Source organism: Pristiophorus japonicus, chromosome 5 (genome assembly GCF_044704955.1).
Source record: "Pristiophorus japonicus isolate sPriJap1 chromosome 5, sPriJap1.hap1, whole genome shotgun sequence".
Taxonomy (NCBI): domain Eukaryota; kingdom Metazoa; phylum Chordata; class Chondrichthyes; family Pristiophoridae; genus Pristiophorus; species Pristiophorus japonicus.
Window position 1 is genome coordinate 215041231 of NC_091981.1, and position 140509 is coordinate 215181739.

The 140509-nt window shown below is 45.9% G+C and overlaps 2 protein-coding genes across 2 annotated transcripts in view; one reads left to right on the plus strand and one right to left on the minus strand.

The window, feature by feature from the left end:
• Positions 1-35886: 35886 nt before the first annotated feature.
• Positions 35887-89211, plus strand: LOC139264138 (protein lifeguard 1). Its single transcript, XM_070880223.1, has 10 exons — positions 35887-36089; positions 37376-37737; positions 48383-48461; positions 81032-81085; positions 81167-81257; positions 85725-85762; positions 85878-85965; positions 86044-86133; positions 87637-87684; positions 89062-89211. The coding sequence occupies exons 1-10, from the start codon at positions 35887-35889 to the stop codon at positions 89209-89211; spliced, it is 1203 nt and encodes a 400-aa protein (XP_070736324.1).
• Positions 89212-135032: 45821 nt separating this feature from the next.
• Positions 135033-140509, minus strand: part of gatad1 (GATA zinc finger domain containing 1) — a 16454-nt gene continuing 10977 nt past the window's right edge. Inside the window, exons 4-5 of the mRNA XM_070881300.1 lie at positions 138011-138194; positions 135033-135504 (exon numbers count right to left, since the gene is read on the minus strand). Coding sequence (XP_070737401.1) covers positions 135314-135504; positions 138011-138194 — 375 coding nt within the window. The 3' untranslated portion in view covers positions 135033-135313. The remainder of the gene's footprint in view (positions 135505-138010; positions 138195-140509) is intronic.

Sequence of the window (140509 nt, forward strand, 5' to 3'; positions counted from 1 at the left end):
AACATCATAGTTTCTTCTTAGCCACAATGCTGAAATGAAAGCCTTCACAAAACAAACATTCCAAACTTCACTTATAAATGATTAATTCCAATATTACATTACAAAGTCAACTAATCACCCATGTGCATTCCGTTAATGTCTGTCTTCCATGTGCCTTTGCCTGTCCTAGTGCTCCTACGAAGTACTACCCAGTGGCTGCAGCATGGTTGGTGGAAGGCTGCTGACTTTCAGTGGGGGAGACTGCAGATGGCCTTGGAGGACGATCTCGAGCAACTCTGAGCCTAGGAGGCCCGGCTGTCGACTGCACCAGCTCGGCATGGGCGGCAGCAATCTGGGCTGGCTGGTTGACAGGCTACAGCAATGGCATGAGCGGAGTGGCAATGGTGGAAGTATGAATGCTGTCATTCTGAGGGAGGACAGCAGTTTCGAGCTCCACAGAACCACTGCCGTTCCCCCAGGGCGGTACCTGGGCGTGCCTAGCAATCTGTTGGAAGACAGATTGCAGGACTGCTGTGACTCCCTGCAAGCCCCTTTCCACATGTGTAAATCCAGCCATGATGGCAGCAGTCTGATCTCGCGTGGCAGCAAGCAGAGCCTGCATTAGAGCAGTCTGAGCTTGCACTGCAGCGCCCAGACATTGGGTCATTTCCTCTTGCTGCAATGGAAGCTGCAACATCGCCCCATCATACCCAGTATCATGGCTGGGTCCACAAGTGTCCTGGAAATCATAGGCTCCAAGATTTGTGCAAAGCCCCGTGCAAGGTTGAAGCTGGACCCCTCCATGCTCCTTGACAGTTACAAGAGGCTCTTCTGCAGGCCTGCCATTGCACCAAGCATTTGTGTGTGCATGCCCATCACCCTTTTTCTGAAGGGTGTCCCATTGAAGTCTTCATCTGAGTTCTCTGAAGCAGAACTCATGTGTGACCTCACCCTCTGGGGAGTTGGCAACGGCGCTACCCTTTCCCCTTGCCCTGGCTGCAGCCCAGTCATGCCCAGTGACTTACCAAATCCTGCCTCTATACTACCCACTAAAGTTCTCACAGTGCCATTTTCTGAGCTGGTGCCTGGGAGTGTCAGATCGAGTGATGGTGTCTCCTCTTCTCCATCACTCTCTTCCTCTACCTCTTTCTGCACAGGCTGGGCAGCTGGCAATTCTTGGGTATCTAAAAGGAGAAAGGCACAAGGGTCTAACTGTGGTGAGGGTGAGGGGGGTAGCTTAATGTGCATGCTTACACCATCAGCAGCTTGTAAGTCAGAAGGGATAGTGGCATAAGGGGGATGTGGGATGTGAGAAGAAGAATTAGTTATGAGCGTACCATCATCATCAATACTTTCAGCCTCACCAATCACCACGAGCTCAGTGATGGCCCCTCTAATTATATCCTGAACCGTCTCCTCCAGCTGGGTCAGGTTCTGCAGCCATGCCTGGCCCCAGCCTGGTAACTCCTGCATATGTCGGTGAACGGACACCTTGGCCTGCAAGAGAAAGGGATGTGTGTCAGTGAGTGTGATGCAATGTGTTTGGGTGATGTGCCTGTCATGGTTGAATAGTTGGCATTGTGTGCAAGGTGTGAAATGTGGGTGTGAGGCTTGCAACAGTGGTAAGTGTATGAGGATGAGGTGAAGCTATGATTGTGAGGTATGAGTTGTGATTGATAGAGATTTTTGGTAGGTGAGTGATGGGGGTGTGGTGCATTGAGCAGTGTCTGAGGCCCATGGTGCAACTGGTGGAATATGACATTTGAAGATGTATTCAGTGACCTTGACCACTCATGTGAGGTCATCTTCTGGCACTGGATCCAGGTCCTGGGGAGAGACTGGTGACACTGACTGCTTCAGCAATCTGCTCCCAATTCACTCGCACAGTCTGTCTGGAAGGCCTCCTGGCCCCCTGTGGATAGAGGACCTGTCTTCTCCTATCGATCCCCTGAACTGAGGTACGCTTTCCCTGCTTTGTTGCGACATTGCTAATGTCCCCTTTGCTTAGCTCCATTCACAAAGCACCTCCCCTTCAAGAAATTCAGACAGTGTTTCACTCTGTAGTCTTCCTTTAAATACTGATCAGACTTGCCACAATATTGGAACCCCCCCTGCTGAGCGCTGAGCCAACCAGCAGCATGTTCAGGACTGGGCTCAGCATCTCAATCATGTTAATTACCAGGCAGCACAAAGTCAGTGATTCTATTCTTCTTTGTCTTGAGCCACGGTGCTGCAATGTGCCTTCATGTGAAATCGCACCACCAGCTTTATAAGCTGTATATTTGCCCGGAATTTGCAAAGTGTTCGCCATCATTTTGCCTTTGAAACTGACCGTAACTTCAGGTCATGCACAGCCTAATGCGGAAATCCTGAAGTTGCGGTCTGTCATTCATTGCCCCTCCACAGGCTGCGATGTGACACTCCCCCCGCGCCCCCCCGCCCCCCACTCCCCCACAGAGCCGGCAATCAGTGTAATATCTCAAATCTTGAAATCTGATGAAAACTTCCGTTTTTCCGCAGTAATTACGCTGTTAAATACTCCACTAAAAGTAAGGCCCTTTTGGATTAGGTGTTACTGGGAATTTAATAGCGTATTGACCCCCAAAAAACTAATACAAAAACAAAACTAATAAAAATTAACATTTATAAGAAACTTTAAAGATCATTTAAAAAAATAAGTTTGTTCATCTTTATTTCAGGTTTGACTTTTCTCCATGTGAGAGCCCCAGGGGCCGAAATTCAGGTCTGCCCGAAACAGGGTGCGCCGACCACTTTTGTGGGCGCCATTACCGCGCAGCGGCCATTCGACCGAAATTCAGCGATTTAAAAAAAAAAATGGCGCCCAGCGGTATTGGCCGGTGGGAATCAGCACTTTGCAGTGGTGTGGGTGGGGAGTTTGGAGCAGAGTTTACATGGGGAAATTCACCTTTTGTTGATTTGCTTTTAACGAGCCAGCTGCTCCCTGGCCTTGCAGGGTTTGCAGCCAGGCCCTGGGCGGGAGTAACTATGACTCTCTTAAGGTAGCCAAATGCCTCGTCATCTAATTAGTGACGCGCATGAATGGATGAACGAGATTCCCACTGTCCTTACCTACTATCTAGCGAAACCACAGCCAAGTGAACTCCCACTATTTATCGGGGATTTGGCCTGGAGGGTGGTGCACGGAGCAGTCCCGTGCAACAAATTTTTAAGCCGGTTCACGGGCTCCCAGGCCGCCTGCAATTTCTGCGGTCTGGAAGAGTCCGTGTTCCACGTTTTTATTGAATGTACGAGGTTTCAGCCCCTGTTCCAATATTTAAAGGGGCTGCTCCTGAAATTCTGGCTGCACTTCAGTCCCACACTCCTGACCTTTGGGCACCCTGTGCAGAGGGGAGCGGGTAGGTCCGAGGGCCTCCTCGTAGGACTGCTCCTGGGCACGGCCAAGGGTGCCATCAGCCGGTCCAGGCAGCGGGCGGTCGAGGGGGTCGTTCAGCCTGACTGCCTGCCTCTCTTCCATGCCTACATCCGGGCCAGGGTGTCCTTGGCGATGGAGCACGCGGTGTCCACCGGTACGCCTTCCGCGAGAGGTGGGCGCCGGAGGGACTGGAGTGCATCATCACCCCCGGCAACCAAATTTTAATTTGATTTTATGTTTGAAAGTTTAATTTGTTTTAATTGCCGGTGTTTTTAGTGTCCCCCTCCCCTTTTATAGGGGGCACTTGGAAAAAAAAAAAATTTTGATTTTAGTGCCCAAAAAAAACAACAAAAAAAAAACACAAAAAAAAAGGAAACAAGAGGGCAGTTATAAGTGTCTGGAGTGTCCCCCAGATCGGGGGGCACTTGATTTAACTGTTTAATTTTGTTCTCCAATCAAAAGAGTTGCAGCTAGGCCCTGGGCGGGAGTAACTATGACTCTCTTAAGGTAGCCAAATGCCTCATCATCTAATTAGTGACGCGCATGAATGGATGAACGAGATTCCCACTGTCCCTACCTACTATCTAGCGAAACCACAGCCAAGGGAACTCCCAATATTTATTGGGGACTTGGCCTGGAGGGTGGTGCACGGAGCAGTCCCGTGCAACAAATTTTTAAACTGGTTCACAGGCTCCCAGGCCGCCTGCAATTTCTGCGGTCTGGAAAAGTCCGTGTTCCACGTTTTTATTGAATGTACGAGGTTTCAGCCCCTGTTCCAATATTTAAAGGGGCTGCTCCTGAAATTCTGGCTGCACTTCAGTCCCACACTCCTGATCTTTGGGCACCCTGTGCAGAGGGGAGCGGGTAGGTCTGAGGGCCTCCTCGTAGGACTGCTCCTAGGCACGGCCAAGGGTGCCATCAGCCGGTCCAGGCAGCGGGCGGTCGAGGGGGTCGTTCAGCCTGACTGCCTGCCTCTCCTCCGTGCCTACATCCGGGCCAGGGTGTCCTTGGCGATGGAGCACGCGGTGTCCACCGGTACGCTCGCGGCCTTCTGCGAGAGGTGGGCGCCGGAGGGACTGGAGTGCATCATCACCCTCGGCAACCAAATTTTAATTTGATTTTATGTTTTAAAGTTTAATTTGTTTTAATTGCCGGTGTTTTTAGTGTCCCCCTCACCTTTTATAGGGGGCACTTGGAAAAAAAATATTTTTGATTTTAGTGCCCCAAAAAAATACAAAAAAAAAATACAAAAAAAATACAAAAAAAAAGGAAAAAAGAAGGCAGTTATAAGTGTCTGGAGTGTCCCCCAGATCGGGGGGCACTTGATTTAACTGTTTACTTTTGTTCTCCAATCAAAAGAGTTGCTGCTAGGCCCTGGGCGGGAGTAACTATGACTCTCTTAAGATAGCCAAATGCCTCATCATCTAATTAGTGACGCGCATGAATGGATGAACGAGATTCCCACTGTCCCTACCTACTATCTAGCGAAACCACAGCCAAGGGAACTCCCACTATTTATTGGGGACTTGGCCTGGAGGGTGGTGCACGGAGCAGTCCCATGCAACAAATTTTTAAGCCGGTTCACGGGCTCCCAGGCCGCCTGCAATTTCTGCGGTCTGGAAGAGTCCGTGTTCCACGTTTTTATTGAATGTACGAGGTTGCAGCCCCTGTTCCAATATTTAAAGGGGCTGCTCCTGAAATTTTGGCTGCACTTCAGTCCCACACTCCTGATCTTTGGGCACCCTGTGCGGAGGGGAGCGGGTAGGTCTGAGGGCCTCCTCGTAGGACTGCTCCTGGGCACGGCCAAGGGTGCCATCAGCCGGTCCAGGCAGCGGGCAGTCGAGGGGGTCGTTCAGCCTGACTGCCTGCCTCTCTTCCGCTCTTACATCCAGGCCAGGGTGTCCTTGGCGATGGAGCATGCGGTATCCACCGGTACGCTCGCGGCCTTCCGCGAGAGGTGGGCGCCGGAGGGACTGGAGTGCATCATCACCCCCGGCAACCAAATTTTAATTTGATTTTATATGTTTTAAAGTTTAATTTGTTTTAATTGCCGGTGTTTTTAGTGTCCCCCCTCCCCTTTTATAGGGGGCACTTGTAAAATATACGATTTTAATGCCCCAAAAAAACCTACAAAAATACAAAAAAAAAGAAAAAAAAAGGGCATTGGAAAATGTTTGGAGTGGCCCCCCAGATTGGGGGGTACTTGATTTAAATGTTTTATTTTGTCTCCTATCAAAAGAGTTGCAGCTAGGCCCTGAGGATGGAAGGCGTTTGAATGAAGGCCATGGCTGCTGGACCTGAGGCGAGGAGGGCAGCCCGTTTTTATGATGCAGAACTTGAGACACTGATGCAGGCTGTAGAGGGAAGGAGGCTAGTGCTGTACCCCAAGGTCTTCACCAATGCCTGCAGAGAGATAGCTGTGGAGGTGTCAGGGACCTCCATTCATGACTGGACTGCCACTCAGTGCAGAAAAAGGATGAACGACATCATCCGTCTATTGAAAGTGAGTACCTGTTGCACCAACTGCTGATCTTCCATCTTCTCTTATTTCCCACCTTCACTATATAGTATAGTATAGTATTAAGCAGTCCCTCATATCGAGGATGACTTGCTTCCACACCAAAACGGGATGAGTTCACAGGTGTTTCAATGAGGGACCTGACATTCTAGGTCCCGAACTACATACTGAAGGGTGGAAGATGCCTGTGCGTGGATTCTTTTTAATGTGGGGTGGCCGTTGCACACCAGCCACCACATGGGCTTAACAGAGCTAGGTCTTGATCCAGTGGTATATAGTCACTGAAGCAGCATTTCACTGTTGAGGCCTGTATATATATGTGTGTGTTCTTGCAATGGAGGCTCTCTTTTATGTCACAGTTACAGCTGCATGTCAGGGACACACACTTGTGCACTCATTTCTGAGGCCTCCTGACACTGCTTCTCAGCAACCATTCTTTGTTTTGCAGGCCAAGGTTGCGCTCAACTGGATGGAGCAAAGGAGGACTGGTAGTGGTGAGCCTGAGATTCAGATCTTGACACCTCTGGAAGAGAGGGTCCAGGCATTAGTGGGCAGACATGCTGCCTTCCCTGTGGCCTCCGGTACTGCCGATGCCGATTCCCTGTGGGCAGCATGGGGCAGTGAGACCCCCCTTTAATGCTATCTCTCCCTGAAAGCGCCAGCGCCTACTGTGCCTTTCCTTCTGAAAGTGTGTACGTTGTAGCCTCCATGCGTCAATCCCCTACCTTCCCCTCATGGCATGCCTTGTGCCATTTATGCTTGTAGATGAGAGGTCGAGTGACAGTCTACGAGAGGGTCCTAGCGCTGGTGCAAGTGGGAGGGCAGTGCAGGAGGACAGCCTTGAGGGCAGTGGCAGCCGAGGCCAGGGAGAGGATGAAATGGAGAGTGGGAATGGAGGCCTAGACAACAGTCTTGAGGGCACTGAAAGCCATGGGGATCCTGACACCGTAGAGGCCATTGGGGCCTCGAGCCTAGATGAGACCCTGGAGCCCTGTCCATTCATTGGCGCCAACTCAGATGAGGCAGAGGACGAGGGGGACACTGTTGGCAACACTGCATCACTGCTTCCTCTCACACGTGCCAGCTCAGATACTGGGAGTACACGGTCGGATCTAGTAGAGATAGCAGAGGGGTCTGCACTGGGTGTTGCACCGAGACTTTTTTGTGCTTGGCATTGGCCATTAGTTTATCCTTCGCAAACTATTGACTGTTGAAACACCGAATCTGAGCAAAACCATAACGATAGCCCAGGCATTTATGTCCAGCAGCGATAAATTTCGCAGCATAAAGAGGTTTCGGCAAGTACTGTACACAAAGTAACGTCGTTTTCAGGCAGGAATGCATATGGCAGAACGTATACGCCGGCATCTGCACGACCTTGGATGACTCAGAGTCCACCATCAATTGTTAATGCGAAGCAGTTAACACACTGTTGGCGCTGCGGAGGTGATCATTGAGCCCATCAATGCCGCTTCAAACACTGTATGCAAAGGCTGTGGAACAATGGGACGCCTCCAGCGAATGTGCGGGGAGCTGCAAACCCTGCAAACCACCACGTTGCAGAGGAGGATCGATCCATGGCGGATCAGGCTGAGCTAGAGACTCGAACTGAGGAGGCAGAAATGTGCGGGGTACTCATCTTCACCACAGAATGTCCACCGATCATGCTAAAAGTCGAACTGGATGGGATTCCAGTATCCATGGAACTGGACATGGCTGCGAATCAGTCTAGCATGAGCAAAAAGGCCTTCGACAGGCCGTGGTGTAACAAGGCACACAGGCCCAAGCTTAGCCCCATTCATACCAAGCTAAGAACTTATACTAAAGAGCTGATCCCTGTTATTGGCAGCGCAGCAGTAAAAGTCTCCTATGATGGAGCAGTGCACGAACTCCCACTATGGATAGTACCAGGAGATGGTCCCACACTGTTCGACAGGAGCTGGCTGGGAAAAATCCGCTGGAACTGGGACGACATCCGAGTGCTCTAGTCCATTGACGATGCCTCATGTGCCCAGGTTCTGAGCAAGTTCCCGTCATTGTTTGAGCCAGGCATCGGAAGTTTCTCGGGGGCGAAGGTGCAGATCCACTTGGTTCCTGGTACACGACCCGTCCACCACAAGGCATGGGCAGTGCCATATATGATGCGAGAGAAAGTGGAAATTGAACTGGACAGGCTGCAGCGAGAAGGCATCATCGCAGCGGTGGAGTTCAACGAGTGGGCCTTCCGATTGTTCCGGTTCTATAAAATAACGATTAACCATTTTTCGCTACAGGACCAGTACCCGCAACCCAAGGCAGACGACCTATTTGCGACCCTGGCTGGAGGAAAGACGTTCACCAAGTTGGACCTGACCTCGGCCTACATGACGCAGGAGCTGGCGGAATCTTCAAAAGGCCTCACCTGCATCAACATGCACAAAGGTCTGTTCATCTATAACAAATGCCCGTTTGGGATTCGATCGGCCGCAGCAATTTTCCAAAGGAACATGGAGAGCCTGCTAAAGTCGGTTCCGCACACCATGGTTTTCCAGGACAACATACTGGTCACAGGTCAGGACACCATCGAACACTTGAAGAACCTGAAAGAGGTTCTAAGTCGGCTAAATTGCGTGGGACTCAGGTTGAAACTCTCGAAGTGTGTTTTTTTGGCACCAGAAGTCGAGTTCTTAGGGAGAAGAATTGTGGTAGACGGTATCAGACCCACCTATGCCAAGCCGGAGGTCATCAAGAATTCGCCGAGACCACAGAACATGACGGAGCTGCTGTCGTTCCTGGGACTTCTCAACTATTTTGGTAATTTCCTACCCGGGTTAAGCACCTTGCTAGAACCCCTACATGTGCTGCTGCGCAAGGGAGATGACTGGGTATGGGGGAAATCACAAGAGGCTGCTTTTGAGACAGCCAGAAATCTGTTATGTTCCAATAAACTGCTTGTTTTGTATAACCCATGTAAACGTTTAGTGCTAGCTTCATAAGGGGTCGGGTATGTGTTACAACAAGCTAACGAATCAGGAACATTGCAATCGGTCGCCTATGCATCCAGGAGTTTGTCCAAGGCCGAAAGGGCCTACAGCATGATTGAAAAAGAAGCCCTGGCATGCGTTTAAGGGGTGAAAAAATGCACGAGTATCTGTTTGGTCTCAAGCTTGAGTTAGAAACTGACCATAAGCCACTCATATCGCTATTCACAGAGAGCAAAGGGATTAATACCAATACCTCAGCCCGCATCCAAAGATGGGCGCTCACGCTGTCTGCATACATAGAAACATAGAAAATAGGTGCAGGAGTAGGCCATTCGGCCCTTCTAGCCTGCACCGCCATTCAATGAGTTCATGGCTGAACATGCAACTTCAGTACCCCATTCCTGCTTTCTCGCCATACCCCTTGATCCCCCGAGTAGTAAGGACTTCATCTAACTCCTTTTTGAATATATTTAGTGAATTGGCCTCAACAACTTTCTGTGGTAGAGAATTCCACAGGTTCACCACTCTCTGGGTGAAGAAGTTTCTCCTCATCTCGGTCCTAAATGGCTTACCCCTTATCCTTAGACTGTGACCCCTGGTTCTGGACTTCCCCAACATTGGGAACATTCTTCCTGCATCTAACCTGTCTAAACCCATCAGAATTTTAAACGTTTCTATGAGGTCCCCTCTCATTCTTCTGAACTCCAGTGAATACAAGCCCAGTTGATCCAGTCTTTCTTGATATGTCAGTCCCGCCATCCCGGGAATCAGTCTGGTGAACCTTCGCTGCACTCCCTCAATAGCAAGAATGTCCTTCCTCAGGTTAGGAGACCAAAACTGTACACAATACTCCAGGTGTGGCCTCACCAAGGCCCTGTACAACTGTAGCAAAACCTCCCTGCCCCTGTACTCAAATCCCCTCACTATGAAGGCCAACATGCTTTCTTAACCCCTGCTGTACCTGCATGCCAACCTTCAATGACTGATGTACCATGACACCCAGGTCTCGTTGCACCTCCCCTTTTCCTAATCTGTCACCATTCAGATAATAGTCTGTCTCTCTGTTTTTACCACCAAAGTGGATAACCTCACATTTATCCACATTATACTTCATCTGCCATGCATTTGCCCACTCACCTAACCTATCCAAGTCGCTCTGCAGCCTCATAGCATCCTCCTCGCAGCTCACACTGCCACCCAACTTAGTGTCATCCGCAAATTTGGAGATACTACATTTAATCCCCTCGTCTAAATCATTAATGTACAGTGTAAACAGCTGGGGCCCCAGCACAGAACCTTGCGGTACCCCACTAGTCACTGCCTGCCATTCTGAAAAGTACCCATTTACTCCTACTCTTTGCTTCCTGTCTGACAACCAGTTCTCAATCCATGTCAGCACACTACCCCCAATCCCATGTGCTTTAACTTTGCACATTAATCTCTTGTGTGGGACCTTGTCGAAAGCCTTCTGAAAGTCCAAATATACCACATCAACTGGTTCTCCCTTGTCCACTCTACTGGAAACATCTTCAAAAAATTCCAGAAGATTTGTCAAGCATGATTTCCCTTTCACAAATCCATGCTGACTCGGACCTATCATGTCACCTCTTTCCAAATGCGCTGCTATGACATCCTTAATAATTGATTCCATCATTTTACCCACTGCCGATGTCAGGCTGACCGGTCTATAATTCCCTGTTTTCTCTCTCCCTCCTTTTTTAAAAAGTGGGGTTACATTGGCTACCCTCCACTCGATAGGAACTGATCCAGAGTCAATGGAATGTTGGAAAATGACTGTCAATGCATCCGCTATTTTCAAGGCCACCTCCTTAAGTACTCTGGGATGCAATCCATCAGGCCCTGGGGATTTATCGGCCTTCAATCCCATCAATTTCCCCAACACAATTTCCCGACTAATAAGGATTTCCCTCAGTTCCTCCTCCTTACTAGACCCTCTGACCTCTTTTATATCCGGAAGGTTGTTTGTGTCCTCCTGAGTGAATACTGAACCAAAGTTCTTGTTCAATTGGTCCGCCATTTCTTTGTTCCCCGTTATGACTTCCCCTGATTCTGACTGCAGGGGACCTATGTTTGTCTTTACTAACCTTTTTCTCTTTACATATCTATAGAAACTTTTGCAATCCGTCTTAATGTTCCCTGCAAGCTTCTTCTCGTACTCCATTTTCCCTGCCCTAATCAAACCCTTTGTCCTCCTCTGCTGAGTTCTAAATTTCTCCCAGTCCCCAGGTTCGCTGCTATTTCTGGCCAATTTTTTATATCTGCCACTTCCTTGGCTTTAATACTATCCCTGATTTCCCTTGATAGCCACGGTTGAGCCACCTTCCCTTTTTTATTTTTACGCCAGACAGGAATGTACAATTGTTGTAGTTCATCCATGCGGTCTCTAAATGTCTGCCATTGCCCATCCACAGTCAACCCCTTAAGTACAGCTATGTAATCACAGAGAACTGCGCTGATGCTCTCAGTCAGCTACCATTGCCCACCACCGGGGTGGTAATGCACAGCCTGCAGACCTGCTCTTGGTGATAGATGCATTTGAAAACGAAAAGTCACCCGTTACGGCCCGCCAGGTCAGGACCTGGACCAGCCAGGATCCTTTACTGCCCCTTGTAAAAAACTGTGTCCTCCATGGGAGCTGGTCCAGCGTCCCAGCAGAGATGCATGAAGAGATCAAGCCGTTCCAGCGGCGCAAAGATGAAATGTCCATACAGGCGGACTGTCTTTTGTGGGGTAATCGCGTGGTTTTGCCTAAGAAAGGCAGGGAAACATTCATACGCCACCTGCACAGCACCTCTCAGGTTTAGTGATGATGAAAGCTGTAGCCAGATCCCATGTGTGGTGGCCCGGCATCGACTCAGATTTAGAGTCATGCGTGCGCCAATGCAACACTTGCTCTCAACTGAGCAATGCACCCAGAGGGGCACCGCTAAGTTTATGGTCATGGCCCTCCAAACCGTGGTCTAGGATCCACATTGACTTTGTGGGCCCGTTTCTAGGCAAAATGTTTTTGGTTGTTCTGGATGCTTATTCAAGATGGATTGAATGTGTAATAATGTCTGTAAGCACGTCTACTGCCACCATCGAAAGTCTACGAGCCATGTTCACCACGCACGGCCTGCCTGATGTCCTTGTCAGCGACAATGGGCCATGCTTCACCAGTGCTGAATTCAAGGAATTCATGACCCGCAATGGGATCAAGCACATCACACATGACCCGTTCAAGCCCGCATCCAAAAGCCAGGCAGAACGGGCAGTTCAAACCATCAAGCAAAGCTTGAAACTTGTGTCGGAAGGTTCCCTGCAGACCCGCCTGTCCCGAGTCCTGCTCAGCTACCGCACCAGACCCCACTCGCTCACCAGGCTTCCTCCAGCTGAGCTGCTCATGAAAAAGGCGCTCAAAACAAGGCTCTCTCTTGTCCACCCTGAGTTCTATGATCACGTCGAGGGTAGGCGGCATCAACAAAGCATGTACCATGATCGCGCAAACTTGTCACGTGATATTAAAGTCAGTGACCCTGTATTTATACTCAACTGTCGACATGGTCCCCAATGGTTTGCTGGCACCATCATAGCCAAAGAAGGGAGTGGGGTGTTTCAGGTCAAACTTGCCAATGGACTAACTTGCAGAAAGCATTTGGACCAAACCAAACTGCGATTCGCAAACAGCCACGAGCAACCCGAAAAGGACACCACCAACTTCGACCCTCCAACACACACACAAGTGGCAACCGATATCACGGTTGACCACGAAGTTGAACTCACCATCCCCAGCAGCCCGGCAAGGCCAGCTGCCCAACATCCCAGCGAAAAACCAACCAACTCACCCACACCTGCATTTGTACCGAGACGATCGACAAGGCAGCCAAAAGCCCCAGATCGTCTCATCCTGTAAATAAGTGTACTATTGACTTTGGGAGGGAGTGATGTTATGTATGCAACCCTAGGCAACCTATATCATACCGCCACCAGAGGGCTTACCTGTTGGAGTCCCAAGGGATCCCAGCATCCCTTGGGAGCACTGTATATAAGCAGGCCTCCTATGCTGTACCAGCACTCTGGAGTCTGAATAAAGGAGCTAAGGTCACACTTGTGCTGCAGGGCTCAGTGCTGGGACTCCAGCTCTTTACAATATACATTAACAATTTAGATGAAGGAATTGAGTGTAATATCTCCAAGTTTGCGGATGACACTAAACTGGGTGGCGGTGTGAGCTATGAGCAGGACGCTAAGAGGCTGCAGGGTGACTTGGACAGATTAGGTGAGTGGGCAAATACATGGCAGATGCAGTATAATATGGATAAATGTGAGGTTATCCATTTTGGGGACAAAAACACGAAGGCAGAATATTATCTGAATGGCAGCAGATTAGGAAAAGGGGAGATACAACGAGACCTGGGTGTCATGGTTCATCAATCACTGAAAGTGGCCATGCAGATACAGCAGGCGGTAAAGAGGCAAATGGTATGTTGGCCTTCATAGCTAGGGGATTTGAGTATAGGAGCACAGAGGTCTTACTGCAGTTATACAGGGCCTTAGTGAGGCCTCACCTGGAATATTGTGTTCAGTTTTGGTTTCCTAATCTGAGGAAGGACGTTCTTGCTATTGAGGGAGTGCAGCGAAGGCTCACCAGACTGATTCCAGGGATGGCAGGACTGTCATATGAGGAGAGACTGGTTAACTGGGCCTTTATTCACTGGAGTTTAGAAGAATGAGAGGGGATCTCATAGAAACGTATAAGATTCTGACGGGACTGGACAGGTTAGCTGCAGGAAGAATGTTCCTGATGTTGGGGAAGTCCAGAACCAGGGGACACAGCCTTCGGATAAGGGGTACTCCATTTAGGACTGAGATGAGGAGAAACTTCTTCACTCAGAGAGTTGTTAACTTGTGGAATTCCCTGCTGCAGAGAGTTGTTGATGCCAGTTGTAAGGTTCGAAAATCCACGGCCACATTTTCTTTTGGAACACCCTAAGGACAAGAAAACCAAGATGGGATCGTCCTATACATTTTAAATGAATATTTTTGGCCAAGTAAAATCCTTAGACCAGGGCAGGCTGGGAAACGTGTGGGTGGATACAGACATTGTGGAGTCTGGCTCACAAGCGAGACAGAGGCACTGGCCAATGGGGGAAAAGTACATTCTGGCAGACCAATCAGGGGTCAAGTCGGGCCTGAAGCGGGGAAATCCTCAACCAATGGGGACTACCCGGCCCAGTTCGAAAATATGACTCACCCCTAATCAAATTATGAATGTGGACCATCATCTACCTAATTAATATGGACAGTGGACTATAGTCCTGAGATCACTGTAGTGATGGCCCATCAAGGGGAGGCCCAAACCGATTGACTCCCAGGACTGTTACAATGGACCAGCAAACTTTGAGGCACCAATGTGCACTGAAACAATACCCCTGTCCTCACACCAACCTGTACCTGTGACATCTTCTGATTAAATATTCAAAGCTATCTCCCCGCCCAAACTTACACAATAGATCACCAACTGAGTTTGGGCGCGAAAAGGCCAGAACTAAATTGGATACAAATATAGGACTTACGGAACCACCGAGAAAAGAAAAGCAGCTGGAACAGTAGGAGAAGGAGTCGAGGAGCAGTAGCAGTCACAGACAGACAGAAACCGAGAGAGAACGGAGACAGACTGTTACCGGCTGAGAAACCTACCATCAAACGGGCCCTGGACTCGACTTGTATGCAGAATATACAACCCAACTACCGAGGCCCAATATCGTCTCAAGAAGCCGAGCCACACACCGAACAACGCTCCGAGGCCAACCAGCTGAAGAACCGGAGACCGAAGTAACTGGGAGAGGCAACATTCACTCCAGCTACCGTAAACCAACCATCCTAAGGCTAAGAAAAAAAATAACTGTCAAAAGGGATCGTAAGTATTATCCTGGGGTTTTCTTTTCCTAACTGTCAGCCGAGGTCAGTCAGGTAAAAAGGGGGGTGGTGGTGGTGTTGGAAATGTCTTGTAAAGATAAAATTGTGTAAGGTTTTCATTGTGTCCGTTTCTTCCCATAGATTTTCATAGTTTATAAGTGTGTGTCAGATATGTGTTTTGATGAAGTTTGACCTTGTTGGAAACTTACCGTGGTTAATAAATTGGACTTACCCGTTTTCTTTTCGTTCCAAGGACCACTTGTCTCTGAGTGTTTTGTTTTCCCTTGTGGGAGCTCATAATCCACCAAAATTCTGAGGTTAGAACCAGATAGGGGTGCTAGGGCGCTTCGAAACCACCAGTTTAGTGGTCAGCGAGCCATAAGCTGCTGGACCGTCCTTTAGAAGGGACAGAGAGGCCCAATATACCAACAGCCACCAAAGACCTCCATAATTGGGCAGAGCAAAAAACCCCTACACTCATGGCGAGCCAGATAGGAGCTCAGTGGGAGAATGAGCTTATAACCTCAGAGAGGGTTGTACTGGAAAAATCTAAAATGGAGGAGAGAATCACAGAATATGTTTTCTCCAAGATCAATTTTGCCAAAACATGGGTTCAGAACCTGACCAGGGCGCCACCTCCAGCGGACGCGGCAGCCCAGTGGACAGAAGGGCCTACACATAACAAAAGGGTAGAAAAGGCAATTTGGCTGATATGTTTAACTAGGCAGTTTCGGGAGTTAGACCTCCGGGTAGGAAAATTACAGGAGGAATTAAAGGATGCCATTATCACCTCAGCGGCCAGGGGGGCCGCAGGTACTAAGGTCACAGAAGAGTTAATAGAGAAAAGGAATAAAAGGGCATGGTTAGAGGAAACGTTCCCCAACCATCAGGAGTACCTGCAGAGTCAGGTTACGGTGTCACGGGCTACGGAACAGAAGTACAGGGAGGAGAGTGCAGCTTATGCCCAGCAGGTCCAATTAAGGGATTTGCGCACAGCCTATAAAGTTAACACCGAAATAAGCCATGAGAAGGCAGATCATGCGTCCTGCCATAAGCGGATCCAATCCCTCCTCCAGGCTCTGTCCCAGGTAAAGGGGGCAGTCTGTCTGTTGGGGCCCAGGGAGGCAACCAACGAGGCAGGGTATTGGGGAGTGGAAGAGGATCCGGTGGCAGAGGACTGTCGACCAGCTCCTGAGGCACCGGTAGTGTGTCCGGCAGGCCTTACAGAGGATCAGAGGGTGCAGCCAAGAAACCCACAGGGCATGGGATCGGCCAAAGGGGTATGGGACACCCGCAAAAAGGGTCGAGTCTGCAGATTTAAATTCAGAGACAGTTGAGGCTGAGGAAAGGGGGGAGCCAGTGGTGGTGTCTGCCGCGGGACCGATGCGCCCGGCGATGCCGAGGAAGTACGGTCCCCCACAAGGTGCACAACCCCAAGGACCGCCGGACAGCGAGTTTATCATTCCGCATTCAGTTGCTGCATTAAAGGCCATGGTGTCACATATCCCAAAGCTCACTAGACTGGGAGATCCGTATGCTCACTTCCTGGAGATAGCGCAGGCAGTGGACATGTACACATGCGATAACGCGGAAGCAGTTAAAGTGTTCCTTTTTTCCATTGACGGGAAGATCTACCAGGCTCTTCCCCCAGATTGTCGCGGGGGGACAAAGCACCCTTGCAGCACTACAAAGGGCTATCCTAGAGGCCATGGGGTGGAACGAAGGGAGTCCCTTTGAAAAAATAGCGAAAACACACCAGTTAGCAGGAGAGGCCCCACAGATATACGTGGAAAGGTTATGGCTGGTCTACAGCACAGCATGTGGGGCCTGCTTGTCAGAAACAACCTTACAGCGGTACAAAAGGAAGCATGGTTTCGCACCATAATTGCGAATAGCCTGCCCAGTGTCAAGGAAAGGGCAGATCTCTGGTTCATCCCAGGTGACCCTAATCTCACCGAAGCCATCGTGATAGGCAGACTGGCTGTCACACGGTGGCGGGATGGGGAGGAAGAGGGGAAGCCAGAGAAAACAGTAAAAGGCCGGGTGCATGCGGTGCAACCCAACCAAACCCCCAGGAGAGAGTGGCATCAGGAGGGTGGACATCCTCCCGATAGAAGGGGGGTGTGTTACGGGTGCGGTAAGCCTGGCCACTACCGCAACAACTGCAGGGCCAACCCCTACCGCGTGAAAGAAGTAAAAACACCCACGGAGGTGAAACCGGGTAATGAGAAAGCGGGTGCCACAACAGTGTTTGAAACTGCTGTAGAAACCCTCAGGCAGCTGCTGACAGGTCCCGGCCATATCAATGTAGCGGTGGGTAGCGAGATCCCCACAGCTCCCATTCGGCAGGAACCATGACTAGCACCCACCAAGCCTGCCTACCTGTGTCTGCTGGACTATGACTCGTGGGGAAGACCATGGGTGAAAATGGAGGTGGAGGGCAACCAGGGAACTTACTTGTTGGACACGGGGGCTTCAAGCACCCTTGTCCACACAGAGGACCCGACCTCCTCGCCCCTGTCCAGCGGTGTGCCCTACGAGCTAGTCGGCTTCACGGGGAACGAAAGAACAGGGTATTTTTCAATCCCACTGACCCTTAAGTTGGAAGCACTGACCACCAAATGGAAGTGCGTCCTGATAAGGTGGGAGCAGGCTAACAAAGGTATATTGGGGGCAGACTTCATTATAGCCCACCAGATCCTGGTGGATCTGCGAAATCACTGTTTATGGGAACAGTGGACCCAGGTACAAACAACAAGGTCATGCTTATAGAAAGAATACAAGACAAAGGGGCTCTGTGTACTGTGAAGCCAAAAGGGGGTTATGACTTAGAGCTTCTGTTCAGGGACACCCCGACAGAGTACAGGGCCTATGTGCGAGCCAGTCTTGCAGCATTTGCCACCCACAAACACGACTGTGGGAGAGTCACCGGAGTAGAGGTCAGGATAGATGGAGATCCCATGTCCCGACCTCAGAGGCAGTATAACTTCCCGAGAGAGGCAGAAGCCGACTTGGAAGTGGCACTGAGCTCACTGGTGAAGCAGGGTGTGTTGAGACCCATAGCCACACACGTGATCTCTCTCCTGTGGCCGGTCAGAAAACCGGACAACTCGCGGAAGGCCACCGTGGACGACCGGGTGCTCAACAGAAACATCCCGGCTTGTGCTCCTACAGTGGCAGCAGTGGCAGACCTAATCAGGGAAATCCCTGCGTCTGCAACCACCTTCACAGTCCTCGACATTTCAAATGGCTTCTGGTCTATCCCTGTGAGGAGAGAGGACCAGTACAAGTTTGCTTTCACCTTTAAGGAACAGCAATATACTTGGAGCTGCCTCCCTCAGGGATTTCACAACAGTCCCAGCATCTTCCACCAGTGCATGGCGAACTGTTTAAAGAGCTTCAGCCAGCCGCAACAGTTGGTGCAGTATGTGGACGACCTGCTCCTTTTCACTTACAACAGTAAAGAGCATGGTCCCCTGCTGGAAGAACTGTTGGCTGTGCTCAAGGAGGAGGGTTTTAAGGTCAACCCCAAGAAGGCCCAGATAGGGTTAAAGGAAGTAAAATTCCTGGGTCGAACACTCAGAGCAGGGGAACGAGGTATAGATGAGGCCCGAAGGCAAGCTGTGCAGGAACTCCCGGTACCGACCACCGTATCCGGAGTCAGATCTTTTTTAGGGATCACATGCTACTGTAAGGATTTCATAGACGATTATGCAGCAACCGCAGCCCCTCGACTCAGGCTCCTACACAAAGGGGTCGAGTGGGAGTGGGATCAAAGCTGCCAAGCTACATTTCTTCAGTTGAAACAGAACCTGCAGAAGGCACCTGCACTGGGGGCTACTGATGGGGGAAAGGATTTCTATTTAGAAGTAGCAGCCAGCGGGGACAGTCTGAGTGCAGTGCTTTTACAGGAAAGGCACGGACAGCTGAGACCAGTGATGTACTCCTCTAGAGTCCTTGCAGAGGTGGAGAAGGGGTACTCCAACTGTGAAAGGCATCTGTTAGCCACTCACTGGGCTGTGAAAAGAGCACAGGTTTTCACAGGAGTATCCCCTATCACACTCCTCACCCATCACACCCCGACCCAGATGTTGTTAGATGGGAGAATAAAGGATGGAACAGTCAGCAGTGCCAGGATCACTTGCTGGACCCTTCTCCTCTCCCAAATGGCCATCAGGGTCAGGGGCCTCTGCGAGCCCTGGCTCGCAGCTAACCTCATATATGCAGGGGAGCCACACAGATGCTCAGTAGAAGGGGTTTGGGACACCGATTTTGGATTTCGGGCAGGGATACATCCCACAGTCCGCGAGATCTACGTCGATGGATCCAGTTCGGTGTCCATGGGTACAAGACTCACGGGCTGCGGAGTTTGGGACCCAGAGGCAGGCATAGCCTTGGCGCTTAAACTCCCCAGCACCCTGAGTGCCCAGCAGGCTGAACTGTCAGCGGTGATGTACGTGGTGACTCACCCCGAGGAATTCCCCACCCCGTACACGATTTGTTCGGACAGTATGTTTACCTGCAATTCGTGTACGGAGTATCTGGCTATTTGGTCATGCAGGGAGTACACATCCGCAGATGGGAAGCCCCTGGTAACCAAACACCTGCTAGTCAGGATAGTGGCAGCCCTAGGGAACAATAGGGACATCTACATCTAAGACAGAGCCCAGGGCAGAGGGTAACCAGCGGGCGGACCTCCTGGCCAGAGAAGGAGCCAAGTCCAAGTCGCTTCTGGGACCTGTATGAGAAAGGCAGGGTGATAGCAGCTAGAGGCAAGCCAGGGGAACAAGGGAGCGCAGGGGTAGCAGTGGCCCCAGACCTGAGAACAGTTCAGGCGCAGGACCCCGTCCTCAAGGCTGCCATAGCAACCATCCTAAGTGGAGGAAAGGCAGAGAGCCCATACAGTGCCGCAGATATAGCTGACAAGGAAGGGATGCTGTTTAAAGAGGATAAGTGGGTGGTTCCAGCACAACACCAGCGGGAGTTCCTACAACTGGCCCATGAGGGTCCAGGTGCAGGACACCCCGGGCCAGAGTCCACCTGGCAGAAGGTGGAACAGGCAGCATGGTGGCCAGATCTCCAGAACGACGTCCGTGATTTCTGCACAGCCTGTCTGGTGTGTGCAACCAACAACCCAGACCCCAAGAAGAGAAAGGCATCCATGGGACACATCAGGCGGGTAGAGGAACCATGGCAGTCGATCCAAATCGACTACATAGGGCCCCTACCAATCGCCCGGGGGGGGGGGGGTACAAGTACTGTCTAGTGCTGGTGGATGTATTCTCCAAATGGGTGGAAGCCTTCCCTTGCCGAACAGTTACTGCATTGGGGACGGCCAAGATCCTGGTCAGAGAAGTGTTCTCAAGGTGGGGTCTGCCGCTGTTTGTGGAGTCCGAACAGGGAAGCCACTTTACTGTCCAGGTGATGCAGGCCACCTTAAAAGTACTGGGGATTAAAGCACAGTGGCATGTGGTGTACAACCACCAGTCCTCAGGCCCTGTAGAGCGCCTCAACCGCATCATCAATGAAAGGCTCCGCAAGGAGACGGAATTCAACCAACAGATGGATAGAGGTCTTGCCACTGGTCCTTATGGGGATCCGGGCCAGTCAGTCGAAAAGCACAGGGTATTCACCCCACGAGCTGATGACTGGTAGACCCATGAGTACCCCAGTACACACATTGGTGCCGGGTCTCACCGAAGGACAGCATCAGGAAGCTAACCGAGACCGCTTTGCTAGGAATCTGCTGGAACAGCTGCAGCAGATTCACTGGCAGGCAGCCACCAACATGGGAAGACAGCACTTTAGTAACAAGCTGCTGCTGGAACCCCGTAGCCACCACGACTGGGAAATAGGCGATCAGGTCATGGTACGCAGCTTCGCCAGGATGGGGGTGTTCGAGCCACTGTACATGGGGCCCTACAATATAGTGGACAAGGCAAGCCCTATGGTTTATGCGGTCCAATTACCCCGCCGGGTAAAGTGGTACCACATAAACCAATGCAAGCGGTTCGACTCTACTAGGGCAGGATAAAGGAAGGCTCCCACAGGTAAAGAAACCTCACAGGAGGCAGAAGACATTCCGGTGGATGTGGAGGCTGTAACAGAGGTCAACCCCGACCCCGAAGCCCCACAACCCGGAATAGTCCACTGCCACAGTAAGACCATCACACAGCAGAGTGAAGTGGCACAGCCTGATAGGCAGGAAAGGGACTTAGCACAGGAGAAGGGAGTCCTGTGCAGTATAACGACAGGGCAGATAGAGGAAGGGATAGACCAGTGGGAGGACCAAAGGGTGCAGCCGGTAACATGGGACTTCGCACTCCTGGTTAGGCGTAGTTCCAGAGTAGGGCAGCCTAGGATGCCTTGGTCCCCCGTATACCTTCCCGCCCGTCCCAGAGTCAAACGAGAAAAGAAGCACAAGAGTGGTAGACTCTGTGCGGTAAAAGGGACAGCAGTTTTTGCTTTAAACCTAGGGCAGAAGTTCAAGTGGCCCAGGAAAGGATCATCCCAATCCCGGAACCCTCCACGGTCCACCTCACAGTACAGTATAACACGAGTTATCTGTAGAACTATGTTGCCCATTTTGGGTACCCCATACCCTTACTACCTGAGAAACTCACCGCCCTGTTGAAGGCAGTGGATCTCAGCCAAAAACATTATTACACCCTACAGCAAAAGACCAAAGACACAGCCCTCGAAATCGCGGACATACAGTCACCAGCGTGGTGGGAATGGGGTACGAGAGTAGATATCCCGGTTTGGGCTTCGCATGGCCTCCCACACAATGGTGATTGTACAACTGGTCATTGTCCTATGTCTCATCATCAATGACTGCAGATCCAAAAGAGCCCGAATAGCACGGGGTTATCTTAAAATATTCCAGAAACAACAGAAGGACAGCCCAGTTTAACACACCAGAATGCCATTTTGTTTCCAGGTGGTTTTAAACAAAAGGGAACATTCTGGTTTACCAAAGCCCGTACCTGGAAACTGACTGGCACTGTCAACTACGTAAGCTGTTAAAACTATCCATGACAGAACACAGTACGGACTTACTTATCACAGATATACATTTGCACAGTGTATATAGATCTGTTCAATATGCTGTGATGGCGGAAAAAGCTTTCAAGGAACGCAAGGAACAGGCGACATGATGTGCTATAATTATGTACTTAACTCTAAGTAACTAAAAGCAAAATGGTACCTTGTTTGTAGTTTACCTGTAAAGGAGCGTGGGTAGTGCACAAATTATGGATAGAAATATTGTTTGTGCACATTGGTTTATGTGGGTCTATAGTTTAGAGTAATTATGGGGATGGCTGACACTTGGGGAGTTCTAGGATTTTCTTGCAAACCTTTTGACACATTCTGTCTATATCCAGGTGTGTCAAGATGGGGGAGTGTAAGGTTCGAAAATCCACAGCCGCATTTTCTTTTGGAACACCCTAAGAACAAGAAAACCAAGATGGGATCATCCTATACATTTTAAATGAACATTTTTAGCCAAGTAAAATCCTCAGACCAGGGCAGGCTGGGAAACGTGTGGGCGGATACAGACATTGTGGAGTCTGGCTCACAAGTGAGACAGAGGCACTGGCCAATGGGGGAAAATGCATTTTGGCAGGCCAATCAGGGGTCGAGTCGGGCCTGAAACGGGGAAAGCCTCAACCAATGGGGACTACCCGGTCCAGTTCGAAAACATGACTCACCCCTAATCAAATTATGAATGTGGACCATCATCTACCTAATTAATATGGACAGTGGACTATAGTCCCGAGATCACTGCGGTGATGGCCCATCAAAGGATTGACTCCCAGGACTGTTACAATGGACCAGCAGACTTTGAGGCACCAATGTGCACTGAAACAATACCCCTGTCCTCACACCAACCTGTACCTGTGACATCTTCTGATTAAATATTCAAAGCTATCTCCCCGCCCAAACTTACACAATAGATCACCAACTGAGTTAGGGCGCGAAAAGGCCAGAACTAAATTGGATACAAATATAGGACTTACGGAACCATCGAGAAAAGAAAACCAGCTGGAGCAGTAGGAGAAGGAGTCGAGGAGCAGTAGCAGTCACAGACAGACAGAAACCGAGAGAGAACGGAGACGGACTGTTACCGGCTGGGAAACCTACCATCGAACGGGCCCTGGACTCGACTTGTGTGCAGAATATACAACCCAACTACCGAGAGGCCCAACATCGTCTCAAGAAGCCGAGCCGCACACCGAACAACGCTCCGAGGCCAACCAGCTGAAGAACCGGAGACCGAAGTAACTGGGAGAGGCAACATTCACTCCAGCTACCCCGTAAACCAACCATCCTAAGGCTAAGAAAAAAAATAACTGTCAAAAGGGATCGTAAGTATTATCCTGGGGTTTTCTTTTCCCAACTGTCAGCCGAGGTCAGTCAGGTAAAAAGGAGGGTGGTGGTGGTGTTGGAAATGCCTTGTAAAGATAAAATTGTGTAAGGTTTTCGTTGGGTCCGTTTCTTCCCATAGATTTTCATAGTTTATAAGTGTGTGTCAGATATGTGTTTTGATGAAGTTTGACCTTGTTGGAAACTCACCGTGGTTAATAAATTGGACTTACCCGGTTTTTTTTTTCGTTCCAAGGACCACTTCTCTCTGAGTGTTTTGTTTTCCCTTGTGGAAGCTCATAATCCACCAAAATTCTGAGGTTAGAACCAGATAGGGGTGCTAGGGTGCTTCGAAACTGCCAGTTTAGTGGTCAGCGAGTCATAAGCTGCTGGACTGTCCCCTAGAAGGGACAGAACGGCCCAATACACCAACAGCCACCAAAGACCCCCGTAATTGGGCAGAGCAAAAACCCCCTACACAGTTCATTGGATATATTTAAGAGGGAGTTAGATATGGCCCTTACGGCTAAGAGGATCAAGGGGTATGAAGAAAAAGCAGGAAAGGGGTACTGAAGGAATGATCAGCCATGATCTTATTGAATGGTGGTGCAGGCTCGAAGGGCCGAATGGCCTACTCCTGCACCTATTTTCTATGTTTCTATGTTACTCATTGTCTACAGTACTCAGTTGCATCACTTTATTATGAGCTTAACACTAAGATGTGTGGTCGCTCCTGCCTGTGCTGCAATGGCAGCTGCCACGTCGTCCAAGACACGCGTCTTGAGGTCTGGATCCACACGGTCTCTCTGGGAGTCTACTATCGTCTGCACACTGGCAATAGTGGGCTCCATGATGTGCGCAGAGCTGTCTGCAAGGCGGAAAGCAGACTCCTCCACACTCCTTAAGACTTGCCACAGGCTCTCGGGCACTCTTGCTATTGCCCCTGGCATGTCCGAGTGCATGGCCAGCACCCTTTGTGCAAACGCCTCCACATCGAGGTCCTCATCTGAGTCCTGTGCAGCAGAACTCAAACGTGAATTCGCCCTCCGGGGAGCTGGCTCCCGAGGTTCCCTTTGCCCTTGACCATGCTGCAGCTAAGCCCCTGTGCATCACCCAGTGCAGACCCCTCTCCTAAGCTAAGCTGTAAAGAACGCTTACTCCCAGTATCTGAGCCGGTGTGTGTGAGGGTGAGAAGCAGTGACGTGATGCTTGGATCTGTCTCTCCCTCGGCATCCTCCTCCTCCCACATTTTCTCGCTCGCCTCACTTGGCTCTGGGGCTCAGACACAGGCTGGTTGGCCTCCGAGGCATCATCTGCAAGCATAAATGGGACAAAAATGACATAACACTGAGGGAGGGGGATCCACCATGCAGCAACTAAGGTGCACACACAGTTGACCACGTTACTGATAGGTGTTTGTCGAATTCCGACCAGGCGGCATCAAAGGAAGGGCTTCACTTTCCAATGCTGCCCCCAGTGGGATCAACGGTGCCGACAACCACTGGGCGGGCAACCTGCGGCCTCATTAGCCGCAGTACCCTTTCCTCCACATCCCTGAGCTGCCGCAGTTACGCCTCTCCACCTCCCATTCTCTGTTGCTCCCGACGGTTATGAGCCATCTTGGCCCACAAAGTAAAGAAATGTGAACAGCTCTGCAGTTCGGCATGTGGAACTAATGGATGTACAGCTTCATGAGCTGCAACTCTAAGTAAAAAATGAAAGGGGCCATCAACTGTGAGTATGCACACATGACATATGATTGACTCATCAGTGAAATGCTACTTTGCTGAATACAAACCGATGCAGGTAATTAAGAGTTGGGGAATGAGAGGCTCAGAGGTTGCAGGTTAATAGTTGGGGGAGCATGTACTAACTTTCACCACTCGAGCAATGTCATTGAACCTCTTTCAGCACTGACTCGCTGTCTGGTCCACTATTGAGGTGCCCGACACCTCTACAGCCACCTCTGCCCAACCATTACGGAATACCTGCCGAGAGGGCTTGCCAGACTCTGAAAATAGGAAGCGTCTTCTGTCCTCCACAGCTTGCACCAGTGTCTCAATTTGGGCATCGCTGAATCTGATGCCCTCATGCTGCCTCTCGGAGTTGCTATTTTTGCACATAACACAACAAACACAACAATGTAACTGATGAGAATGAGCAGTCAGTCAGTCATAGACAGTCCCTCGAAATGAGGATGACTTGCTTCCATGCCAAAAAAGGATGAGTTCACAGGTGTTTCAATAAAAGACCTGAACTACATGAACAAATATTTTGTATCAGACTTTACGGTAGAGGACACCAACAATATTCCGACAGTGGATAGTCAAGGGGCTATAGGGGTGGGAGGAACTTAACACAATCACAATCACTAAGGATGTGGTACTCAGTAAGATAATGGGACTAAAGGCAGATAAATCCCCTGGACCTGATGGCTTGCATCCTAGGGTCTAAAGAGAAGTAGTGGCAGGGATTGTGGATGCATTGGTTGTAATTTACCAAAATTCCCTGGATTCTGGGGAGGTCCCAGCAGATTGGAAAACTGCAAATGTAACGCACCTATTTTAAAAAGGAGGCAGACAAAAAGCAGGAAACTATAGACCAGTTAGGCTAACATCTGTGGTTGGGAAAGTGTTGTGAGTCCATTATTAAAGAAGCAGTAGCAGGACATTTGGAAAAGCAAAATTCGGTCAGGCAGAGTCAGCATGGATTTATGAAGGGGAAGTCATGTTTGACAAATTTGCTGGAGCTCTTTGAGGATGTAACGAACAGGGTGGATAAAGGGGAACCAGTGGATGTGGTGTATTTGGACTTCCAGAAGGTATTTGACAAGGTGCCACATAAAAGGTTACTGCACAAGGTAAAAGTTCACGAGGTTGGGGGTAATATATTAGCGTGGGTAGAGGATTGGCTAATGAACAGATAATAGAGAGTCGGGCTAAATGGTTCATTCTCTGGTTGGCAACCAGTAACTAGTGGGGTGCTGCAGGGATCAGTGCTGGGACCCCAGCTATTTACAATCTATATTAATGACTTGGAAGAAGGGACTGAATGTAACGTAACCAAGTTTGCTGATGATACAAAGATGGGAGGAAAAGCAATGTGTGAGGAGGCCACACAACATCTGCAAAAGGACATTGACAGGCTAAGTGAGTGAGCAAAAATTTGACAGATGGAGTATAATGTTGGAATGTTTGGCAGAAAAAAATCAAAAAACAAGTTATTATTTAAATGGAGAAAGATTGCAAAGTGCTGCAGTACAGCGGGACCTGGGGTAATTGTGCATGAAACACAAAAGGATAGTATGCAGGTACAGCAAGTGATCAGGAAGGCCAATGGTATCTTGGCCTTTATTGCAAAGGGGATGGAGTATAAAAGCAGGGAAGTCTTGCTACAGCTATATAAGGTATTGGTGAGGCCACACCTGGAATACTGCGTGCAGTTTTGGTTTCCATATTTACGAAAGGATATACTTGCTTTGGAGGCAGGTCAGAGAAGGTTCACAAGGTTGATTCCGGGGATGAGGGGGTTGACTTATGACGAAAGGTTGAGTAGGTTGGGCCTCTACTCATTGGAATTCAGAAGAATGAGATGTGATCTTATCGAAACGTATAAGATTATGAGGAGGCTTGACAAGGTGGATGCAGAGAGGATGTTTCCACTGATGGTGGAGACAAGAACTAGAGGGTATGATCTTAGAATAAGGGGCCGCCCATTTAAAACAGAGATGAGGAGAAATTTCTTCTCTCAGAGGGTTGTAAATCTATGGAATTCGCTGCCTCAGAGAGCTGAAGAGGCTAGGACATTGAATAAATTTAAGACAGAAATAGACAGTTTCTTAAACGATAGAGGGATAAGGAGTTATGGGGAGTGGGTGGTGAAGTGGAGCTGAGTCCATGATCAGATCAGCCATGATCTTATTGAATGGTGGAGCAGGCTTGAGGGGCCGTATGGCCTACTCCTGTTCCTATTTCTTATGTTCTTATGTACATCTTGAAGGGTGAAAGATACCTGTGCGTGGATTGTTTTAACGTGTGGTGGCCGTTATACACCAGCCACCACACGGGCTTGACAGAGCTAGGTCTTGGTCCAGTGGCAAGGATTACCCAAGATGACTGGAAACCTGCTCTGCTGCACAGACCTAGTGCACACACATATCACAGTGTGGGCTGGCCCTTGCTGCCCCTGGACCTGGACCCTGATGACATCACTCTTCGCTACCGTCGCCCTCCTGCACCAGCTCGCGCTGCTCCTTGGAGTAGTATGTCACCATGCTGCTCACCGAGGTCGCTCGCCGCTCCTTTTATGGCCCCTACCTGCCGCTGGTCTTTTTACGCAGGTTGGGGTCTCCATGCAGTGTCTCACTTGCTTCACCTGGTGTGCTTCCTCTGGTATACAAGCTTAATATCTTACACCTAACCCACTTAACACTTAAGTGCAATAAACAATGAACAACCATGAATTGCCCTTCATTATAATAACTACCACAGGATTTTAGTCTTCATTGGAGCTTTCTCTCTTAACCAAACCCCGAACATGTGTTGGTAACTACTTTCACAGGCATCACTTTATTGTCTGGATAACCAATTACAAAAAAAACTCTTATCATGACAGTTCGAATCAAATAGTGCAAGGTGTTTATTTAGCAATAGTATGTTGCCTCACGATTCCAAAATTCCAGGGACCTGATGCCATATAACTTTACATCAAATACTATAATCAGCTTTATTACCTTTTGAGCGATGCCAGCTCACAGTCATGTCTGGGAGCCTCACCTATCATTATTGTAACTGCTGACTCACAAAATACATCGTAGGGAAAAGAAAAAGTACCTTAAGTGATTGCCTAAAACCAAGCTCAGACATCTGAAGCAATGCTAAATTTCCAACCATGCTAATGTACAGAATGTGATGTTTAATCAGATACTGAATTTTGAATGTTGATCTTTTCAAGCAAAAATTTTGTACAATATTGAAATTTTAAATAAATATGGAAAATTAAATAAAAATTCTAAAGGCAAAAACCTGTGGAAGTGCAATCTTGGAAGCTCAATTACATAAAGAATTAATGTGCCCCGTTCCACTCTGAGCTTAAAATTCTACATTTGAGCTCTATCAGTACCACCTGTTTCTACCTATGTAACATTGTCTGCCTCATTTCCTACCTTACCCTCACTGCCACTCATCTACACTTTAGGTATTTCCAAGTTTGACTTATCCCAAGTTCCACCCCAGAACTCTATCACCTGCATTATACCCCACAATAAATTGTCACAGCCCATGGCCTCTGACTGTAGTGTTGTGCGCCAGCACTAGCCACCCACTAGCCAAGCTGTTCCATTGCAGATATGATTCTGCTACCTACCTGACAATGTGAAAAATTGCCCAGGTTTGTTCTATCCACGAAAAAATAGGACATATTTAACCCTGCCATTTTCTGCCAGAACTACTCACCTCTTGCTCCAGACATGGACAATAACTTAATGTCAGGGGAATGCTGGGAGTAACTGTCCTCGACCTATTATTGCACTAGGAGCCCTAGCAAAAATAAGATCAATGGTGGTTAAGGGGAAGAACCTCCATTGGCTGGAGTCCTACCTGACACACAGGAAGATAGCTGTAGTTGTAGCAAGCCAATCATCACGGTGCCAGACCATTGCTGCAGAAGTTCCTCAGGCCAGCATCCTCACCCCAAACATTTTCAACAGCTTCATCAGTGTCCTTACCTATGTCATACTGACAACTGCACAATGTTCAACTCCATTCACAATAAATCCAATAACGAAGCTGCTCATGACAGCAGAACGTGGACAACATCCAGATTTGGGCTGACAAGTGGCATGTGACATTTGTGCCACATAAGTGTCAGAGTAGTGACCATCTCCAACAAGAAATGGCCCAGCCACCATCCCTGGCCTTCAATGGTACCACCGTCACTGAGTCAACACCATTAATATCTTGGGGATCAGCACTAACTTGAAGCTAAATAGAAAATTCATATCAACACCATGGCTACAAGAACAGGGTAAAGACTGGACAAGTAGCTCAAAGATTTTCCTTCTACAAGGCTCAAGTTAGGGATATGATTGAATACTCACCACCCGCCTGGAGGAGTGCAGCCTCAATAATACTCAAGAAGCTCGACACCATCCAGGAGAACACTTGATCAGAAAATGCTAGTGGGAGTTGTGTACCGACCACCAAACAGTAGTAGTCAGATTGGGGACAGCATCAAACAAGAAATTAGGGATGTGTGCAATAAAGGTACAGCAGTTATCATGGGTGACTTTAATCTACATTTAGATTGGGTTAACCAAACTGGTAGCAATACGGTGGAGGAGGATTTCCTGGATGTATTAGGGATGGTTTTCTAGACCAATATGTCGAGGAATCAACTAGAGGGCTGGCCATCCTAGACTGGGTGATGTGTAATGAGAAAGAACTAATTAGAAATCTTGTTGTGCGAGGCCCCTTGGGGAAAGAGTGACCATAATATGGTAGAATTCTTTATTAAGATGGAGAGTGACATAGTTAATTCAGAGACGAGGGTCCTGAACTTAAGGAAAGGTAACTTCAATGGTATGAGACATGAATTGGCTAGAATAAACTGGCGTATGATACTTAAAGGGTTGACGGTGGATAGGCGATGGTAAACATTTAAAGATCACATGAATGAACTTCAGCAATTGTACATCCCTGTCTGGAGTAAAAATAAAACAGGGAAGGTGGCTCAACCGTGGCTAACAAGGGAAATTAAGGATAGTGTTAAAACCAAGGAAGAGGCATATAAATGGCCAGAAAAAGCAGCAAACCTGAGGACTGGGAGAAATTTAGAATTCATCAGAGGAGGACAAAAGGGTAATTAGGAGGGGGAAAATAGGGTATGAGAGGAAGCTTGCTGGGAACATAAAAACTGACTGCAAAAGCTTCTATATATGTGTGAAGAGAAAAAGATTAGTGAAGACAAATGTAGGTCCCTTGCAGTCAGCTTCAGGTGAATTTATAATGTGGAACAAAGAAATGGCAGACCAGTTGAACAAATACTTTGGTTCTGTCTTCACGAAGGAAGACACAAATAACCTTCCGGAAATACTAGGGGACCGAGGGTCTAGTGAGAAGGAGGAACTGAAGGAAATCCTTATTAGGCAGGAAATTGTGTTAGGGAAATTGATGGGATTGAAGGCCGATAAATCCCCGGGTCCTAATAGTCTGCATCCCAGAGTACTTAAGGAACTGGCCCTAGAAATAGTGGATGCATTGGTGATCATTTTCCAACAGTCTATCGACTCTGGATCAGTTCCTATGGACTGGAGGGTAGCTAATGTAACACCACTTTTTAAAAAAGGAGGGAGAGAGAAAATGGGTAATTGTAGACTGGTTAGCCTGACATCAGTAGTGGTGAAAATGTTGGAATCAATTATTAAAGATGAAATAGCAGCGCATTTGGAAAGCAGTGACAGGATCAGTCCAAGTCAACATGGATTTATGAAAGGGAAATCATGCTTGACAAATCTTCTAGAATTTTTTGAGGATGTAACTAGTAGAGTGGACAAGGGAGAACCAAATGTGGTGTATTTGGACTTTCAAAAGGCTTTTGACAAGGTCCCACACAAGAGATTGGTGTGCAAAATTAAAGCACATGGTATTGGGGGTAATGTACTGAAGTGGATAGAGAACTCGTTGGCAGACAGGAAGCAGAGAGTCGGGATAAACGGGTCCTTTTCAGAATGGCAGGCAGTGACTAGTTGGGTGCCGCAGGGCTCAGTGCTGGACCCCAGCTATTTACAATATACATTAATGATTTAGATGAAGGAATTGAGTGTAATATCTCCAAGTTTGCAGATGACACTAAGCTGGGTGGCTGTGTGAGCTGTGAGGAGGACGCTAAGAGGCTGCAGGGTGACTTGGACAGGTTAGGTGAGTGGGAAAATGCATGGCAGATGCAGTATAATGTGGATAAATGTGCGGTTATCCACTTTGGGGGCAAAAACAGGAAGGCAGAATATTATCTGAATGGCGGCAGATTAGGAAAAGGGGAGGTGCAACGAGACCTAGGTGTCACGGTACATCAGTCATTGAAAGTTGGCATGCAGGTACAGCAGGCGGTGAAGGTGGCAAATGGTATGTTGGCCTTCATAGCTAGGGGATTTGAATATAGAAGCAGGGAGGTCTTTCTGCAGTTGTACAGGGCCTTAGTGAGGCCTTAGCTGGAGACCAAAACTGTTCAGTTTTGATCTCCTAATCTGAGGAAGGATGTTCTTGCTATTGAGGGAGTGCAGCGAAGGTTCACCAGACTGATTCTCGGGATGGCAGGACTGACATATGAGGAGTGACTGGATCGACTGGGCCTGTATTCATTGGAGTTTAGAAGGATGAGGGGGGATCTCATAGAAACATATAACATTCTGACGGGACTGGACAGGTTAGATGCAGGAAGAATGTTCCCGATGTTGAGGAAGTCCAGAACGAGGGGACACAGTCTAACGATAAGGGGTAAGCCATTTAGGACTGAGATGAGGAGAAACTTCTTCACTCAGAGAGTTGTTAACCTGTGGAATTCCCTACCGCAGAAAGTTGTTGATGTCAGTTCATTGGATATATTCAAGAGAGAGTTAGATATGCCCCTTACGGCTAAAGGGATCAAGGGGTATGGAGAGAAAGCAGGAAAGGGGTACTGAGGTGAATGATCAACCATGATCTTATTGAATGGTGATGCAGGCTCGAAGGGCCGAATGGCCTACTCCTGCACCTATTTTCTATGTTTCTATGTTTCTATGTTTCTACCTCTCCCACTGAACTCAATATCCATCCCCTCTACTATTGACATATTGGGGTTGCAGTATGTTCTAGCTACAGAATGCATTGCACCAACTCACCAAGTGAACTTGACAGCTCCTGGACAACATCTATCATGGAGAAGGAAAAGAGCAGCAATGTCATGGGAACACCATCACCTCCAAGTCACCATCCCGACTTGGACATATGCTGCCATTGTTCATTGGTACAGGATAAAAATCCTGGAATTTCCTACTTAACTGAATGTGGAGCCAATCCTGGCTTTTAACTTACTCTTTGGCTGCTGTGCGCCTGAAAATACTGCCCTCAGCATACATGATGCATGCTGCACTTAGACAGAAGCAATACAGGCAGTAGGCCCCCAATTTGCATAGACAATGGGCCTAACACTAGTTTCAGATGAGCGCCCTAAACAGTATTGCGTGTGGCGCTCTTCAGATGCAGACTGAGTATGTGCATGGCACATGCCATATTGTGCCCTGCTGCACCCATTTTTCACCCAGAAAATGGTCACTGCTCCATCAAATTTCTAGGCCATAAGTTGGATCTGCCAGCCTGACATGCCCCTTTAAGACTATTGCTCAGGTACCTCCTGCATTTCCCTCTTTTTTATATACTTTTAATATTTTGGAGCGCAATGGATGGAGTTTGACAGCTGTAGTGTGATGGAATCTCAGCACCCACGGTTAGATAAGAGATAAATGATGTCCTTTGCCCAGAACTGCAGTACTGTTATATTCCTCTCAGTGGTGCTATTCAGTCATTACCAAGTCAATATTTTAATTTTGCAATGATTACAGATTTACTGTTATTAAAACAATTTTGCATGAGACAGTGGCTAAGGAGGGGGATAAAATTGGTACCTAGGGAACAGAATTTGTGGCAGATGCCAAAGATAATGACTTTGGTCTTCCCAAGGTTCAATTGGAGGAAATGTTGGCTCATCCAAGACTGGATGTTGAACAAGCAGTCCACCAACACAGAGGTAATAGAGGGGTCAAGCGAAATGGTGGTGTGATAGAGTTGGATATCATCAGCGTACGTGTGGAACCTGACGTTGCATCTTCATTGATGTTGCTGAAGGGCACCATATAGATGAAAATAGGAGGGGGCCAAGGATAGATTCTTGGGGTACTCCAGAGGTAATGGTGTGGGGCTTGGAAGAGAAGCCATTGCCAGAGATTCCCCGGCTACGATTAGATAGATAAGAATGGAAGAAGGCAAGGATAGTCCCACCCAGCTGGACAACGGAGGAGAGGCATTGGAGGAGGATGGCTGCAGACAGTCGAGAAGGATGAGGAGAGATAGTGCACCATGGTTACAGTCACAGAGGATGTTATTTGTGACTTTGATTAGGGCTGCTTCACTGCTGTGGTAAGAGCGGAAACCAGATTGGAGAGGTTCAAACGCGGAGTTTCGGGGAAAATGAACATGGATTTTGGAGGTGACAACATGTTCAAGGACTTTGCAGAGAAAGGAAAGTTGAAGATGGGGTGGTAGTTCACAAGTACAGGGTGGTTAAGGGTGCTTTTTTGAGGATGGGGTGGTGACGGCACATTTGAAAGGGGGAGAGGGACAGAAGAGAGGGAACCATTTACAATACCAGCTAGCATGGTTCATATCAGCTAGCATAGTTTGCCAGATGTCCAACCCGTCAGGCCAGGAATTTTAGTGTGCTCCATGGCAAGAGGGGAAGTGGGGGGGGCGGTTGCGGCAGTGATGCGGGAGTTTGAGAACCATTCTGATATAAGGTTAAACTTTTTATTGAAAAGTATACTGCATCATGCAGGTGTACTTTTCAATTGGCACAAAGGAGGTGGAACTTCTGGGTGACGGCTTCCTGCCTGTCTTCCCTCCACTTCTGACATCAGCAAGGGGTCAAAGAGCGAATGGAAGAAAGACCCATCCTCCCTCCTGTTGGAAGTGCTCAAAATGGGATGGCGACTTGGAGGAACTGCATCCCACTCCAAATTCCAGTTTTCCTACCTCCCTATAGCACCTTGTCATTTCTCAATGAACAAGAATTTGATCAAAAAGTGGGTTACATAGGAATAGGCCATTCAGCTCCTCAAGCCTATTTGCTATTCAATTAGATCAAGGGTGATCAGTACTTCAACTCCAACTGTCTGTCTTTGATCTATATCCCTTGATGCCCTCACCTAAGCAAAATCTATCAACCTCAGACTTGCAGATTTAAATTGACCCAGCATCTACAGCCTATTGGAGGAAAGAGTTCCAGATTTCCCCTACCCATTGTGTGAAAAAGTGCTTCCTGATTTCACTCCAAAATGGCCTAGCTCTAATTTTATGTTCTCTTGTTCTGGATTCCCCCACCAGAGGAAATAGTTTCTTCCTATCTACTCGATGGAATCTCTTAAGCATGAGTTCATTTTCAACCTTCTAAACTCAAGGGAATGCAAACCAAGTTTATGCAACCTGCCCTCAAAATGAAACCCTTTAAGTTCTGGTATCTTTCTGGTGAATCTGGTTTAAAGGCAGGTCTTTAAGAAGGAGAGGTGGAGAGGTAGAGAGGTTTAGGGAGGGAATTCCAGAACATGTGACCTGTTGTGTATGCAATAACTCAATAGACTGAATACTGTAAACTCTGAACAGGTACAAACCTGGCTCTACTTTATCAGGGCCCAAAGTGATTACATTACAAGATGGCTGGCCTTTTATACCTGGGCCGTACACATGTGCGCACAGCCCAGTGACCTTCAATAGTGGCGCCACCTGGTGGCTAGTAAACCCAAGCATACATACATGACATGGCCTAAGTAACTAAAGGTACAACTGCCAGTTGACAAATGGCAGAGTCAGAGGTATGGAAGGATGTGGTGGGGGCGGGGGGGGGGGGGGCGCGTCGGCGGGTGACACTTGTATTGCTGCAGGAAGAGTGAGGCCATGAAGGGATTTAAACACAAAACATCCTAATGTGGATGCCTGTAGTGGAAATTAACAGCAATGTTCATAACTACATCGCTGCTGCTTTCCTTTATATCCATCTCCTATAACAGCTGGTATTAAACAAAGCACCAAGTAAATGAACATGTCCTTAATACTAATGTGTACACGTACACAGTGTGTGCATGTTGCCATTTTTTTTAATAATCAGTAACACTAACCATCTACACAAGGAAATATTCCACTGTTAAAAAGTTAATGGGACTTTGTATAAACATGGATCGATACAGGGTAAGGTACACTTCATAGGTTCTTGTTGACAGAGGGTAAGGTGCATAGCCTGTTATCTAAAAACAAAGTTAAATTTTAACTACAGTAAAAAATTTATTAAGAATGATATAAAATGTTATAGTAAGGGCTGTGCAAAATGAGGTCCTTTTATGTTTTATCTGATACTGAGAATATGAGCAAAAGAGATTTTAGGAACAGGAAAGGCCGTTAGGTCCAATAAACCCATCTCTTTTTGATTAATCTGAGCCCAGCACTTGCTTACTTGATATTAGATGTCATGATCCACCAAATGTTAGAATGATGAACTACTGTTTAAAGATACAGGGGTAGAGTTTCTGGATTAGTCACTGTGGATGGAAAATCATTCATGCTGCACTGACCTCCTTGTCCAAACTCCTGCTGTGTGCTCCTTTTTGGGTGCCAATTCGTACAATCTACCCCATAATTTCTAAAACAGGACAATTTTAATAAAGCAAGAAATTAATCAATATGAAAAGTATGCCATATCATAGTAACTATACAATGCTGTTAAATGCTAGACACCAATCATGTGTCAGTTTTAAAACATGGAGTATGTCAGATTCAGTTTAGTAGTTCAGTTTAGTGGTACAGTACCATGAATAAAACCCAAGTCACATACTGCAGTGAACTTCAAAGCAGTGTTACCTGATGTACTCAGTGTAAAGAACCAGTTAAAAACAGACTTGATAGCCCTATTCGGAAGATGTCAATCCATGAAAAATCTTTCTGCAGAAAATGGAAGAATTAGTCCAAAATGAGGATATTGCTAAATCAGCAGAGAAGAAAGCACAGCTTATAAAATATCTCCCCAATTTATACAGAAATACATATGTCTTGTTAATTATGAACAGATACAAAGATTGGGAAAAACTTATTTTTGCCCTGATTTTTTCCAACAGAGATGCTTTCTTACAGTCTCTAAAGACAAACTACATCAGGTGTGTAAATTTAACCAGGAACAGATTAGAGAACCCAGTGTAGAATGGCATTAAGTTGATGTAAGTATGTTTAATAGAGTTAATATTAAGAAGCAGTAGACAACCATTTTGTTTGGTTGGAGATGCGAACAATCTGAATCTCTTCTTTCCCAGGAAATTAGCTACAAATTGGGAAATAATGGATTAAAGAAGAAAGCTAGTCAAAGCATTCATTTTAACGACATGCACAGGCCCAAGTGCTAAAGGCAGGGACCACTTTTGTTATTGTGTTATCAGTTAAAAAGAAGAATTGGTTTAGTTTATCTCTGAGATAATGAAAGATGATTGCAAGATAAGAGAGCCTTGGTGGGTTCTATACAAGGGGTCAGATTGAGGTGCCCTGAAGCCCCAGAGAGTAAACACACTGTCTGGTTCATTATTAAATCTTAAACCCAGAAGACTTCACTAAGGCTGGCTGTCAACAAGATTTGTTTCTGATTGGCTTTACCCAGCAGGCAATTTTCGTGAACCATGCAAATTTATTCTGAGATTGCCTCCATCTGGACAAGGTCTTTGCCTTTGGGAACCAATGGCACTAACACTGCACTTCCTCAATATAAACACAGCTATTGTTATATTCGCTGATCTATATTAGCAACTGAAGCACTTCTAATATGATTAGCACTCCTGGGCATGAAGTCATTTTATTGACAAAGGAGAGGAAACAAATTAGGTGACTACCCCGCCACCTCCACTCTCACCCACCCCTCCCCGTTTTCTCTCTTCTCAAAATTTTCAATTTTGCTAATGTACAATTCCACAAACACTGCTCGTCCAATGGTACCTCTCCAAATTACCTATGTGTGAGTCCAGAGGGTAAAGATTGGTGGGCTATTAGACTGCTATTAAAGAGATACTTCACTGGAAATTTATTCAACTGGAAGTTTCCAAGGAAACCAAAGGTAAATACAGCAGGAACTGTGACCTTGAAACGGCAGATAAACATGACGAAGAACTATTGTAAATGAAAGGTGCTGATTGTACCTTACACCGGTTGTTATCTGCAGGCAGTTTGGCATATCGTTGCTTGAACCAACTGTTCTACAACAGATCCACAGTAAGTACAGCCATTCTACTTTATTAAAGAATCGCTTTCGGAAAACATCTAAATTGGAGTAAGCTGAAGCATATAGTGATGTATGTTGTAGCAGCTCATGTTCTAGTTTTCCTTCAAAGAATGTAAAAAATATTTTCAGGAATATTCTGAAAGACAATTATATTAATTCTTAATATGATTCTTAATCTAGAGAAACAATACAGCAACTGTTGGAAATGGATAAGAAGTCGCATGTGAATACGATGGAACAAGGTGCACCGGGTTATGAAGAGTACCCTTATCCCCCAAGATACTCACTCCATCCAGGATCGCATTTGGGGCATGCCCAAGGCAGTCATCAGCAGAGCTACCCGCCAGGCTACCTTTCTCAGGAATACCCTGCTCCGAGGTATCCATCCCAAGATTACTCACTGCAGGGGCACCCTCCAAATGAACCACATCAAGCCTTCACAGGGGCTTCTCCAGTACCATTAGATGATGCACCTCCAGAATACCAAAATGAATTTGCCAATGAAACAGAAAAGAACTTCTCAGACAAAATCATAAGGAGAGGTAAGTCAGTCTCTTGGATCCTGGTGAATAAGGAATACAGTACTCGGTGCAGCTAAAAATGTTTAAGGTCAAGTGATGTTATTCAATCATCTAAACTACTGTAAAACTTACAACTTTCATTGTAAAAAATACAAATCATCCAAAAATCACAAAGATTTTTAAATCTAGAAAATGACTACATTTTTACATAGAAATCGAAATACCTCTTGAAATTGCTGATAATTTCAGCTGCAGTGTTAGGACGTTTCTATTGTTAACTATTTGCAGGATTGATTTAACTTGATTCTCAACATAAATTAAAATATCAGTAACATTACAAAGTACAAAGGTGTGAACATAGTCACTTAGAAGCGCAGTCTTTCAGTAGCAAATGTTCAGAATGTAATTTAGCCATGACATTTTCTGGTGATTGACAGCAAATTATCCCTCGGAAAACTTGCAGTCAAATCATAATTATTAATCCTTCGATATGAAAGAAAGAAAGACTTGGAATTATATAGCGACCTTCACGACCACCGGACGTCTCAAATTGCCTAACAGCCAATTAAGTACATTTGGAGTGTAGTCACTGTTGTAATATAGGGAACGGGGCAGCCAATTTGCACACAAGCAAACTCCCACAAACAGCAATGTGATATTAGAAACATAGAAACATAGAAAATAGGTGCAGGAGTAGGCCATTCGGCCCTTCGAGCCTGCACCACTATTCAATAATGATCATTTACCTCAGTACCCCTTGATCCCTTTAGCCGTAAGGGCCATATCTAATTCCCTCTTGAATATATCCAACAAACTGGCATCAACAACTCTCTGCGGCAGGGAATTCCACAGGTTAAGAACTCTCTGAGTGAAGAAGTTTCTCCTCATCTCCTTCCTAACTGGCTCACCCCTTATCCTTAGACTGTGTCCCCTGGTTCTGCACTTCCCCAATATCGGGAACATTCTTCCTGTATCTAACCTGTCCAGTCCCGTCAGAATTTTATATGTTTCCATTAGCTCCCCTCTCATCCTTCTAAACTCCAGTGAATAAAGGCCCAGTTGATCCAGTCTCTCCTCATATGTCAGTCCAGCCATCCCGGGACTCAGTGTGGTGAACCTTCGCTGCACCCTCAATATCAAGAACGTCCTTCCTCAGATTAGGAGACCAAAACTGAACACAATATTCCAGGTGAGACCTCACCAAGGCCCTGTACAACTGCAGTAAGACCTCCCTGATCCTATACTCCAAACCCCTAGCTATGAAGGCCAACATACCATTTGCCTTCTTCACCGCCTGCTGTACCGGCATGCCAACTTTCAATGACTGATGAACCATGACACGCAGGTCTCGCTGTACCTCCCCTTTTCCTAATCTGCCGCCATTCAGATAATATTCTACCTTCGTGTTTTTGCCCCCAAAGTGGATAACCTCACATTTATCCACATTATACTGCATCTGCCATGCATTTGCCCACTCACCTAACCTGTCCAAGTCACCCTGCAGCCTCTTAGCATCCTCCTCACAGCTCACACAGCCACCCAGTATCATCTGCAAACTTGCCGATATTACACTCAATTCCTTCATCCAAATAATTAATGTATATTGTAAATAGCTGGGGTCCCAGCACTGAGCCCTGCGGCACCTCACTAGTCACTGCCTGCCATTCTGAAAAGGACCCGTTTATCCCGACTCTTTGCTTCCTGTCTGCCAACCAGTTCTCTATCCACGTCAGTACATTACCCCCAATACCATGTGCTTTAAATTTGCACACCAATCTCTTGTGTGGGACCTTGTCAAAAGCTTTTTGAAAGTTCAAATACACCACATCCACTGGTTCTCCCTTGTCCATGCTACAAGTCACATCCTCAAAAAATTCTAGAAGATTTATCAAGCATGCTTTCCCTTTCATAAATCCATGTTGACTTGGACCGATCCTGGCACTGCTTTCCAAATGCGTTGTTATTTCATCTTTAATAATTGATTCCAACATTTTCCTCACTGCTGATGTCAGGTTAACTGGTCTATAATTACCCATTTTCTCTCTCCCTCCTTTTTTAAAAAGTGGTGTTACATTAGCTACCCTCCAGTCCATAGGAACTGATCCAGAGTCGATGGACTGTTGGAAAATGATCACCAATGCATCCACTATTTCTAGGGCCACTTCCTTAAGTACTCTGGGATGCAGACAATCAGGCTCCGGGGATTATCGGCCTTCAATCCCATCAATTTCCCTAACACAATTTCCTGCTTAATAAGGATATCCTTCAGTTCCTCCTTCTCACTAGACCCTCGGTCCCCTAGTATTTCCAGAAGGTTATTTGTGTCTTCCTTCGTGAAAACAGAACCAAAGTATTTGTTCAACTGGTCTGCCATTTCTTTGTTCCCCATTATAAATTCACCTGAATCTGACTGCAAGGGACGTACGCTTGTCTTCACTAATCTTTTTCTCTTCACATATCTATAGAAGCTTTTGCAGTCAGTTTTTATGTACCCAGCAAGCTTCCTCTCATACTCTATTGTCCCAGTCCTAACTAACCCCTTTGTCCTCCTCTGCTGAATTCTAAATTTTTCCCAGTCCGCAGGTTTGCTGCTTTTTCTGGCCAATTTATATGCCTCTTCCTTGGATTTAACACTATCCTTAATTTTCCTTGTTAGCCACGGTTGAGCCACCTTCCCCATTTTATTTTTACTCCAGACAGGGATGTACAATTGTTGAAGTTCATCCATGTGATCTTTAAATGTTTGCCATTGCCTATCCACCGTCAATCCTTCAAGTATCATTTGCCAGTCTATTCTAGCCAATTCACTACTCATACCATCGAAGTTACCTTTCCTTAAGTTCAGGACCCTAGTCTTTGAATTAATTGTGTCACTCTCCATCTTAATAAAGAATTCTACCACATTATGGTCACTCTTCGCCAAGGGTCCTCGCACAACAAGATTGCTAATTAGTTCTTTCTCATTGCACATCACCCAGACTAGATCATTTGTATTTTCGTTAGGTTGATTTAGGGCTAAATATTGGCCAGGATACCAGGGATAATGCCTTTGCTCTTCTTCAAAATAATGCCATGGGATCTTTTAAGTGCACTTGAGAGAGCAGACGGGAACTTGGTTTAACATCTCATCAAAAAAGAGCGTGCCTCCAGCACTGCAATGTTAGCCTAGGTTTTTGTGCTACAAGTTCCTGCAGTGGGACTTGAACCCACAACCTTCTGACTTAGAGGCAAGAGTGCTACCCACTGAGCCACAGCTGTACACATCTAGCACATCAACAGGAACCTTAATAACTCACTGCCCCATTACATAAGAGCATAAGAACATAAGAAATAGGAACAGGAGTAGGCCATACGGCCCCTCGAGCCTGCTCCGCCATTCAAGAAGATTATGGCTGATCTGATCATGGACTCAGCTCCACTTCCCCACCCACTCCCCATAACCCCTTATACCCTTATCATTTAAGAAACTGTCTATTTCTGTCTTAAATTTATTCCACAGCTCTCTGAGGCAGCGAATTCCACAGATTTACAACCCTCTGAGAGAAGAAATTCCTCCTCATCTCTGTTTTAAATGGGCGGCCCCTTATTCTAAGATCATGCCCTCTAGTTCTAGTCTCCCCCATCAGTGGAAATGTCATGCATGTAACCTTTATGTAACAACACAGCAATACTGTATATACGTAAGAAATGCACACCTTGACCACAGGGGGTGAACTTGTGGGAGACACTCCTCCCCTGGTCATCCAGGTATATAAAGTGAGATCCCACGTGGGGTCATCACTTCTTGGTCCTGTGAATAAAGGTTCAGATCATGGAGTGACCTTGTCCATAGAATGTGCCTCGTGTGGATTTGTGGTATTGTGTGAGGACTTTACATTGGCGACGAGAAACGGGAATCAACGACCCACGAGAATGGCCACCAGCAGCACAGATGAACGGTACTGTGTTGATGAGGACTGGGATGATTTCATTGAGAGGCTCCAGCAGAGTTTTGTCACGAAGGACTGGCTGGGAGATGCAGTGGCCGACAAGCGAAGGGCTCATCTGCTGACCAGCTGTGGACCCAAGACTTACGCGCTCATGAAAGACCTGCTAGCACCCGAGAAGCCGGCGGACAAAACCTTTGAAAAGCTCAGCAAACTAATTGGTGAGCACCTCAAACTGGCGAGCAGCGTACAAATGGCCCGACACAGATTTTATAGCCACCGACGTCGGGAAGGACAGAACATACCGGATTTAGTTGCGGACCTCCGGCGCTTGGCCAGCCTCTGTAAGTTCACAGATGCCTGCAGGAGGGAGATGCTAAGGGATTTCTTTATTGAGGGCATCGGTCATGCTGGGATTTTCAGAAAGCTAATTGAGACCAAGGACTTGACCTTGGAAGCGGCGGCGTTGATGGCTCAGACTTTTATGGCGGGGGAGGAGGAAACCAAGATAATATACACGTGCAATTCTGCCTCCAACGCGGCGAGGGATCAGGGAATCAATATCATAAATGCAACACAGAGCCCCGCAGGCAGGCAAGGGCAGTTCGACACACCCCAGGCAGCAATAGACCCAAGAGTAAGTCTCCAACAGAGACAATGGCAGGCTGAACGGACATTTATGCCCCCCCAGTGGACAATGCGGCCTGGGATGGGGCCATTAACACCCACTAACAGGGTGCTCAAGAGCAGTCAAAGGGACAATCAGCGAGGAATGCCTGGTAATAGCTCTTTTGTTCACAACAATGGGAATCTCAGTTTATGCTGGAGGTGTGGGGGCAGACATGTTGCCAGGACTTGCAGGTTTCAACAGTTCGTCTGCAGAAATTGCAACCTCAGTGGCCATTTAGCCAGAATGTGCAGAAAGTCTGTAACCAGGCTAATATACGAGGCGGATGAACCAGATGAGGGGTCTGCGAGGCAGGATGACGCTTGGGGCAAATCAATGGACGCTGAAGTTCAGCGGGTTCATGTGGCAAACATTCACAGCTCATATACCAAAACGCCAACTATGATGATGAAAGTCCTATTAAACGGCATCCCTGTATGCATGGAGCTGGACACGGGGGCCAGCCAGTCACTCATGAGTGTTCAACAATTCGAAAAGCTGTGGCCACTCAAAACCAGCAGACCCAAACTAGAATGCATTGAGACGCAATTACGGATGTACACCAAAGAAATCATTCCAGTGCTCGGCAGTGCAATGTTGGTGGTCACACACAATGGATCGGTGAACCGGCTGCTGCTCTGGATTGTCCTGGACAATGGTCCTGCACTGTTGGGGAGGAGCTGGTTAGCTGAGATGAACTGGAAATGGGGGGATGTGCACGTCATGTCATCTGTGGATCGAAGTTCATGCTCACAGGTCCTACAGCAATTTGAGTCACTATTTCAACCTGGCGTCGGGACATTCAAAGGTACCAAAGTAGTGATTCGCATCACCCCGGACGCCGGACCAGTGCACCACAAAGCCAGAGCTGTGCCGTATGTGATGTGGGAGAAAATTGAGAGCAAGTTGGACAGGTTGCTGAGAGAGGGCATCATCTCGCCCGTTGAATTCAGCGACTGGGCGAGCCCCATCGTTCCCGTCCTAAAAGCAGATAGCTCGGTCAGGATCTATGGCGACTACAAGGCCACTATCAACCGGGTGTCCCTACAAGACCAATACCTGCTCCTGAGAGTGGAGGATCATTTTGCCACGCTGGCAGGCGGCAAGCTGTTCACCAAGTTGGACCTCACTTCAGTCTACATGACCCAAGAACTGGCTGACGAATCTAAACTACTGACCATCATCACCACGCACAAGGAACTGTTTGTTTACAACAGGTGTCCGTTTGACATTCGATCAGCGGCTGCGATTTTTCAAAGAAACATGGAAAGCCTCATTCCCGGAACAATCGTATTTCAGGACGACATCGTCATCACCGGTCATGACACCGAGGAATACCTCCACAACCTGGAGGAGGTGCTACACCAACTGGACCGGGTAGGCCTGCAATTCAAGAAGTTTAAGTGTGTGTTTTTGGCTCCCGAGGTCGAGTTTCTGGGCAGGAGGGTTGCTGCAGACGGAATTCGGCCTACCGAATCCAAAACGGAGGCGATTCGACGAGCGCCCAGGCCCTGCAACACATTTCTGGGAATCTTGAACTATTTCTGAAACTTTCTGCTGAACTTAGGCATATTGTTGGAACTGCTACACATGCTCCTGCGTAAGGGTTGTGATTGGTTTTGGAGGTGAGTATCAGGAACGGGCTTTCAATCGGGCGCGGAACCTACTTTGTTCAAATAAGTTGTTGACCCTGTACGACCCCAGTAAGAAATTGGTTTTGACATGTGATGCATCGTCCTATGGGGTTGGGTGCGTGTTGCAGCAGGGTAATGCTGAGGGCCAACTACAACCTGTTGGGGATACGGGATGGTTGAAAAAGAAGCACTCGCATGTGTCTACGGGGTGAAAAAGATGCATCATACCTTTTTGGCAGGTGGTTCGAATTAGAAACGGACTACAAGCCGTTAACATCCCTGCTGTCAGACAGCAAGGCTGTCAATGCCAATGCGTCAGCTCGCATACAGCGATGGGCTCTCACGCTCGCTGCGTATGACTACACCATCCGGCACCGGCCCGGCACCGAAAACTGCGCTGACGCACTCAGCAGGCTTCCATTGGCCACCACTGAGGGGGCAGCGGAGCAAAGTGCTGAGATGGTCATGGCTGTTGATGCCTTTGACAGCGCAGGCTCCCCTATCACAGCCCGCCAGATCAAAATCTGGACTAACAGAGATCCCCTCCTATCCTTAATTAAGAAATGTGTCCTGACTGGGGATTGGGCGCCCGCACACGGAACATGCCCTGAGAAGGTCAGACCGTTTCACAGACAGATGGATGAGCTCTCCATCCAAGCCGACTGCCTACTATGGGGCAGCCAGGTAGTCATGCCCCAGAGGGGCAGGGAAGCATTCATCAGGGAACTTCACATCGAGCACCCAGGCATCGTGCTGATGAAGGCCATTGCCCGGTCACATGTATGGTGGCCGGTAATTGATTCAGACCTGGAACACTGTGTTCGCAGGTGCAAGACGTGTGCCCAGCTGGGCAATGCCCCCATGGAGGCCCCGCTCAGCCCGTGGCCCTGGCCCACCAGACCATGGTCACGTATTCACGTAGACTACACGGGCCTGTTCATGGGAAAATGTTTCTCATTGTGGTTGATGCGTACTCAAAATGGATCGAGTGCATCATTTTGAATTCGTGCATGACATCCACCACCGTGGAGATTCTGCGCGCGGTCTTTGCGACCCACGGCTTGACAGTCTTCCTTGTTAGCGATAATGGCCCATGTTTCACAAGCTACGAATTCCGGGAGTTCATGTCGGGTAATGGCATTAACCATGTCAGGACAGCATCGTTCAAGCCGGCCTCCAATGGCCAGGCGGAACGTGCGGTCTAAATCATAAAACAAGGCATGCTCCGGATTCAAGGACCCTCCCTTCATTGCCGCCTATCATGCCTCCTGCTGGCCTAAAGGTCCCGACCGCACTCGCTCACGGGCGTCCCGCCCGCGGAGCTACTCATGAAACGAACACTCAAAACTCAGCTGTCCCTCATTCATCCAGTCCTGTCCGATATTGTTGAGGGCAAGCGCCAGTCCCAAAATGAGTACCATGACCGAAATTCAAGGGGGAGATGTATAGAAATTGATGACCCCGAATTTGTTCTCAATCACGCTTTGGGGCCCAAATGGCTTGAGGGTACTGTAATTGATAAAGAGGGGAATAGGGTCATAGTGGTTAAACTTAACAATAGGCAGATATGCCGCAAGCTTCTGGACCAAGTAAAAAAAAGGTTCAGCATGGACACTGAGGAACCTGAGGAAGATCATGAGATGGTATTCACACCACCGCCAGTGAATGAGCAACGAGAACATTCAGCAGCATGCACAGTCCCTGCGGTTAGCCCGGACAAGCCGGAATCACCACAGGTGACAGACACGCAGGCCAAGGCTCAACAACCAGAGCCCTAACTGCGGCACTCCACGAGAGAGCGCAGACCACCCGAGAGACTTAACCTATGATCCCAATAAGATGTTGAGGGGGAGGTGATGTCATGCATGTAATCTTTATGTAACAACACTGCAATACTGTATATACGTAAGAAATACACACCTTGACTACAGGGGGTAAACTTGTGGGAGACACTCCTCACCTGGTCATACAGGTATATAACGGGAGGTCCCACGCAGAGTCATCACTTCTTCATCCTGTGAATAAAGGTTCAGGTCATGGAATGACCTTGTCCATAGAATGTGCCTCATGTGGATTTGTGGTATTGTGTGAGGACTTTACAGGAAACATCCTCTCTGCATCAAACTTGTCAAGCCCCCTCATAATCTATCAACCGCAGAGGTCTATGAAGCATCCTCCTCCATTTTGGATGCCCCCAAAAGTTCGTCACCATCCTCCACCTGCTCCACGACGACATGCAGGCCATGATCCTTACCAACGGATCTATCACAAACCCAATCCACGTCCGGACCGGGGTCAAACAGGGCTGCGTCATCACCCCAACCCTCCTCTCAATCTTTCTCGTCGCCATGCTCCACCTCACAGTCAACAAGCTCCGCGCTGGATGGAACTATACAGAACCAGTGGGAACCTGTTCAACCTGTGCCATCTCCAGGCCAGATCCAAGACCAGCCCAACCTCACTCAGCTCCTGAACATTTACCTACCTCTCCTTTCCCCACTGCTCGCTAACATCATAAATGGTTCCCTATGCTCCGAAAGAAAGACTTGAATTTATGTAGCAGCTTTCACGACCACCAGACATCTCAAAGCACTTTACAGCCCATGAAGTACTTTTGGAGTGTAGTCACTGTTGTAATGTAGGAAATGCAGCAGCCAATTTGCGCACAGCAAGCTTCCACAAACAGCAATGTGATAATGACCAGATAATCTGTTTTTGTTATGTTGATTGAGGGATAAATATTGACCAGGACAGCGGGGATAACTCCCCTGCTCTTCTTCGAAATAGTGCCATGGGATCTTTTACGTCCATTTTACAGAGCAGTTGGGGCCTCGGTTTAACATTTCATCTGAAAGATGGTATGTCTGAAAAATGCAGCACTGCACTGGAGTGTCAGTCTAGATTTTAGTGCTCAAATTCCTGGAGTGAGACTTGTACCCACAGCCTTTTGACTGAGAGGTGAGTGCACTACCCACTGAGCCACAGCTGACACAGCTCAGGCATTGTTCCCTTTGCCTTCAAAAGTATATCTCACTTTGGAAAGAAAAACCCTTGAGCGCTCCATCCTGTCCAACCATCATATCATATCTAACCTCCCGTTCCTCGTCAAGGCCCTTTAACACATTGCAACTCAACTCCTAGCTCACTCTCCCAAAGCTCTCCCATCACCATCAGCCTCCCCATTTAACAAACAACAACAATTTATATAACATAGAATAGATTCCAAGGCGCTTCAGAGAAGTGTAATTAAAAAATTGGACACGGAGCCAAAGAAGGAGATATTAAGAGGCGTGCTGAAAAGCTTGGTCAAAGAGATGAGTTTTAAGGAGGGGAGGGAGGTGGCAAGCCAGATGGTTTAGGGAAAGGATTCCAGACTGTAAGGTCTAGACGACGGAAGGTCCTACTGCCAGTGATGGGGTTAAGAAGGGGTGCACAAGAGGCCAGTCAGAGGAACGGAGAGTTTGGGGTGATTGTAGGGCTTGAGAAGCTAACTGAGATGGGGAGGGCCAAAGTATAGGGGATTTAAGCGTAAGGATAAGAATTTAAAATTTGAGGCGATGGAAAACTGGTAGCTAGAGTAGGTCATCAAGATCAACAGTGATGGATCAGCAGGACTTGGCGCAGGATAGGATACTTTGGATGAGCTGAAATTTATGGAGGATGGAAGATGGGAGGCTGGCAATGAGAGTATTTTCATAGCCAAGTCTGGTGGTGACAAAGGCATAGATGAGGGTTTCAGTGGCAGATGAACTGAGGTAGGGGCAGAAGCTGGAAAAGTTACACAAGTGGAAATAGTTTGTGATGGAGAATATAGGGTCAGAGGTTCAGCTGTGGGTCGAATAGAGTGCCAAGATCGCAAGTAGTGTGGTTTAGCCTGAGATAGTGGTTGGAGAGAGGGATGGAAATGTTGGCAAGGGTACAGAATTTGTGACAGGAGCCGAAGACAATGATTTGATCTTCCCAAAGTTTAACTGGAGGAAATTGTGGCTCATCCAAGACTGGATGTCACACAAGCAGTCTGACAACACAGAGGTGGTAGAGGGGTCAAGAGAGGTGAGGGAGAGATAGAGCTGAGTTTAATCAGCTTATGTGTGGATACTGACCCCACATCTGTGAATGATGTCGCCAAGGGGTTCCAGAAGTAATGGTGGAGGGTCGGGAAGAGAAGCTATTGCTGGAGAAGTTCTTGCTATGATCAGATAAGAATGGAACCAAGCAAGTGCAATCCCACTGAACTGGACAACAGAGGAGAGGTGTTGGAGGAGGATGGTGTGGTCGACCATGTCAATGGTTGCAGATAGATTGAGGAGGGTCTGTGACACAGGGAGATGTGAGGTCTAAAGGAGAATTAAACAACTTACAAAAATAGGGATATCTTGAAAGAGCTTTTACTCTTTCTGATGAACACTAATATTTGCTATCCTTTACTCTTTTTACAGCTTTCATTAGAAAAGTGTATCTCATCTTAATGGTTCAATTGTTAATCACCATAGGAATAATCTGCATGTTTCTTTATTGGTAAGTTTCTTTTTTATTTACAATTTCAGTGTCTAAGGGGCTGTAATACCACCTATACAATGTTAAACAAGAATAATTTTGTTATAGTTGCTATTGTGTTGCCTCATTAGTGATAAACCCTGTTAAGAATCATTTTTATGTTCTTATGTTCTTACACAGCTGTTAAAAATAGTCTTAAGACAAATCAATTCCAAAAATAAAGCTTCAGCAGAGAATATCAGATAGACACTTATGATATCAGAGCTACTACTGAAACATAGCTGAAAAAAGGGCAGGGATGGCAGATCAACATTCCTAGTTACAGATGCGATAGAGGGGGGATAAAAAAGGAGGGAAGCTTGCAATATTGGTTAAAGATACAATTACAGCTGTGAGGAGGGATGATATGTTAGAAGGATCATCAAATGAGGAAATAGGAATTGAACTGAACACAAAAAAGGAGCAATCACACTGCTGGGAGTGTACTATTGACCCCTCAAACAGCCACAGGGAGATAGAAGAGCAAATATGTAGGCAAATTTGCAAAACAATAGGGCAGTAATAGTAAGGGATTTCAACTACCCTAATAGTAATTGGGATAAAATCAATGTAAAAGGTATAGAGGGCACAGAATTCTTAAAATGTATTGGGAAAATAGATTAAAGGGTAAGATGTTGGATAAGCAGTGGCAGACATTGAAGGAGATATTTCATAACTCTCAGCAAAGATATATTCCAGAGAGAAAGAAAAACTCTAAGAGAAAGATGAACCATCCGTGGCTAATGAAGGAAGCAAAGGATAATATCAAATTAAAACAAAGGTATACAATGTTGCGAAGATTAGTGGAAGGCCAGAGGATTGGGAAATTTTTAGGAACAAGCAAAGGGCAACTAAAAAAAAATAAAGAGAGAGAAGATAGATTATGAGAGTAAACTAGCAAGAAATATAAAAAGAGACAGTAAGAGCTTCTACAGATATACAAAAAGGAAGAGCGTAGCTAAAGTAAATGTTGGTCCCTTCAAGGATGGGGAATTAATAATGGGAAACAGGAAAATGGCAAAGACTTTCAACAAATATTTTGTATCAGTCCTCATGGTAGAAGACACTCAAAGCATCCCAACAATTGATAATCAAGGAGCTATTGGGAAGAGGAACTTAAAAAATTCACTATCACTAGAGTAAAAGTACTATGCAAACTAATGGGACTAAAGGTGGACAAGTCCCCTGGACCTGATGGCCTGCATCCTAAAGGAAGTGGCTACAGAGGTAGTGAATGCATTGGTTGTAATCTACCAAAATTCCCTGGATTCTGGAGAGGACCTAGCGGATTGGAAAACCGCAAATGTAATGCCCCTATTTAAGAAAGGAGGGAGTTAGCAAGAAGGAAACTATAGACCAGTTAACCTAATATCTGTTATTGGGAAAATGCTGGAATCCATTATTAAGGAAGTAGCAGCAGGACATTTAGAAAATCATAATACAGTCAAGCAGAGTCAGCATGGTTTTATGAAAGGGAAATCATGTTTGACAAATTTACTGGAGTTCTTTGAGGGGATGTACTGAGTAGGGTGGATAAAGGGGAACCAGTAGATGTCGTGTATTTGGATTTCCAGAAGGCATTCAATAAGGTGTCACATAAAAGGTTACTGCACAAGATAAGAGCTCATGGAGTTGGTGGTAATATATTATCATGCATAGAGGATTGGCTAACTAACAGAAAACAGAGAGTCAAGATAAATGGGTCATTTTCAGGTTGGCAAACTGTAACTAGTAGGGTGCCACAGGGATCAGTGCTGGGGCCTCAACTATTTGCAATCTACATTAATGACTTGGATGAAAGGACTGAGTGTAATGTCGGCAAGTTTGCTGATGATACAAAGATAGGTGGGAAAGCAAGTTGCAAAGAATTTGCAAAGAGATATAGATAGGCTAAGTGAGTGGGCAAAAATTTAGCAGATGGAGTATAATGTGGGAAAATGTGAGGTTATCCACTTTGATAGGAGAAATAAAAAAGCAAATTATTATTTAAATGGGGAGAGATAACAAACTGTTGTGGTAAGAGGGATCTGAGTGTCGTTGTACATGAAACACAAAAGGTTAGCATGCAGGAAGGCAAATGGAATGTTGGCCTTTATTCCAAGGGGGATTGAGTATCAAAGGAGGGAAGTCCTGCTACAACTGTACAGGGCATTGGTGAGACCACACCTGGAGTACTGCATACAGTTTTGGTCTCCTTTTTTAAGGAGGAATATACTTGCATTGGAGGCAGTTCAGAGAAGGTTCACGAGGTTGATTCCTGAGATAAAGGGGTTTTCTTATGAGGAAAGGTTGAGCAGGTTGGGCCTATACTCATTGGAGTTTAGAAGAATGAGAGATGATCTTATTAAGGCGTATAAGATTCTGAAGGGGTTTGACAGGGTAGATGCTGAGAGGATGTTTCCCCTCATGGGAGAATCTAGAACTAGGAGGCATAGTTTCAGAATAAGGGGTCACCCATTTAAAACGGAGATGAGGAGGAATGTCTTCTCTCAGAGAGTGGTGAATCGATGGATTTCTCTACCCCAGAGAGCTGTGGTGACTGGGTCATTGAATATATTTAAGTTGGAGATAGACAGATTTTTGAACAATAAGGTGTTAAGGGTTATGGAGAGCGGGCAGGGAAATGGAGTTGAGGCCAAGATCAGATCAGCCATGATCTTATTGAATAGCGGAGCAGGCTCGAGGGGTCGAATGGCCTACTCCTGCTCCTATTTCTTATGTTCTCATGTTCTTATGTATCGAGGAGAACGTTTTTTAGCCAATACATAGCAAGCCCAAAAAGAGAGGGCATGATTCTGGACAAAGTTTGGAGGAATGAAGCTGGGTAGGTGGAAGGGGTATCAGTGGGAGAACATTTTGGTGGTAATTCAGTTAGATTTAGCATAGTTATGGAAAAGGACAAAGATAGACCAGGAGTAAAAGTTCTCAATTGGGGAAAGGCCAATTTTACTAAGCTGACATGTGATTTAGCAAAATTGGACTGGAAACAGCTACTTGAAGATAAATCAATGTCAGAGCAAAGAAAAAGGGTGGGACTCCAAAATCTAGAGCCCCTTGAATGTCAAGGGGCATGCAGAGTAGGATAAGGTAAAAAAGGAGAATTAACATCAGATAACCCAAGTTAAATACTGCAGAAACCTAGAACAGTTTATACTTTTTACAGTGCAGGGGTGAAATAAAAGCAAAATTAGGAAAGCAAAGAGAGGGCATGAAAATATATTGGCAAGTAAAATCAAGGAAGACCCAAAGATGTTTTATAAATACATAAAGAGCAAGAGAATAACTAAGGAAAGAGTAGGGCCTATTAGAGACCAAAAAGGTATACTGTGTGTTGAGGTGGAAGATGTGGTATGGTTCTCAATGAATACTTGGCAGCTGTCTTCACAAATAAGAGGGACGATGCAGGCATTGTAGTTAAGGAGAAGGAGTGTGAAATATTAGATGAGATAAACATAGTGAGAGAGGAAATAATAAGAGGTTTAGCATCTTTGAAATTAGATAAATCACCAGGTCCGGATGAAATGTATGCCAGGCTGTTAAGAGAAGCAAGGGAGGAAATAGCAGCGGCTCTGAGCATCACTTTCCAATCCTCTCTGACTACAGGTAAAGTGTCAGGGGACTGGAGGCCTGCTAATGTTGTACCATTGTTTAAAAAGGGTGAAAGGGATAGACCGAGTAATTACAGACCAGTCAGCCTAACCTCAGTGGTCGGAAAGTTATTGGAAGAAATTCTAAGTGACAGTATTAATCGTCATTTAGAAAAGCACGGATTAATCAAGAACAGTCAGCATGGATTTGTTCAGGGAAGGTTGTGTCTGACTAACTTAATTTAATTTTTTGAGGAGGTAACAAGGAGGGTTGATGAGGTTAGTGCGTTTGATGTACTCTACATGGATTTTAGCAAGGCTTTTGATAAGGTCCCATATGGCAGTCCGGTCAGAAAAGTAAAAGCCCATGGGATCCAAGGCAAAGTGGCAAGTTGGATCCAAAATTGGTTCAGTGGCAGGAAGCAAAAGGAAATGGTCGATGGGTGTTTTTGTGACAGGAAGGCTGTTTCCAGTGGGGCTCAGCAGGGCTCAGTACTAGGTCCCTTGCTTTTTGTGGTATATATCAATGATTTAGACTTCAGTGTAGGGGACATGAGTAAGACATTTGCAGATGATCCAAAAATTGTCCGTGATGTTGATAGTGAGGAAGAAAACTGTAGACTGTAGGAAGATATCAATGGACTGGTCAGGTGGGCAGAAAAGTGGCAAATGGAATTCGGAGAAATGTGAGGTAATGCATTTGGGGAGGGCTGACAAGGCAAAGGAATACACAACAGGATACTGAGAAGTGTAGAGAAATAGAGGGATCTTGGAGTGCATGTCTACAGATCCCTGAAGGTAGCTGGACAGGTAGATAAGGTGGTTAGGAAGGCATACGGATTCTCTACTTTATTAACTGAGTCATAGACTATAAGAGCAGGGAAGTTATGTTAGAACCGTATAAAGCACTAATTAGGCCACAGCTAGAGTACTACGTACGGTTCGGGTCACCACATTACAGGAAAGATGTGATTGTACTCGAGAGGATACAGAGGAGATTTATGAGGATGTTTCCAAAAATGTCCCAGGTTTGATCCCAGGTTTGTGTTGAGTTACTTAATTTCAGCCAGAGTACTAGTAGGACCACTCCAATTGCCCTCCCCACCCCAAGATTAGGAATGGGAAAATCGAACAGGACGCTCACTCATGTTGGCAATCCAGAGGCTCCTGCTGGAAGGCAGGACTGACATATGAGGAAAGATTGGATCGGCTAGGCTTATACTCACTGGAATTTAGAAGAATGAGAGGGGATCTCATAGAAACATATAAAATTCTGACAGGCCTGGACAGGTTAGATGCAGGAAGAATGTGCCTGATGTTGGGGAAGTCCAGAACCAGGGGTGACAGTCTAAGGATAAGTGGTAAGCCATATAGGACTGAGATGAGAAGAAACTTTTTCACCCAGAGAGTTGTGAATCTGGAATTCTCTGCCACAGAAAGTTGTTGAGTCCAGTTCATTGGACATTCAAAAGAGAATTAGATGTGGCCCTTACGGCTAAAGGGATCAGGGGGTATGGAGAGAAGGCAGGGGTGGGGTACTGAGGTTGCATGATCAGCCATGATCATATTGAATGGTGGTGCAGGCTCGAAGGGCCGAATGGCCTGCTCCTGCACCTATTTTCTATGTTTCTATGTCTATGTTAAGCATGTGTGTTTGTGTGGATGTCAGAATTGAGCTTAGTTGTAATGGTCATTGCAATTAAATAGCTTGTTGACATTTATGGGCATGGGTTTATATAAAAATATAAATAATGGTGAATATGGATTTTGCAAGGATGCACCGATGGTACCTTGTATTGGTCAATTTTTGATTCAAAAACTGAGGGAAAAAATAGCTCAAAGTGCGTCTAGGTACCATGGCCCCAAGTTTCCACATGATTTGCTCCTGATTTTTAGGAGCAACTGGTGTAAAACGGAGTATCTTAGAAATCGGAATTCTCGTCATTTAGTTTGCTCCAGTTCTAGTCAGTTAGAACAGTTTCACTTTGGAACAGAATTTTTTTTTCAAAAGGGGCCGTGTCCGGCCACTTACGCCTGTTTTCAAAGTTTCGTCAGTGAAAACTTACTCCAAACTAACTTAGAATGGAGTAAGTGAAGATTTTTGTACGCTCGAAAAAACCTTGTCTACACTTTAGAAAATCAGGCGTAGGTTACAAATCAGGCGTAAGGAATGGGGGGGGGGTTTAAAGGGAAGTTTACAAACATTAAACACTTCAGTTTTACAAATAAAGAGCCATCATCAATAATAAATGATAAATACATCAATAAATCAACCAATAAATCAATCCAAAAAAATTAATAAGAAATAATTTTTTTTTTAAATCAATAAATAAAACATTTTCTACTTACCGACTGCAGCACCGGGAGCCCTCCAACAGCATTCTGGGATGCCCCCCCAGTGTGTCTCTGTCAGTGTCTCTAGCTCTCTGTCTGTCTGTGTGTGTCTCTCATTCTCTGTCTGTCAGTGTCTGTGTTTCTGACAGCGAGGGGAGGGGGAGGAGGGGGGTAGAGGGAGAGAGGGGGGGAGCAGAGGGAGGGAAGGGGGAGGGATGGGGGAGAAGGGGGAGGGATGGGGGTTAAGGGGGAGGGGAGAAGGGGGAGGGGGGAGAAGGGGAGGGGGGAGAAGGGGAGGGGGGAGAAGGGGAGGGGGGAAGGGGGGAGAAGGGGATAAAGGGGAGAAAGGAGATGGGGGGGAAGGAGATGGGGGGGAAGGAGATTGGGGGGGGGAAGGAGATTGGGGGGGGGAAGGAGATTGGGGGGGAAGGAGATTGGCGGGGGGGAAAGGAGATGAGGGGGGGAATGAGATTGGGGGGCGAAGGAGATTGGGGGGGGAAGGAGATTGGTGGGGGAAGGAGATTGGGGGTGGGGGAAAGGAGAAGGGGGAGGGAGGCTGAACGGGCCGGGCCCGATACTTCGGGCCGGGCCCGCCCCCAGCACCAGATTTACAGGTAGGTGGCGTTGGGTCGGGTCGGGGGTTGGTGGGAGGGAGGTCGGTTCGGTTCGGGTCGGTGGGAGGGAGAGAGAGGGAGGTCAGGTCAGGGAGAGGGAGGTCAGGTCGGATCCAGTCCGGGGGCGGGGGGGGGAGCGGGAGTCGGGTCGGGTACAGTCCGGGGGCGGGGGCGGGGGGGGGGAAGCGGGAGTCGGGTTGGTGTCGATGTCGGGTCCGGTCCGGAGGCGCAGGCGGGGGGGGGGGGGGAGTGGGAGTCGGGTCGGGTCCAGTCCGGGGGGTCGGGCCGGGTCGGGTCCGGTCCGGGGGCGGGGGGGGGGGAAGCGGGAGTCAGGTCCGGAGGCGGGAAGCGGGAGTCGAGTCGGGAGGAAGCAGGAGCTGGTTGTGGGAGGAGCTTTATTCAAGCCCGAACTTGAGAAGCTTAACTTCTCAAGTCTCTCTTCATAACTGTAACCGCTCATCCACTAGTAACCTTCTATTGCTTTTATATCTTTCTCTTAATAGGTGCCTATAATTTGGCACAACAACAACTTGCATTTATATCGCACCTTTAATGTAGTAAAATGTCTCAAGGCACTTCACAGGAGCATTATCAAACACAATTTGACACCGAGCCTCATAAGGAGATATTAGGACATAGGTTTTAAGAAGTATCTGAAAGAAGAGAGAGAGGTAGAGAGGCGGGGAGGTTTAGGGAGGGAATTCCAGAGTTTATGGCCTAGGACAGCTGAAGGCACGATTGCCATTGGTGGGGCGAAGGAAATCGGGGCTGCACAAGCGGCCATAATTGGAAGAACGGATAGTTCTCGGAGGGTTGGAGGGCTGGAGGAGGTTACAGAGATAGGGTGGGGTGAAGCCATGGAAGGATTTGAACCCCAAAGATGAGAATTTTATATTTGAGGCATTGTTGAACCAGGAGCCAATGTAGATCAGTGAGCACTGGGGTGATGGGTGAACGGGACTTGGTGTGAGTTAAGTAATGGGCAGCTGAGTTTTGGATGAGCTTAAGTTTATGGAGTACTCCAAATGTGGCCTAAGGTCTTGTGGGAGTTTAATATTACCTCTTCCTTTTGTAATCTATGCTTCTAGATGCAAAACCACAAATTCTATTTGCTGTTTTATGGCTTTATCTAGTTGCATCATCATTATCATTCCTGTGTAGACCTAATTTTAAATGATGTCTTCCTGAGCACACAAGATATCTGGAAGCTCTGGAATCATTCTAGGTAAATGACATGTGGATAAACATAGTCTACGTTTAAACTTCATGTCCCTTTCCATCTGTGACAATTGATTAATTATCTGAAGAAGTATGATGTTGAAGTGAACAAGCTTGACATAGGAACTGTAGGGCTGGATTTTCGGCTTTTGAGATTTCGGGCAGTAATAGTGGCAGGGCAGTTCTGATACCGCCTGGAAAAAGTTTGCGCCTCATTCTAAAAAATTGGGCAGCTGGGCCCTGAGTGTGGAGCAGAGCGCTAAGGGAGGTGTTGCACACCTCTCTAGGGCAGTAGGCCGGCTGAGCATTCAAAAATCCCGAGTTAAATAGCCGACCCGGGAGCACTCTGAGAGAGGCCTGGGGAGAAAAAAGAAAACCTGAAAAAACCCCACCAAAAACTTTCCCAATAAGTAACTCATACCACCACAATATAAATCGCAAAAAAAACCAATCACACTTACCTGAGGTGGACATTACTTAGCTCACCGCAGCTGCTATAGGTTGGACCGCCCACTTTCACAGGCAGTCCCAGCAGGGCACTCTGTGGAGCGCTATGGATCAGGCTGGAGCCAAAAATCAAGCCGGTATCGTAAACCAGGGCGTTGCACACCGGCTCGCCTCTTCGGTTGGTGATACTCCGCGCCCTGCCGAAACCGGCCCCGAAAACCCCAGCGAGCTGCTGGAAGCTGGTCACCTGTCCGCCCGGAAGAGCTTAATACCGCCATTGCAGCCCCTCCAGGGCGAAAACAGAGGCGGCCACAAGCGAAAAATCCAGCCCTTCAAGACTGAATTATTTACTCTTACATGTAAAAATGAAAGAAAGATAGTAGCATCCTTGGTGACCTAAATAAATGAGCAGTCAGTGCTCTCATCAGAAGACTAAGGGCCCAAACTTGGTCAGAGTTCCGCCCACAGCCGCCGAGGTTCCTCCCGAAAACATTTTTTTCCACAGATTCCTCAGGTATCGCCCATCCGCCTCCCAGGTCCTGCCCAGCAGGAGATTTCTCGGTGAAGTACCGCCGGTGCAACTTCCTGCCGCCTCCCCATGCCGGAGGCTCAAAAACAGAAATATTCCTCATGTACGATCCTCTGAGATCGTGCTCCCGCCCGCCAGAAGGACCGCTGGCAAAAAGATGGTCTGAGCTGGTTGTGAATCGGACGGCAGGGAGAATCGCTCAGTGTGCTGCAGCGCTGCACATCCCGGGTAGCGTCCATATGCTGCAGCATTATCAGAGGCTCAGAATTAGTTATCTGATCGACCTTAAGCTGCACAGAATGAGTTCAGACATCTAAATGAAAAGTTCTCTGTTGAAGGGAAGGTGTGATAGAGGAAGCGGTAATGAGTTCTGAGAGATGGTAAAGGCTCAATGGCGATGCCCGACAAGAGTTTTTAGACCATTGCAGAACAGAGTAATTGAGAGAATGTGAATGCACAGATGGTATGAGCTTCTGTCAGAGTAAATAGGCGAAAATGAGAACATGGTATGTCGCAGCATGTGATAGTGAGAACAGCATGACCTCACGTATAGAAGACGGAAAAAGATATATAATGGACTGCAATGTCACTGAGGAATATGTGATATCAGGGGTGGGACTCCGCGATGGTGGACCTAAGAAAAAGTGGACTGAAGTGGAAGCCTTAATGTGTGCCCTGCAAGCAGTGCGACTGTTTCTCATTGAATGGCAGCATTCCTGCATTGATGACCCTTACTTGTCGTATCACAATCGCCTAATGACAGGACCCATTAATCAGTTGTGTCATATGTGGAGGGCAAGAGATTCCTCATACACCTGAAGGAGATTTGTCTTTTTCTTAGGACGCACCCCAGATAATGTAAAAATGAGACACTGACCAAGAGTGGGTGAATAATGTGACTGTATTGAATGCCAAAGTGACAGAACATGCAAACAATTGAATCTAACATATATACAGTTGTTCCGAGACCAGTCAAGTGACTTTGACAATGACCCATGTGAAAAAACAGCCACAACTTAATGAGGAGTAAACAACATATCCACCACCAGCACCCAACTCTCGATCCACTACCACAACCTCTCTTCCCTCCCTCGATGTGAGGCCCATCGTCCTCTTCATGGGTCCACCTTCACCATGGCGAGCCGCACCCCTGCCCCTCACCACCTCTGCTCCATCACGTTGTGCAGAAGGGCAGCCGGAGCGCTGCTGACGTATTTGTCTCGGAGAGAAGGTAGGGAGCGTGATTGAAGGTGCCGGCATCTCCGGCTCCTCGGGATCTGTCGGCCTCGATGGTGTGGGCTTGGGGGGTTGCATGACATGGCCAGAAGCCATTGCTTGCCTCATCGCCTCAACAGAGTCGGTGTTGTGTTCCACCGCACTAATGAGCCGCTCCATACTGGCAATATGCTGCCCAATGTCATGTATCTTACATTATTATATGTAACTGTATCCTAACATGCTATACATGACTGTAATAAGATATGACCTGTAACTACCAGCATACCTTACCACCAGGGGTGCACTTGCAAGAGACAGGTATATAAGGACAGGTCTCAGGCAAGTGCAGCATTCCAGAGCTGTGAAATAAAGGTGCAGGTCCAGAGTGACCTTGACTTCACTACATGCCTCGTGTGAATCTGCACTGAGGGGACAGGACTTTACAGTGGCGACAAGTTACGTAATTACAGAATCCACAGAATGGCGAACAACGGATCAGATGAAAAGTACAATGCGGGAGACAATTGGGAGGACGTTATAGAAAGGCTCCAGCAAAGCTTTGTAACCAAAGACTGGTTAGGCAATGATAAGGCAGACAAGAGAAGAGCCCATCTCTTGACCAGCTGTGGCTCAAAAACATACGTTTTAATGAAGGATCTGTTGGCACCCGAGAAACCAGCAAGCAAGTCGTTTGAAGAATTGAGCACACTGGTAAGAGACCACCTGAAGCCAGCGACATGGCCAGACACAGGTTCTACAACTACAGACGCTGTGTGGGCCAGAGCATACCCGACTTCGTGGCGGAACTTCGGAGGTTGGCCAGTTTATGTGAGTTCTCCGATGAACTGAGGAGAGAAATGCTGAGAGACTTTTTCATTGAAGGAATAGGCCACGCAGGCATATTCCGAAAGCTCATAGAGACCAAGAACCTGACCTTCGAGGTAGCAGCACTGGTTGCACAGACATTCTTGGTAGGGGAAGAAGAAACGAGGTTGATTTACAATGCAGGTACGACAAATAACGAAATATCAGAACAAGAAGTTCACAGCACTAAACAAGCTGCTACCCCCACACACAGACAAAACCGGGATAACAGGCTGTCCACAGCAGGCAGAAGCCATCAAGGGCCACAGGAACGGCCGTTCACACCTCATCAACCCACAATGCGAGCAATCAACTACAAACTGAGAGAAGCTCAAGAGACATCAGCCAGACGCAGCTCATTCTTTGGGAACACTTTAAACAATAGAACAGGTCTGTGCTGGAGGTGTGGGGGTGGGCACTCGTCAAGGGGATGTCGATTTCAGCAGGCTGTTTGCAGAAATTGTGAATATACAGGGCATTTGGCCCGCATGTGCAAAAAAACGGCAGCTCGGCTGGTATACGAATCAGATGGGTCGGAAAGCGGACCAGAAGATGGTGGGGACAGTACCCGGGACACCGATGTACAGCGGGTCAACACGATCAATGGCCGCTGCTCCTACAACAGGACGCCTCCTATAATGATGAGGGTCCTACTCAACGGGATATCTGTCAACATGGAGCTGGATACAGGAGCGAGTCAATCTCTCATGGGCGCTCAACAATTTGAACAACTGTGGCCGCATAAAAGAGACAGACCAAAACTCACAAGGGTCGACACCACACTAAGGACCTATACCAAAGAAATCGTACCAGTCCTCGGCAGCGCCATGCTCTCTGTCACACACAAAGGGACAGTGAACTGACTTCCCTTGTAGATTGTCCCCGGAGACCCCCCAGCACTGCTGGGGAGAAGCTGGCTGGCAAAACTAAACTGGAAATGGGGTGATGTCCATTCCATGTCATTAGAGGAAAGGACCTCCTGCTCAACAGTTATAAAGCGATTTGAACATCTCTTCCAGCCAGGTATGGGCACTTTCAAAGGGGCCAAAGTCAAAATCTACATCACACAGGATGCTAGACCGGTCCATCACAAGGCCAGAGCTGTATCCTATGTGATGAGGGAAAAGATTGAACACTAACTAGACAGGCTTCTGCGGGAAGGCATCATATCACCTGTGGAATTTAGCGACTGGGCAAGTCCCATCGTCCCAGTCATGAAGCCTGATGGATCCATACGAATCTGTGGGGACTACAAATCTACCATAAACAGAGTCTCCCGACAGGACTAGTACCCGCTGCCCAGAGCGGAGGACTTATTTGCCACATTGGCTGGAGGTAAACTTTTCTCAAAATTAGACCTCACATCTGCGTATATGATGCAAGAATTGACCAAGGAATCCAAGCTACTCACCACCATCAACACACATCGAGGCCTTTTCATGTACAATCGATGCCCATTCGGCATCAGGTCGGCAGCTGCCATATTCCAGCGCAACATGGAGAGTCTGCTCAAGTCCATCCCGGGGACGGTTGTATTTCAAGACAACATACTTATCACGGGCAGGGACACCGACTCCCATCTCTGTAATTTGGAGGAGGTACTAAAGCGGTTGGATCGGGTAGGCCTACGAGTCAAGTGCCTGTTTCTCGCACCCGAGGTTGAATTTTTGGGCAGAAGGATTGCCGCTGATGGAATCCGCCCAACAGAGTCCAAAACAGAAGTAAGTCGCCTGGCACCCAGGCCTCGGAATGTCTCAGAACTCCGCGCCTTTCTCGGGCTACTCAATTACTTTGGGAACTTTATGCAGAACTTAAGCACGCTGCTGGAGCCTCTCCACGTGCTACTCAGGAAGGGGTGCGATTGGTTCTGGGGGGAAGCCCAGGAACGCGCCTTCAATAAGGCACGCAACCTTTTGTGTTCCAATAGTGTTTTGACTTTCCTTGACCAAGATAAAAAGCTAGTACATCAGTCATTGAAGGTTGGCATGCAGGTACAGCAGGCGGTTAAGAAAGCAAATGGCATGTTGGCCTTCATAGAGAGGGGATTTGAGTACAGGGGCAGGGAGGTGTTACTACAGTTGTACAGGACCTTGGTGAGGCCACACTTGGAGTATTGTGTACAGTTTTGGTCTCCTAACTTGAGGAAGGACATTCTTGCTATTGAGGGAGTGCAGCGAAGGTTCACCAGACTGATTCCCGGGATGGCGGGACTGACATATCAAGAAAGACTGGATCAACTGGGCTTGTATTCATTGGAGTTCAGAAGAATGAGAGGGGATCTCATAGAAACGTTTAAAATTCTGATGGGTTTAGACAGGTTAGATGCAGGAAGAATGTTCCCAATGTTGGGGAAGTCCAGAACCAGGGCTCACAGTCTAAGGATAAGGAGTAAGCTATTTAAGACCGAGATGAGGAGAAACTTCTTCACCCAGAGAGTGGTGAACCTGTGGAATTCTCTACCACAGAAAGTTGTTGAGGCCAATTCACTAAATATATTCAAAAAGGAGTTAGATGTAGTCCTTACTACTAGGGGATCAAGGTGTATGGCGAGAAAGCAGGAATGGGGTACTGAAGTTGCATGTTCAGCCATGAACTCATTGAATGGCGGTGCAGGCTCGAAGGAGCCGAATGGCCTACTCCTGCACCTATTTTCTATGTTTCTATGTTTCTAATCTTTTTCTCTTCACATATCTATAGAAGCTTTTGCAGTCAGTTTTTATGTTCCCAGCAAGCTTCCTCTCATACTCTATTTCCCCCCTCCTAATAAAACCCTTTGTCCTCCTCTTATCTATTACAAAATTGTCCCAGTCCTGAGATTTGCTGCTTTTTCTGGCCAATTTATATGCTTCTTCCTTGGATTTAACACAATCCTTAATTTCCCTTGTTAGCCACGGTTGAGCCACCTTCTCCATTTTATTTTTACTCCAGACAGGGATGAACAATTGTTGAAGTTCAGCCATGTGATCTTTAAATGTTTGCCATTGCCTATACAACGTCAACCCTTGAAGTATCACTCGCCAGTCTATTCTAGCCAATTCACGTCTCATACCATCGAAGTTACCTTTCCCCAAGTTCAGGACCCTCGTCTCTGAATTAACTGTGTCACTCTCCATCTTAATAAAGAATTCTACCATATTATGGTCACTCTTCTCCAAGAGGCCTCGCACAACAAGATTGTTAATTAGTCCTTTCTCATTACACATCACCCAGTCTAGGATGGCCAATCCTCTTGTTGGTTCCTCGACATATTGGTCTAGAAAACCATCCCTAATACACTCCAGGAAATCCTCCTCCACCGCATTGCTAACAGTTTGGTTAGCCCAGTCAATATGTAGATTAAAGTCGCCCATGATAACTGCTGTACCTTTATTGCACGCATCCCTAATTTCTTGTTTGATGCTGTCCCCATCCTCATTACTACTGTTTGGTGGTCTGTACACAACACCCACTAGCGTTTTCTGCCCTTTGGTATTCCGTAGCTCCACCCATACAGAATCCATCACATCCAAGCTAATGGCCTTCCTTACTATTGCATTAATTTCCTCTTTAACCTGCAACGCCACCCCACCTCCTTTTCCTTTCTGTCTATCCTTCCTAAGTGTTGAATACCCCTAAATGTTGAGTTCCCAGCCTTGGTCACCCTGGAGCAATGTCTCCGTGATACCAATTACATCATATCCGTTAACTGCTATCTGCACAGTTAATTCATCCACCTTATTCTGAATACTCCTCGCATTGAGGCACAGAGCCTTCAGGCTTGTCGTTTTAACACCCTTTGCCCCTTTAGAATTTTGATGTAATGTGGCCCTTTTTGCTTTTTGCCTTGGGTTTCTCTACCCTTCACTTTTACTTTTCTTCTTTCTACCTTTTGCTTCTGCCCCAATTCTACTTCCCTCTGTCTCCCTGCATAGGTTCCCATCCCCCTGCCATATTAGTTTAACCCCCTGTACTGTGCAGCATCAGTTGATTGCGGAGAAGGTTGGTGTTGTTGTTGGTGTTGCTGGTTTGCCCAGTGCTGCTGGTGTTGGGGCTGATTGTGGTGGAATTCTGAGGACTAAGGTGAGATAGTTTCAAGGGCACCGATGCTGATGGAATAGATGACAGGTGAGCTTTAGATGACAGAAGCGATCAGTCAATGGTGAGAGAGATTGTTCCAATGAGGTGCCACTGAATAGAGAGATTGCTCCATAGACTTGCAACCTATATGTATGCATGTTAATGTATGTACTGTAACACCTGACTACTGAATGTACCTTCGCCCTGTACCTGTACCACCAGAGGGTGCAGCTGGAGACCTAAGGGTCACCTGTACACTGCAGGTAACCAAGTATAAAAGGGAGCAAAATTCCGGTCTTCATGTGGAAAGTGTAGCATGCTTCGGAGGAACAGATGACTTTGGACCTATGGTGCATTTCATAGGACAATGGCGCTAGTACTGTTCCGTTGGGACGGGCTCCACCTGAACCTGGATGGAATCAGGCTTCGAGTGGAAAGGATAAATAGGGCAGTCATAAGGACTTTAAATTAGTAAATGGGAAGGGGAGAGCGAGGGCTCAGGTGGAAAAGGTAATACAAATAATAATTCTAAAATAAATGAAAAAGAAATCTTGTATTAGATACAAAAGGTAAAAGGAAAACTAAATGATATAAATTAATTAAATCAGGAGAGACAAATAAGAAATGTGTGAGAAAAACAAGATTAAGATTGGAAAATTGCATATGTCACTTTGCTATTTAAGAAAGGTGAGAAAGGCAAACCAGCGAATTATAGATCAGTTAGCCTATCATCTGTTGTCGGGAAACTACTAGAGTCGATAATTAAGGATGGAGTGACTGAACACTTTGAGAATTTTTAGCTCATCAGAGAGAGTCAGCATGGATTTAGAAACATAGAAACATAGAAAATAGGTGCAGGAGTAGGCCATTCGGTCCTTCGAGCCTGCACCACCATTCAATAAGATCATGGCTGATCATTCACTTCAGTACCCCTTTCCTGTTTTCTCTCCATACCCCATCGATCCCTTTAGCCGTAAGGCCCATATCTAACGCCCTTTTGAATATATCTAATGAACTGACATCAACAACTCTTTGCAGTAGAGAATTCCACAGGTTAACAAGTCTCTGAGTGAAGAAGTTTCTCCTCATCTTGTCCTAAATGGCTTACCCCTTATCCTTAGACTGTGTCCCCTGGTTCAGGACTTCCCCAAAATCGGGAACAATCTACCCGCATCTCACCTGTCCTGTCCCATCAGAATTTTATATATTTCGATGAGATCCCCTCTCATTCTTCTAAACTCCAGTGAATACAGGCCCAGTTGATCCAGTCTCTCCTCATATGTCAGTCCTGCCATCCCGGGAATCAGTCTGGTGAACCTTCGCTGCACTCCCTCAATAGAAAAAAATGTCCTTCCTCAGATTAGGAGACCAAAACTGAACACAATATTCCAGGTGAGGCCTCACAAGGCCCTGTATAACTGTAGAAAGAGTTCCCTGCTCCTATACTCAAAACCCTGAGCTATGAAGGTCAACATGCCAATTGCCTTCTTCACCGCCTATTGTACCTGCATGCTAACTTTCAATGACTGATGAACCATGACTCCCAGGTCTCGTTGCATCTCCCCTTTTCCTAAACTGTCGCCATTCAGATAATATTCTGCCTTCATGTTTTTGCCCCCAAAGTGGATAACCTCACATTTATCCACATTATACTGCATCTGCCATGCATTTGCCAACTCACCGAACCTGTCCAAGTCACCCTGCAGCCTCTTAGCATCCTCCTCACAGCTCACACAGCCACCCAGCTTAGTGTAATCTGCAAGCTTGGAGATATTACACTCAATTCCTTCATCTAAATCATTGATGTATATTGTAAATAGCTGGGGTCCCAGCACTGAGCCCTGCGGCACCCCACTAGTCACTGCCTGCCATTCTGAAAAGGACCCGTTTATCCCGACTCTCTGCTTCCTGTCTGCCAGCCAGTTCTCTATCCACGTCAATACATTACCCCCAATACCATGTGCTTTAATTTTGCACACCAATCACTTGTGTGGGACCTTGTCAAAAGCCTTTTGAAAGTCCAAATCCACGACATCCACTGGTTCTCCCTTGTCCATGCTACAAGTCACATCCTCAAAAAATTCTAGAAGATTTGTCAAGCATGATTTCCCTTTCATAAATCCACACTGACTTAACTGATCCAGTCATTGCTTTCCAAATGCACAGCTATTTAATCTTTAATTATTGATTCCAACATTTTCCCCAATACCGATATCTGGCTAACCAGTCTATAATTCCCAGTTTTCTCTCTCCCTTCTTTTTTTAAAACGTGGTGTGACATTAGCTACCCTCCAGTCCATAGGAACTGATCCAGAGTCGATAGATTATTGGAAAATGATCACCAATGTATCCACTATTTCTAGGGCTCCTTCCTTAAGTACTCTTGGATGCAGACTATCAGGTCCTGGGGATTTATCGGCCTTCAATCCCATCAATTTCCTTAACACAATTTCCTGACTAAAAAGGATTTCCTTCAATTTCTCCTTCTCGCTAGACCCTCGGTCCCCTAGTATTTCCGGAGGGTTATTTGTGTCTTCCTTCGTGAAGACAGAACCAAAGTATTTGTTCAATTGGTCTGCCATTTCTTTGTTCCCCATTATAAATTCACCTGATTCAGACTGCAAAGTATCTACTTTTGTCTTCACTAATCTTTTTCTTTGCAAAAGCTTCTATAGATATGTGAAGTCAGTTTTTATGTTCCCAGCAAGCTTCCTCTCATACTCTATTTTCCCCCTCCGAATGAAACCCTTTATCGTCCTCTGCTGAATTCTAAATTTCTCCCAGTCCTCAGGTTTGCTGCTTTTTCTGGCCAATTTATATGCCTCTTCCTTGGATTTAACACTATCCTTAATTTCCCTTGTTAGCCACGGTTGAGCCACCTCCAGACAGGGATGTACAATTGTTGAATTTCATCCATGTGATCTTTAAATGTCTGCCATTGCCTATCCACCGTCAACCCTTTAAGTATCATTTGCCAGTCTATTCTAGCTAATTCACGTCTCATACCATCGAGGTTACCTTTCCTTAAGTTCAGGACCCTAGTCTCTGAATTAACTGTGTCACTCTCCATCTTAATAAAGAATTCTACCACATTATGGTCACTCTTCCCCAAGGGGACTCACACAACAAGATTGTTAATTAGACCTTTCTCATTACACATCACCCAGTCTAGGATGGCCAGCCCTCTAGTTGGTTCCTCAACATATTGGTCTAGAAAACCATCCCTAATACACTCAAGGAAATCCTCCTCCACCATATTGCTACGTGTTTGGTTAGCCCAATCTATATGTAGATTAAAGTCACCGATGATAACTGCTGTACCTTTATTGCACGGATCCCTAATTTCTTGTTTGATGCTGTCCCCAACCTCATTACTACTGTTTATTGGTCTGTACACAACTCCCACTAGCGTTTTCTGCCCTTTGGTATTCCGCAGCTCTACCCATACATATTCCACATCATCTAAGCTAATGTGAAAGGTAGGTCATGCCTGACATAGAAACATAGAAACACAGAAAATAAGTGCAGGAGTAGGCCATTCGGCCCTTTGAGCCTGCACCACCATTCAATAAAATCATGGCTGATCATTCCCTCAGTACCCCTTTCCTGCTTTCTCCCCATACCATTGATCCCCTTAGACGTCAGGGCCATATGTAACTCCCTCTTGAATATATACAATGAACTGGCATCAACATTTCTCTGCGGCAGGGAATTCCACAGGTTCTCAACTCTCTGAGTGAAGAAGTTTCTCCTCATCTCAGTCCTACATGGCCTACCACTTATCCTAAGACTTTGTCCCCTTTTTCTGGACTTCCCCAATATTGGGAACATTCTACCCGCATCTAACCTGTCCCGTCCCGTCAGAATCTTGTATGTTTCTATGAGATCACCTCTCAACCTTCTAAACTCCAATGTTTAAAGGCCCAGTTGATCCAGTCTCTCCCCGTATATCAGTCCAGCCATCCCGGAAATCAGTCAGGTGAACCTTCGCTGCACTCCCTCAATAGCAAGAATGTCCTTCCTCAGATTAGGAGATCAAAACTGAACACAATATTCCAGGTGGGGCCTCACCAAGGCCCTGCACAACTGCAGTAAGACCTCCCTGCTCCTATACTCAAATCCCCTAGCTATGAAGGCCAACATACCATTTGCCTTCTTCGCCGCCTGTTGTACCTGTATGCCAACTTTCAATGACTGATGTACCATGACACCCAGGTCTCGTTGCACCTCTCCTTTTCCTAATCTGCCACCATTCAGATAATATTCTGTCTTCGTGTTTTTGCCACCAAAGTGGATAACCTCACATTTACCCACATTATACTGCATCTGCCATGCATTTGGCCACTCACCTAACCTGTCCAAGTCACCCTGCAGCCTCTTAGCGTACCCCTCACAGCTCACACTGCCGCCCAGTTTAGTGTCATCTGCCAACTTGGAGATATTACACTCAATTCCTTCATCCAAATCATTGATGCATATTCTAAAGTGCTGGGGTACTAGCACTGAGCCCTGCGGCACTCCACTAGTCACTGCCTGCCATTCTGAAAAGTACCCGTTTATCTCGACTCTCTGCTTCCTGTCTGCCAACCAGTTCTCTATCCACGTCAGTATATTACCCCCAATACCATGTGCTTTGATTTTGCACACCATTCTCTTGTGTGGGACCTTGTCAAAAGCATTTTGAAAGTCCAAATACACCACATCCACTGGTTCTCCCTTGTCCACTCTAATAGTTACATCCTCAAAAAATTCCAGAAGATTTGTCAAGCACGTTTTCCCTTTCATAAATCCATGCTGACTTGGATCGATCCTGTCACTGCTTTCCAAATGCGCTGCTATTTCATCCTTAATAATTGATTCCAACATTTTCCCCACCACTGATGTGAGGCTAACCGGTCTATAATGACCTGCTTTCTCTCTCCCACCCTTTTTAAAAAGTGGTGTTCCATTAGCTACCCTCCAGTCCATAGGAACTGATCCAGAGTCGATAGACTGTTAGAAAATGATCACCAATGCATCCACTATTTCTAGGGCCATTTCCTTAATACTCTGGGATGCAGACTATCAGGTTCCGGGGATATATCGGCCTTCAATCCCGTCAATTTCCCTAACAATTTCCTGCCAAATAAGGATATCCTTCAGTTCCTCCTTCTCACTAGACCCTCGGTCCCCTAGTATTTCCGGAAGGTTATTTGTGTCTTCCTTCGTGAAGACAGAACCAAAGTATTTGTTCAATTGGTCTGCCATTTCTTTGTTCCCCATTATAAATTCACCTGAATCAGACTGCAAGGGACCTATGTTTGTCTTCACTAATCTTTTTCTCTTCACATATCTATAGAAGCTTTTGCAGTCAGTTTTTATGTTCCCAGCCAGCTTCTTTTCATATTCTATTTTCCCCCTCTTAGTTAAACTCTTTGTCCTGCTCTGGTGAATTCTAAATTTCTCCCAGTCATTAGGTTTGCTGCTTTTTCTGGCCAATTTATATGCCTCTTCCTTGGATTTAACACTATCCTTAATTTCACTTGTTAGCCATGGTTGAGCCACCTTCCCCATTTTATTTTTACTCCAGACAGGGATATACAATTGCAGAAGTTCATCCATGTGATCTTTAAATGTTTGCATTGCCTATCCACCATCAACCCTTTAAGAATCATTTGCCAGTCTATTGTAGCCAATTCATGCCTCAAAACCATCGAAGTTACCTTTCCTTAAGTTCAGGACGCTAGTTTCTGAATTATCTGTGTCACTCTCGATCCTAATAAAGAATTCTACCATGTTATGTTCACTCTTTTTCAAGGGGTCTCGCACAACAAGATTTCTAATTAGTCCTTTCTCATTACACATCACCCAGTCTAGGATGGCCAGCTCCCTGGTTGGTTCCTCGACATATTGGTCTAGAAAACCATCCCTAATACACTCCAGGAACCTGATTGAATTTTTTGAAGTGACTAAAGTAGAGGATAGGGGAATGTCAATGGATGTTATTTATATGGACTTCCAGAAGGTATTCAATAAAGTCCCTCATAAGCAACTATTAGCTAAAGTTGAAACTCTTGAATTTGAGGGCAAATTATTGACCTAATTGGGAGATTGACTGAGCGGCAGGAGACAGAGAGTAGGGATAATGGGCAGATATTCTAATTGGCAGGATGTGACTAGTGGTGTCCTCCAGGGATTTGTGTTGGGGCCTCAACTATTCACTGTATTTATTTACAACTTAGATGACGGGATAGAGAGCCACACATCCAAGTTTGTCAATCACACAAAGATAGGCAGCATTGCAAGCAGCGTGGATGGAAGCATAAAATTACAAAGAGTTATTAATAGATTAAGTGAATGGGCAAAAAATGTGGCAATGGATTCAATATTATCAAATGTGATTTATCCACTTTGGACCTAAAAAGGATAGATCAGAGTCCTTTCTAAATGGTGAAAAGCTAGAAACAGTGGAAGTGCGAAGCGACTCAGGGGTCCATGTACATAGATCATTAAAATGTCATGGACAGGTCCGAAAAATAATCAAGAAGGCGAATCTGAGATTGATAGAATTCTGTTAACCAAAGCTATTAAGGGATATGGGGTAAAGCCGGGTATATGGAGTAAGTTAATAGATCAGCCATGATCTCATTGACTGGCGGATGAATGGCAGAACAGGCTAGAGGGATTACATGATCTAATCCTGTTCCTATGTTTCCAAGCCTTCCCACCACTGGGGCTTTCCTCACATCATTTCTGGGTCTGTTGTAGGCTATTAATAGAGATTATTCGTTATATTAGCAAACAACTCCAATATGGTGGTAGAAAGCGAGCTAGATAGTCCATGGTCGTTTTTCGTCTAGCAATTCCTATGTTCCTAATGACAATGAATGACCGAGAATCAATAAAAACAGAAATGTACTCCTGTTAAAAATTCTGCCATTGCTGCTCCAATAAAGTCCCTGTCTGGAAGCTGTACAGACCACATAGCTCCCATGTTAGAGTCCTAATGGTCACCTGCACACACGTGCAGGGCCAGTATAAATTTTGGCTGCCATGTTGTTTCAGCACTCTGGAGTTGTAATAAAGAAGACTAAGGTCACACTAAGTTTAGCTCACAGTGCTCAGCCTCGTGGAGTTCTTCTGTACATAGTAGGTACAAGTTATTTACAAATTGAGGCGATCCGGAGCCCTTCACTCCCTGGTTGATCGTCTAAATTCAAACCCTGGCGTGTGAGTTGCTGCACTCGGACCATTGCTGCACTGCACCGCAGCTGTCAGGAACGGTGGGTTTATCCTCGTGATTGACAGCGAGGTCGATTGCTGGTTGGGTGTGTGTTGGTGGATCGGCGATGGTGATGGCCTCTTCAAGTCTTTCCTGGTTGTCAGTAAATCACAATTTGGTCTGATCTAAATGCTTTCTGCATGTTTGGCCATTTAACAGTTTGATTATAAACACCCTATTTCCTTCCTTGGCCAAAACAGTGCCATCAACCCACTTGGGACCATGACCATAATTCAGGACAAACACAGGGTCGTTAACATCAATGTCACGTGAAACAGCCGCACGATCGTGGTACATGTTCTGCCGGTGTCGTCGGGTTTCCACGTGATCATTAAGATCTGGGTAGACTAGGGAGAGCCTGGTTTTGAGGGCTCTCTTCATTAACAATTCTGCCGGGGGAACCTCGGTGAGCAAGTGGGGTCGCGTCCGGTAACTGAGCAGAATGCGAGACAAGCGGGTCTGCAGGGAGCCCTCCGTCACGTGTTTCATGCTCTGCTTGATCGTTTGGACTGCTCGCTCCGCTTGACCTTAAGATGTGGGCTTAAACGAAGCAGACCTGATATGCTTGATGCCATTGCGGGCCATAAACTCATTGAAATCTGAGCTGGTGAAACACGGTTCATTGTCGCTGACAAGGACGTCGGGCAAGCCATGGGAGGTGATCATGGCCCGGAGGCTTTCAATGGTGGCTGTGGACGTGCTAGATGACATGATTACGCATTCAATCCATTTGGAATAAGCGTCCACAACTACTAAAAACATCTTTCCTAGAAAAGGGCCGGTAAAATTGACGTGGATCCTGGACCACGGTTTGGAGGGCCATGACCACAGACTCAGTGGAGCCTCCCTTGGTGTTTCACTGATGCACACATGACTCCAAATCCGAGTCAATGTCGGGCCACCAAACATGTGACCTGGCAATTGCCTTCATCATGACAATGCCTGGGTGGGTACTGTGTAGGTCACATGCCTTTTTTTAGCAAAACCACGCGATTACCCCATAACAGACAATCCGACTGGATGGACATTTCATCTTTGCATTTCCCTGGGAACGGCCGACCAGTTCCCATTTAGGACGCAACTCTTTACTAATGATAGCACAGGATCCTGGCTGGTCCAGGTCCTGATCTGGCGAGCCGTGACGGGTGACCCCTCGCTCTCAAAAGCATCCATGATCAGTAGCAAGTCTGCGGGCTGCGCCATTTCCATTGGGTAATGGTAGCCAGCTGAGAGCATCGGCACAGTTTTCAGTGCCTGATCTGTGGCAGATAACATAGTCATAAGCGCATAATGTTAGTGTCCATCTTTGGATGCGGGACAAAGCATTGATATTTATACCTTTGCTCTCTGAAATGAGCAGCTTGTGGTCAGTTTCAAGCTCAAACCAAAGTCCAAATAGGTATTGGTGCATTTTCTTAACCCCATATACACATGCTAACGCCTCTTTCTCGACCATACTATAGACTCTCTCAGCCTTAGACAGACTTCTAGACGTGTATGCAACCGGTTGGAGGTTGTCCGATACATTGGCTTGCTGTAACACACAGCCGACCCCATATGATGAGGCGTCACAAGCTAGCACTAAACATTTACATGGGTCATAGTGTACAAGTAACTTATTTGAACATAGCAGGTTCCTGGCCTTTTCAAAGGCTGTGTCTTGAGATTTGCCCCAAACCCAGTCGTCACCCTTACATAGCAACATGTGCAAAGGCTCTAACAACGTGCTCAACCCGGGTAGAAAGTTACCGAAATAGTTGAGGAGTCCCAGGAACGAACGCAGCTCCGTCACATTCTGTGGTCTGGGTGCATTCTTGATGGCCTCTGTCTTTGAGTCCGTGTTGTTGTCCAGATGTTGTCTGCTGCAATCTTTCTCCCCAAAAATTCGACTTCTGGCGCCAGGAAAACACACTTGGAGCATTTCAGCCTGAGTCCCACTCTGTCTAGGCGACTTAGAATCTCTTCCAGGTTGTGTAGGTGTTCGATAGTGTCACAACCGGTGATCAGGATGTCATTTTAAAACACAACGGTGCGCGAACAGATTTCAGTAAACTCTCCATGTTTCTCTGGAAAATGGCTGCAGCCGAGCGAATCCCGAAAGGGCACCTGTGGTATATAAACAGTCCTTTGTGTGTGTTGATGCACGTCAGTCTTTTCAAAGATTCAGCCAGCTCCTGTGTCATGTAGGTGGAGGTTAGGTCCAACTTGGTGAACGACATCCCCCCCACCGCTAACGTTGCAAACAGGTCATCCGCCTTGGGCGGCGGCTACTGGTCCTTTGGTGAGACTCGGTTAATCGTTACCTTGTAGTCTCCGCAGATTCTGACCGTGCCATCGCTTTTTAACACGGGAACAATTGGATTGGCCCACTTGTTGAACTCGACTGGCGATATGATTCCTATGCATCCAGTTCGATCTCGACTTTCTCCCTCAACATGTATGGAACCGCCCGAGCCTTGTGATGGACGGGCCGTGTATCAGGGCCTAGATGGATCTGTACCTTGATGCCTGTGAAGTTGCCGATGCCTGGTTCAGATAGCGGGACAAACTTGCTCAGCACTTGAGCATACAAAGCGTCATCCACTGAAGACAATGCTTTGATGTCGTTCCAATTCCATCTAATCTTTTCTAGCCAGCTTCTGCCGAACAGTGTTGGGCCATTGCCTGGAACAATCCACAATGATAGGTTATGCACAGCTCCATCATACGTTACCTTCACTGCTGCACATCCAATGACTGGTATGAGCTCTTTGGAGTAGTTGTGCATCTTTGCATTAATCGGGCTCAGTTTGGGCCTTTGTGCCTTATTGCCCCATAGTTTCTCGAAAGCCTTCTGGCTCAATATTGACTGACTCGCACCCGTGTCCAACTCCATGGATATTGGAACTCCATTTAATTTGACTTTCAGCATTATAGGAGGGCTCTTGGTGGTGAAGGTATGTACCTCATACACTTCTTCCTCGAGTTGAGTTGCCTGTGCTGCGTGATCTGCGCTGGATTGATCATCCTCTGCCATGTGAGTGTCGCAACATGTTTGCACATTCGCTGGAGGTGCCCCATTGTTGCGTAGCCTTTGCACACGTAGTGCTTGAATCGACATTGATGGGCCTGATGATTACCCCCGCAGTGCCAACACGTGCTAATGGATTCACATTCATCCCCGATGGTGGACTTTGAGTCATCACAGGTCTTGCAGCCACAGACGTATAGACCCTGCCATATGCAGTTCGGCCTGCTAGCGATGTCATTTTATGCACAGTACTTGCCGGTGAGCTTCGATGTTGAGAAGATACCTGTTTGGTGTTATCGTCCGTGGCCATGCACGCCTGGGCGATCGCGATGGCCCTGCTCAGGTCTAGGGTTTCGGCAGCCAGCAGCTTTCGAAGAATGACCTCATGGCTGATGCCAAGCATGAAAAAGTTCCACAGCATTTCCCCCAAACGCAGCTTCAAAATCGCAAGGTCCCGCAAGGCGTCTTAGGTCGGCGACATAATCCGCCACGTACTGGCCCCCGGAGCGATGGTGCGTGTAAAAACAATATTTGGCCATGAGGATACTCTCCTTCAGCTTGAGATGGTCCCGAACCAGCGTGCACAACTCTGTATATTCCTTCTCCGTTGGTTTTGTCGGTGCAAGCAGATTCTTGATGAGGCCGTATATTTTAGGTCCACAGACGGTGAGGAGAACCGCCCTGCGCTTGACTGCGTTAGTGACTCCTTCCAGCTCGTTGGCCACGAAGTACTGGTTGAGACGCTCGACGAAGGCTTCCCAATCATCATCCTCTACGAATCTCTCTAATATTCCAGCGGCAGCCATGGTTGCGTGAAAGTTTGTATTCTGTTACTCGTCGCCAATTGTTATGTATAGAAAAACTCCATGAGGCTGAGTACTGTGAGCTAAACTTAGCGTGACCTTAGTCTTTTTTATTACAACTCCAGAGTGCCTAAACAACATGGCAGCCAACCTTTTATATTGGCCCTGCATGTGCGTGCATATGACCATTAGGGCTCCAACAGTCACGCTCTCTGGTGGCAAGTATTACATAGTTACACACATAACATCATATATCGCAGTAATTTATATCCTGTCCACTCGCTGGATGGACCCTCAAACACCTGAGGTTGATCTTTCATGTCCGAAGTTCAAGCTACACTACCTTCACCAGACTGCATCCCATTTTTGTACTCTGCAGTGATCCATCTATGTCACCTGACTTTTCTTTGTCTTCTGGCCTGCTGCTGACTGGAAACTTGGAAAGACAGCTGGAACCTTTCTAATCTAATTTACAAGGACACATTCCTTGGTGTCTAACAGCATTCAGTTGCTTTCCTTCAGTAATTTTCTCATTATCCCTAAGCTAACTTGCCTACTGTTAATTATGTTATTTCTACTTGCTCTACTCGAAACTCCTACACGGCAAGCGAGCCCCAGGTGGACAGAGGAAATGTTTCAAGGACACCCTCAAAGCCTCCTTGATAAAGTGCAACATCCCCACTGACACCAGGGAATCCCTGGCCAAAGACCATCCTAAGTGGAGGAAGAGCATCCGGGAGGGCGCTGAGCACCTCGAGTCTCGTTGTCGAGAGCATGCAGAAAACAAGCGCAGGCAGCGGAAGGAGTGTGCGGCAAACCAATCCCACCCACCCTTTCCTTCAACCACTGTCTGTGCCACCTGCGACAGAGACTGTAATTCCTGTATTGGACTGTACAGTCACCTGAGAACTCACTTTTAGAATGGAAGCAAGTCTTCCTCGATTTCTACGGGCTGCCTATGATGATGATGTTATTTTTTATGGTTTCACAATCATAAATGTAAACATCACACATTAGAATTTAATCTTCTAATCTATTCCATTACTCTGTCCTAAATTTATATTGTGGTTAATATCAAAGTCCTGTTCTACCTACTTATCTCCTTAAAGGTTTCAGTTTGCTAACTGTAAGAAATGCCTTATCAGTGTTGCCTTGGTGACGTGTCTGCAGTGAAGTGCATGTTCTAACTTAAAGCGAGCTTTCTCTTTCCCACAATGCATAATTATATCAGCCATTTTATGTTAATATCTCTAAGCAAAATCCCTGCACTACTGCTGATCACCATACAGTGACCTATAACAACAACATCTTGTATTTAACATAGTGAAATGTCCCACGGCTGGAGTATTATGAGACAAGATATTTGACACCAAGCCACATAAGGAGAAATTAGGGCAGGTAACCCAAAACTTGGTCAAAGAGGTAGGTTTTAAGAAGCGTCTTAAAGAAGGAAAGAGAGGTAGAGAGGCGGAGAGCTTTAGGCAGCGCATTCCAGAGCTTAGGGCCTAGGCAACAGAAGTCAGGGCCACCAATGGTTGAGCGATTATAATCAGAGATGTTCAAGAGGGCAGAATTAGATGAGTGCAGACATCTTGGGGGGTTGTGGGGCTGGAGGAGATTACAGAGATAGGGAGGGGCAAGGCCATGGAGGGATTTGAAAACAAGGATGAGAATTTTGAAATTGAGGCGTGCTTAACCGGGAGTCAATGTAGATCAGCGAGCACAGGGGTGATGGGTGAGTGGAATTTGGTGCAAGTTAGGACAGAGGCAGCCAAGTTTTGGATCATCTCTAGTTTATGTAGGGTAGAATGTGGAAGGCCAGCCAGGTGTGCGTTGGAACAGTCAAGTCTAGATGTAACAAAGGCATGGATGAGGGCTTCAGCAGCAGATGAGCTGAGGCAAGGGCGGAGATGGGTGTTGTTACGGAGGTGGAAATAGGTGGTCTTAGTTATGCTGCAGATATGTGGTCGAAAGCTTATTTCAGGGTCAAATATGACACTAAGGTTGCGAACGGTCTGGTTCAGCCTCAGACAGAAGTTGGGGAGAGGGATGGAGTCAGTGGCTAGGGAACAGCGTTTGTGGCCGGGACCAAAAACAATGGCTTTGGTTTTCACAATACTGAATTGGAGAAAATTTCTGCTCATCCAGAACTGGATGTCGGACATGCAATCTGACAATTTAGAAACTGAGGAGGGGTCGAGAGAAGTGGTAGTGAGATAGAGCTGGGTGTCATAAGTGTACATGTGGAAACTGACGCTGTGTTTTCAGATGATGTCGCCAAGGGGCAACATGTAGATGAGAAATAGGAGGGGAACAAGGATAGATCCTTGGGGGACACCAGAGGTAATGATGTGGGAGTGGGAAGAGAAGCCGTTGCAGGTGATTCTCTGACTACGATTAGATAGATAAGAATGGAATCAGGCGAGTGCAGTCCCACCCGGCTGGACGACGTTGGAGAGGCATTGGAGAAGGATGGAGTGGTCAACTGTGTCAAAGGCTGCAGACAAGACAAGAAGGATGAGGAGGGATAGTCTGCCTTTGTCACAGTCACAAAGGATGACATTTGTGACTTTGACGAGAGCTGTTTCAGTACTATGGCATGCACGGAAATCGAATTGGAGGGATTCAAACATTGAATTGCAGGAAAGATGGAGCACAGATTTGGGAGGCACCAACACATTCAAGGACTTTGGAGAGGAAAGGGAGGTTGGAGATGGGGCAGTAATTTGCAAGGACAGAGGGGTCGAGGGTTGGTTTTCTGAGGCGAGGGGTGATGATGGCGGATTTCAAGGAGAGGGGGACAGTACCTGAGCAGAGCGAACCGTTAACAATGTCAGCTAACATGGGAGCTAGAAAAGCAAGTTGGGTGGTCAGCAGTTTGGTGGGAATAGGAAATGGGATCGATAGCTTGACATGAATGTTCATCAAGGGAACCAGTTGAATCCTTAACCCTTTCACCTTCACTCCTTGTTTAAGAAATCATCTGTGTTTTACCACCCAGTCAATGCCGAGGAGTTAATGATACTTAAACAGGGCTCACCAAAATGGCTTACATCAACAGTTCGGATTATATTTGTATTTACATTACCAATCTCACATCAGGATCTGCACAAGCTACTGAGTGAATGAATTAATCCTTTCTTACCAATTATCAAAGTAAAAGTCAGAGCTAATATTTGTTTATTAACCATAGACAATATTTAACACATTGAATCACAAATTTAACATTAAGTATTCACATATTTAGTAGAAAGCATTATTGATGAAATAAATCATAGAGGTTACATGTGCAATTCAGTCATATCATAGTAATTCTGCTAGCTGATTATAGGTTTACATTTGAGATCAATGTCTGTGGTTGATACAAATTTCTGAGATTAATTTAGGATTAGAATCCTGACAAGTTAACAGCATTCAATAACTATTCTATTGAATAAATTAAAGTCCACAAAGGGAATTTTTCGTGGGACAGCGGGCACATTTGGTGGTGGGTTGGGTTATTTTTTGACAGTGGGTCGGGATCCCACTGTCAATCCACCGCCACACGCCTTTCCCCAATGTCAGGTCTGTCAGCGCTGAACAGACCTGACATGCAACGGCAAAGGAAGCAATTCAGGTCATTATGACCTTGTAAACAGCCTATTAAGATATATTTTAAGCTCATCTTAACATTTTACTAGGTCACCCATAGGGTCCACACTGCTCGCGGATCACGTCAGATAAGGAGGTCGGGACTATGGAATCATCTCATGACTTGACAGCTGCAAAAGTGCTATTAAAGCTCCCATCTCACAGCTGTTCATTTTTCAAGCTCAGAAGTTGTTGCTTACTGCATTTAGAAGACAGATTGAGCTTTATGCAGCTTGCAAGTGTTTTGAGTAAATTCTTTATTCAGTGTCATCTCATTGGAATAACATCTCTCACTATTGACAGATCGCTTCTGTCATCTCAAGTTCACCTGCCATCTATTACATCAGCATCGGTGCCCTTGAAACTTTCTCACCTTGGTCCTCAGAATCCCACCATGATCATCCCCAACGCCAGCAGCACCAGGCACACCAGCATCACCAACAACAACACCAACCTTCTCCACATACAACTGATGCTGCACAGGTCAGAGGGCATCAGTACCCGAGCACATTGCTGCCTGAGATGCCAGGGATGGCCTCATCATGGCCATATTTACTTCATTTGACACTGTACATGCTGGCTACAACATGATGCACCAGGATGGCACCGCCCCACACCAGCACCAGAAAGCATCCCTACAATGCCCAAGCCATTCCTTTCACACTCATCACCATTGCGGGGGGTACCGTTATGTCTCACCATTCACTGCAATTCACTAAGCCACTTCCAAAGGTGCACACATATCTGTCCAAGAATGCAAAGTGTTGAAAATAAAGGTTTCAATGTTTGTAAGTTGGTGTGAGTAAGGATGTGCAGGGGTAGGATAGGGAAGGCAGAGTGATGAGGGTGTGATGAGTGGCACAGCAGGATGAGGTTGAGTGTGGCTTTGCAGTAATGTTTCGTGATCTACTGAGGTCATTGAAAGGTTTGCGCCACTGCAGCCTGGTCCTCCTGACCACATCCCTGCTTCTGTCCTCCTGTACAATGTGCAGCCAGGCTGTGTTGGTCTCCTGGGGAGTTCTCTTCTCCCCATTGGAAGTCACGAGAACCTGCTATGTTCTGTGACTCCCTTCATAAGCATATAGAGGGACTCATGGGGGAGCCTGGGTGCAGCCGTGCACCTCTCTGCATGGTTGTCAGTGTTTGCAGCACCTCAAGGGTGGAGAACACTGACAGCACAATGGTCAAAATCAATTTTAGGCTGGTCCCTTTAAGGAAACCGGCTGGTGATGGTCATCAAGTGACGCCATCAGACCCGCTTCCTTCTACTGGCCCGAGAAACGCACAAGATGGGCTTAACAAGCCCAATCAACATAACATCATGTTACACAGTAGGCTGGAGCCAGCAGCAGTGTCGAAGCCCGCCACAGACCTGCCGAGGTACAGGAAATCATGGCCTACATGCTTGTAGTTAGCAATATTTCCAGAACTTATACAACCTCATCTGTATGTGCTTGTGTGGATGAACAGGTTTCCCCGCCTTCCTCCGGGAGGATGTGACAGCCTTCTGAGATATCAGAGTGATGAACCTCCATCTGTAGAGGCGCCCTCCTGGATCCTCTGATATTGATAAACTTATCCTTTGAGCTGGTAGTTGTATCTGGAATAGTTGTCTTAAATCTCACGATCTCAAGGAAATGTCTGTATCCAAGTAACAAACTTATATCTGACTGGTATAGTCAGGCAATCTTAACTTCAGTAACCTCTGTGTTAAAGATGCACCCTTCTATATAAATTACAGACAAACCTTTCTACTTATATTAGACAAAGAACTCCAACACCTTCTACTACAAAGACTACTAAAATAAAAGGGACTGAAGATTGGGGAATTTAGTGTCAAAAACATTATCTTATAGATCCTTAATTTCTAAATAAACCACCCCAGTACTATTGACCAATGAATGATACATGTGTTAGAAATGGTCAGCCCTCTTGGTGTCAATCACCTTACACAGCAGTATTGGTGCCCTGATGACATCGAAATCAACAAAGTACTGACACCTAGACATTGGCGAGCCATTCACTCGCTCCCCAGCTTCTCAGGTCTTTGCTCACAAAGTGTCTCACACAGATAAGGTATGGCGTTATGTCCACCTTAACGAGCTGTCACTGGGCCTGTGGTCTTCATGGCTTGATAACCATCCCTGGTAAGGAATGTTTTGTTTGCATGAGCCTTCATGGTTTAATTTGCATTAGCCCTTTTCTTTCCCAGCATTTAGTCTGACTACTGACTCCATTTTGTAGACACATTTTAAGCAATTCTTAAAGCATTTATTGTACTGGAAATGTGCATGTGCCTGTGCATCCATGCTAGATGTGGACAGGATCAAGCTGTGATGTTCGCAGTCAGAAAGCCTGCCTGCACTCATTATCAAGGGCATTTGGGCGAGGTACCAGAGAGTACCTGCCACCTGTGGAATTGTAGCCCAGTTAGAGACCTTTAGGAGAAATTTTGCCATCGTATGTGAAATGTGTGTCAATGCACTTTGCCAGTTTTTCATGTCTCCCTTTCTACCTACTTATTCCCAAAATCTTTAAGCTATTCACACTCTTTCTGTGTTTCGTGTATAATTTTTATTGCTTTGATTCTCATGCCTCCTATTGTCTCATACAAATATCGCTTCTGCCACTTAAGCGTCTCGTTCTTCACTTAAGCACTTTACAGGTTATTCTATTTATTTCCCCTGTATGTGCGCGTGTATGTATCTTTTTGCCCTCTCGTTGTTCTTTTCCTTTTAGAAAGAAGATCTTTTGAAGGGTCCACACCTGAAACATTAACTTGTCTGTTCTCTGCACAGCTGCTGTCTAACCTGCTGAGCGTTTGCAGCACTTTCGGTTTTTGTTCCATTTTTGGTTCTGTGTTGAGAGATGATGCTGTGCTACTACATTAAATATTTCAAATAATTATATTTGCAGCACACATTTCACAAAAAAACCCTTAACAATTTATTCATTAAATGTCTCCTTGTTTTATTTACTAGGAACACCTTGAATGTATGGGTAACCAAAACTTATTGGTTTACGTACGCTTTGTTGTAAGTATTTTTTAACAAGTTCTGTCAGTTACTTTGCTGATTATTTCCAGTATCTCTTAAATGCCTCTTTCTCTGTTGCAGTCCTGCCATCTTCGTTTTAATCATTGTCTTGTCTTGCTGCGATGGTGTTCGACGTAAAGCTCCATGGAACTTCATGCTTCTTTTATTATTTGTAAGTTATTGTACCAAATAGTTACTTTTAGTTTCACACTTGGTGAAATATTACATTAGTCTCTCTGCAGTCCATTATAGGGGATAAGCTTCTTAACCATGCGGCTAGGTGTTTGAGTCGCAAGGTTGCCTGTCTGCTCAATCCATCTCCAGCATTTGGAATGAGTTTCTTTGGGTGGTTCAGGATTGAACACATCACTATAATGCATGTCATGCCCCAAAACAAAATCCTGAGGGACAGCTGATGAAACCTAATTTGCAGCCTGGGTTGATAGTGGCTGTACAATTAAGGCAAATAAATTACAAAAGGTAGAAATCTAGTGATGTACTGTAGTTCAGTTGTCGCACTTCCCACCCACCATTTTGTCTCATTTTTATGCCCTCACTTAAGAGCTTCTTTGTGCCGAGACTGTGCCCGCAATTTCCCCAACCAAGGCGGGAGCAAGGCGGGCGACGTCAGGGGCGGATTTGAACCCTGCTCCTGGCTCCATGTCAGCTTCCCCCACGACTTTCCCCTGATTGGGCTTGTTAAGCCCATTCGGCGAGGTTCCCGATCAATTAAAAGGAAGCGGGTCTGATGACGCCATCTGATGATGTCATCTGATGAAGCAGCATCCTTAAAGGGACCGTGTCCACATTCATTTTGCCAGTTGTGCTGTTAGTGTTCTGCAGCATTTGAGCTACTGCAAACACAGACAAACATTGTAGAAAAGTGCACGGTTGCACCCAGGCTCCCCCATGAGTTCCTCTATATGCTTATGGAGGGAGTCACATCACACAGGGAGGTTCTCTTTCCTTCCAATGTGTTATGTCTTTAATACTCTTATGAATGACTCCACGAGATCTAGTATTGTACTTGAGCTGTTGTGACCGTAGTCCCATTTATTGTAACTCCAGAGTGAGGCACAAGCATGGTGGGCAGCCTTTTATACTGGGCCCTACACACCTATGCAGGTGGCCCTCAGGTCTCCCACTGCAGTGCCCTCTGGTGGCACACATTATGTGACTATACAGTTAGTATACATGGTCTACATACATGACATCACTTCCCCCCACGTCTTTAATGCAAATTGACTCGTACATTGATGGTGACCTGGGATTTGTTCTTCCCAGTTGACCATTGGAGGGTCGCTTCTAGCTTGGGTGGGTGGGTAGTGAGACTTGTTGCCAGTGGAGGTCCCGGTGGTTTCTGGTTGTGAGTCCATGACTACTCCATTCTCCCCCCCACACAGAGATCAGGCTAATGGCCCGTTACATGCAAGTTGCATTCAAGTTGATCACATGGGTTTTACATTTACATCTTGGTACATTTGTTGGGTGGATTACAGTTGCGTTTCTTTTTGTGTGGTACATTTACATGATCAGTACAGGTATCTCAGTACAGGTACACAAGGACAGTCTAGTTCCAGCACGGCCGGATGAGATCCGGGTCGTCTGGTGGTGGTGCAGCGCCCCATGCTAGTGGGTCTGCGGGCCAGGTGAGCTCACCTTGCTCGAGTTGCCGGAACTCAGGGCTCTTGCCGTTACTCCTAGTGTTGGGCAGGCCCAAAGCCAGCTGATCTGTCAGTGACCTCCCTGTCCTTTTTGTTTGCACAGTGTCGCTGCTGCTCCCTGGGAAGTGGCTGAGCGAGTGAGCGTTTAGTCTAAGTGACGGTGGGGCTGCCTCATCTTGTCTAGCAGTTCGCAGGGGACTGCTGACTCACTTTCCTTGAGGGCACCATTGTGAGCACTCTCTAGTTTGGGATCCTGGCTGGTCCAGGTCCCGTTCGGAGGAGCCGTTGTGGGTGACCCTTCACTCTTGGGCATTACCATGGTGGTGAGTGGGTTTGTGGGTTGCGCCTTTTCCCCCCAGGTGGTGGGCAATGGTCGCCGACTGCGAGCATAGGTGCAGTTTACTCTTTCTGGTCCGTGGCGGTTCATGCCATTGGGTGCCTGCAATGTTAAACCACCTTGTCAAGCCCCCTCATAATCTTATATGTTTCGATAAGATCACCTCTCATTCTTCTGAATTCCAATGAGTAGAGGCTCAACCTTCTCAACCTTTCCTCATCCTCACCCTCACCCTTGTCCAATCACACCAACTAACAACACACAAGCATAGGCACTTGGGTCTTTTATCCAATGTTCATATGAAGTTTTTGTTAATGTGTTGTCAAACATTGAAATCTTTATTTTCAACACTTTACATTCTTGGACAGATTTGTGTACTCCTTTGGAAGTAGCTTAGTGAGTTGTAGCGAATGGTGAGACATAACAGTAACCCCGCAATGGTGATAAGTGTGAAAGGAATGGCTTGGCCATTGTAGGGATGCTTTATGGTGTTGGAGTGGGGTGGTGCCAACCTGGTGCATCATGTGGCAGCCAGGGTATATGGCATCAGGTGAAGTAAATGTGGCCATGGTGAGGCCATCCCTGGCTATTCAGGCAGCAATGCGGTCATGTGCTGATGCCCTCTCTCCTGTGCAGCATCAGGTGATTGCGGAGAAGGTTGGTGTTGTTGTTGGTAATGCTGTGTGCCTGGTGATGTTGGTGTTGGGGCTGATTGTGGTGGGATTCTGAGGACCAAGCGGAAATTTGTTCAAGTGCACCAATGCTGCTGGAATAGATGGCAGCTGAAGTTGAGATGACAGAAGTGATCTGTCAAAGGTGAGAGTGGTTGCTCCAAGGAGGTGACACTAGATAGAGAGTTTCAATCTTCCTAAAGCTGAAAAGTGTATTCCAAAGTCTGAAGGCTCCAACTTCTAACATTGGAAAGTGAACAGCTATGAAATGGGAGCTTTTAAACCACTGCAGCTGTCACCTTTTAAAGTAATGGAGAGTTGTTGAAATCCTGCCCTACTTACCTAATGTGATCCCCGAGCAATGTGATCCTCTTGAAAAAGTTGGAAAAATGTTTAGTAGGTGGTAAAATACTGTTCAACTACCTTTGAACACCCTCTTAACAATTTCAATTGGTTCCCGCTGTTTAGTGCCAGGTCTGTAAAGCACAGACAGACCCAACACTTAGGAAACTTACATGGAGGTGGGTTCAGAGCAGGATACCACCCTGCTGTCAATCTTTTAGATTTTGGCAGTGGACCCGCCTCCAAACTCGCCCTCTGAGCGCCTGAAAAATCCAGCCCTGTATGTGGGATCTGCATTCAAATCCAGCTCTGTATATGGGATCTGCATTCAAATCCAGCTCTGTATATGGGATCTGCATTCAAATCCAGCCCTGTATGTGGGATCTGCATTCAAATCCAGCTCTGTATATGGGATCTGCATTCAAATCCAGCCCTGTATGTGGGATCTGCATTCAAATCCAGCTCTGTATATGGGATTTGCATTCAAATCCAGCCCTGTATATGGGATCTGCATTCAAATCCAGCTCTGTATATGAGATCTGCATTCAAATCCAGCTCTGTATGTGGTATCTGCATTCAAATCCAGCCCTGTATATGGGATCTGCATTCAAATCCAGCTCTGTATATGGGATCTGCATTCAAATCCAGCTCTGTATATGGGATCTGCATTCAAATCCAGTCCTGTATGTGGGATCTGCATTCAAATCCAGCTCTGTATGTGGGATCTGCATTCAAATCCAGCTCTGTATATGGGATCTGCATTCAAATCCAGCTCTGTATATGGGATCTGCATTCAAATCCAGCTCTGTATATGGGATCTGCATTCAAATCCAGCTCTGTATATGGGATCTGCATTCAAATCCAGCTCTGTATATGGGATCTGCATTCAAATCCAGCTCTGTATGTGGTATCTGCATTCAAATCCAGCCCTGTATATGGGATCTGCATTCAAATCCAGCTCTGTATATGGGATCTGCATTCAAATCCAGCTCTGTATATGGGATCTGCATTCAAATCCAGTCCTGTATGTGGGATCTGCATTCAAATCCAGCTCTGTATGTGGGATCTGCATTCAAATCCAGCTCTGTATATGGGATCTGCATTCAAATCCAGCTCTGTATATGGGATCTGCATTCAAATCCAGCTCTGTATATGGGATCTGCATTCAAATCCAGCTCTGTATATGGGATCTGCATTCAAATCCAGCTCTGTATATGGGATCTGCATTCAAATCCAGCCCTGTATGTGGGATCTACATTCAAATCCAGCTCTGTATATGGGATCTGCATTCAAATCCAGCTCTGTATATGGGATCTGCATTCAAATCCAGCTCTGTATGTGGGATCTACATTCAAATCCAGCTCTGTATATGGGATCTGCATTCAAATCCAGCTCTGTATATGGGATCTACATTCAAATCCAACCATCTGGTGAGCAGTCTCATCCAGTTCCTCATGGTCCCATTACAAAACTGTCTGTCATTTGGCACCAGTGTGGATTAAACTGACAGTTTCAGTGCCCATAAGATTAGTTGGTTTGATGTCCTTCAGGAGACATAAACCTTCATGTTGATTAAAAACCTTTATTAAATAAGATCCATGATATTAAATCCCTTTCCCCCACAGACTATTCTGGAAGGCTTGCTGTTGGGCGCTGTTTCAGTGTAAGTCTTTGTTTTGCTTGAATTATATCTTTTACACAACATTAAACAAACACTTGGATGTAATTTGAATTTGAAACATTTCAATTATGAATCTTTTGCCTTTAATGTTTCTCAGATTATATGGCGCTGATGCAGTGATGTGGGCTGTTGGTGCGACTGCATTTGTGTCATTTGGACTGACACTCTTTGCCCTGCAAACCAAGGTACGCTTTACAATACTACACCAGGTTTTTGATTGCTGAAAACTGAATAGTTGTCCATAATGCATGTTTTATTTGCAGTGGGACTTCACCATGGCAAGTGGAATTTTATTCGTGGTACTACTGGCTTTAGTAGCATTTGGACTTCTATGTGCCATAATACGATCATTTGTAAGTCCTTTTGTAAACCTTGTGATTAAGTTGTGAAGTTCAATTTTATAAAATATAAAATTATGTCTTTGATAATTTCTTGTAGAGAGATAAATATGACAAATGTAGTAAACGCATCCAGTTTTCATATAGACACACTCTTCTTTACTAATAAAGTTTTATTCTGAGGGGAATCTAGAGCTACATAGGTAGAAAACCAAAAATTTCGCTCATTGCTCCATGCTAAAGTGACATTATCCAGTTATATGGTCGTCAGTGACCAATCATATTCTAATATTCAATTCCATGAAAACACAATAGTTGGAATTATGTTGGAATTACACCCATTTTGCATTATATTTTCCCACCTCCACATTTGCATTATTTAAAAATTATTTATTGGTCCCCATCTATCTTAAAATTATTTGTCTTTATCTCTGCCTGTTTCCATTCCACTCTGCCCTCTGATTGCTTCCCAGCCTCGTTCACCCACACGACCTCTCACTTCATGCAAAGGATTTTTGCCACACATATATTTTATAAAACACCTCTGTGTTTTCTGAATTAAAAATATTAAAGTAAAATGAGTGGTACGTTAATCTTCCACTGACTGTTGTCAGCAGTTGAGGACAGGACTGACCTAACAAGGAGTAGTTCTATAAAATACTCAGTCCGGCTCACTTTAACTACTGTTTGAAGGAATCTGGACTGGACTGAGTAGGAAGTAGAGGATTTTATATGATAAAACAGTAATGTACATCAGAACAGGAAACATGTATATGCTGAATAGCTGACTGTTCATTAATAAAGGCAGAAAAGCAACAGGAGTTGAGTTTGGTTATTGGCTATTCCGTGAAAGTATCCAATCAATATGCAGTTATCAACAAAGCTAATGAAGTACTAGTATGGGAGGTAAATTGATTATATGTCTAAATGGGTTATTGCAGCCCAATATAATTAATTTTCAGCAGGCTACCTTCAAAAATGCATTGGAGGAAGTTCAGAGAAAAGCATCAGGGATTCTGGAACGCAAGGTTCAGAGATGAAGTTCAGCTACGCAACTAAATTATCATCAGAGAAAATATTATAAAGGGAAAAGTTTAGCCTTTTAAAATATTGAGAAATTAATATTTAATATAGATATAAGCAGAAAATTAGATAAAGACAGTAAGCACAAAATTAGAATGCACAGGTTTAAAATTGATAAATCTGAAACTAAATTACAGATTCGTGAGTAACCTTGACCAGTTCTTGCTGACCAAGAGCACAATCAGCAAGTTGAGCACGGAGGTCAGTGGGTCCGAATATTTTTTTATCCATCACAAATTCTGTGGGGGCCATTGACCAATGCAACCAAGTTCCCTCACTGGCAGTGCAACATTGCACAATTTTCCATTCGAAGAACCCCACCCCCATTATTGGATCTGTGTAGTATCTCTGACCAAAAAATAGTGAGCTATGAATTACTATATTTAGAGATAGCCCATCAATTTGAATTTAAATTGATTTTATTTTTTCCTACAGTGGCTCCAAATAGTTTATGCCTCCTTAGGAACATTGATCTTTTCTATTGTAAGTATTATTAATATTTTGTCTCTTCACAGTCATATATGAGTTATATAGGTTTTCCTCATAAATGCGGCTTCTGTCCTGCGTCACATTGTTGATAGAAAGTTGTAGCTAAGGCCTATACTGTCAATGCTGCTGCATTTGCCTTCTTAGCTATGCTTATTTCTAGCTCCCACCCTCTGGCTGATTTTTTCCTATTTTGGCGGCTCCTGTATTCCTCCCTGTGGTTTCCCTCACATTTTTCCCGATAAGGTTTGTTAGAGCGTCTTCATCTTACTTATTTCATTTGGTATTTTCATATTAAACCATTTAGGATTATGTTTCTTTATTCTACACTAGGTCCTTGGAATGTACTCATTTTATATGCTCAGTAGAATGCCCTTAAAGGTCCCCAATTGAATTTTCCTGAGTACTACTCTCTAGTCAAAGTGATTAAGCTCTTTTTTTTATTCGTTCATGTCCTAATTGCCCTTGAGAAGGTGGTGGTGAGCCGCCTTATTTGTAGCGGTTTGGTATAACTGAGTGGCCTTCTAGGCCATTTCAGAGGGCAATTAAGAGTCAACCACAGGCCCAACCAGGTAAGGATAGTAGATTCCTTCCCTAAAGAATATTAGGGAACCAGATGGTTTTTTATGACAATGCAGTAGTTTCATGGTCACCATTGAACTTTTAAACTCAACTGCCCCCTGTTTCATTGACAATTTAGATTCTTATTTTACTTGGGATGCCTGTGGTGTATGGTACTGGTAGCTATACTAGCTTTTTAATTCCAGATTTATTAAATTAACTGAATTTCAATCCCCCATTTAATTTGATTTGAACTCATCTATTGGATCATTAGTCCAGGCCTTTGGATTACTAGTCCAATAACATAACCACTATGCTACTGTACCCCTTCCCTCATTGTCTTCATGTTGACCCTTTTTAAGATGCTGTCCTTCGGATGAAATGTTAAATACAAGTCTTGTCTGCTTCATCAAGTGGATGTTAAAGATCCCATGGTACTATTTGAAGAACAGCAGAGAATTCTTCCAGTGGTCTGTCCAGCATTCCTCCCTCAATCAAAATAATGAAAGAAGGGACTAACTGGTCATACATCTGCACTCCTGTTGGTGGGATAATGCTTGTGTAGAATGATGACCATGTTGGTCTATATACCAGTCACAGCACTCCAAAAGTAATTGATAAGTTGCTGTATAAATGCTATTATATTATTTAAAAAGACACAGTGGGCCTGAAATTCTGCAATGGGGTTCCATCCATCTCTTGCAGTAACTCCAGTGGAAGATTGGTGGAACTCCTGCCGAATTTCATTTAACCCATCATTTTTAACATATTTTAACTACAAATATAAACTTTTTTTTTGTATTTCCTTTTTAGTACCTGGTGGTTGACACTCAGTTAATGCTGGGAGGAAAGCACAGATACAGTCTGAACCCTGAGGAGTATATATTTGCAGCACTGAATCTCTACCTTGACATCATAAATCTCTTCCTTTTCATACTCCATCTTATTGGTCTGAGTCGTTAGGAAATGAAACAGAATGTGTTAATCACATATCACATCATCAGTAAATGATGCAAATGTGTATGATTATTTATAACTGATGCATTTTTGTAGAAGCCTTTTCTTCAGGAAACAAAGACCTGGCCAAATGGATGATGAGGAAAAGAACAACAAATATTTTAAATGTAATTTTTTTTCTTACTGGACCAATGCTGATGGGTAACAGTTTTAAATGTCACATTATAGAACATAAATTATGATAATAACTTATGACCATGCAAAACCATTAAATTCCACAAAACTGACAAAGATGTAAAAGGAATATAAAAGGTAGAAACTCAAGCGAAAAGAAAAAGAAGACTTGGATTTATATAGCGCCTTACACTTCCACCAGATGCTTCAATTTTATCATGCCCTTCATTGTCTTAATACAAAACATAAGAGCTGTTCATTCCACCATGTCTATTAACTAATTGTGTTACAGATTAGTCAAAACTGTACAATACTGAATTTGAAAATTAAAGGTGTCATAAGAACATAAGAACAAAAGAATTAGGAACAGGAGTAGGCCATCTAGCCCCTCGAGCCTGCTCCACCATTCAACAAGATCATGGCTGATCTGGCCGTGGACTCAGCTCCACTTACCCGCCCGCTCCCCATAACCCTTAATTCCCTTATTGGTTAAAAATCTATCTATTTGTGATTTGAATACATTCAATGAGCTAGCCTCAACTGCTTCCTTGGGCAGAGAATTCCACAGATTCACAACCCTCTGGGAGAAGAAATTCCTTCTCAACTCAGTTTTAAATTGGCTCCCTCCTATTTTGAGGCTGTGCCCCCTAGTTCTAGTCTCCCCGACCAGTAGAAACAACCTCTCTGCCTCTATCTTGTATATCCCTTTCATTATTTTAAATGTTTCTATAAGATCACCCCTCATCCTTCTGAACTCCAACGAGTAAAGACCCAGTCAACTCAATCTATCATCATAAGGTAACCCCCTCATCTCCGGAATCAGCCTAGTGAATCGTCTCTGTACCCCCTCCAAAGCTAGTATATCCTTCCTTAAGTAAAGTGACCAAAACTGCACGCAGTGCTCCAGGTGCGGCCTCACCAATACCCTGTACAGTTACAGCAGGACCTCCCTGCTTTTGTACTCCATCCCTCTCGCAATGAAGGCCAACATTCCATTCGCCTTCCTGATTACCTGCTGCACCTACAAACTAATTTTTTGAGAATCATGCACAAGGACCCCCAGGTCCCTCTGCACCGCAGCATGTTGTAATTTCTCCCCATTCAAATAATATTCCCTTTACTGTTTTTTTTTCCAAGGTGGATGACCTCACATTTTCCGACATTGTATTCCATCTGCCAAACTTTAGCTCATTCGCTTAACAGTCTCTTTGCAGCCTCTCTGTGTCCTCTACACAACCCGCTTTCCCACTAATCTTTGTGTCATCTGCAAATTTTGTTACACTACACTCTGTCCCCTCTTCCAGGTCATCTATGTATATTGTAAACAGTTGTGGTCCCAGCACCGATCCCTGTGGCACAACACTAACCACCGATTTCCAACCGGAAAAGGACCCATTTATCCCGATTCTCTGCTTTCTGTTAGCCAGCCAATTCGCGATCCATGCTAATATATTTCCTCTGACTCCGCGTACCTTTATCTTCTGCAGTAACCTTTTGTGTGGCACCTTATTGAATGCCTTTTGAAAATCTAAATACACCACATCCATCGGTACACCTCTATCCACCATGCTCGTTATATCCTCAAAGAATTCCAGTAAATTAGTTAAACATGATTTCCCCTTCATGAATCCATGTTGCTTCTGCTTGATTGCACTATTCCTATCTAGATGTCCCGCTATTTCTTCCTTAATGATAGCTTCGAGCATTTTCCCCACTACAGATGTTGTGAACTATGAAAGTGCAGTGAATCAGAAACCTACTTCAGTTCATATATTAAAGTCTGGAAATATTTTCCAAATAAATAATGTATAATGCATAAGTAGCAGATTTCACCCCCCCACATCCCCCCCACCCCCCACCCCGGCCCGCCCCCACCTCACCAAGATCAATCCTTGAGCCTAGTTACTTTCAATTATCACAAAAAAATTCCCATTTACCAATTTTTCTAAAATTATTGTTAATTTTATCTTGCTTTTGGTATACAAATAGCCAGTTAACAAAAAATTGACTTGGTACATAATTTTAGAATAGGTTTCTTTTCCGATACATTTTTCAAAGTTTTGTGTCTGTTTGATTTTGCCATGTTGGTTTAAAAAGTCGGGCTGGGATGGCAACGTGAGTTTAGAACACTGACTGTTCAACTCTGAGACTTAGAATTTAGTCCAGCCCGCAGTAATTGGACAAGTTTTTGTCGACAGGGCCTTACGTGAAATGACAATGGACAGTTTCTAGTAAGTGTGCAGGAGCCCACAGCACTAATTGGAAAGTCACCAAGAGTAGTTATAGGGATGGCTGACATGGGAAATCAAAATATTAAACTGGTGTAGCAGCTGGTGTTGTTGAAGTTAAAGTGTAGAGCTGCAATAGAGAAGTTTTAAACTAACATAGGAGTGCTTGATGTTAGCACTAGATGCAAAGTAGTGAAAAGGGGAAGTGTGTGTCCCTGTGCTGATCTGGCAGGATTACCAAGTATCAGATTGGATGATGTCTGACCCTGGCCTAATTTTCATAAAGGTTTCTGGTTCATACTATCTGGAATTGGGAGTTTGCCAGAGATGGTGGTGATTTGGGATGTAGGAAATTGCAAATAGGCAGCCTTGATGGGAAACTTTAAAAAGTTAATGAGCACATAAAGGAACAAAAATTGTGTTTGTTTTTAAAAAAGCTGCAAATGTTACTGGTGATTTCAGGTTGTTTGGAGCAAAACAGTGGCTGGCACAATATTTGTGCAGGCAGGCAGCAGAGTCTGTGGGCAAGTGATGCAGTGGTGCAAGTGTGAATCCCTTGCTAGATGGCTTGTGAAATGGAATTAGTGCTGAAAGAGTTGATGCCAAGGAGGTGGTCCTGTTTATCACTGCATGGTGTCCTCCTGATACGAAGCAATGGAAAGAGGCAAGAGGCAGAACAGCTAATGGAGCTGGTTATCTTGATTGTCACTAGTGGTGCCAGTCATTTGCTGCAGATTGGCTGCAGGTCCTCAACATCACAAATGTGGAGCGTTTTCTTCAATTGCTACCAGCTATCTGTGCCAGGGTCTGCAGATATGGTTGATGGCATCATGGTGAGTGCACCCAACTAGGCTCTGCTAGCTGTTGATCACCTTAGCATGCTTTCTTTCATTTGGTATCACTTAAAGCATGAAATACTGTGCTTGTGGTGTTTTCAAAACACCCACAGCATCAAAGGTAATCAGGGAATTAGAGATGTCAAATTCGACCAACAAAGCCCAGGACTTTGGGAAATCTTGCCACTTGGAAAAATTGCATTACTCTCTTATTCTGTTGCCCATGGGGAAGGTGATGTATTTACTTGCATTGGCAAACAACACAACAGTCATCTGTTTGATATGTCTCTGCACTGTAAGCTGGTTGATGTCCCCTTGGCAGCCTGGTATGAGAATGTGGCATAAAAATTCATGGCAGCGGTATTCTTGGCAGGCATTAGCAATGCCATGCATGGCGTGAAGTTTGGGTGCAGGTCAGACGACAGCATAACTCTGTCACAGCCTCTCCAAAATCTTGTAGAACTGTTCAGACAAATCAGATTAACTGCACTCCACCCGTATATGTGGTTTGGATGGGTAATCACCAGTGGACACAATCCTCTGGTGCAATCCCACCTACTTAGCACCCTCTGCTGCTCCTCCACTTCTTCCTCCAGAAAACATAGTGTCATTCCCATTGGTAACCCTATTGTGCCAATTTTTAGAAGCTAAGAACACAACCCATGGCACAAAGCCTTTCCCGCCAACTGATTTAAAAAAAAATGGTGACCAAAAAGATATAAAAAGAAAAATGCAAGAATAGTAGTTTGTTTTCCTATCTGTCCCTTTAAGTCATCCAACATCCCCTTAGTGATACTGGATTCCTGTTTTACATGGGTGAATTTGTGACTCAGTTTACATCTGGTGTAAAAATTAGGAAATTATAGGGATGTCAAAATGATATTTCCCCTTTAATGTTATATTGAAATGAAGCTCCCAGCTGTGCCTGTGCCAGGCCAAAATCCACTAGAGTTAACAGCAGGTGCAATGCACGCAGAAATCTGGCATAAGCATCTCTGTCTATTATGGGGTGTAACCGATCAGAAAATTCCCATGTAAGTGTTCTGTTCCCTCGCGCAGTCATTCTTCATCTTGACGAACATAATATTAGCCTTAAATAATATACACTAATCAATCTCCCACGGCATTGCATGCAGGGATTCCAGACCAAGAGGAGTCTGAAACACTGTCAGAGAGCAGCGGATAATTGGACCAGAGCACACAGATATAATTCAGTCCCCATTTTAAAGTCATACATTGTGTCCTCATTTGTGTATTTCTATTTATAATGGTAACTACTTATATTTATAAGTGTAAACTAGTCACACTATATTTGCATCCTGCTGCCAGTGGTGGTGATGCAGCACCTCTGCAAGTGGAAACGTGTAATACAGCATGGCAAGTTTGAAAGACAGCTACCTGTATCATTATTAATGTTGACATAGGAACTTATGATGGGAAAGCTGACAGGATGTGCACGCATACATAAGATTTTGAATGTACTGTAGATATATTTTACAAACAAAAACTTTGAATTTAAGACTTTCAATAAAAATCTTTTAAAAATCCAATCATGTATTAAGATCAATTCTTGAATGTTAATTAAAAACAATATTTTGTTTTCAAAACTTGATTGTTGCAATTTTTTGTCATAATCTTTGAAACAGAACCAATAGAATCCATAATAATCTGATCCTTACAGCTTTACTTAGAATACTAAACCTGTACTTAAGGCTTAAATTAAGACTGCATATACAAGGGAAATTGGAAGAGAAGAAATGGAATGTGTGATTATGGGGATGGATTTGATTGGGAGGCCAACTTGTTTGCAAGACTGAATTTTGAATGAGGATGTACAAGGTTAAAATCTGTCCTCCTGTGCTCCTGGAGCATGCTGGGAATGCACAAAATTGCATGCTGCGATCCCATAACTTGCCCGTCCATTAAAATTAATAGATGTAAAATCGCAAGCTGCAGGTGCGCAATTTCATGATATGTGCTCTCGGTACGTGAGTGGAATTTTCACCCAGTTGTGCCTTTGTGACTGACTTTGCCTCAGTGAATTTTTCAGTTTTTTAAAATTTGTTTTTTAAAATCGCTGCTATGGGAGACAATTTTCTCCGTGAAGAGAAGGGACGTTAATGTTGTCAGACATTTCAGTAAATGTGTAAGATTAGAAAAAAGCAACTATAGCTTTTAGCGATCGATCAGGGTGTTGCTAACTTATATATTGTATTATATTCCATTTTGGCTTAATGGGCAATTCAAATTTGATCCTCCAAACAATTGCTAAATTTTAATCAATATCTACTGAAAATCATCATCATCATCGTAGGTAGTCCCTCGGGATCGAGAAAGACTTGCTTCCACTCGAAAAATTAGTTCTTAGGTGACTGAACAGTCCAATACGAGAACCACAGTCTCTATCACAGACAGTAATTGAGAGAAAGGGTGGGTGGGACTGATTAGCCACATACTCTTTCTGCTCCCTGTGGTCTTTGGCCAGGGACTCCCAGGTGTCAGTGGGGATGTTGCACTTTATCAGGGAGACTTTGAGGATGTCTTTGTAACGTTTCCTCTGCCCACCTTTGGTTCATTTGCCATGAAGGAGTTCTGAGTAGAGCGCTTGCTTTGAGAGTCTCGTGTTTCGCATGCGAACAATGTGGCCCACCCAGCGGAGCTGATCAAGTGTGGTCAGTGCTTCAATGCTGGGGATGTTTGTTATGAATGTAAGCACTCTAGTAATGACTCCACAAGGTAAGGTATGGTACTTGAACTGTTGTAACCTTAGTTCATTTATTGCAGCTCCTGAGTGTAGATACAGTGAGGTGAGCTCCCTTTTATACTTGGTTACCTACAGTGTACAGGTGACCCTTAGGTCTCCACCAATAGCACCCTCTGGTGGTACAGGTACAGTGTATACAGTGTGAAGGTACATTCAATGATCTAGTGTTACAGTACATACATTATACATACACAACATCATGCCTCCCTAAGTCTTGTGCCACTGGCCTTGGCACTGTGTGCTCTGGCCCTCGACTTGAGTGCCCAAAGCCCTTACACTTTATCTGTGCTTGGGAATGGCTCGCTCCCTGTAGACCCCCAAGTCTTTATTGCCACGACATTGGGAAATGGTCAGCAGTGGACGGTTGGAGGTTGTAGTGAGGGGGGTTGTGTGGGTTCTGGGTGTGATCCATGTGTTTCCATAGCTACATTCATCCATTCCTCCCCCCCTCCCCCACCCATACATAGACCATTGGGGCAGGGTGCCAGTGGTGTGCCTATACCGTCCACTGAGAGCTGGCCCTGTAGTGGATATGCTCCCTCTGCGTGTGTGGCCACACTCCCTGGGGCATCACATTGGTCCCGGAGGCGCAGGCTACATTATCAGGTAGCCCGCTGGACCTGGGTGCTTCCCATGGGAGGTTGCCCTTGGTTTTGTCGGCGTGCATGTAGAACCCGGCATCACACATCATTTCATCATTCACATTCATGATACATTGGCTCCGACCGCAATCAGCCGACTCAGCATTGTTAGTTGTCTTTACAAATTCGCATTTGTCAATTACATTACTTCCATGTATCTTACCGGCATCGCTGTTCAACGGTACATTTAGATACTTGCATTTGTTAATTACATCTTTTTCATTAGTATCACCGGCATCGCTGTACAAAGAGTAGAACTGTCCCTTTAATTGTGCTGGGTTGCCGGTCTCCTTTAAGAAGGCCTTGCAATCTTTATCCCAATCCAGTTCGCTGCTCGGCATCACGTGTTGCTCCCTCAATGCAGCCCCTCGTGGTCTGGTCATGGCCATCTTGATTTCAGGTGCTTCATCTCGTGGTGCGGGCGCCATCTTCTTTCTCTCCACGAGGTAGGCTGCGGTGATCCTTTTCTCCCTAGGTTTTGCCACAAAAGCCGGGAATTTACCTTCTGTGCCGATATTCTTCCCTCGGAGTCCTGCCACTGGAGTCCGGAAGGTGAAGTCTGGTCGTTTGGGTTGGATCACCTCGCCGTTGGGTTGTGCGGTCTGTGTCACTGCCACACAGTAGAGTCGGATGGTAAGATATTCAGGTGCTGTCATGGATCCAAATTCGGGGCCGCATAGGACGTCGATCACCAGGGCCTGGAGGCTTTCCCAGCTCCAACACATTTGGATTTGTTTCATCTATCTTCTTCTCAGCAGCGTTGGACCATCTCCAGCAACGATCCACAAAGGTAACTGGTGCGTCGTGCCGCTGTGGGACACCTGGACACCCCCACTGCCAACAACTGGGATGGTGTCTTTTGTGTAAGTGAGCAGCTTCGCCTAGATTGGGAGCATTTTAGATCATTCGGCGGGATTGTCTCAGAGTTTCTCAAAGGCCGTCTGATTCATCAGCGATTGGCTCGCCCCTGTGTCGACCTCCATTGAGACTGGAACACCATTGATTTCTACTTCCATTTTCCACGGAGAACTCTCGGTGGAGCAGGTATACACTCCGTACACCTCTTCCTGAGACTGAGTTGCCTCATAGACTCTCTCTTCATCTTCATCAGCGCTGGAGCCCGGGTGATCGGCCAACTCTTCAGCGACTTGGTGAGTAAAATTTCTTCTACACATTCGCTGGAGATGGCCTTTCGCGTTACAGCTTTTGCAAGTATAGTCTTTGTAGTGGCACTGGTGGGCCCTGTGATTTCCTCCACAGCACCAGCATGGAGCTGGCCGGATGGCCCCATGTGGCGGACTCAGCCTTGCCTCTGAAAGGCGCCATTCGGTTCACAGTACTTGCCGGGTTAGAGTCCTGGGGGTGAGTCATCATCCTCTTGGAATCGCAGGCCGAAATCATGAATGCCTGGCTCACTTTAATTGCCTTCTGCGGGGTGACCGTAGTGTCCGCGAAGAGCAGCTTGTGGAGCAGGCTCTCATGACCGATTCCAATGACAAAGATGTCCCTCAGTGCTCCGTTGAGGTGGTCGCCAAAATCACACGGTGCCGCCAGTCATCTGAGGTCTGCAGCATATTTAGCGATTTCTTGGCCTTCGGGCCGCCGGTGGGTGTAGAACCGGTGACTGGCTGTGAGGATGCTCTCTTTAGGTTTGAGCTGTTCCTGTATCATTGTTACGAGCTCCGTGTACATTTTGGTTGTCGTCTTCGCTGGGGCTAGCAGGTCCCTGATGAGGCCATGGACAGTGGGCCCACAACTGCTGAGCAGGATGGCTCTGTGCTTATCAGACAGTGAGGTCGCCTGCCAGGTCATTTGCAATGAAAAAGTGTTTGAGCCTTTCCACAAATGCATCCCAATCTTCCCTATCAGCGAATTGTTGAAAGTTGCTAAGGTTAGCCATTTTGCGCGTGGAAATTCATAATCTCGTCGCCAGTTGTTATGTATGTAAGCACTCTAGTAATGACTCCACGAGGTAAGGTATGGTACTTGAACTGTTGTGACCTTAGTCCATTTATTGCAGCTCCTAAGTGAAGATACAGTGAGGTGAGCTCCCTTTTATACTTGGTTACCTGCAGTGTGCAGTTGACCCTTAGGTCTCCACCAGTAGCACCCTCTGGTGGTACAGGTACAGTGTATACAGTGTGAAGGTACATTCAGTGGTCTAATGTAACTATACATACATTATACATACACAACAATGTTGGCCTGGTTGAGGACGGTAACGTTGGCATGTCTGTCCTCCCAGGGGATTTGCAGGATCTTGCGGAGACATCGTTGGTGGTATTTCTCCAGCGGCTTGAGATGTCTACTGTACATGGACCATGTCTCTGAGCCATACAGGAGGGCAGGTATTACTACAACCCTGTAGACCATGAGTTTCGTGGCAGATTTGAGGGCCTGGTCTTCGAACATTCTTTTCCTCAGGTGGTTGAAGGCTGCACTGGCACACTGGAGGTGGTGTTGAATCTTGTCGTCAATGTCTGCTCTTGTTGATAAGAGGCTCCCGAGGTATGGGAAATGGTCCACGTTGTCCAGGGCCGCGTCGTGGATCTTGATGACTGGAGGGCAGTGCTGTGCGGCGGGGACAGGTTGGTCTTACGGATGTTTAGTATAAGGCCCATGCTTTCATATACCTCAGTGAATATGTTGGCTATGACTTGGAGTTCAGCCTCTGTATGTGCGCAGATACAGCTGTCTTCACTTGCTAGTGATTATCAGCTAACAAAGCCACCACTATATATTAATCACGTTTTATAATGTATAGAATCCTTTCAGATTTACCAGTATATAATACATTGAATCATGTATTCATGGAGAGAATGGGCTATAATTTGCTGTCAAAATACCGACGAGGCTAATGGCGTTATCATTATTTATGCACAAATGGTACAGCAACTTCAGGTGAAGGCAGGTGCGAGGTTAAATGCAGAAATCCAAAAGTTGCTGTTGGAGTTGCATGCTCTGCCATTAGCTTTGCAAACACAACATCTCACTGCCTGGCTCACCATTGAAATGCATTAGATGGCGAGAGTTGCTGTTCTTGTGCATTAGATACGAATTAAATTCATCACAGAAAGTTAAGTCTTGTCCATTTCACTCTAAGTACCAAAGCAAAATATTGCGGATGCTGGAATCTGAAATATAAACAGAAAATGCTGGAAATCTCAGCAGATCAAGCAACATCTGTGGAGAGAAACAGAGTTAATGTTTCAGGTCTGTGACCCTTCGTCAGTACTGGAAACATTTGAGATGTAACAGATTCTTAAGGAAGTGCAGGGGCAGTGAAAGGGGGAAGGGAAGAAAGAACAAAAGGGAAGGTCTGTGATAGGGTGGAAGGCACCAGAGATTTAAGTGACTAAAAAGGGATGTTGGGCAAAAATGAGATGGTAATGGAACAAGTTAAGAAACAAAAGATGAATCTAGATAGGGTGTGAATGGCGGAATCATCACCAGCTGCCACAGGAAAAGGGAAGGAGGGATTGTAAAAAATAGAGGAGGAAATGGAAAAACAAAATAGGGCCAGTGGTTATGGTCTGAAATTGTTGAACTCGATGTTGAGTCCCTAAATGAAAGATGAGGTGCTGTTCCTTGAGCTTGCGTTGAGCTTCATTGGAACAGTGTAGGAGGCTGAGGACAAAGAGGTTAGAGTGCGAGTGGAGCGAGGAATTAAAGTGACAGGCGACCGGAAGCTCAGGGTCACACTTGCGGACTGAACGAAGGTGTTCTGCAAAGCAATCACCCAATGTAGAGGAGACCACATAGTGACAGAGAAGTCGAGGAAGGGAAGAGTCGGAGATGGACCGTGTGAAGGTGAGGGAAGCGTGGAAATTGGATGCAAAGTGAATTAAATTTTCTAGTTCAGGGCGAGAGCAGGAAATGGCACAGATACAGACATCAATGTATCAAAAAAAGAGGTGAGGAAGGGGACCCGAGTAGGACTGGAACAAAGAACGTTCCACATATCCCACGAAAAGGCAGGCATGGTTAGGGCCCATGTGGGTTCCCATAGCAACACCTTTAATTTGGAGGAAGTGAGTGGAGTCAAAGGAGAAGTTGTTCAATGTGAGAACAAGTTCAGCCGGCGGTGGAGGGTGAACATAAGAAATAGGAGCAAGTGTAGGCCATTCGGCCCTCGAGCCTGCTCCACCATTTATTAAGATCATGGCTGATCTGATCTTGGTCTCACCTCGACTTCCCTGCCCACTCCCCATAACCCTCGACTTCCTTATCGTCCAAAAATCTGTCTATCTCCACCTTAAATATATTTAATGACCCAGCCTCCACAGCTCTCTGGGATAGAGAATTCCACGGATTTACAACCCTCTGAGAGAAGAAATTTCTTCTCAATTCCTTTTTAAATGGGTGACCCCTTATTCTGAAACTATGCCCCTTAGTTCTAGATTTCTCCATAAGGGGAAACATCCTCTCAGCATCTACCATGTCAAGCCCCCTAGTAATTTTATACGTTTCAATAAGATCATCTCTCATTCTTCTAAACTCCAATGAGTGTAGGCTCAACTTGCTCAACCTTTCTTCATAAGACAATCCCTTCATCCCCCTTGCAATAAAGGCCAACATCCCATTTGTCTTCCTAATTACTTGCTGTACGTTTTGTGTTTCATGTACAAGGAACTCCAGATCCCTCTGTACCACAGCATTTGGTAATCTTTCTCCATTTAAATAATAATTTGTTTTTTTATTTTTTCTACCAAAGTGGATAACCTCACATTTTCCCACATTATACTCCACCTGCAAAATTTTTGCCCACTCACTATATCCCTTTGCAGATTCATTGTGTCCTCCTCACAACTTGCTTTCTCTCCTATCTTTGTATCATCATCAAATTTGGCTATATTATACTTGATCCTTTCATCCAAGTCATTATTATAGATTGGAAATAATTGAGGCCCCAGCACTAATCCCTGTGGCACCCCACTAGTTACAGTTTGCCAACCTGAAAATTACCCATTTATCCCGACTCTCTGTTTTCTGTTAGTTAGCCAATCCTCTATTCATGCTAATATATTACCCCCAACCCTGTGAGCTCTTATCTATGCAGTAACCTTTTATGTAGCACCTTATTGAATGCCTCTGGAAATCCAAATACACCACATCCACTGGTTTCCATTTATCCATGCTATTCGTTACATCCTCAAAAAGCTCTAGCAAATTTGCCAAACACGATTTCCCTTTCATAAAACCATGCTGACTCTGCTTGATTATATCATGATTTTCTAAATGTGCTGCTACTAATTCCTTAATAATGGACACCAGCATTTTCCCAATGACAGATGTTAGACTAACTGGTCTATAGTTTCCCTCCTTTCTTAAATAGGGGAGTTATAGTTGTGGTTTTCCAGTCCGCAGAATCCAGGGAATTTTGGTAGTGGTAGGTGGCGACTGTTGGGCCTCTGCTCAAAGAAGAAGCGGAGTGCCCTCAGTCCATCCTGGTGGGTGATGGAAGTGTAGAGGGATTGGACATCCATAGTGAAAAGGGGATGTTTGGGGCCAGGAAACTGGAAACTGTTAAAAAGGCGGAGAGCTTTGGAAGAGTCGCGGATGTAGGTGGGGATAAAAAATAGAGTTGAGATAGGAAGAAATAAGTTCCGTGGGGCAAGAACAGGCTGAAACAATGGGTCTAACGGGGCAGTCCTGTTTGTGGATCTTGGGAAGGAGGGAGAAGCGGGCTGTGCGGGGATGGGGTTGTTATGTATCTGGACTTGTATATACTCTGTACAGCCACCAGAGGGCTCATTTCCCAGAGTCCCAAGGGATCTCATAATCCCTAGTATTTAAGAGTGCTTCACAGGTTGGAGAGGCACTCTGGAGACCTGCAATAAAAGACTAAGATCACACATTACTTTGAGCTCACAGTGTTCAGCCTGACTTTTTCTCCATACAGTAAAACTGGCGACGAGATACAGATAGCGAACCCAAAGATGCAGAGAACAGTGGGCATCCTGGAGAAATTCTTGGAGGGAGATGATTGGGAAACATTTGTGGAGCGACTCGACCAATACTTCGTGGCCAATGAACTAGATGGGGAAGAGAGCGCTGCCAAACATAGAGCGATCCTCCTCACCGTCTGTGTGGCACCAACGTATGGCCTCATGAGGAATCTGCTCACTCCAGCGAAACCCACGTAGAAATCGTATGATGATTTGTGCACACTGATCCGAGAGCATTTGAACCCGAAGGAAAGCGTTCTGATGGCGAGGTACCGGTTCTGCACCTACAAAAGATCTGAAGGCCAGGAAGTGGCGAGTTATGTCGCCGATCTAAGACGCCTTGCAGGACATTGCAAAGGTCTTTTTGTTTATAACAGATGCCTATTTGGAATCCGATCAGCAGCGGCGATATTCCAGAGAAACATGGAAAGTTTACTGAAGTCGGTCCCGCACACCGTGGTTTTCCAGGACATCATCTTGGTCACAGGTCGGAACACAGTCGAGCATCTGCAGAACCTGGAGGAGGTACTTAGTCGGCTCAACCGCGTGGGGCTCAGGTTAAAAGATTCGAAGTGCGTTTTCCTGGCGCCTGAAGTGGAGTTCTTGGGAAGGAGGGTTGTGGCGGACGGCATCAGGCCCACCAATGCAAAGACGGAGGCAATCGAGAACACACCGAGGCCACAGAACGTGACAGAGCTGCGGTCGTTCCTGGGACTCCTGAACTACTTTGGTAACTTCTAACCAGGTCTCAGCACCCTGCTAGAACCACTGCATGTCTTACTACGAAAAGGGGGCGAATGGGTTTGGAGCAAAAGCCAAGAAAATGCCTTTGTAAAAGCGAGAAAATTGTTATGCTCAAACAAATTGCTTGTGTTGTATGATCCATGTAAGTGTTTGGTACTAGCATGTGATGCATCGTCATATGGCGTCGGTTGTGTATTGCAACAAGCCAAAGATTTCGGAAAACTGCAACCGGTTGCTTATGCATCCAGGAGTCTGTCTAAGGCTGAGAGAGCCTACAGCATGATTGAAAAAGATTAGCATGTGTCTATGGGGTAAAGAAAATGCATCAATACCTGTTTGGGCTAAAATTTGAATTCGAAACTGACCATAAGCCACTTATATCCCTGTTTTCCGAAGCAAAGAGATGAATACCAACGCATCGGCCCGCATCCAGAAATGGGCACTCACGTTGTCCGCATACAACTACGCCATCCGCCACAGGCCAGGCACAGAAAACTGCGCCGATGCTCTCAGTAGGCTGCCATTGCCCAGCACGGGGGTTTAAATGGCACAGCCCACAGATCTAGCCATGGTTATGGAAGCATTTAAGAGTGAGCAATCACCCGTCACTGACCGGCAGATCAAAACCTGGACAAGCCAGGACCCCTTATTATCTCTAGTCAAAAGCTGTGTGCTTCACGGGAGCTGGTCCAGTGTCCCAGTGGAAATGCAGGAAGAGATAAAGCCGTTCCAGCGGCGCAAAGATAAAATGTCTATACAGGCAGACCGCATCAAGTAGTGGTCCCCAAGAAGGGCAGAGACACCTTCATCAATGACCTCCACAGTACCCATCCAGGCATTGTAATGATGAAAGCAATAGCCAGATCCCATGTGTGGTGGCCCGGCATCGATGCGGACTTAGAGTCCTGCGTTCACAGATGTAATACATGCTCGCAGTTAAGCATGCTCCCAGGGAGGCACCGCTAAGTTTATGGTCTTGGCCCTTCAAACCGTGGTCTAGGGTACACGTCGACTATGCAGGCCCGTTCTTGGGTAAGATGTTCCTTGTGGTTGTAGACGCGTACTCCAAGTGGATTGAATGTGAGATAATGCCACCACTGAAAGCCTGCGGGCCATGTTTGACACACAAGGCTTACCCAATGTCCTGGTAAGTGACAACGGACCATGTTTTACCAGTGCTGAGTTCAAAGAATTTATGACCCATAACAGGATCAAACATGTCACATCTGCCCCATTTAAACCAGCGTCCAATGGTCAGGCAGAGAGAGCAGTGCAAACCATCAAGCAAGGCTTGAAGAGGGTAACTGAAGGCTCACTGCAGACTCACCTATCCTGAGTCCTATTTAGCTACCGCACGAGACCACACTCACTCACTGGGATCCCACTTTCTGAACTGCTCATAAAAAGAGTACTTAAGACAAGGCTCTCGTTAGTTCACCCTGATTTACATGAATAGGTAGAGAGCAGGTGGCTTCAACAAAGTGCATACCATGATAGCGCAAATGTGTCACGTGAGATTGAAGTCAATGATCCTGCATTTGTATTAAATTATGGGTAAGGTCCCAAGTGGCTTCCCGGCACTGTCATGGCCAAAGAGGGGAGCAGGGTGTTTCGGGTCAAACTTTCAAATGGATTCATTCACCGGAAACACTTGGACCAAATCAAACACAGATTCACAGACTACCCTGAGCAACCCCACCTTGGACCCTACCTTTTTTGATCCCCCAATACACACACCAGTGGCAACCAACACCACGGTTGACCACGAAGCAGAACCCATTATCCACAACAGCCCTGCAGGACCCAACACACCAGGCAACCCAGCAAGGCCAGCTGCACAGCAGCCCAGCGAGGGCCCAACAAATGACTCAACAACACCAGCCTTCACACCGAGGCAATCAACCAGGGCAAGAAGGGCCCCAGATCGACTCACATTGTAAATAGTTACACTATCGATTTTAGGGGGGAATGTTGTTATGTATCTGGACTTGTATATACTCTGTACAACCACCAGAGGGCTCATTCCCCGGAGTCCCAAGGGATCTCATAATCCCTTGGGAGCACAGGTATTTAAGAGTGCTTTACAGGTTGGAGAGGCACTCTGGAGATCTGCAATAAAAGACTAAGGTCACACTTTACTTTGAGCTCACAGTGTTCAGTCTGACTCTTTCTCCATACACTACAAGGTTGGTGGCTGTGGAGGGAAGATCTCCAGAGCAGATGAGGTCAGTGACGGTCTGGGAAATTATGGCTTGATGTTTGGTAGTTCTATCATGTTCCATGGGGAGGTAGGAGGAAGTGTCAGAGAGTTATCAATCAGCCTCTGCAAAGTAGAGGTCGGTTCGCCAAACAACAACAGCGACACCCTTGTCAGCAGGTTTAATGACAATGCTGGGGTTGGATCTGAGAGAGTGGAGTGCTGCAAGTTCAGAGGGAGGTAGGTTGGAGTGAGTGAGGGGAGCAGATAAATTGAGACGGCCGATGTCCCGTCGGCAATTCGCAATGAAAAGACCTAGAGAGGGCAAGAGGAAAAAGGGAAGGGTCCAGGTAGAGCGAGAATTCTGAAAACGGGAGAAAGGCTTAGCTGTACGGGGAGACGATTCTTGGCCGAAGAAGTGGGCACGGAGACGAAGGTGACGGAAAAAGTGCTCAGCATTGTGCCGAGCACGAAATTCATTGAAGTTGGGGCATAAGGGGATGAAGCTCAGGCCTTTGCTGAGGACTGATCATTCAGGGTCAGAGAGAGCAAGGTCAGAGGGGTTAGTGAAAACACGGCAGGGGTTGAGATTGAAAGAAGGGATGGGATCAGAGGGAAGTGAAGGGGAAGAAGGTTCCGGAGGGGTGTTGGTGTCCAACAGATGTTGAAGTTTATGATCCTTGACACCTGAAAGGAAGGAAAAACTCATTTTGTTAAAGTGCCGGACGAGGCGAAGAATGAAATGGAACTGCGGACCAGGACAGCTGAGAGATAGAATGAGTCGGTGCTGCTGAAGAGAGAGGTTGAGAGTGTGCATGTGGCGGTGGATAGCGTTGAGTGTGGATCCCAGGATGCGGGTGAGAGCAGTGGTTTGAGGAACACTGAATATATTGGAGATGCAGGTTGAGCGTCGAAAATCCGGAAGCCTCAGGATCGAGGCCATTCTGGATTCCGGGTATTTCCAGACTGCGGAATGTCTTTCTGACATCCCGAATCCGGAAACGCCCAAGCCCAGGTTCGGATATTTCCGGACTTCGGAAAATCTTTCCAACATCCCAAGTCTGGAAATGCCTGGGCCCAGATTACGATATTTCTGGATTTTGGAATGTCAATTTGTAGTCCTTCACAATGCCTTGCTGTAAGTCCTTTGCTGCTCTCCCACTCATGTTTTTGTTAATCTAGAGTCACCTGTATCTTTTTGAAGCTAGTCTGATGTACTGTATTGTTCAGTGATCCGATCGCCGTTCCCAATTTGCGCGGTTTCATTTGGGGGCCGGCAGGGGCCGGCTGGTTTAGGGAGCTGCAGTGTGCATGTCCGGTTTTTGGACGTCCCATTTCAGAACTGCCATTTGCAGAGTTTCGCCGGGGTCCTGCGCCAGCGATTTTAGGCAGACCGCTGGCGTGCAAGGCTGGGGGTGCTGCGGTCTGCAGTTTAGATGTGCCCATGTTCTGGCCGAGTGAAGGGGACCTGTGTGCAGACTCAGGAGCAGTGGCGCCTGTGAAGACCTGGAAGAAGAGGTAGGGTAGGGTTGGAGTTTTTGTTTTGTCATTTCTGTGAGTGTTCTGTGAGTTTGATTTTTGGATTTTCCCTGGGCATGGCTGATGGCAGTTAATGGTTTGGCAGGGTGTACGGATTCCGGAACTCCGGATTTTTGACGCTCAACCTGTAGTTAATGCTTAGTTGAACTCAAAACATGAAGGGTGGAATTTCAGTTGGAATCCACGCGGATTAAATCTGAGGCGGAGACAGTTACTGAGGAAAGAGATGTGGCTGTGAAAGCGAGTTTTGGCAGATACTTGATCAACACGAGAAGGGAAACAGAAAGCAATAAAGATGAACAAGGTAAAAGAGGCAAATGGAAATCCCATCTGAGGGAAAAGCAGAACTTCTTCAAGGTTAACATTCCCAGAAGAGAGGCGGCAGTGAATTAAATACTAATACAAAATCAAAATACTGCAGATGCTGGAATCTGAAATAAAAATAGAAAACGCTGGAAATCTGAGCAGGTAAAATGGGAGAAAGGGTCAGCTGTGCAGGGGGAAGACTCCTGGCCGAAGAAGTACCCAGCTTGAAATTCATTGAGGTGGGGGCGTAAGGGGATGAAGCTCAGGCCTCTGTTGAGGACTGATTGTTCAGGGTCAGAGGGGATAGTGAAAACACGGCAGGGGGTGAGATTGGAAGAAGGCACTTTACAGCCTTCTGGACTCAAGATCAAGTTCAACAATTTCAGACCATAATCTCTGCCCCTATTTTTTTCCCCTTTCCTCTTTTTTTTAGAACCCCTCCCCACCCCCATCCCTTTTCCCGTGGCAGCTGGTGATGATTCCGCCATTCACACCCTATCCAGACTCATCTTTTGTTTCTTAACTTGTTCCATTACCATCTCATTTTTGCCCAACATTCCTTTTGTCTCTTAAATCTCGCTGCCTTCCACCCTATCACAGACCCTCCCTTTTGTTCTTTGCTCCTTTCCCCCTTTCACTGCCCCTGCACGTCCTTAAGAAACTTTTCCAGTTCTGACGAAGAATCACAGACCTGAAACTTTAACTCTGTTTCTCTCCACAGATGCTATTTGACCTGCTGAGATTTCCAACATTTTCAGTCTAAGTAACTTTTAATGATGTGGTAAGTGTTAATCACTACCAAACAACCTCTCAGGCACTAAAAATTTAACTGTTACAAGCCTTTTGCTTGTTGAAGATTGTAAAAATGTAAAATATAAAAATATATTTTTTTTACTTTTCTTTCCTGTCTCTTTTTTCTCTCTTTATTAATCTAATCTTGCTTTCCCTCTCTTTCTGAACCTGATTTGACATTGAATTCACCCACTCTAATTTACACTTCCTTCTCAGTCCTTGCACTGTTAATTTCACAATCCTTTAATCTGATTGGTTAAAGAGATACACATTTGCTTTCCCTGTTCATTCAGGTTCCAGATGCCCTCACTGCCCCATTATCAGCTCGCACTTTCAGCAACTTGCAATGCAAAACATTTAAAAACCTAAACATGCAAAGGCAAATCTAACACCGTTCGATGCCCTGCTACAGCAAATTATGGCCCTTGGAGTACAATGAGTCAGTAGGAGTAATTACAATGTGAGATTATTTTTCTAATAATTACACCCACTCACTGAGATGGTGTTATTTTTAAATCTCGAACAGTAAGTCTACTTTACTGTTGCTGTGTGGAAGACATTTTGCCAATGGCAGTTTCCATGGTAACTGAAAGGATGCTTCTTTTGGTTGATGTGTGAGGAGATTATCATTGCAAGTTTACTAGAATTTAATCAAGTAGATTAATGGAAAATGACATTCATTTGTATCTTTGAGTGGTGTAATCTAGTTGAGAGTTTTAGCTTACATCGTACACTCTAACAGGGCAGTACGCCTACTTGGTGAAATAAATGCAAACCTCATCATCATAGGCAGTGTCTTGAAGCGAGGATGACTTCCTTTCATGCCAAAAAGGGATGAGTTCAAAGGTGTTTCAACGAAGGACCTAATATTCCAGGTCCCGAACTACATCTTGGAGGGTGGAAGATGCCTGTGCGTAGATTTTTTTAACGTATAGTGGCCATTGCCACACATGCCACCACATGGGCTTGACAGAGCGAGGTCTTGGTCCAGTGGCAAGGATTACCCAAGAAGACTGGAAACCGAGCGCGCACACATATAGCAGTGTGGGCTGGCCCGTGCTGCCCTTGGGTCCTCGCCTCTCCTGGGCCCCGGTCACTTCCTTCAACAAACTCTTGCCACTCCTTCGCCCTTCCTGCTGTGCCTGCCCGCACTGCAATCAGCGACCTGACTTCACAGCCGTCGCCCTCCTGCGGCAGCACGCGTTGCTCCCTGCAGTGGCATGCCCCTGCACGCTGTTCCCTCCAATGGCCCCAGCCTGCTGATGGTCTTGCAGGTCGGAACCCCACTGACTGCAAACCTATAGTTATAAGAACCTAAGAACATAAGAACATAAGAATTAGAAACAGGAGTAGGCCATCTAGCCCCTCGAGCCTGCTCCGCCATTCAACAAGATCATGGCTGATCTGGCCGTGGACTCAGCTCCACTTACCCGCACGCTCCCCATAACTCTTAATTCCCTTATTGGTTAAAAATCTATCTATCTGTGACTTGAATACATTCAATGAGCTAGCCTCAACTGCTTCCTTGGGCAGAGAATTCCACAACCCTCTGGGAGAAGAAATTCCTTCTCAACTCGGTTTTAAATTGGCTCCCCCGTATTTTGAGGCTGTGCCCCCTAGTTCTAGTCTCCCTGACCAGTGGAAACAACCTCTCTGCCTCTATCTTGTCTATCTCTTTCATTATTTTAAATGTTTCTATAAGATCACCCCTCATCCTTCTGAACTCCAACGAGTAAAGACCCAGTCTACTCAATCTATCACCATAAGGTAACCCCCTCATCTCCGGAATCAGCCTAGTGAATCGTCTCTGTACCCCCTCCAAAGCTAGTATATCCTTCCTTAAGTAAGGTGACCAAAACTGCACGCAGTTCTCCAGGTGCGGCCTCACCAATATCCGATACAGTTGTAGAAGGACCTCCCTGCTTTTGTACTCCATCCCTCTCGCAATGAAGGCCAACATTCCATTCGCACTCCTGATTACCTGCTGCACCTGCAAACCAACTTTTTGGGATTCATGCACAAGGACCCCCAGGTCCCTCTGCACCGCAGCATGTTGTAATTTCTCCCCATTCAAATAATATTCCCTTTTACTGTTTTTTTTCCCAAGGTGGATGACCTCACATTTTCCGACATTGTATGCCATCTGCCAAACCTTAGCCCATTCGCTTAATCTATCTAAATCTCTTTGCAGCCTCTCTGTGTCCTCTACACAACCCGCTTTCCCACTAATCTTTGTGTCATCTGCAAATTTTGTTACACTACACTCTGTCCCCTCTTCCAGGGTCATCTATGTATATTGTAAACAGTTGTGGTCCCAGCACCGATCCCTGTGGCACACCACTAACCACCGATTTCCAACCCGAAAAGGAGCCATTTATCCCGACTCTCTGCTTTCTGTTAGCCAGCCAATTCTCGATCCATGCTAATACATTTTCACTGACTCCGCGTACCTTTATCTTCTGCAGTAACCTTTTGTGTGGCACCTTATCGAACGCCTTTTGAAAATCTAAATACACCACATCCATTGGTATACCTCTATCCACCATGCTCGTTATATCCTCAAAGAATTCCAGTAAATTAGTTAAACATGATTTCCCCTTCATGAATCCACGCTGCGTCTGCTTGATTGCACTATTCCTATCCAGATGTCCCGCTATTTCTTCCTTAATGATAGCTTCAAGCATTTTTCCCACTACAGATGTTAAACTAACCGGCCTATAGTTACCTGCCTTTTGTCTGCCCCCTTTTTTAAACAGAGGCGTTACATTAGCTGTTTTCCAATCCGTTGGTACCTCCCCAGAGTCCAGAGAATTTTGGTAGATTATAACGAATGCATCTGCTATAACTTCCGCCATCTCTTTTAATATCCTGGGATGCATTTCATCAGGACCAGGGGACTTGTCTACCTTGAGTCCCATTAGCCTGTCCAGCACTACCCCTCTAGTGATAGTGATTGTCTCAAGGTCCTCCCTTCCCACATTCCTGTGACCAGCAATTTTTGGCATGGTTTTTGTGTCTTCCACTGTGAAGACCAAAGCAAAATAATTGTTTAAGGTCTCAGCCATTTCCACATTTCCCATTATTAAATCCCCCTTCTCATCTTCTAAGGGACTAACATTTACTTTAGTCACTTTTTTCCGTTTTATATATCTGTAAAAGCTTTTATTATCCGTTTTTATGTTTTGCGCAAGTTTACCTTTGTAATCTATCTTTCCTTTCTTTATTGCTTTCTTAGTCATTCTTTGCTGTCGTTTAAAATTTTTCCAATCTTCTATTTTCCCACTAACCTTGGCCAGCTTATGCGCATTGGTTTTTAATTTGATACTCTCCTTTATTTCCTTGGTTATCCACGGCTGGTTATCTCTTCTCTTACCGCCCTTCTTTTTCACTGGAATATATTTTTGTTGAGCACTATGAAAGAGCTCCTTAAAAGTCCTCCACTGTTCCTCAATTGTGCCACCGTTTAGTCCTTGTTTCCAGTCTACTTTAGCCAACTCTGCCCTCATCCCACTGTAGTCCCCTTTGTTTAAGCATAGTACACTCGTTTGAGACACTACTTCCTCACCCCCAATCTGTATTACAAATTCAACCATACTGTGATCACTCATTCCGAGAGGATCTTTTACTAGGAGATCGTTTATTATTCCTGTCTCATTACACAGGACCAGATCTAAGATAGCTTGCTCCCTTGTAGGTTTTGTAACATACTGTTCTAAGAAACAATCCCGTATGCATTCTATGAATTCCTCCTCCAGACTACCCCGTGCGATTTGACTTGACCAATCGATATGTAGGTTAAAATCCCCCATGATTACTGCCGTTCCTTTTTCACATGCCTCCATTATTCCCTTGATTATTGCCCGCCCCACCGTGAAGTTATTATTTGGGGGCCTATAAACTACGCCCACCAGTGACTTTTTCCCCTTACTATCTCTAATCTCCACCCACAATGATTCAACATTTTGTTCATTAGAGCCAATATCGTCTCTCACAACTGCCCTGATATCATACTTTATTAACAGAGCTACCCCACCTCCTTTCCCTTCTTGTCTATCTTTCCGAATGTTTAATTCCCAGTCTTGGCCACCCTGCAACCACGTTTCTGTAATGGCCACAAAATCATACCCATTTGTAATGATTTGTGCTGTCAACTCATTTACTTTATTTCGAATGCTGCGTGCGTTTAGATAGTGTTTTAATACTAGTTTTTAAACCATGATTTTTAGTTTTGACCCCTCCTGTAGCCCCTTTATATTCAGTGGCCCTTTTTGTTTTTTGCCTTGGGTTTCTCTGCCCTCTACTTTTACTCATCTCCGTTCTGTCTTTTGCTTTTGTCTCCTTTTTGTTTCCCTCTGTCTCCCTGCATTGGTTCCCATCCCCCTGCCATATTAGTTTAACTCCTCCCTAACAGCACTAGCAAACACTCCCCCAAGGACATTGGTTCCAGTCCTGCCTAGGTGCAGACCATCCGGTTTGTACTGGTCCCACCTCCCCCAGAACCGGTTCCAATGCCCCAGGAATTTGAATCCCTCCCTGCTGCACCACTGCTCAAGCCACATATTCATCTGAGCTATCCTGCGATTCCTACTCTGACTAGCACGTGGCACTGGTAGCAATCCTGAGATTACTACTTTTGAGGTCCTACATTTTAATTTAGCTCCTAGCTCCTTAAATTCGTCTCGTAGGATCTCATCCCTTTTTTTACCTATATCGTTGGTACCAATGTGCACCACGACAACTGGCTGTTCACCCTCCCTTTTCAGAATGTCCTGCACCCGCTCTGAGACATCCTTGGTGGAACAAGTCTCTGTGACATTTTAACTAAAAAAATCAAACAATCCCATCATCAGTACATGCTGACTAAGTCTGTGGTATTTCACCCTGCACTAATGACAGGTGGATATCTTCATGAGGTGTGCATATGTATATATTACACAAATGTAGTGAGTCACTAAACTCTGAACATAATATTGCTAGAAAGTACAGCAAATTCAGCAAGATTCACTGGTTAAAATATCTTCACCATTACAGTTTTCCAGTCATGACCACAGGAATGGTATTCCAGTTTTTCTTTGTAGCTGTGATTTCTTTACTAATTTTATTTTACGAACAAGTATCACCAGTGTGCCAGTTATTGCATTTTACCAGGACAATCTGCTCTGAAATATCAATGACTGTCTAACAAGAACGACATTATTTTGTTGTATCGGAACCTGACCCGCCAAAAGGGATATATGAAAAGGACTGGAAAAAATCGTCTGGTCCATCAAGCACGGCCTATCCAGATATTCTGCAGCTAAATACAAACCATCGACCCACTGTCCATAGTCATATAATCTCCTGGTAGAAGCAAAAAAAAAGAAGTAAGTTGTGGCTAATTTAGGAAAAACTCATGAGTCTATTTCCAGTTATCCTGCCATCTACCTTTTTATAACTTGAAATCGTCCCTCTCTCAGTAACCTCTCTTTTGAAGGGCTGCAGGCCATCAATAGTTACCACATGCTTTGGTAATCTGCTCCTGTAGGCATTGCCTCTGAGAAGAAATAGTTCATAAGGACATAATAAAGAACATAAGAAATAGGAGCAGGAGTAGGCCATTTGGCTCCTCGAGCCTGCTCCGCCATTTAATAAGATCATGGCTGATCTGATCTTGGGCTCAGCTCCACTTCCCTGCCCGCTCCCCATAACCTCTCACTCCCCTATCATTCAAAAATCTCTCTATCTCCACCTTAAATATATTCAATGACCCAGCCTCCACAGTTCTCTGGGGCAGAGAATTCTACAGATTTATGACACTCTGTGAGAAGAAATTCCACCTCATCTCCGTTCTAAATGGGTGTCCGCTTATTCTGAATCTATGCTCCCTAATTCTAGATTCCACAAAGAGTGGAAACATCCCCGCTGCATCTACCTTGTCAAGTCCCCTCAGTATTTTATGTTTCAATAAGATCACCTCTCATTCTTCTAAACTCTAATGAGTATAAGCACAACCTGTTCAACCTTTCTTCATAAGTCAACCCCTTCATCTCAGGAATCAACCTAGTGAACTTTCTGTGAACTGCCTCCAATGCAAGTATATCCCTCCTCAAATACGGAGACCAAAACTGTATGCGGTACTCGAGGTGTGGTCTCACCAATACCCTGTACAGCTGTAGCAGGATTTTCCTGCTTTTATACTTCATTCCCCTTGCAATAAAGGTCATTGTTATGTATTAATGCTTGGGGGTCACCAGACACCAGAGGGCGCCGCGGCCGATGGTCATCGTGCTGTACGCATGTGGCATGTGTGCTTGGTCACCTACATATACGCCATGTGTCTTTGTCAAGCTGGCACTCTTGGGCTGGAATAAAGATGGATCAGGTTGTACCTGAAGGTGTTTTAGCAACCAGACTCTTGAGTCATTACAATTGGCAAAGAGGTAATTTAAGAACCTTCGCATGTACAATGTTGGAATCCTGGAGAGATTCGTGGAGGGTGAGGATTGCGTAGATTTTGTCGACCGCCTGGATCAGTATTTTGTGGTCAACTGCATGGAGGCAGAGGCCTATGCAGTTAAGCGCAGGGCAGTTCTCACCGTTTGTGGTCCGAAAATTTACGGCCTCATGAAGAATCTTCTCTTGCCTGTACGTCCGGTGGAAAAAGGGTACGAGGAATTGTGTACGTTGGTCGGTAACCATCTGAAGCCAAAAGAGGGGATCATCATCTCACCTATCATTTCTACATACACGTTCGTGCTGAGGACCAGGATTTGTCGGGATTTGTCGCCGACCTGCGACGTCTTGCTGAGCCGTGTAAGTTCGGGAACATGCTGGAAGACATGCTGCGTGATGTCTTCATTATAGGCATCAACCATGACGCGATCCTCAGGAAGCTGTTGGCTGCAGAGACGCTGGATTTGAAAAAGGCCGTCGCGACTGCCCAGGCTTGCATGATGACGGATGATAATTTGAGGTAGATATCCTCGACGAGTCGGAGTTGCACGGCAAGTACTGTAAACAAGATGGCGTTGTTTTCGGGCTGAGCTGCTTACGCGAAACCTGCCACTGCTCAGAGCCCGCCAACTGGTTCGAACCAGATTTTACCCTGTTGGCATTGTGGGGGCAATCATTGGCCTCATCAGTGTCGGTTTAGGCAATACTCATGCAATGGATGTTTAAAAGTGAGGCATCTTCACAGGATGTATCCACAACAGAGCAAGCGTGGTGCGGCTCACCGCGTGGTTGATGAGGACCAGTTCAGTGATGTCCCGGATACGCAGCCCGAGGAGGAAGTGAATGGACTGTATTCGTTCCTGAGCAAGAGCCAGCCGATAGTCGTTAATGTGAAGCTGAATGGCGCGCCTGTATCAATGGAGCTGGACATGGGTGCGAGCCAGTCGATAATGAGCCAAAGGACATTCGACAAGCTGTGGGACACTAAGGCTGCGAAGTTGAGTCCAGTTAATGCCAGGTTGCGTACTCACACTAAGCAACTCATACCAGTGCTCAGCAGTGCAGCAATCGAGGTGTCATATGACGGTGTGGTTCATGAGCTACCATTATGGATCACCCCAGGTAATGGTCCAACACTGTTTGGCAGGAATTGGCTCGAGAAAATCAAGCTGAATTGGAATGATGTCAAGATGTTATCCTCGGTGGATGATACTTCGTGTGCTCAAGTATTGAAAAAGTTTCCTTCTTTGTTTGAACTGGGCATTAGCAATTTTACGGGAGCCAAGGTGCAGATTCGCCTGGACTCCAATGCAAGGTCTGTCTATCACAAAGTTCGGTCTGTTCCGTACATGATGAGGGAGAAGGTTGAAATTGAGCTTGACAGACTCCAGCGTGAAGGGATCATATCACGAGTCGAGTTTAATGAGTGGGCTGGTCCCATTGTTCCTGTGTTGAAGAGTGATGGCACTGTCAGGATTTGTGGAGAGTACATGGTTACGATTAACCGATTTTTGAAACAGGATCAGTATCCGTTACCGAGGACTGATGACCTGTTCGCCATGCTAACTGGTGAAAAGTCATTCACGAAACTGGATCTGACGTTGGCCTATATGACACAGGGGCTTGTCACACTGCAAAGAAACTCACCTGCATCAACACCTATAAAAGACTGTTCGTCTACAACAGGTGTCTTTTTGGGATTCGTTCGGCTACAGCCATATTTCAGAGGAATATGGAGAGTTTACTGAAGTCCGTTCCTAGAACTGTCGTGTTTCAAGATGATATTCTGGTCACAGGTCGCGACACTGCTGAACATCTGAACAATCTTGAAGATGTTATACAGCATCTGGACAAAGTGGGACTCAGGCTGAAACGCTCAAAGTGTGTATTCATGGCACTTGAAGTTGAATTCCTTGGGAGGAAGATTGCTGCTAATGGCATCAGGCCCTCTGATTCGAAAACCAAGGCCATCAAAAATGCACCCAGGCCTCAGAATGTGATGGAGCTGCGTTCGTTCCTTGGGCTACTTAACTACTTTGGTAATTTCTTATCCAGATTGAGCACTTTATTAGAGCCACTGCATGTGTTACTAAGAAAAGGCAAGAACAGGGTCTGGGGTGCGTCTAAAGATAGAGCCTTTGAGAAAGCCCAGAATCTGCTATGTTCAAACAAGTTGCTTGTTCATTATGATTCGTGTAAGCGTCTTGTATTGGCCTTTAATGCTTCATCATATGGGATTGGCTGCATACTCCAACAAGCAAATGAATCGGGCAAGCTACAACCTGTTGCGTATGCTTCGAGAAGTCTGTCTAAAGCGGAAAAAGCTTACAGTATGGTAGAGAACGAAGCTTTGACTTGTGTGTATGGGGTAAAAAAAAATGCACCAGTACCTGTTTGGTCTTCGTTTTGAACTAGAAATGGAACACAAGCCACTCATTTCATTGTTTGCAGAAAACAAAGGTATTAATACCAATGCATCGTCCCGTATTCAAAGATGGGTGCTGACATTGTCTGCCTATGATTACGTCATCTGTCATAGACCAGGTACTGAGAATTGTGCCGATGCACTGAGTCGTCTGCCCTTACCCACAACTGAGATGCTCAACCTGCAGATCTACTGTTGTAATGGATGCTTTTGAGAGTGAAGGAACCCCTGTCACTGCTCAACAAGTTAGGATCTGGACCAGCCGTGACCCTATTTTATCGGTTGTGAAAAGATGTGTACTCAGTGGTGATTGGTCTGCCATGTCTATGGAGATGCGTGAGGAGACCTAACCTTACAACTGTCGCTAAGATGAGCTGTCCATTCATTCAGACTGTTCACTGTGGGATAATCATGTAACCATGCCTAAGAAAGGTCGAGAAAAATTTGTACGTGAACTTCATAGCACTCATCCTGGTATTGTCATGATGAAGTTCATTGCTAGGTCTCATGTATGGTGGCCTGGAATTGACTCTGATCTGGAATCATACGTGCATCAGTGCAAATCTTGCATTGAAGAGGATTTACTGTGATTGAAAGGCTGCATTAGAGGGAGCAGCGTGCGGCGGCCCAGCCTGCCCAGAAATCGGCACGGTCCTGGCCTGCAAGACCATCAGCAGGCCGGGGCCATCAGAGAGAGCAGTGTGCGGCAGCATACCACTGCAGGAGGGCAATGGTCGCTGATTGAAGTCCGGTCGCTGATTGCAGTGCGGGCAGGCACAGCAGGAGGGGTGAAGGAACAGCAAGAGTTTGTAGAAGGAAGTGACCAGGACCCAGGAGAGTCATGAGTTTGGGACCCAGAAGAGGCGAGGGCTCAGGGGTAGCACGGGCCAGCCCACACTGCTATATGTGTGCGCACTAGGTCCGTGCAACAGAGTGGTCTCCAGTTGTCTTGGGTAATCCTTGCCACTGGACCAAGACCTAGCTCTGTCAAGCCCGTGTGGTGGTTGGTGTGCAACGGCCACCACACATTAAAAAAATCCACACACAGGCATCTTCCACCCTCCAAGATGTAGTTCGGGACCTGAAATATTAGGTCCTTCATTGAAACACCTGTGAACTCATTCCTTTTTGGCGTGGAAACAAGTCATCCTCGCTTTGAGGGACTGCCTATGATGATGATGATGACTTACATGCAGCCAAGTAAAGTACCAGCGGAATCTCCTCTGAGTCTTTGGTCATGGCCATCCAAACCATGGTTGAGGATCCACATTGCTTTTGCGGGCCCATTCCGAGGAAAGATATTTTTTGTCGTAATGGATGCATATTCTAAGTGGATAGAGTGTGTTATTATGTCATCCAGCACATCTACAGCTACCATTGAGAGCCTTCGTATCATGTTTGCTACTCATGGTTTGCCTGACATTGTTGTGAGCGACAATGGATCTTGCTTCACAAGTCTTGAGTTCCAAGAGTTCATGAAACTCAAAGGCATGAGACATGTGAGATCAGTGCCATTCAAGCCTGCTTCTAATGGTCAAGCAGAGCGTGCCGTTCAAACGATCAAGCAAAGTATGAAACATGTAACTCAGGGCTCATTGCAGAGATGGTTGTCATGTATATTGTTCAGGTACAGGTCAAGACCTCATACGCTTACTGGGGTTCCTCCTGCTGAACTACTGATGAAGAGAAATCTCAAGACCAGGCTTTCTGTTGTTCATCCTGATTTGAATGATCGTGTTGAAAACAGACGTCAAAGTCAGCAATGGTGTCATGATCGTGTTGCCGTGTCACGTGACATCTCGGTCAACGATCCGGTTTATGTACTGAACTATGGTCAAGGTCCAAAGTGGATCGCCGGCACTGTTACAGCCAAGGAGGGTAACAGAGTGTTTATTTGTTATGCTCAAGAATGGGCAAACATGCAGGAAACACCTTGACCAGGTTAAACTGTGACACACGGATGAACTGGAACCGAGTGAGGAAGATGCTGTCAGTGACCAACCAACCATTGTTCACTCATCAGAGGACTCTGCTGACATTACTGACTCTGAACCTTCAGTCTCTGATATGGTCACGACCACTCCCATCAGATCGGCTACTCAGCCCTCAGTCTCAACGGACTCAGAACGCTCGCCCAGAGCCAAAGTTGAACCGAGACGATCAACTCATGAGAGGAAAGCCCCAGACTGTCTTAATTTGTAAAAAGACTGTTGTTAAGATTTTAAAAGGGGAATGTTGTTATGTATTAATGCTTGGGGGTCACCAGACACCAGAAGGCGCCGCAGTTGGAGGTCATCGGGCTGTACGCATGTGGCATGTGTGCTTGGTCACCTGTACTTAAGCTGTGTGTCTTTGTCAAGCTGGCACTCTTGGGCTGGAATAAGGATGGATCAGGTTGCACTTGAGTGAGTTCACAGTAACCAGACTCTTGAGTCATTACAGTCATCATGCCATTTGCCTTTCTGATTACTTACTGTACCTGCATACTAATTTTTGTGTTTCATGCACAAGGACATCCAGGTCCCTCTGCACTGCAGCATTTTATAATCTCTCTCCATTTAAATAATAATTTGCTTTTTTATTTTTCCTGCCAAAGTGGATAACCTCACACTTTCCCACTTTATACTCCATCTGCCAAATGTTTGCCCATTCAATTAGTCTGTCTATATTTCTTTGCAGACTCTTTGTGTCCTCCTCACAACTTGCTTTCCTATGCATCTTTGTATCATCAGCAAACTTGGCTACATTACACTCAGTCCCTTCATCCAAGTCATAATATAGATTGTAAATAGTTGAGGCCCCAGCATCGATCTCTGCGGCACCCCACTAGTTACTGTTTGCCAACCGGAAAGTGACTCATTTATTCCGACTCGCTGTTTTCTGTTAGTTAGCCAATCCTCTATCCATGCTGATATATTACCCCCAACCCCATGAACTTTTATCTTGTGCAGTAACCTTTTATGTGGCACCTTGTCGAATGCCTTCTGGAAATCCAAATGCACCACATCCACTGATTCCCATTATCCACCCTGCTTGTTACATCCTCAAAGAACTCCAGCAAATTTATCAAACATGATTTCCCTTTCATAAAATCATGCTGACTCTGCTTGACTGTATTATGCTTTTCCAAATGTCCTGCTACTACTCCCTTAATAATGGACTCCAGCATTTTCCCAATGACTGATGTTAGGCTAACTGGTCTATAGTTCCCTGCTTTCTGTCTCCCTAAGTTCCTAAGTCTAACCTAACTCTTTGTTCTACATATCCAACTTAACAAAATCTATTCTCTTCATTATTTTAAAACCCTCAATTGATTCTCCTCTAAGCCTACATTTCTCAAAAAAAACCTCTTTGAGCCTATTCTGATCACTTAGAGCCCTGAACCTGGATATTGACTGTCCTTCTCTGTACCTTCTCCAGGGCCTCAATATCCCTTCCTGTGCATTGGTGCCAAAGTTTGGACAAAATAGTTCAACAGTGGCTGCACCAAGGTCCTGTGCAGTCCATTTACAATATTAGTTTTATATCATTCTGCTGTAGCAATACAACATAAAACCCAATTTACAATTTTTTGTATGCTATGTGATTGTAACCCAGGTAACCTATCCCTCCTCATCCTTCTTGACCTGTCTTCAGCCTTTGACATGTTTGCCCACATCCTCCTCCTCCAATGCCTCTCCTCCATTGTCCAGCTGGGTGGGACTGCATTCGCCTGGTTCTATTTTTATCTATCCAGTCGTAACCCGAGAATCACCTGCAATGGCTTCTCTTCCCTTACCTCTGGAATCCCCAAGGATCTATCCTTGGCCCCCTCCTATTTCTCATCTACATGCTGCCATCATCCGAAAACACAACATCAGGTTCTACAGGAACACTGACAGCACCCAGCTCTATCTTACCATCACCTCTCTCGACTGCTCCACTGTCTCTCATTTGTCACATTGCTTGTCCATCATACAGTCTTAGATCACACATTTCCTCCAATTAGGAAGACTGAAGCCATTGTCTTTGGCCCCCACTACGAATTCCATTCATTAGCCATCGGCTCCATCCCTCTCCCTAGCATCTGTCTGAGGCTGAACCAGACTGTTCGCAATTTTTGGTGTCGTATTTGACCACGAGATGAGCTTCTGACGACATTTCTGCTCCTTCACCAAGACCGCCTATTTCTACCTTCGTAACATCGCCCAACTCTGCTCCTACCTCAGCTCATCTGCTGCTGAAACCCTCATCCACGCTTTGTTACCTCTAGACTTGATTATTCCAATGCTTTCATCTTCCACCCTACATAAAGTTGAGCTCATCCACAACTCTGCTGCCCGTATCCTAACTCACACCAAGCCCTATTCACCCATCACCTGTGTACGCGCTGACCTACATTGGATCCTGGTCTGGCAATGGCTCGATATTAAAATTCTCATCCTTGTTTTCAAATCCCTCCATGGCCTCACCCCTCCCTATTTCTGTAACCTCCTCCAGCCCTACAACGCTCTGAGATCTCTGCGCTCCTCCATCTGGCCTCTTGTGTGTATCCCCAATTTTAATCACTCCACCATTGATGCCCGTGCCTTCAGCTGCCTAGGCCTCAAGCTCTGGAATTCCCTCCTAAACCTCTCTGCCTCTTCTCCTTTAAGATGCTCCTTAAAATCTACGACTTTGACAAAGCTTTTGGTCATCTGTCCTAATATTTCCTTGTGTGGCTCGTGTCAATTTTTAATTGATAATGCTCCTGTGAAGTGCCTTGGGGCGTTTTACTACGTTAAAGGCGCTATATAAATGCAAGTTGTTGTTGTATCATCCGTAAGTGTGTGAATGGTTCCATGAAAACCCATTTTCAGTCTTTCTCTTGTTCAGAATGTCTGTCTTGGAAGTGTGATGTCTGCAATTAATTCCTGACTCTAAATATGAATGAACAGAATTACCACAGTGGCAAGTTATGAAATTGAATTCAATAAATCTGGTGAACATGGACTAACATCAGAAAAATAACCTTGAAAACTTCCAGATTGTCATAAAAACTCATGGTTCACTAATGTCTTTTAGGGAAGGGGACCTGCCACCCTACCCGGTCTAGCCCACAAGTAACTCCAGTTCCACATAACATGGTTGTCCCTTACGGCTCTCTGAAGTGGGCGGCAGGCCACTCAGTCGTAAATAGTTGTTATTAGGTTCAATAATAATAAGAAAATTGGGCAGATTCATCAGCAACAACCCAGGCATTGCAACAAGATAAGACTTAAGGCAATCTCAGCCCAGTTGATCCTACAAAGTCCTCTTTACTAACATCTGGGGACTGGTGCCCAAGTTAGGGCAGCTGTCCCACAGACTGTTCAAGCAACAGTCTGACATAGTCATATTCACAGAATTATATCAGCTAACATCCCAGATTCCTCTATCACCATGCTTGTGTATGTACTGCCCTATCGGCAGGATAGAACCACGAAAGGTGGGGACACAACGTCATATATTGGGTGTAATGTTGAAGACTTATGTCTCAGATCTAACCACTCTTCTAGCCAAGCTATTGCAGTACAACTATGACACTAGCATCTACTTGACAATGTGTAAGATTGCCCAGATGTTTCTTCACAAGAAACAGGATAAATTTGCTGTATACAGTACAGCCTCTTCTCAGGAGTCATCAGTAGTGCCACCAAGCAATACCTATTTACCAACAACCTGCTCACCATTGCTCAGTTCTATTTAGCTCATCATAGTCTTAATGCAGACATGGACATAATGACTTACTTCCAGAGAAGTGAGAGTTGCTGTCTCGACGTCAAGGTAGCATTTGACCAAGTATGGCTCAAAGGAGCCCAAGCAAACTGAGGGCAATGAGGATCAATGGGAAAACCCTCCAATGGCTGGGATCATACCTGGTACAAAGAAAAATGGTAGTGATTGTCAAAGGCAAATCATCACAACCCTGGACATCCCTACAGGAGTTCCTCAGGAAGCATCCTGAGCCCAACCATTTTCAGAAGCTGCTTCTGTAATATAGAGCTCCACCTAGTGGACTACTGTGGTAATGCAAACACTGCTGTTTATACCAAAAAGGCGAGTTCCAGATTGAAGCCATCTTGAGTGTGTGCGCTTTAGTGCTGCCATAAGAATATATTACATTGGCAATATAAGATTGGATTTCTGGATTCCTGAGCTGACATTTTTGTTGGTGGATGTTGCAGCCAAATAACAAAGAGACTTTGAGAGGTTCTTTGTTTTGCAGCACAGCTAAAAATCCAAGGCAAATTTCAAACATACTTAGCTGAACTGAAGAGTCCAGATGGCCGCGCCTATGGGAATAATATGGCACTTGGGTGAGTTCCTTCGCGGCCAAGAGACTTTTGGAGCATATGTGGAGCGGCTAGAAATATTTTTCACTGCCAATAATATCGTCGAAGTCCCTGATGATGAAAACCATAACCGGGTGGTGTTAGAAAGAAAAAGGGTTATTTTCCTGACTGAAGCAGGCTCCGAGGTACAGGAAATCCTGAAAAATTTGCTTGATCCTATCGAGCCAAAGGACACACAACTGGAAGAGATTCTAACCAAAGCACTGCAATCCTGAGCCCCTGGAAATTGCTGAAAGTTATCGTTTTGGAACACAAGATCAGTTAAACGATGAGAGTATCAGTGAATACATTGTAGCTTTAAAAAAGCTATCCATTCAGTGTCATTTCAAAAACTTTCAGGACGAGCACTGCGTGATTGCTTTGTTTGTGAGATGAAAAATGAAGCAATTAGTTGTTGACAACCCCTAACTTGACTTTTGATTTAGCTTGTCAGACAGCTATGTCAATGCATATGGCTGACCAATACTCCCAAGAATTTCACGCCATTTCCAGTCATCAGCCAACCGAGGTGAATCGCCTGCAAGTTAGAAGTACAAGGCAGTTGTAAACCAAGCCTCAGCAACTGACCAAGGTAACAGTGCATTGAAGTCGTGCTATCGATGTCTGGAACAACACATTGCTCAAAATGCTGTCCATATGTGAAGGCAGAGTGTTTCTTCTGCAAGAAAACTGGGCATCTTGTGAAGGCATGCCGACTGAAGAGTAAACCAGCTTTCGAAACATAGAAACATAGAAAATAGGTGCAGGAATAGGCCATTCGGCCCTTCGAGCCTGCACCGCCATTCAATAAGATCATGGCTGATCATTCCCTCAGTACCCCTTTCCTGCTTTCTCTCCATACCCCTTGATCCCTTTAGCCGTAAGAGCCATATCTAACTCCCTCTTGAATATATCCAATGAACTGACATCAACAACTCTCTGCGGCAGGGAATTCCACAGGTTAACAACTCTCTGAGTGAAGAAGTTTCTCCTCATCTCAGTCCTAAATGGCCTACCTCTTATCCTAAGACTGCGTCCCCTGGTTCTGGACTTCCCTAACATCGGGAACATTCTTCGCGCATTTAACCTGTCCAGTCCAGTCAGAATCTTATATGTTTCTATGAGATCCCCTCTCATCCTTCTAAACTCCAGTGTATAAAGGCCCAGTTGATCCAGTCTCTTCTCATATGTCAGTCCAGCCATCCCTGGAACCAGTCTGGTGAACCTTCGCTGCACTCGCTCAATAGCAAGAACGTCCTTTCTCAGATTAGGAGACCAACACTCAATATTCCAGGTAAGGCCTCACCAAGGCCCTGTACAACTGCAATAAGACCTCCCTGCTCCTATACTCAAATCCCCTAGCTATGAACGCCAACATGCCATTTGCCTTCTTCACCGCCTGCTGTACCTGCATGTCAACTTTCAATGACTGATGAACCATGACACCCAGGTCTTGTTGCACCTCTCCTTTTCCTAATCTGCCACCATTCAGATAATATTCTGCCTTCATGTTTTTGCCACCAAAGTGGATAACCTCACATTTATCCACATTATACTGCATCTGCCATGAATTTGCCCATTCACCTAACCTGTCCAAATTATCCTGCAGCCTCTTAGCGTCCTCCTCACAGCTCACACCGCAACCCAGTTTAGTGTCATCTGCAAACTTGGAGATATTACACTCAATTCCTTCATCCAAATCATTAATGTATATTGTAACAAGCTGGGGTCCCAGCACTGGGCCCTGCGGTACTCCACTAGTCACTGCCTCCCACTCCGAAAAGGACCCGTTTATCCCGACTCTCTGCTTGCTGTCTGCCAACCAATTCTCTATCCACGCCAGTACATTACCCCCAATACCATGTGCTTTGATTTTGCATACCAATCTCATGTGTGGGACCTTGTCAAAGGCCTTTTGAAAGTCCAAATACACCACATCCACTGGTTCTCCCTTGTCCACTCTACTAGTTACATCCTCAAAAAATTCTAGAAGATTTGTTAAGCATGCTGACTTGAATCGATCCTGTCAGTGCTTTCCAAATGCGCTGCTATTTCATCCTTAATAATTGATTCCAACATTTTCCCCACTACTGATGTCAGGCTAACTGGTCTATAATTACCCATTTTCTCTCTCCCTCCTTTTTTAAAAAGTGGTGTTACATTAGCTACCCTCCAGTCCATAGGAACTGATCCAGAGTCAATAGACTGTTGGAAAATGATCACCAATGCATCCACTATTTCTAGGGTCACTTCCTTAAGTACTCTGGGATGCAGACAATCAGGCCCTGGGGATTTATCGGCCTTCAATCCCATCAATTTCCCTAACACAATTTCCCGCCTAATAAGGATATCCTTCAGTTCCTCCTTCTCACTAGACCCTCGGTCCCCTAGTACATCCGGAAGGTTATTTGTGTCTTCCTTCGTGAAGATAGAACCAAAGTATTTGTTCAATTGGTCTGCCATTTCTTTGTTCCCCATTATAAATTTACCTGAGTCCGACTGAAAGGGACCTATGTTTGTCTTCACTAATCTTTTTCTCTTCATATATCTATAGAAGCTTTTGCAGTCAGTTTTTATGTTCCCGGCAAGCTTCCTCTCGTACTCTATTTTCCCCCTCCTAATTAAACCCTTTTTCCTCCTCTGCTGAATTCTACATTTTTCCCAGTCCTCGGGTTTGCTGCTTTTTCTGGACAATTTATATGCCTCTTCCTTGGATCTAACACTATCCTTAATTTCCCTTGTTAGCCACGATTGAGCCACCTTCCCTGTTTTATTTTTACTCCAGACAGGGATGTACAATTGTTGAAGTTCATCCATGTGATCTATAAATGTTTGCCATTGCCTATCCACCGTCAACCCTTGAAGTATCATTTGCCAGTCTATTCTAGCCAATTCACGCCTCATACCGTCGAAGTTAGCTTTCCTTAAGTTCAGGACCCTAGTTTCAGAATTAACTGTGTCACTCTCCATCTTAATAAAGAATTCTACAATATTATGGTCATTCTTCCCCAAGGGACCTCGCACAACAAGATTGCTAATTAATCCCTTCTCATTACACATCACACAGTCTAGTTGGTTCCTCGACATATTGGTCAAGAAAACCATTCCTAATACACTCCAGGAAATCCTCCTCCACCGCATTGCTACCAGTTTGGTTAGCCCAATCTATATGTAAATTAAAGTCGGCCATGATAACTGCTGTTCCTTTATTGCACACATTCCTTATTTCTTGTTTGATGCTGTCCCCAACCTCACTACTACTGTTTGCTGGCCTGTACACAACTCCCACCAGCGTTTTCAAGACTATAAGAAGAAATCAACAACAATAAGATGAGGAGGTTCTGGAGCTACACGTCATCAGGAGCATGAGGGTATCTAACAACAATTTGCGAAGTATCGTCATCCAAGTAGATGTTGCAGGAACCAGGATACCCATGGAAATTGACACTGGTGTATCCAAGTGTGTAGTACCAGTATCTTGACAAGTTGAGTGATTTTCCACTGGAGTAGTCAAAGATAGAGCTGCGAGGCTGCTCAGGAGAGCAGATCCCTGTGGTAGGACGTATCACCCTACCAATGAAATATAAGGATCAGTTTCAGAGCTTGCCTCTCTTAGTAGTGTCAGGAGACAAGCCTGCCTTAATAGGTAAAAATTGGTTGGGATTGGAATGGGATTTTCGTGTTGAAATGAGATTTGCATCAAAAGATGATGTCATCAAGCAATATCAAAGGTGTTCCACAAAACAGGCAGTCCGATCTAAGGTTTCAAGGTGAGTGTCAGTGTGCAGAAGGACGCAAGGCCAGTTTACTGCAAGCCATGTCCCGTACCATACGCACTCGAAGAGAAAGTTGAGCAAGAACTCAAAAACTAGAAACTGAGAACATTATCTCTAATGTAGAAGTGTTCCATTTTTCATACATTGATAAACTGCCAGTCACAGCTGAAGAGATTGGTAGAGCAACCAAAACGTGGCCCAGTTATGTCAAGGGTATATGATTACATAGCAAATTGCTGGCCAAACCAGTTATCAGAAGAAGATATTCATCCATACGTTGTTCATAGGAATGAATTATCAGTGTATAAAGATTGTATCATGTGGTGGTGCAAGAGTGGTTATTCCACATAAGTTCAGATCCAAATTGTTAGATCTTCATGACCAGCACCTGGCAATGTACTTGACCAAGAGTTTTGCACGCAGTTACTTATGGTGGCCAGTTTAGATAGAGTACATTATCAGTCAGTATACAACATGCCAACTGGTAAGCAAGAAACCACCATCAATACCATTACTGCCATGGAAATGGCCTTCCAAGGTGTGGCAAAGGTTACATGTAGATTTTGCTGAGCTAGAAGAACAATTGTTCATTGTGGTTGATAGCCATTCGAAATGGGCAGAGATGTTTCCGATGCGGAAAATAACAAGTAAAATAATAGACAATTTGCGAAGGTGGTTTTCTTCATTTGGCCTCCCAGAAGAAATTGTGTCTGGTAATGGGCCGCAATTTTGTTCAGAAGAAGTTGCATAGTTCATGAGCAGAAACGGTGTGAAACAGACTAAAGTTCCACTGTACCACCCTGCTTCAAATGGTGAAACAAAGCACACAGTACAAATTGTAAAACGCGCTCTCATCAAGCAAATGTTTGATCCAAGTCCAAAGAAATGGCAGCTGTCGTTGGACCACAAATTGGCAAATTTTCTGATTACTTATTGGAATACTCCTCATACAACTATTAGTAGGACACCAGCAGAGTTGTTTCTCAAACGACAGCCATGAACCAGGTTCTCGTTGTTGAAACCAAACTTGGCAGGGTCAGTAGAAGAGAAATAATTATGACAGAAAGAGAATCATGATAGAGGTCGAGTAAAAGAGAGAAGTGTGAAATTGAATCAGGAGTGAGCTGTCTGTTGATGATTCTAGTGTTTAGCTCCATTCACAGCTCCTCAATTAATGAGACAGTCTATGCTAGTCTACGGCAGAACATGGATGACATCCAGACATGAGCTGACATGTGGAGAGCAACATTCATGCCATGTAGGTACCAGGTAATGCCCATTTTAATATAGAAACATAGAAAATAGGTGCAGGAGTAGGCCATTCAGCCCTTCGAGCCTGCACCACCATTCAATAAGATCATGGCTCATCATTCCCTCAGTACCCCTTTCCTGCTTTCTCTCCATACCCCTTGATCCCTTTAGCCGAAAGGGCCTTTTCTAACTCCCTCTTGATTATAGCCAATGAACTGGCATCAACAACTCTCTGCAGTAGGGAATTCCACAGGTTAGCAACTCTCTGAGTGAAGAAGTTTCTCCTCATCTCAGTCCTAAATGGCCTACCTCTTATCCGAAGACTGTCCCCTGGTTCTGGACTGTCCAGTCCCGTCAGAATCTTCTAAGTTTCTATGAGATCCCCTCTCATCCTTCTAAACTCCAGTGTATAAAGGCCCAGTTGATGAAGTCTCTCCTCATATGTCAGTCCCGCCTTCCCGGGAATCAGTCTGATGAACCTTCCCTCAATAGTTGCACTCCCTCAATAGCAAGAACATCTTTCCTCAGATTAGGAGACCAAAACTGAACACAATATCCCTGGTGAGGCCTCACCAAGGCCCTGTACAACTGCAGTAAGACCTCCCTGCTCCTATGCTCAAATCCCCTAGCTATGAATGCCAACATACCATTTGCCTTCTTCACCACCTGCTGTACCTGTATGCCAACTTTCAATGACTGATGAACCATGACACTCAGGTCTCGTTGCACCTCCCCTTTTCCTAATCTGCCACCATTCAGATAATATTCTGCCTTCGTGTTTTTGCCACCAAAGTGGATAACCTCACATTTACCCATGTTATATTGTATCTGCCATGCATTTGCCCACTCACCTAACCTGTCCAAGTCACCCTGCAGCCTCTTAGCGTCCTCCTCACAGCTCATACCGCCACCCAGTTTAGTGTCATCTGCAAACTTGGAAATATTACACTCAATTCCTTCATCTAAATCATTGATGTATATTGTAAAGAGCTGGGATCCCAGCACTGAGCCCTGCGGCACTCCACTAGTCACTGCCTGCCATTCTGAAAAGGACCCATTTATCCCAATTCTCTGCTTCCTGTCTGCCAACCAGTTCTCTATCCACGTCAGTACATTACCCCCAATACCATGTGCTTTGATTTTGCACACCAATCTCTTGTGTGGGACCTTGTCAAAAGCCTTTTGAAAGTCCAAATACATCACATCCACTGGTTCTCCCTTGTCCACTCTACTAGTTACATCCTCAAAAAATTCTAGAAGATTTGTTAAGCATGATTTCCCTTTCATAAATCCATGCTGACTTGGACCGATCTTGTCACTGCTTTCCAAATGCACTGCTATTTCATCTTTAATAATTGATTCCAACATTTTCCCCATGATTTCAGGCTGAACAATAAAAAGCACAGGTATCTTCCCTTACCCTTTAATAGCACCACCATCGCTAAATTTCTCACTATCAACATCTTAGAGATTGCAATTGACCAAAAGCTGAACTGGACCACCCTAGTCAACACCATGGCTAGAAGACTGGGGCAGAAGGGATGGGAAATAAATGTGGCAATGCCACACATCCAGAAAAAAAAACATACTCTATGTAACCTAATCATATTTATTGATCAAAATGAAGTTGAATTAATTCAAATAACATCCTTTTTCATTCTGTATTTGATGTATTAAAACTAGTCTTTGACACAGGCAGCAGGCACAATGGCCCCGATTTTAACTCCAGGTGGATGTCCCACAGGCCTGAATTAAAATTACAGTCGGGTCTCAATTATGTCATTGAATTGCAACATGCATATGTAAAGAAGGACCCTGTTGACTCTGGGCTTGTGACCTTGCTGCCTGCTCAGGAGAGCAGGATAAAATTGCAGATGTTGCGATCATGATGGTTTTCGGACAGGTCGATTTTGGCCAGGGCGATTTTAAATGCCCACCCGCTAGGTTTCTGCTGAGCGAATAGGGTTAAAATCGCCCCAAATGTGTTTAGCTTAGCATGTTACTGACTCTTCTGCAATTGTAAACTGTTTCTCCTTATTTACTCTATCAAAACCCTTCATTATTTTGAACACTATTAAATCTCCCCTAAGTCCCGCATCCCTGGTACCATTCTAGTAAATCGCCTCTGCACTCCAAGGCCTTGACACCCTTCCTAGAGTGCGGTGCACAGAATTGGACACAGCTGGGGCCTAACCAGTAAGTTATAAAAGTTCAGCATAACTTCCTTGATTTTGTGAAGCCAAGGATCCCTTATAATTTTTTAAACAGCCTTCTCAACTTGTCCTGGCACCTTCAAACATGTGTGTGTGAACAGTCCCATATTGTAAACTCTGGATGCTTTATTTATTGATCCCATTACCTTCCATCATCTTAAAACTGACTTACTATCCTGAGCACACATAGTGCTTGGGCATGCATAGGGTTTTTTCTTTCAATTAATTTTTCTTTGAACTTTGTGTACTGATCCTGTCATGGCAACCCAGGCAGCTAGAGGGAACACTATTGGGTAGGATTGTGAAAGTGGTTAGTGCAGTTTCCATTTTTTCTGATTTTTGAATTTTTACATCCTTATCTGTACTAAGCACAATGTGCAGTTCTTCCAGCTTCTCTACAGTGCATAAAAAGCTACGGCCAGACTCAACTCCACCAGGGTTTGAAGATTTTTGGAATTTGCTCTTTGTCCCTACTGCTTACCGAAGCAGCATTCTGACTATATGACAATCTACTCCACCTCTTCTTCCACGTTAATTACATTCACAATTTTTGCCCAGACAGCATAGCATTTAAATATAGATCCATGTACAAATAAATTAGGGGGGGGTCAAAATTCGGTAGCACCCCATTTGGAGCATTAACTTTAAAAAAATTTGAAAAATTAGCGCCAGGCGCAAAGGATTGCTAACTTCTGCTAAATTGGCCTTTAGCGCCCCTGGACGGAAGTGGGTGGTAAATGAAGCACTAATGACCTCAGTGGGCACTGCAGGGGCTCTAACTGCAGAGCACTATCCAATTTCAGGTGTCTTGTATTCAGCAATCATCCTTCAGTCCTTCACACTGGCTGATCCCAGCTCTTAAAGGGGAGGTAATATCAAGCTGCTTGTGCTCATTTTCAGCAGTGCTGCATTTGAGGGAGAGATGTGAGCTCTAACAACTTTCTGGGGTGGCTGCTGAAAATCCTGCTGCAAAGGAGAGGTCCAGGAGCTTCAATGATGTGGCATTGGAGGGGGCGGTGGAGAGAAGCAGTTTACAGTTGCAGAAGAGTCAGTAACATGCTAAGCTAAACACATTTGGGGCGATTTTAACCCTATTCGCTCAGCAGAAACCTAGCGGGTGGGCAGTTAAAATCGCCCTGGCCAAAATCGACCTGTCCGAAAACCATCATGATCGCAACATCTGCAATTTTAACCTGCGTTCCTGAGCAGGCAGCAAGGTCACAAGCCCAGAGTCAACAGGGTCCTTCTTTACATATGCATGTTGCAATTCAATGACATAATTGAGACCCGACTGTAATTTTAATTCAGGCCTGTGGGACATCCACCTGGAGTTAAAATCGGGGCCATTATGCCTGCTGCCTGTGTCAAAGACTAGTTTTAATACATCATATACAGAATGAAAAAGGACGTTATTTGAATTAATTCAACTTCATTTTGATCAATAAATATGATTAGGTTACATAGAGTATGTTTTTTTTCCTCTGCATTCTCTGCATCTGGAAGGAGGCCATTGCCACAGGTCTTCAGGGCCATGTGGAGAGAAGTGGCTGAGGAGTTGACTGCCAGCGCAGTCGTTGAATGAATCCTGACACAGTGCCGCAAGAAGTTCAATGACCTCAGTTGGGTGGTCAAGATGAGTACATGCTCCCACATACCAGCCTCTGAACCTCTGTCTGTGCACACTGAGCAAACCACCACATCCCCACCAAACATATGCAGCTACTTAAACTCACATCCTCATCTCGCACCTTGCCTACGTTCGCAGCTATTCAACGACAGCAGGCATATCTCCCACATACATAGCTGGACTCTTACACAAGTTCATTTCTTTTGCAGGCCAAGATGGCACATAATAGGAGGGAGCAGCAGAGGACTGGTGGGGATGAACCTCAACTGTAAGAGCTCTCTGACCTGGAGGAGCGAGTGCTCATTGGGCCGCAGGTGGTAGGCGCCGTTGCTGGCAGAGGCGTCAACCCTGCTGGGGGCAACAACGGTATCTTTATCCCTTCTCCTTTTCTCATCCCATTTTCCCATCACACCAGAAAGTTTTATCACTTTCCAGCTCCTGATAGTTTCTGCCTTCCTTGCTCCATTCCTGCCCCCTGCCCTCACCTTATGGCGAGTCTTGTGCCATTTATACTTTCAGATAATTAGCAAGCAAATGTGCAGTCTATAACCGCGCTCCCCCAGCACACTCAGGGAGAAGAGGATGAGAAGGAGGACTCAAGCATTGTGTCATTGCGTCTCTCACCCTCAGAGACTGGCACTACGTGGTCCTTAGAGGTTAACTTAGCAGAGAGGTCTGCAAAGCGTGATGTATCAGGGATTAGCCGGCTGCAGCAAGGTCAAAGAGAGAGGGTACCTTGGGAGCCTGCTCCTTGGAGGGAGAGTTCACACACGAGTTCTGCTGCACAGGACTCAGATGAGGATCTTGATGGGGAGGCTTTCACAAGATGGGTGATGGCCATGCACTCCGACATGATAGGTGTAATGACAAGGGTGCTCGAGAACCTCTCCGCTATGGTAAGGAGTTGGCAGGAGTCCGACTCCAGCATTGCACAAAGCTCTGCGCACACCATGGAGCCCATAATTTCCAGTCTGCAGACGATAGTGGACTCCCAGAGACCGTATGGATCCAGACCTCATGTCACGAGTAATGGGTAATGTAGCAGCTTCCATTCTAGTATAGGCGGAAGCAACGCAACATCTTGGTGCTGTAATGCCATCAATAATTGCTGGCAGAGTGTCTCAGACTGCTCTCGTGCAGTCTCAGCCGAATACCACGCAATGACTGCTGGGCAGTCTCAACTGGATGCCACACATGCTCTGACTGCTGCCATCGCTGCTGGGTCCACCACAGTCCACCAGCGATCTCACGGTGTCGCAGCAGGCCACCAATCTGTGCGCCATCAGATTGATGGGGATGCTGAGGTGCGGCTCCGAGGGGAGGGGCAATGTGTCAGTGGAACAGGAATCTGCTGTTCTCTCTCAGGATGACAGTATTCTTAATCCCACCATTGCCACTCCGCCATTGCACTTGTTGCTGCCCGTCACCCAGCCAGCCCAGACTGCTGCCAGCCAACCTGATGTGGTGCAGTCTACAGCCGGGCCTTCCAGGCCCAAAGCTGGTCGAAGGTATCCTGCAAGGCCATCGGTCGTCTCTGGCCCTGACATACAGCAGCCTTCCACCAGCTGTGCTACAGCCACTGGGAACACACTGCGGAGGAACTGTAGAATAGTTCAACCGAGTGTTAAGAGGGGTGATAAGGAAACGTACAAGAGTGATTGTTAAATGTATTTATTCTTTATGAAACTCAAAATGTTATGACATAAATTTGAATTGTAATGTTTCATCTTTGGTGGTTTCCCTCATTTCAGTTTTGAGGCTGTAGTATGGAATGGCAAATTGATGTGCTGATGGGGACATCCAGAACAACCGGGAAATAGGATGGAACAGAAGTCTGATGAGATGGTCATGGACCGCCTTTGCAGAATCATGATTGCTTGTCTGCCTCCTCCGTCACTGGTGTTGCTGCTCCTGCTCCTCCTCCTGAGGTGATGGAGCTATGCTGGTGGCAATGGCTGCACCCTCATTATCGCCAAGTTGTGCAGCAGATGACGACGAATAGGGACCCGCTCAGCCGAGTACTGGAGGACTCCTCCCCCGAGCGGTCAAGACATTGGATCCATTGCTTGAGCACTCCGATGGGTTGCTCAATGATGTGCCTGGAGGCGGCATGGTTCTCATTACACGAGTGCTGGGCAGGAGTGTTGGGGTTGCAGAGGGGAGTCGAACTAGGTGGAGAGTGGAAAGTCCTCGTCTCCGACCAGCCAGCCGCGAGCTTCACGTGGTGGCTGGAAGAGAGCTGGCACACCGGTTAGCTGCAGAATGAATGCATCGTGGCTGCTGCTATGATAGCGGCCATTGACGGTGAGGATTCGACGTCAGTGATCGCACGCCAACTGCACAGGTGAGTGGTAGCCTTTGCAGTTATGGAATACCTCAGGATTGTGATGTAGTGCCCGCAAAGCGACGTGGGTGCAGTTAATGGTGCCCTGCGCCATGGGGAAGGAAATGTATTACCTTCGCCTTCTGTACAGAGCATCTGTGATCTTGTGGATGGAGCAATGGACGGCAAACTGGGATATATCTCTTGTTGCACACTGGAAGGATCCATTGGCGTAGAAATTGAGCGTGGTGGGCACCTTGACTACCACAGAGAACCGTCCTCGCCCTGGTCTGAGGCTCCAGGTCTGGTTGCAGCAGATGGCAGAGTTCTGAGATCCGTCCTTGGTGAAGCACAGCCATCGAACACACTGTTCCTCAGTGAAATTGATGTAGGAGAACTGCTGTCGGAATACCCTGGGAGGATAAGGTCTCCTGTTGACAGCCCTGTTGGGCCTCCTCCCTCTGGCCACATTTTGTTGTCTTACTTCCTCCCTTTCTCTTTGCCCAACTTGCCTCCGAAGCAGGAGGTCGAGTTCCAACACAGCCCCACATGAAACAGTATCAATGTTGTTGTTTCAAATCTGCCCTCAATGAAAGCCAGTAATGTTTAAGAACCAGAACACTTCTTCAACTGAAAATCACTCAAATCTGGCAAACAGCCTGTCTGCCTATGTGTTTGTAAGCTGTAAACAGTAATGGCCGACTAAATTTTTTTCTAAAGATGGGGCCTTTAAATAGCGCTCCTGCGGCTGACTCCCGACTGAAACTCGACAGCTGAAGCTGTCGTCATCAGCGCCAGGCGGTAAGATGGGGCGCGACCGAATTTAGTTTCCGGGGTGCAGTGCACAGCAGTGATATCATCATCACCGGGCGCAGCAGAGTGAGGCGTTACCTGTTAGCGCCGCCACAAACCCCCCCCCCCCCACCCAATTTAGAGGGAGACGCTGGTTTCGCTGTGTCTGGGTGCTAACAGGGGGCCTAAAATACCCGAATTTCGCCCGCTAAATGTTCAAAGATAAGTAGAGAGAATATGGGTCATTTGGCCCTCATCTTTCTATTAAACTGTTAATTCTCTGCCCCATCACAGCAAACACAAAGAAAAGATTTACTGCTTTAATTAAAGGGATAATGTTGCTTAAGAAAACCTCACAATTGAAAAACTATAGTGTCCTTTTTGAGCCTGACATGTTAAGTCCAATCAACCAATATGTATTTTCTCCAAGAAGACAATTGATTTATAGTAATTTCTAAATAGTTAAAATAAAAATACAAACTTACAATTTGATTTGCAATACTCACATTTTATTTTGTTTTTTTATATACAAAACTAGATTCATAATAATACCATCCGCAAATTTGTTTCTTTGCAGGATTGAGACATGTATTTGGTCCGCTCACTTATTTCGATCTAAAAGTGGCACAACACACAGGTGCACAGAATATGCTTAGTAATATACAGATGCAATACTTCATTCATATTATGAAAGGCCTTTTAATCAGGCTAAGATTTAGATATACTGCATAAATATAAACTCATTTTAATAAAGATTTGGTGCCCTGGCTATAAAGTGTTTGCTATTGATTCTTTCACCGTTAGTGCGGGGGTTGGTCCAACACGGGTCCAGATATACCCCTTCTCAGGTCTTGTTGGAATAACTGGAAATGGAGTCGATCGTGATTTGAAGTATTCAGACGGTGCATGACAGATAAACTCAAAATGCTCCATCTTTCTTGGTAGGTCTTCCTCTGGTCCTGAAGTTAAAGCAAAATTTTGTTATAAAACCTATGGACATATTTTGCAAACAGTATTGAACACTCAAAGGAAAGCTCAAAGATTGCATTTGCGAGCTCTAACCTGGGGTCAATCACTTTAAAAAGTAAGTTTTAAAAAACATATCCACTTTATAATTTGCTGTTACATCCACAAATTGTTTTGTCTCACATATTAGGGTTATCACAGCCATTACGGTATGTCATTGATCAGATTTGGAGGGCCAAGATGTTGAAAAATGGCAAATTCATTGTTGATATGAAGTAATTTTTTTCTACGACAGTGCTATAACTGTCCTTTTATATTTTTAATTTCTTTTAATTCATTCACGGGATGTAGGTGTCACTGGTAAGACCAGCATTTATTGCCCATCCCCAATTGGCCTCAAGAAGGTGGTGGTGAGCCGCTGCAGTGCATGTGGTGAAGGTACTCCCACAGTGCTGTTAGGTAGGGAGTTTCAGGATTTTGACCCAGCGACGAGGAAGGAACAGCGATATATTTCAAAGTCAGGCTAGTGCGTGACTTGATGGGGAACTTGGAGGTGATGGTGTGTCCATGTGCCTGTTACCCTTGTCCTTATAGGTGGTAGAGGTCATGGGTTTGGGAATTCTTGGAATACTTGCTTCAAGATCAGTATAGTGATGGAAGAAAATTTCATTTGGGTCAGGTCAGATCCATGTTGGATTCAGCATCTGGTACTACATCATTTTTTGAATCTGTTCCCTGAAACTGCCCAGATCTTGCTGGGATGTGGTTCCAGAGATGCTAACAGCCCTGCAGCGTTGCCAAGCTATTCCACTGCAGAATAATTGCATTCAAGCCTCCTGTGTTGACTTAATGTCCATACATGCAGTTTTCAGCCGAGTTCTTAAGACAGTGATCAGGTGCAGAATCTAGCCTACCTTTCCCCACCCTAGCCCAGGCAACAAGACCAATTGCTGTTTAGCTATGATTAGCTAATTTAGCATTGATCAGCATTTGAATCTGGGCTCTTCTGAATTGAATGGCAATACACAGCACGTGGCGCCTTCACCCACGAGATCATTGTCAGGGAAATTCTTATCATTCGTTGCATTTATTCAATAACCCTTTATCTGATGAAGTTTTCCTTCATTTAAAAAAAAACCTGACACCTATCATTTTCGGGGAGGCAAGTGATTTATTCCTGGACCTTTGTGAATGTTGCTTTACCAGGCTAGTCTGGATCAACTGTCCTCTGATAATCTCCCCCTGTGAAAAAGTACCTAGGTTCCACGCAGTGCCTTCCTCAAATAGCTCTATTTTGTGGGGAAAGAAATCCACATTTCAACTATATTAGTTTTATGTTCCTTAATTCACAGTATGCTAAATAGAAGCAAAATTATGGGTAAAATTAAATGAACAGCACAAAAGAAATCCAAATATGAGTAACTTTCATCCTGGGAACATTTTATTAAAAGGAAAAAGAAGTGCGCTCATGCTAATATGATTGGGCAAATTTAAATAATAGTTTCCATAAACAAACAACATTGAATGACTGTGATGCTTTCATCTTGGTGATTGAAATTCAGCAGTAGCCTTCAACGATAACCCTTATTCGCCATGACATTTTAAATTATCTTTAGTACATATATCGGAACGTTTGTTTCGATTAATGATTATTCAGATATTGTTTCGGATCAAGAATCATATATGGATAACCTTAAATGCATTATTATTAGTTAGAAAGAACCAATATGTAGCTGGTGAAAATACTGACATTATTACTAACACCACAGAAAAGATCTGTGAACAGAATAGTAAAAGCAAGAGGGTATAAAATATTTCACAAAGATAGATTTAATTTAAATAAGCTAATTAAAAGAGTTTGCAGATGGGCTCAGTGAGCTCGTTTGGCCAATAGCTACATCACAAGATGAATTCTCGCAGATGAACACCTTGCTGACAATCACCAACATAGTTCAAATATAATGGTCACTTTACAATTAGTTGGAGTACTAGTACAGGTAGTGCCTTTAGAAATATACACCAGCTAGAAGCTGATGGCTTCAGAAGCACAATTGTCTAAGAGGGGAAAAAGGTAATTAAGGAGGAAGTAAATTGGAAGAATGAAGTGATTTATAACAGTACTAGGGGAAAATGTACTCATATTAGTATGACTAACACCTCAAGCAAGTAAACAGAAAACTACTTGGGCAAATCAGAAAGGCTGTAAGAAACTGTAACAGGATAATCACTGGTGATTTAATCCTAGTGGTGAGGTGAACATTTTGGAACCCGCAGTTTTAATCAAAAAAAAAATCGGTTATCCCAGTAACCACAAGCTGAAGTGCAGATGCTTAACAGGTACACCCAAATCCAATCCTAGCATTTGCATTCAAGTTGGATTTCTGAAAGTACTATCCTTGGAAATGTTGTCATTGAAGAATATTGCTCTGGCACAAAATTTTAGTTATTTGTACTAATAGGCAAGCTTTGCACGATAGGCATAAAGAGCTTAATACGTACCAAGTATGTAAGTTGCTGCATCAAAGTGGTCTTTAGCGCTTGCCTGAGTTGGGATAAGCCATGTAATCACTGCACTCTTTTCACAGTATTGATCCTGCACAAATCCTCGGATCTGGGCGTAGTAAATCTTTTCATCGTCTTCATCCACTACGGAAACTATATCTCCAACTTGGTAATATATACCCTAAAGCACATTGAAAGAACAAGTAAAATAAACTTGAAAACTTTAATGCTTCTGAAAATCCCCAGTTAAGCCATAAAGGTTCATTAGGTAAATGAACGGGGGAGGCACATATTCCCAATAGATCCTAGGTGTGATCGCTAGTTTATGTGTGGCAGCTGATCTTGGTTGGGGCTATCGTATTGGCACTACAATTGAGCTTAGTGCCCCGGAGGGGGTGGAAATAAACCTGGGATCCTGTTCTTGATCATTATTCAATGATTCCTGCTTGAAAATGCACTCAGGCAGATATCATGAGGCTAAGATCTAGTTTACTTTATATGCCTCGTCACGAGTGAACGCACTGCACTACCAGATGTCAGTTCAAGACTGGCTGGCTAGCATCTGTGGAACCACATCCACCTTGCGTCAGTGCATTAGGAATGGGGAGTAGAAATTTGGGCTGGGGGGGGTGGGGGGTGGGGGGGGAAAGAGACGGAATCCCACCCTTAAATTCCTAGAAGGATATGCCCTTGTAAGATATATGTAGGATAAATTCATGAGAAATAGAGGGGCCAAGTTTCGGCCTGAGTTGCTCCTGTTTTTTTGGAGCAACTGGTTTAGAATGGAGTATCTTAGAAATTGCAATTCTCGGCATTTAGTTTGCTCCAGTTCTAGTCAGTTAGAACAGTTTCAGTTTGGAACAGATTTTTTTTTCCCCAAAGGGGGCGCGTCTGGCCACTTTCGCCCGTTTTGAAAGTTTAGACAGTGAAAACTTACTCCAAACTAACGTAGAATGGAGTAAGTGTAGATTTTTGTACGCTCAGAAAAACCTTGCCGACACTTAGAAAATCAGGCGTAGGTTACAAACCAGGCATAGGGAATGGGGGGGGGCGGTTTAAAGGGAAGTTTACAAACATTAAACACTTCAGTTTTATAAATAAAGAGCCATCATCAATAATAAATGATAAATACATCAATAAATCAACCAAAAAAATTAATAACATTTTTTTTTTAAAAAATCGATAAATAAAAATTTTTCTACTCACTGACTGCAGTACCGAGAGCCCTCCAACAGCGTGCTGGGACAGGGCCCCCCCTGTGTGTGTGTTTCTCTCTCTGACTGTGTGTCTCTCTCTCACTCTCTCTGTCTGTCAGTGTCTGTGCTTCTGATAGCGAGGGGGGGGGGGGGGAAAGAGAGGGGGAGAGGAGGGGGGGGAGGGAGGAGGAGGGTGGGGGTGGAAGAGGAGAGGGAGGGGTGGGGAGGGGAGAGGGAAGGGTGGGGAGGGGGAGAGGGAGGGGTGGGGAGGGGGAGAGGGGAGGGGAGAGGGGAGGGGTGGGGAGAGGGAAGGGTGGGGAGACGGGAGGGAGGGAAGGGTGGGGAGAGGGGAAAGAGGGGAAGGGTGGGGAGAGGGGAGGGAGGGAAGGGTGGGGAGAGGGGAGGGAGGGAAGGGTGGGGAGAGGGGAGGGAGGGAAGGGTGGGGAGAGGGGAGGGAGGGAGGGGTGGGGAGAGGGAGGGAGGGAGGGGTGGGGAGAGGGGAGGGAGGGAGGGGTGGGGAGAGGGGAGGGAGGGAGGGGTGGGGAGAGGGGAGGGAGGGAGGGGTGGGGGAGGGGAGGGAGGGAGGGAGGGGTGGGGAGAGGGAAGGGAGGGAGGGGTGGGGAGAGGGAGGGAGGGAGGGGTGGGGAGAGGGGAGTGGGGAGTGGGGAGAGGGAGGGGTGGGGAGAGGGAAGGGTGGGGAGAGGAGGGAGGGAGGGAAGGGTGGGGAGAGGGGAGGGAAGGGTGGGGAGAGGGAGGGAAGGGTGGGGAGAGGGGAGGGAGGGGTGGGGAGAGGGAGGGGTGGGGAGAGGGGAGGGAGGGAGGGGTGGGGAGAGGGGAGGGAGGGGTGGGGAGAGGGGGAGGGAGGGGTGGGGAGAGGGGAGGGAGGGGTGGGGGAGGGGAGGAGGGAGTGAGGGGTGGGGAGAGAGTGAGGGGTGGGGAGAGAGGAGTGAGGGGTGGGGAGAGGGGAGGGAGTGAGGGGTGGGGAGAGGGGAGGGAGTGAGGGGTGGGGAGAGGGGAGGGAGTGAGGGGTGGGGAGAGGGGAGGGAGTGAGGGGTGGGAGAGGGGAGGGAGGGAGGGGTGGGGAGAGGGGGAGTGAGGGAGGGGGGGGGAGGGAGGAGGGAGGGAGGGGTGGGGAGAGGGGAGGGAGGGAGGGGTGGGAGAGGGGAGGGAGGGAGGGGTGGGGAGAGGGGAGGGAGGGAGGGGTGGGGAGAGGGGAGGGAGGGAGGGGTGGGGAGAGGGGAGGGAGGGAGGGGTGGGGAGAGGGGAGGGAGGATGGGGAGGGGGGAGGGAGGATGGGGAG

Coding starts and splice junctions, on each gene's coding strand:
- LOC139264138 (XM_070880223.1), top strand. CDS start 35,887: ATGGAAGAATTAGTCCAAAATGAGGATATTGCTAAATCAGCAGAGAAG. Junction 48,462..81,031: donor ATCTGCATGTTTCTTTATTG/GTAAGTTTCTTT, acceptor TTTATTTACTAG/GAACACCTTGAATGTATGGG. Junction 81,258..85,724: donor TCATGCTTCTTTTATTATTT/GTAAGTTATTGT, acceptor TTTCCCCCACAG/ACTATTCTGGAAGGCTTGCT.